The 144,179-nt window shown below is 38.2% G+C and overlaps 6 protein-coding genes and 1 long non-coding RNA gene across 20 annotated transcripts in view; 4 read left to right on the forward strand and 3 right to left on the reverse strand.

Moving 5' to 3' along the window:
• Window positions 1-265: 265 nt before the first annotated feature.
• LOC148862999 (phosphatidylinositol 4-kinase alpha 1-like) lies at window positions 266-78,789 on the reverse strand. 3 transcript variants are annotated; one of them, XM_088978631.1, is made up of 26 exons: window positions 77,642-78,789; window positions 77,161-77,502; window positions 76,872-77,033; window positions 72,300-72,470; window positions 71,979-72,137; window positions 71,746-71,873; window positions 71,198-71,504; window positions 61,021-61,189; window positions 60,565-60,782; window positions 54,821-54,979; window positions 54,543-54,725; window positions 46,883-47,416; window positions 46,393-46,752; window positions 32,838-33,052; window positions 23,320-23,503; window positions 23,047-23,183; window positions 22,772-22,925; window positions 19,980-20,246; window positions 19,762-19,839; window positions 19,608-19,655; window positions 10,987-11,159; window positions 10,708-10,903; window positions 7,887-8,027; window positions 2,775-2,983; window positions 835-996; window positions 266-732 (listed from the first exon to the last, which is right to left on the reverse strand). In XM_088978631.1, exons 1-26 carry the CDS (start codon window positions 78,641-78,643, stop codon window positions 474-476), a joined length of 6,117 nt encoding a protein of 2,038 aa, XP_088834757.1. In that variant the 5' UTR covers window positions 78,644-78,789; the 3' UTR covers window positions 266-473. The 3 variants fall into 3 exon arrangements, with proteins under 3 accessions (XP_088834757.1, XP_088834758.1, XP_088834759.1); XM_088978632.1 differs by having other exon boundaries at window positions 22,772-22,907; window positions 77,642-78,787; XM_088978633.1 differs by lacking the exons at window positions 10,708-10,903; window positions 10,987-11,159 and having other exon boundaries at window positions 77,642-78,787.
• A 14,811-nt stretch (window positions 78,790-93,600) lies between these two features.
• Window positions 93,601-99,972, forward strand: LOC148863000 (transcription factor bHLH79-like). Of its 5 annotated transcripts, XR_016109543.1 has the most exons (7): window positions 93,605-94,470; window positions 94,932-95,138; window positions 95,392-95,457; window positions 95,711-95,779; window positions 95,906-95,977; window positions 97,824-98,056; window positions 99,883-99,972. XR_016109543.1 is itself a non-coding variant. In XM_088976184.1 (6 exons), exons 1-6 carry the CDS (start codon window positions 94,132-94,134, stop codon window positions 97,959-97,961), a joined length of 888 nt encoding a protein of 295 aa, XP_088832310.1. In that variant the 5' UTR covers window positions 93,601-94,131; the 3' UTR covers window positions 97,962-98,298. The 5 variants fall into 5 exon arrangements, 4 of the variants coding, with proteins under 4 accessions (XP_088832310.1, XP_088832309.1, XP_088832307.1 ...); XM_088976184.1 differs by lacking the exon at window positions 99,883-99,972 and having other exon boundaries at window positions 93,601-94,470; window positions 94,935-95,138; window positions 97,824-98,298; XM_088976183.1 differs by lacking the exons at window positions 97,824-98,056; window positions 99,883-99,972 and adding an exon at window positions 96,160-96,632 and having other exon boundaries at window positions 93,601-94,470; window positions 94,935-95,138.
• LOC148863001 (uncharacterized) lies at window positions 96,794-97,073 on the forward strand. The gene is made up of 2 exons (XR_016109544.1): window positions 96,794-96,902; window positions 96,992-97,073. It is a non-coding gene; the product is annotated as an uncharacterized LOC148863001 (long non-coding RNA).
• A 14,806-nt stretch (window positions 99,973-114,778) lies between the features above and the next one.
• On the forward strand, window positions 114,779-122,900 carry LOC148863002 (RUN/FYVE domain protein). 6 transcript variants are annotated; one of them, XR_016109545.1, is made up of 15 exons: window positions 114,779-115,009; window positions 115,120-115,164; window positions 115,261-115,359; window positions 115,513-115,623; window positions 116,349-116,523; window positions 116,675-116,731; window positions 117,002-117,138; window positions 117,246-117,305; window positions 117,404-117,481; window positions 118,070-118,193; window positions 118,474-118,551; window positions 119,991-120,060; window positions 121,821-121,894; window positions 122,031-122,114; window positions 122,484-122,900. XR_016109545.1 is itself a non-coding variant. In XM_088976186.1 (14 exons), the coding sequence occupies exons 1-14, from the start codon at window positions 114,860-114,862 to the stop codon at window positions 122,511-122,513; spliced, it is 1,293 nt and encodes a 430-aa protein (XP_088832312.1). In that variant the 5' UTR covers window positions 114,779-114,859; the 3' UTR covers window positions 122,514-122,900. The 6 variants fall into 6 exon arrangements, 4 of the variants coding, with proteins under 4 accessions (XP_088832312.1, XP_088832311.1, XP_088832313.1 ...); XR_016109546.1 differs by having other exon boundaries at window positions 118,070-118,142; XM_088976186.1 differs by lacking the exon at window positions 119,991-120,060 and having other exon boundaries at window positions 115,270-115,359.
• An 8,989-nt stretch (window positions 122,901-131,889) lies between these two features.
• Window positions 131,890-139,129, forward strand: LOC148863003 (uncharacterized). 3 transcript variants are annotated; one of them, XM_088980109.1, is made up of 9 exons: window positions 131,890-132,611; window positions 133,470-133,553; window positions 133,646-134,095; window positions 136,140-136,275; window positions 136,394-136,556; window positions 136,975-137,103; window positions 137,225-137,419; window positions 138,171-138,293; window positions 138,369-139,129. In XM_088980109.1, the coding sequence occupies exons 1-9, from the start codon at window positions 132,431-132,433 to the stop codon at window positions 138,420-138,422; spliced, it is 1,515 nt and encodes a 504-aa protein (XP_088836235.1). In that variant the 5' UTR covers window positions 131,890-132,430; the 3' UTR covers window positions 138,423-139,129. The 3 variants fall into 3 exon arrangements, with proteins under 3 accessions (XP_088836235.1, XP_088836236.1, XP_088836234.1); XM_088980110.1 differs by having other exon boundaries at window positions 138,390-139,129; XM_088980108.1 differs by having other exon boundaries at window positions 138,397-139,129.
• A 106-nt stretch (window positions 139,130-139,235) lies between these two features.
• Window positions 139,236-141,634, reverse strand: TDF1 (Duplicated homeodomain-like superfamily protein). Its single transcript, XM_088980111.1, has 3 exons — window positions 141,378-141,634; window positions 141,147-141,276; window positions 139,236-140,431 (listed from the first exon to the last, which is right to left on the reverse strand). The coding sequence occupies exons 1-3, from the start codon at window positions 141,508-141,510 to the stop codon at window positions 139,510-139,512; spliced, it is 1,185 nt and encodes a 394-aa protein (XP_088836237.1). The 5' UTR covers window positions 141,511-141,634; the 3' UTR covers window positions 139,236-139,509.
• Window positions 141,635-142,658: 1,024 nt separating this feature from the next.
• The window catches only part of LOC148863005 (uncharacterized), a 2,389-nt gene continuing 868 nt past the window's right edge, over window positions 142,659-144,179 (reverse strand). Inside the window, exon 1 of the mRNA XM_088975857.1 lies at window positions 142,659-144,179. This exon is cut by the window's right edge and continues 868 nt beyond it. Coding sequence (XP_088831983.1) covers window positions 142,774-144,179 — 1,406 coding nt within the window. The 3' untranslated portion in view covers window positions 142,659-142,773.

Raw genomic sequence — 144,179 nt, forward strand, 5'->3', positions numbered from 1 at the left:
AATCGTTCAACTTGAAATCACTCAATCTAAAAGTAAATTTACATCCTTAACGTCTTCAATGAGTCATAATTCATAAAAAATATTTGCAAAGAAGATTCTACTGGAAATTGGAAACCAACCGGGAATCTGGGATAACAACCAAAAGAAGGGTATATTGTCACATATAAAGCCTGAGGAAATACAGAGCATATGGTAATTACGTTGGCTCCTATATTAGCATCTCTTCATAAACATTCCCTAAAGAATCCAAACTTCCACAAGGATATTGCTCAAGATTTTTTTTTTTCTATTGATAAATTGGCGCTACAACTATGCATTTTTACAGAACTCACAAGGAAGTCCCACTACTTGGTAATAAAGAATCTTTGACATGTTGCCGCAGTTACAAGTCTTTCTCAGCACCTTGATAGCAGAATAATAAAGAAGGAAAAAGAATTGACTAAAACAACAACAATAATACAAATATACAGATTTTACTTTTCAATACCCTGTTGCAAATACTGTATCAAATCGTAGCCTGCAGTTGTCCACTTGTTATAGGCATCATTGCATGTGTGAATCATAAAATTAGCTGCTTCGCGTTCGCTCATCTCAGGATGGAATCTCTTCCGAAGATTCCCAATTGGATCACCTCTTCTGAAGCAAGGTAGCCCACTGTCAACCATCAATAGCACTGTATTGATTATGCCATCCATATGGCGTCTTGCAGCAAGATATCCCTTCACACACAAGCTGCATATAATTGAAAAAAGAACATTATCAAGATCCCACTGCAATCCATTTGAAAAAAGATCAGTTATTGTAAAGCTATTGTAAACACATCCACAAATTTACCGCACAAAGTAGGCCCAGGTTTCACTTTTCATCACCCCAGATGGGTCAAGCAATTGAGTCATCTCGTGGCTGAGCTTAAACTGGGCACTTTCAAAACGCATATTACCACCAGGCGAAGTTTCCAAGATAAAACCAAAATCAATATGCACAAGCCTTCCCACACTGCATATAAACGAGCAGGGATTAATTGGAATTATATATTACCTTACAATAAAGGCAGCCCAGCACCTGATGTACTTTGGCCATGTCAGACACCAAAGATGTCATACATAGATTGTTGGATAAATATGTGCAGTGTTTATTTCCAATTGCTTCTAAAATGCCCTTGGACACTTCACAATAATAATATTGCGTGAAATGTCATATTACATGTAATGTTATTGGTAACTTGTAAAATGCAGAAACATAGATGCATTGTTATATTGTTTATATGGTAGGTGCCAGTATGCTGTGATTTGGCTTTCTTCACAACAGATACCTTGTGGTTATGGAGTCTTTGCTTCTTCATTTGGATAGATCTCTTATCCTCTTCTCTGTAAGGTTATGAATCTAATATCCAATAATTACCTGGTAACTCTACATACATGCATGTATATACATATATACATATGCATGTATTTATGAAGACTGTAGATTTGAACACATCCATAGCGAGAAAGATAAAATGTACAATATTTGTAATGATAACAACTAGTAAAGATGTACCTTTCTCTTTTAAAATGAATAATGTTTGACAATTATTCAGGGGTGTCCTATGCTTACAGTTCACAGTTATTGATCCAGTACAAGTATCTTGGGTAAATGATTCTTGTCAAATAGAAGCACCACAAACCACAAGATAAGAATGAATATGGCAATCCATCTTGAAGAAAAATACACGAGGACTTTTCTAAATTTATTCATTAAAAGGTGTTTTGAAGCCACAGTGAAATCATTTCAATTTGGAACCTTTTTTTTTTTGATAAATTCAATTTGGAACCATTTGAATATGTTAATTCATTATTAATAACAACAGGAGTCATCCCTGGGAGGTAAATTGGAAAAGAAATGAACTCATTTCTTGAAATTGTATAATGAACTCATTCTGATTCTACTAAATTTTCATCATCAATCCATTTCACAAGTCAAACTACTAAAATTGCTATTATCAAACCCAGGAAATACATGAATAGTTGGAATTCTCAGAAATTGTGATGGTTATATCACAGTCCATTCCATTCTGTTCACTGCCGAATCCATCGTTAAATTATGAGCCTGATCATTTCTCACTTCTTCAACCCATGTCCTTTTTGGTCTGCCCCTAGCTCTCCTAGCTCCTTTAACTTGTAACAGATCACTTCTTACTGGTGCAGTAGATGATATCTGCATGTGATATTTTAGCTTTGTTTTCTAGACCTATCTACTATGGTGAGTCAACACAGGCAGAATCGATAGCACTTCTACAAGGGTTAAGATTGGTCAAATGCCTGAATTGCAGACTTAATGGTAGAAGGGGACTCTCATGTAATCGTGGGTTGACTTAAATATAATAGTACAGGCTCTTGGAAATACAGACACTCGATGATGGAGGTAAAACAATTGGCTATAGAACTGAGATCAACTTTCAACTGGACCCCGATATCAGTTAACAGTATGCTTGATGCTCTGGCAATACAAGGAGTGCCAGATCAATGTATTTGGGGGTTGTTTCCCAAGGTAGAAGCATGTAATGTGTAGGCAAAGAGAGGGGAGGGTAGCAGGGACTAGCCCAAATACAGGGTGCCAGTCACATTTCTGATTGTACATCATTCTTTAACCTAAACATCAATAAAGCTTTGATTAATTACTGATTGAAAAAATCTTGTTCACCAAAATGATTTCATTCCACATGGCATGCCCCATATGATCTTGAGGATTCTGAACAACATTCCTTATCAAGGAAAAATTGTGAAGGAGCATACTTATCAAAAAGAAGGTTCCCATTGTGTCGATCCTTTGGTTGAAGTAAAAGGCTAGCAACTGCATAACCAGCACTGCTAACTATGAAGTTATTACGTGCAGCCTCAAAATTGGGAGAACCAACAGGTCCATAGTCCTGTTGAAAAATCTCATACAATCCACCATCTGTGGTTTCACCCATTTGGCTTCTACTCCGTGAGTTGGGGACAACCTGCAGGTTGAAAATGTCATAATAATAGGTATATGTACAAGATAATGAACTCCAAAACAAGTTCCACAAAACATAAAATGAAGAAATCATGATATCTGTCTTATTTCTTATTTTGATCTTCAAGCATAAGGAATCTTTCATTGGTTTCTTTCATTGCTTGAAACCATTCATCCTTGATGGCTTGGTCAAAGTAAATAAAAGCATGGAAAAACTGCACCACTAAGACGATAGGTTTTGACAATTCAACAATTCAAGAATAAGAATCAAACCTAGCTATTGTAACTTTCTCTTGTCAAAAATCATCATTGAAGATCTAAATGCTGATGCTTTTTTTTTATTTATTTTTTATTGGAAATGGTACTTCACTAACTATGAAAAGAAGTGATATGTACACAAGGGGATTCATAACCCCAAGTGTCCCTGGTAGCCATAGCTATCTAATCCCAATTCAGTTGTTAGTAATATACAGCAAACTAGCTCCCAACCTCCCCATTTGTTCACCCCCAATATAGAGCTTGTTTGGGACCATTAAGAGATCCATTTCACCAAGAATCAGGAACACCACCCCCCTGATTATGCATTGTTCTTTTTTTTTTGAAAAACACATAAAAACCCACTTGGTGAATATGCTTTTTTTTTTAGCAGAAGGTATTGTACCATAGTTTTCAAGGAGCCAAGGCGAGGCTAGGCGACAGGGGGGCACCTTGTCGCCTAGGCAATGGATTTTTTTAAGTTAAAATCACATATCCTAGGGCAGTTCCCTAGGTCCCATAACCAACTTTCTTTAATAACTATCCATAATTTTCATAAGAAAATTATAAACTTCATGTTTACGTCTAGAAAATCAACATATTTATGAGAAGAAAAAGAAGACAAGAAAGAAATTTCAAAAAATGTAGGGGCTGAAGCCCCTATTTTTGTTATAGGAAAAGAAGAAAAGAAAAGGTGGAAGAAGAAGAACAAATGTGTTGATTAGACAAAATTTTAAGTTCTTCCTTTACTTATTGGTTCAGATTTTGAAGTCAGTTAGCAATGTTTGTGTTGATTAAACCCTAGCAAATAAGAAAATAATAAAAAGAAATTAGTTTATAAACACAAAAAATGAATATTTCTCTTTAATAATGTCTATTTTATAATTATAATCTAAAAAAAATAACAATATAAAAGTATTTTATTACACAGTATGCAAAACTGCTTGGTGACTGGGCGAGGCGAGCCTCCAAGGGTGCCTTGTAACCTAGGTGCCTGCCTAGGTGTCGCCTTGACAACTATTTATTGTACTAATTCCTTCAAATGATATATGGATTTAGAGATATAAGAATGTACAGTGAGCCACTATACATAAGTGAAAACATTTTGCATCTTGCCGGCTAACTACTACAAGAACAAAATAGCAGGGTCAATATAGTTCTGATGGGGAACATATCTAAAGAGATCCATTGCAGCCAGCCAAGAACGAACGACACCAATGATTTTTATAAAGTGTTCTTCCACAGAACAGAATTTAGCCTCAAATATTCTCTGAATTCTCTCTTTCCATATGCACCATGTTACTGCAACAGGTATGATGCACCATAGGCTCCTCCCTTTTCTACTCATTCCTGTTACCTTCCACGATCTCAAATGGTCTCTGTTACCCTCTTTGGAATACACCCATACAGGTTGATCAAGCTGCATAAGTGAGAGTAGACACCCCTCACCACTGGGCATTGTAGGAATAGATGGTTGGATGTTTATCTGTCAGAGTTGCACATGATACAGGATTCAGATTATACGTTGATGCCCCTTCTGTTTCGGTGGAGGTGCATGCTGATTAGACATTTAAAGTTTTTTGGCTTTATTTTTAAAATATTTTCATTATAACAAGGATACGACACCTCAGATAGACCTGTTCATGGGCCGAGCCGGGTCGGGCTCGGGCCGGGCTTTCACTTGTCACTAATGAAAATATACTAGGCTCAAGCCCGAGCCTGGCCTGACCAACGGGCCTATAACTTGGGCGCGACCCTGGCCTTGGTAAAAAGCCCGAAACCCGAACTCGAGCCCGAAGCCCGAACTAATTGAAAAAAAAAACAAATTTCCCTATTCAAATTAGAATTAAAAATTCAGATAGTATTTTTTTTCTATTTAAATGAACAATGGGCCAACAAGATGGTATTTTTCCCTTTTTTATATATTTTAAAACACAATTTTACATTCTTAAATCAAAAAATTTATTCAAATGGACATAATCACATAACTAATTTTAAGTTTAATATTAGGTCGGGCCGGGCTATTTTGACAAAACCCGAGCCCAACTCGAATTTATTGCAGACCGGGCTTTTTGGCCTGACTTTAAGCCTACGGGCCTATAAGCATGTTCAAGCCCGTCCGGGGGTCGGGCCAGCCCATCGGGCCACCCGACCCACGAACAGGTCTAACCTTAGAAAAGCTGTCAGCTTTTTCAAATTTCAATGTGTCACATCATATTGGTGATTCAAGAAACTCCCTCTCCTGAAATCCTAGGAAAAAATATTGCAGTTAGTGTTTTCAACCCGCCATTGACTTGGCCAATCGAACTGTTCGAACCATCACCTGGCCAAGATTCTAGGTCCAGTTTAGTCAAGACCTGTCAGATGGTAAAAACCCGTTGACTTCGTCAAAAACCGTTCGACCCAGCCAGTTCAACCGTTGACTTGTTCGACCGGTCACCGGGTCGCGGGTTGCACATTCAATGTATGCAAACTTTCGAGGGCCATAACTTTGCACTCCGATGTCCGATTGGGGTGATTTTTTTTTATTTTGGGAAACTTTTCAAGATCTATGCATCCCAAGGTGCCACAGGCGCCTTGCCCCACTATTTTCGCAAAAAAAAAAACCCTTTTTTGGCCTCAAATTACATTTTTTATATTTTTATAAATAAAAAATAAAAAACTGGGCTAAAAAATTGAAATTAAATATAAAAATACACATAACATATCTAAAACATATTTATATATTATTTGTTGATAAAATATACATTTACACACACACACATATATATATATGTCTGAACCGGTGACCCGTGACCCAGAGGCAAAAACAGTTCGACCTCCGGGTCGGTTTTTAAAACATTGATTGGAGTAATGTTTTTCCAAAACTGGGTTCTCAAATGTGACTAAATAGTGTTTCCATTTTTTCTGATGTAGCAAGTTGGTGATACAGAGCGTGTATGACATGCATCCATGCCAAACAGAACAATAGTTGTATCCTGTTTACTCTTTGTTTGGCTATGGTATCCTTAATCAAAATAAGTTGATTTACCATGTCAAGTTTATAGGTAAAAAATTGGTAGGCCAACAGGTTTCTGGTGATAGATTACTTAAGTTGGGGTGTCTTATGGTTCCACACATAGAATAAGAATTAGACAGTGCTAAAATATGAATTTCGAAGATCATCCACTGTTACAAGAGATTTGTTGGGAGTAGAAAAGGAAGGAGAGGCATCTGTAACTCTTGACAATAGATGGCGTATGCTGATCTCAGTTGATCAGAAACCTGATAAAACTTCAGCAGAAAAACAAAGAAATAACAGAAGAAGAAGAGAAAAGAAGAAGAAAGGGTGCAGAATAGAATGATCTTCTGCCACCCAGAACTTTTATTTATATACTCTTATTAAAACCAAAAACATAAAGACACCTATGCCCCTGCCGCCCAACTCACTCCTTAGTCAATAATGACAGAAATAACAATAGGCCCAGTAAGGCCCAGAACAGTGTTTTAAAAGCGCAAGGGCCAATTTGCGCCTGAGGCGCAAGGTGAGGCGCACACCTTTTTAACAAAGGCGCAAAATTACAAAAAGAAAAAAAGCTAAAAAATAAAAAAGTAAGAAAATTCAAAAAAATGCCAATTTTTTTTAATTCAAAAAATTCAAAAAATATTAAATGTAATGTTAATAAAAAATATAAACTTAAATTTTAAAAAACCTATTATCAAAAATTAAAATACATAAACATAACATGTAAAGTGTATTCAAATGAAATTATAAAAATAAAAGCAAACATATAAAGCATTTTCAAGCATGTAAAACCCACAATCTCTTTTTTTCCTTAATTGCATTGCTTCAAGTAGTTAATGTGATGTAAAACATATTGCATTCTTGATTCTATGAGTCACCTTTGTACCACACCCCCCGAGGCAAGCCTAAACAAGTCTATGTTAGGGTCTGAAATTCTTATTTCTCACATAAAAAACAATGATTTTATAACTTTCATTGCCTTTGAAGAAGATATTTTATTGCAATGAATGAATGAACAACATTAGCAAATAGGGTCCGGGGGCTCCGCCCCCGGCCCAGCCGTTAGACTAAAAAAAAAAAAAGCGCAAAATTTTAAAAAGGCACACGCCTGGGCTGAGGCGCAAGGCGCATCAGGTGCACGCCTAGGCGCACCAGGCACTTGCCTTTTGAAAGGGGTGCGCCTAGGACCTGGGCGAGGCGCATACACCAAAATGTGCCTAGGCCTTTTAAATCACTGGCACAGAAAACTAATAAAAAGAAATAATAATAGGCCCAAAATAATAACAATTAAATAAAAGGAAAAAAAACAACTGATAATGGCAGGGACTTCACTAAAACTAGTCTATTCCTCCACAACAATCACGTAGTGCATATATAAAAGCTGTGAGGGTGGAACTCCATGATCAAGAAGTCATTCTGCTGTTACAGCAGCTAAGGTGTTATATACAAACATACATTCTGCTCGATGATTTAGTCAATGCATCAAAAAGAGAAAAAATGAAACTGACTGAGACATAGCAACACATAAGCAGGCATGCAGTGTAAGATAAGAATTACAATTTTCATTATGTTTCTTCTATTCACTATCTTCATCACTCTCTTCCTCCACCAAACACACACATCAATAAAGTGGGCGAAACAAGTTTACCTCGATCATGCCCCTCTCTGGACCAGTTGGAAGAACGCCATAGGGAAACAAGTAGAGATTAAGTCCAACTGCTTCAAAAATATCTCTGAGTAGCGAAATCACTTGAAGAGCAAGCACATCTTGTCGACAGTCATCCCCAACCTAGAAAAGAAAATAAAATATAGTTTATTCCACAATCTGTATATGTCAACACTGAGGATGCACTTGCACAGGTTAATCATCAAATCTAGAAATATACAATTCTACTTGTTAAAAAATGAAAAAGAAAATGTCACAAAGAAATTAGCCCCTTGTTCTAATGGATTCAGACATCTAATTAGGTTAAAGCATGTTTTACCAAGCAAGAGTTGGAAATTTCCTTCTTAAAACAAACAACCTAAGATCTGCCTAAGACCTCTATTTATAGGCTTCACTGTTTATCCTACTTGCAGTGCCTGTAATAAGATATGGCAATAATCCTAACCAAAGATATACTTGCATCACAAGTTAACTCCACCTTAGACTCCTACTTGCAGGAGAAATGAAGTAACTAAAGAATTAGCCAACTTCAAGCATAATTTAGGAACCTACTCCCAAATAAACTAGGACTCTATATTAAAATAAAAACAATCCAGACTCAGACAGCACTATATAAGACTTCAACTAATGCTAGAAAAGTTGTGATAAGACCTCTTTAACCACCTAAAACTCTACTATTATACGGTGGCTGGTGAACTCCAAAATGACTATTACCTCTATTTCTTTTTGAGAGAAGATAACAAGATGTTATATATTGCAATAAACGAGAGGGATATATAAAAAAAGGAGTGCCCAATACAAAAAATCAAGGCACTCCAGTGCTGCTATAAATATCTGTTCTATTCACACAATTTTTTTGACAATAAATCAGCAAGACCATTGAGCTCCCTAGGAATCCAATTAAAGGAGGCTTGCAGAGTGGAGGAGAGGGTCTCTAGCCTCTATGAGGTAATGGTCCAACCTCCAACACCCACCATGGTATTACTTCAACCAGCTGATAGTAATTGCGGAGTCCCCTTGAACTAGTAAGTTAGTAACAAAGTGAAGCCAAGTTGATTTGCCAATCGTAACCCAGTTAGAGCAGCAAGCACTTCAGCTTTAGTAGAGTTTGTTTCCCCAATAGGGCTACTGAACACCCATAGAATTTCGCCTCTGTTAGACTTGAAAACACCATAATGCCTGCAGGGCCAGGGTTGACGATTGCACCTGTGACCTTGTGGGCTAGTATGTATCTTCTTAGCATCCAGTCATTCAAATCAATACAATTTCTGTTAGCAATCAGAAGAGTGTTAAAATGTTGATGGGAGGTTATCACAAGAAAAAGCAACTTTCAGAGTGAAGTCATGGGGCTGCAAGTTGGGCAGGCTTGGAGTGAACATTTCTTAAAATTTGAATGGGCCTGGACCAAGGGCCTGGGACCAATGCTGTGTAAATTCTTCAGGCTGGGTACCTGACTTGCATCCATAAAGTCATATTAATAGTTAAGAGACAGACTTCAGAAATCTGGTTCCTGGGTCTGACAATAGTAAGCAAGATCTTTTCCCATTGATTGCATAAGGTTTTTCAGCTAGATCCTAGTTAGTATAGCACTGGTCTTAGCCATTGCCAGTAGGAAGCTATGAAAAAAATAACAGTCATACAGAAATTTTGAATACTTTCACTACTTAGTTATCCAAATGCATTGTATAACTAGATGCTGCAATGGTAAGTGAATGATATCATAAACAGAACTTGGTGCTTAACCATCAGAATCAATGAGTCCCAGTTCAGTTTTTGTTCCACCATTCCAGCTCCTAGTCAACGAACAATTTAGTGCCCATGAGGAGGCCACGGCCTTGTACTTGAAAGGATTAGACAGAGAAGGTTAATAAAGGGCAGCACAGTGCACGGGGCTCCCACCAATGCAGGGTCTGGGGAAAGACAGATATACACAGTCCTACCCCTACATATAGAGAGGTTGTTTCCAAGATTTGAACCTTGGTCACCCAGGTCGCAATGGAGTAACCCAATCATCGCAATGGAAGATCATACTTTGATGGATGACAGACTCATGGTGTGCCACAGGGCAATATCAGAATCTGTTAGAGGTTTGTGCATCAGCTTTCAGCATCCAGGATGAACATCTCATTCCACTGGATGCTAAGATCAATGAATAATTTGGCTGGCACCTTGCCAAAAGAGATAGGATAAGTGCTTGGTGCAATGGTAGAACCTCAGATTGACAAGCTAGAGAACAAATATTCAAGTTTGAGAGCAGACACTTCATGCAAAAGTTCTGGAGATTAGGTCAATGCCAAATCCATCCCTCCCAAGGCTCCTTTTTTTTTCTCTTTTGAGAAGTATATTCCATCCCTCCCAGTCAATGACTGTACAAACAGTAATATGTCACTAAATTCTCCAAGGTATATATACTAAATACAAAAAAAAGTTATTCTACAGAAATGTTAATTGCTTTAGCCCAAGAGAAGATCTTTCCTCTAATGTTTGAGAGATCTTGTTTTCTTAAGATCTCATCTGTTTGAGAGATCCTGTAAAGTTATTCTTATGATCTCATCTGTTTGAGAATTGAGAGATCTTGTTTTCAAAAACTCTACTGTTTCTCCCTCCGGCTCTTGACAGCTGGACCAGAATTAGGCAATGACATTCCTTTATGGTTGTTCTCATTCTGGATTTAGCCGGTATCCCGGGCAATTTCTTTTCCTCTTCACAGTAGACATTTCTTCTGATATCAATCCAAAATTAAAATAAAACAATGAAACTCAAGTTTATGGATCTATAATAAATAAGTAAAAGACAGGTTTACCTTGAAGATGCAAGCTTGGGATTTTATGTCATTCAGACCCCCATCCCTATCTACTACATTAAACGTAATCATAATAGGAACTTTCGCAGCTGACTGCAGGGGAATTCCACTATCCACCTGAATGCCTTGGACAAGTTTGCTAGGAGCAGTAGGTAGGTAAAGGTCTTCTCCCTCCATTTCAATTTTTTCCAGTTCCCTGTTATAGAAAACGATCATCTGAGTTGATAAACGAAATACCTTTATAAGTAAAACTTTAAAATTATTCGAAGCAAATTGTACCTCTGGATACCAGCTCTCCTTTCTTCCTTTGGAAGTGGAAAGAGTCTACCAGAAATAGATGTAACTTTGTCAAAGAAATCAAATTCTCTTTGAAACAAATCGCGAGCCTTTGGAGTGAAGCTCTCGATTATTCGTTGCCTAACAACAGGTAGTAGTGCTTGGAATGCATTGTTCTGAAGTAACAGAAAGTATGTATAAGCAAGGATTGGATATACATCTCTGAATTCAGTCTACAATTTAATGGAAACTACAGGTTCAAGTCAAGTACCAAATGGATACCAGATTTAAGAACCAATCTCAAGACAGACATTATAACAGTACTAAGCCACAGAGTGTAACACTACATGGTGTAATAAGATCCTCTAGATGATGAGCTTCCTTTTAATTGTAACCTTTTTTTGACAAGTAAAATAACTTTTGTTAATCAATAAATAGACAACAATACAAGCATCCTTTAAAGAGGCACAAGGCACTAGCTCTCCCAATAAACAGAAAGCTACATATTATATTTGAGCCCAGTACAAGTAATTTCTATTCACCCCCTGCTTAGTTAAATATCCACCACCCCGTTTGCTGATCTCCTCACCTACTATATCCTCAAGTTCATACTTCTACTAAGCCATTTGAACATTTTTTATCTCATCCCTAAAGTCCTAAATTATAGAGTCTGGTTTCTTCAACCACCCCACCACCAGTTTTGAAGCACCTTCAATCACCACATTTAGCATATTCTATTCATTTGCTATTTTAACTCCTTGTAGTATGGCCGGTAATTCAGCTCTAGCCAAGTCACCCAAACCCCCTGGGTCTGAGAACAAAGCAACAACATATCCCTCAATGTTTCTCAATACCCTCCTATTTAGGGGCGGAGCCAAAATTTTTTCTTGGGGGGCCAATAGGTAATGAACATGGATGGGTAATTGGGGGACCAGGGTATAAGTGGGATATAAATGGGGATTTTTAAGGCATGGGGGGAGGGGGGGGGGGGGGGGGGGGGATGGTTGCCTCCGCCACCCCTGGCTCCACCCTTGCTCCTATCCTAGAGGGACTTCAGTTACCTTGACTACTTCAATCAAAGTTTAACTTCATAAAACCTTCAGGAAGAGGCTGTCAAACCACATTCTCTTTTTCTTTGTTGGAAGAGCTTCTAGCCACCACCCCACAATTTCTCCAAAGTCCAAATACCATCAAAGGAGAACTGGGAGAACAAATCCAAGGTTCTGATCTAGTGTATTACCCTGGCCACAACACAATCTCTCACCATTTCTTTGCTCCTCTCCTTCTCTATGAAAATCCTTGCATTTCTTTCTTTCCAAATAGTCCAAATCAAAGCTGCCCTTACACACCTTCACATAAATCTTCCCTTTCCTTATGCCAAGCAAAAGTGGAAGGATCAAATAGCATATTTACCTCCTTTGGTTGATACCAACTGCATCCAGACAGAGAAAAAACAGTTCCAAATATCAATAACAAAAGGACAGGAGATTAGAAAGTGGTAACAACTCTCACTATTGGATTTACACAAAGTAAACCAGTTAGGGGATACAGGGAGGTTCATTTTTTGTAGCATATCCATAGTGTTGATCTTCCTATGAAACACTTCCCAACAAAAATCCCCTAGTTTAGGAGGAATGGGTCAACACCAGATCTCATTGAAAGGAAAAGCAACAGGAGTAGAGGCACAAAGAGACTTAAACAAAGAAGCACAAGAAGACAAACATTTGGGATGGGGAATCCAAATGTGTTTATTTGGAAGAGGGGTCCAAACATACACTATCAACTTATCAAGGATCTGTAATAATGATGCAGGAGCTGAAGAGGCAAAATTGAAATTTTATGAAATTTTATGTATTTCTGTATTTTTTGGACAATAGGGGTATTTCTATCATTTTTCAATTTTCAGTGGGGTCCAATGATAGGGTTCAATTTTTCTAGTTATAGTTTGTTTATGTTTAAAATTTCAGAGTCATTGCATAAGTAGGACTAGAGTTATTGAGTCTTCTTTGAATTAAAATAGGATATGACAACTTAGTTTGAGTTCTACTAGGATTATTGAGTCTAACAGTTTGACTCCTAAGACTATTATGAGTCTAATAGTTTGACTCCTAGGATTATTGAGTTTAGAGTCTATAAATATGTATGGACGTTTTACACAAAGGCAATGAGTTTATTTATTTATTGATAGATAATAGATAACACATTTTATTAATATAAACAGAGATAATGTACGCATAAAGCAACCCACAGGAAGATAAGCTTATCTCACCCAGAAAAGCTGCTACCTGTTTACCCCTTTCTTGGCCAAAGTGTCAGCCAAGCCATTTGCTGACCTGGCTACAGGGACACCCCAATGTACCAATCCAGCTATAGGTGTCTTTAGTACTCATCAGTCATCACTGAGATCTATAAGCTCTGTACAAAATTTCTTTCAACTCTAGAGCACCTTCTTCCAAAGACCAGATGGTATCTAACATCAATGCACCATTTGTCCATTCTCAAGATGATAAATTGTAAGGTTAGATAGCTGTTTTCTACCCTTCTATTTCTTTCCTTCTATACCTACTATTTAAGTCCTTGATTTCCAACAACCCCGTTCTTCCATAACAGATTTACCCACATGTAATAACTTGAGAGGTTCACAAGGCATATCTATCTCCTTTTCCAAAAACAGAATCATGGGTACCCCCATTTGAGAATGGGGGTTCTCAAAGGACCTCAATGACTGGACTTTGGAGGACATACAGTTGAGATTGAAGAAAAAGTAAGCACTGAAGCAAAGGATTTTTCCAATCCTGGCAGTCCCCCTAGGGAATCTGGTGGAGGCATTGCCATCATACCAACTATAATCAACTACCTTGGGTTTTGACTGGATCAATGTGGACGGAGATTCTCAGGAGATGAGCATGAGAATGCAGATTTTAGTCTGAGAGCAGACACTTTCTGAAGAAAAAAAAAAGGTTAGGTTACTATCCAATGCATCCCTGATCCCTCCCAGGACACCAGATAGCTGGGACTAACATTGGGTAATGTCCTTTTTAATGTGGAGGGAGATTCTGAGGGTGCCACCACTTACATGGACTATGCATCATTTCATCAGAAAGGCTAGGTCTTTGACATCTAGAGTGAATTGTATAAAAGATGAGAGCAGAATCAAAAGAGCAATATACCTAAAAACCTAAGCATAATTTCAATGAAAATAAAGAGAACAAGACCACTTTATCATTATTTGTTTCCCCATACAGCTGATTTCATGTGTACGCATTTACAGAACTACGTTGCATTAAAGGTTGAGTATGAAAGAACCTGGCGGGTTCTGTGAATAGCATTGTCAATAATCCAGGTTAACCTGATAGACTCAACCCAAACCCACCCTATTATACAGAAACTGGGTCTGCACTGAGTCCCAATTATTAATAGGGCTGATTCTGGAAATGCATCTTGATCTCTGACTATAATAAGGTCAAGATTGGCTTTACCTATTCTGGCCTAATGAAGATCTGAACCAACATTAGCACATCAAGAAGATATCCCCAACATTTCATACATGTTTTTCATGGTTTACCTGTAATAATGTCATATAAGATGTCTAAAATTATTATTTTAAGGGGATGTGTACAATATTTTGAAAATAACAACAGAATAAGTAGTTTTACTGTCAGAATACCAAGCTAAAGACTTGTTAAGTATAATTCAGACATATTGGATCAAATGATTCAAATCCAATAAGCCCAATTAATGATAGAATTGGTTCTGGATCTAGTACTTACAGATCCTGTAGGGTCGAGGTCGGGACCATATTTGTTTGTTTTCTTATTGGGTTCGAACTTACAACCAACCCGTCCCTGATCTGACCTATTGGAAGCCCTATTTGTGAACCTTGGGAAGTAGCATGTGTGATTCATAAAGTACCAATAATGTAGAAGAAATGTTTGACTTTTATATAACAATAATGATTCTGCAATGAGATACCATAGAATTGTATCAACTACTGCAGACATGAACAACATTGTTTTATATATGAAGTATTTCTAATAGGCTACTGTTATCCAGAAGAGAAGGAAGAGAGAGAGAGAGAAGAGAGAAGAGAGACAAAAGTTTGAAGTCTCAGAAAAGCTGCTGGCAGCACCAGCTTTTTGTTATTTATACTAGGGCGACACAACTTAAAATAAAACATTCTGAAAGGACTAAAGTACCCCTGCGGTACTAAACATACAAAAACACAACATTTCAACACTCCCCCTCAAGTTGGGACATAGATATCAATCATGCCCAACTTGTCACATAAATCATAATGTCGCAAGTGATGTAACCCCTTTGTGAAGATGTTTGCAAGTTGGTCTTCAGAACTGGCATAGGGAGTACACACTTCGCCTGTGACAACCTTTTCTCTGATGATATGTTTGTCAACTTCGATATGCTTAGTTCTATCATGCAGCACATGATTATTAGCGATGTTTATGGCTGCTTTGTTATCACAGTAAAGAGTCTATCCATCAACTGGAAAGCCCAACTCACTCAACAAATTCTTTAACCAGATGATTTCTGCCACTCCATGAGACATTGCCCGATATTCAGCTTCAGCACTAGAGCTAGCTACCACATTTTGCTTTTTGCTTCTCCAGGTAACTAGATTCCCTCCTATAAAGGTACAATAGCCACTTGTTGACTTCCGGTCATTCAAGGATCCAGCCCAATCAGCATCGGTATACACTTCAACTTTCAAATGCCTGTGCTTTTGAAACAACAAGCCTGCACCTGGGAACTTCTTAAGATATCTGAGAACTCTTTTTGCTGCTTCAAGGTGGGTAGTCTTAGGGGCAAACATGAACTGGCTAAGAACTTCCACTCCATAAGCAATGTCTGGTCGAGTCATAGAAAGATATAGCAATCTTCCTACAAGTCTCTGAAACTGTTTCACGTCTTCGACGGGTTCACCTTGATAGTCTTCTAACTTGTGGTTATGATCAATAGGAGAATCAACAGGCTTCACTCCCAATTTTCCTGTATCCTGGAGTAGATTTAGGACATACTTTCTTTGGGAAATGAGGATACCCTTTTTTGAGCGGGCCACTTCAATCCCAAGGAAGTACCTTAGAGGACCTAGATCCTTCACTTCAAACCGGGTAGCAAGAAAACTCTTCAACTTTTGAATTTCATCATTCCAATCACCAGTGATAACTATATCATCAACATATACTATCAATGCTGCAATCTTTCCTTCCCCTCTTTTCACAAACAATGTGTGATCAGATTGACACTGTTTGTATCCTTTTTGCTGAATTGCTACATGGAATCTACTGAACCAGGCTCTCAGTGATTGTTTCAGGCAATATAATGATTTTTTTAACCTGCACACTTTTTGTTCCTTACCTTGAGCTCGGAAACCAGGAGGTTGCACCATGTATACTTCCTCTTCAAGGTCACCATTCAAGAATGCAATATTGATGTCAAGTTGATGAAGTTCCTAGTCAAGATTAGCAGCTAAGGAGAAAAGAACTCTAATGGAGTTCATCTTAGCAACGGGTGCAAAAGTTTCTGCATAATCCACTCCATACACTTGTGTAAACCCCTTTGCCACTAGACGAGCTTTATACCGCTCCACTGTGCCATTAGCCTTATGTTTTAGTGTGAAAACCCATTTACACCCAACTGGTTCCTTCCCCTCAGGAAGAACCATTTAACCTAAAAGCTTAAGCTGTTAAGTGAGGTCCTTGAATAGATTTTAATCTCTAACATGCCCCCTCACACGAGAGCCCATTGGGCTTGAATCGTGGACAGCACAGGCCCACCCATACCTTGTGCTGAAACTTAATTAATTATAATGGGGGTGATGAGAATCAAACACTAGACCACTTGGTTAAAGTGGCTCTGATACCATGTTATCCAGAGAAGAAGAGAGAGAGAGAAGAGAGAAGAGAGACAAAAGTTTGGAGTCTCAAAAAAGCTGCTGGTGGTGCCAACTTTGTTGTTATTTATACTAGGGCGACACAACTTAAAATAAAACATGCTGAAAGGACTAAAGTACCCCTGCGGTACTAAACATACAAAAAACACAGCATTTCAACAACTATCATAAACGTTAAAATCATAGAAAAGAAAACAGGCTAATATCTCCAGAAATGGCAGGTAAGAATATAGAACATCATATATCAAATTGAAGACAAGTAGAGTTTCTTGTCCATTTTTTATGTACCATACAATGTGGTTGCAGACCTCTAGGACATATTTTTTTATCAATAATCAATTATGTTCTATTGAAATATATATAGTAAATTAATTATATACAAGCATATAATCAGTATCTTCACAAAAAAAAAGCATATAATCAGTACTTATTTACAGTAGAGACAGCCCAATGCTGAGACTGATGAGTGGCATAAAGAGTAAATTTTCTCAGATAAACTTCCAAAGAGATAATAGTGTCACTCTTGCATCCAAATTAGTGTCTCAGCCGCTAAACCTCATGCCATGGATGCTCTCAATTACGAAATGAAACAGCTTGTCTGAATTCATAAGGAAACCTCCACAACCATTTGCCTAGCAATCAGGTGTTTTAAGAGTCATCTAGCTATGCCTGGCCTCCTTCCTCTTTCTTTGTGCACATGTCCCAATTAAACAAGTGATCCTTTTTGAAATACTCAGATTTGCAGTGACATGTTTTTTGATAAGTAAGATAAGCTCATTAATCCTTTCCCCTGATCTACATAACATGTTCCTCATAATCCCGTCCAACATTTTAACCACTTAAACTGAGGCCTTAAGAGACCATGGAGAAATATAGGTGGCTAGAACGGTGGGATTGATTTAAGTGATTCCACTTCTTAGATAAATGTAATTTCCCTTACAAGTGGCAAGTATTTTTTGAAAACCTATCCAAAATTGGGCTCCAAAAGTTGCAAGATTTAGGGTTAGCCCATAATGATAGGATTAGGTAACTCAAAAGGTCAAATCAAGACTGAACAACCCAAATCCTTGAAATATTTTTTGCTTTTCAGCACCAGATGTAGTCAGAAGACTTTGATCTTTATGTTCTGATATTAATATGAGTTCCTAAGTGCCTTTTTTTTTTCATCAGAGAACAAAATTTTATTGATTGTGACTCCTCCATTGGTTCTTCTGAATGCCCTCTTTTTTCTCTTTTTTTTTTCCTGTGAAGTGTTTGCACCATCTTCACTTTTCCTGGGATCTAGACATGTAGCACTTCATTCCATATAAAATTTATGCTGAATTTGGAAATAAGAAACCTCGTTATTAAGTTATTCTTGTTTAGTTTGGATAGGCAACCAACCTCTTAAAGACTTTTTTCCCTCTCTTTACTCTCTTTCCCTTTATAAGGAAGAGTCAGTTTCCAGTTTTATTTCCTCCTTAGCTTCTTCTGTGGCCCTAAACTGGGATTTTGGTTTCCGTAGAGGGTTATGTGATGATGAAAGTGCTTGTGTTTCAGAACTGTTGTCTTCACTTGAGTTGATTAGTTTAGATCCCTTCAAACCTGACACAAGAATTTGGACCCCTAACCTAAAAGGCTTTTTCACTTGCTCCTCTTTCATCAAATCCCTTTGCTCCACTTCTGCACCCCAGTACTTCCCAGTTAAAGAATTCTGGACTAGGCCCATTCCCCCAAATATTGTTGTTTTTTGTTAGGAAATTTATTATGGTAAGATTAATACCTTTGAAAACCTGCAAAAGAGGAGACCAAAATTGGTGCTTATCTCCTAATTGGTGTGTTCTTTGTAAATCTAAAAATGACTGTCCCCACTTACTGATCTCTTGCTCCTTTGCTACAACTTTATGGAATTGGAGTTTTATGTTGTTTGAGTGTAGGTGGAACCTTCCATCTGATACTAGCTTGTTGTTTAGTCTGTTTATCTTTGAATGGCACACAAAGAGAGGGAGAATTATGTGGAAGTGCATAAGAAAAGCTTTGTTGTGGACATTTTGGGAAGAAAGGAACACCAGAATCTTTTGTGAAAAAGAAAGGAGCTTCTCGGAAGTTAAAGAATGTATTCTGACAAGGGCAATTCAGTGGCTGAAAACTCTAAAGCTCTTTGATGCATACTCTTTTGATGACCTATGGAAAAGCTGGTTAGCAGTGCCTAATACTTCTACCAGGAAGGAAAGACATGGGGTTGAATGGATGCCACCAGGGGAGGAGTTTATCAAGCTGAACTTTGATGGAAGTAGCCGAGGAAATCCAGGGCCTTCAGGCATAAGAGTGTCGAGAAACAAAGACAGTAGCATTATATCTTTGTACTCAGATCCTGCGGGTGTGGGAGACTCTTTAAGGGCCAAATTACTTGCTGCTTTACAAAGAATCCAGTTTGCAAACCAGCTAGGCATAGAGCATCTGATTATTGAAGGGGATTCCCAGGTGATAGTGGGTTGGCTGAAGGATCCGGACACTGTGCTTTGGGGTTTTAGAGATCTTCTCAAAAAGGTTAAATGAAGGAATATGACAATCAGAGTTCAATGGGTAGGCAGACCAGCAAACTCAATGGCTATAACAAAAATTACCAAATGGAATCATTACGACAGTGAAATGTCTATATGTTAATATAGGTCTTCATTATCTCAAAATGATTTCATTATGCTTGATTTTGAAAAATATAAACACATACACACACCTTCCCAGCACTTGCATCTTTCCCTGATTCTGGAGCACATGTTTCTCCCTGCCAATTGTATAAACCATAACTTCAAAGTCAATTCAAGATCAAACATTTAAAGCACATATCGATTACTTGCTAGGTTTAGAGAATAAAATATAAGACACAACACCTGAAGATGCCAGATCAAAATATGAGCAAATATATCACTTCTTTGAGCTGCTCGAAGCAAATATCCTTCTACCAACTTCTGCATTAGCAATAAAATCATCAAAAGAATGAAAATACATAATAGGACAGGACTAAGGAATTGGTAACTGCAACAAACAGGCTACGCATATAGGAAATGATCATGACAATAGCAATAATGAACATCATGTGATGACATACCCCTTCATCATATCGCAGAGCCTGCACCAACTGTGGCATGAAAAAAGTCACACGTTCAGGAGGATAGGACTCCAAAACTCTAAGAACATAAGCCATGACGCGTGGATGACCCTTGTATGAAGGAGTGAGGAACTCAAGAGCCTGTGTAATTGAACAAGCAGCCCAGTGTGGCAATTGTTGTAAAATCACTGAATTCTCCTCAACGGTCTTTGGAGTGACAAAAAATGGCAATGCTTCAGGTATGCAGCGAATATCTAATATGTGCAACTGCATGAAAAAAAAAGCATCAAAGCCTCTCTAAATACAGATTGTAAAGTGTACATTAAATTATACTTCTTAATTAAATGCCTGTTAAATATCAAAAAAGGAAAAAAAAACCACCATCAAAGCTCAAAGTAACAGAAATCATGAAAAAAGAACAGGGGTGGAGGACTCAGGAATGACCAAAGGAAACAACATAAAGCTTCTGGTTCATGTGCAGAAACAGAAAGATCACAAACATGGGACATTGCCACAAATGAACTTTTTTTTTACAGTAAAGAGAAATTTTCATTAATAAGAAAAACATAAAAAAAGTACAAATTTGGGTAATAAGAAAATCACCACCAAGTGCAGCAATGGAATGCAAGAGGAGAATTTTTTTTTTCTTAATGCAGATAAACAACTTGGAGTAGTTTTAATTAGGACTGCTCAGAAAATAATGGGTTTAAAATAAAGAAAAGAAAGTGCTCTTATAGTGGAAAAATACAGAACAAAGTGCAGCTGTTGGTAACATAGAGTGCTGCTGGCAGCAACATCACACAGAAAAGAATCAGAGAAAGTTGAAAGATAAGGTATTGTAGCAAAACTCATATAGAAAATTGGTTCTCTATTAAGAAAAGAGCAATAGAATAATAGAGGAACAGAAGAGAAAAATTCAATAGACGATGGAAAGAAGGGAAAAACATATACCCAAACAGGTGCCTTAATAAAAACAATTAAATAGTATATTTTTCTTTAGATTATTACAGGTGGTTGGCCAGCCCACTTTTTACTCTCCTACCGATGTTACAGAAAATTAGGTCTCTCTTATTCTCCTAAGAGAAGCCCTAATAAGTAGGCCAATTGAACTTTCTTGTAAACTAACTAGGACTCCAAATCTAAATCCCTAATATAACTCCTAACAACGTGGGATCTTTTCAACATAAATGTAACTCAAACAGAGAACCAATACGTCTCAATAAAACTGGAAAAATAGAACCAATCCAACAGTATGAATAATTATGAACATGCATTGAACCTCTTCACAAAAGAGATCAAAAAGGGTACTTCTGAAGATTTTTCAGCAACAGAGGTTGCCTCAGGGTTAGTTGGGATTGTTGGCCCGCTTCTGAAACATAGAATGCTGCTGGCAGCAACATCACACAGAAAAGAATAGAGAAAGTTGAAAGATAAGGTATTGTAGCAAAACTCATATAGAAAATTGGTTCTCTATTAGGAAAAGAGCAATAGAATAATAGAGGAACAGAAGAGAAAAATTCAATAGAGGATGGAAAGAAGGGAAAAATATATACCCAAACAGGTGCCTTAATAAAAACAATTAAATAGTATATTTTTTCTTTAGATTATTACAGGTGGTTGGCCAGCCCACTTTTTACTCTCCTACCGATGTTACAGAAAATTAGGTCTCTCTTATTCTCCTAAGAGAAGCCCTAATAAGTAGGCCAATTGAACTTTCTTGTAAACTAACTAGGACTCCAAATCTAAGTCCCTAATATAACTCCTAACAACGTGGGATCTTTTCAACATCAATGTAACTCAAACAGAGAACCAATATGTCTCAATAAAACTGGAAAAATAGAACCAACCCAACAGTATGAATAATTATGAACATGCATTGAACCTCTTCACAAAAGAGATCAAAAAGGGTACTTCTGAAGATTTTTCAGCAACAGGGGTTGCCTCAGGGTTAGTTGGGATTGTTGGCCCGCTTCTGAAACATAGAATGCTGCTGGCAGCAACATCACACAGAAAATAATAGAGAAAGTTGAAAGATAAGGTATTGTAGCAAAACTCATATAGAAAATTGGTTCTCTATTAAGAAAAGAGCAATAGAATAATAGAGGAACAGAAGAGAAAAATTCAATAGAGGATGGAAAGAAGGGAAAAATATATACCCAAACAGGTGCCTTAATAAAAACAATTAAATAGTATATTTTTTCTTTAGATTATTACAGGTGGTTGGCCAGCCCACTTTTTACTCTCCTACCGATGTTACAGAAAATTAGGTCTCTCTTATTCTCCTAAGAGAAGCCCTAATAAGTAGGCCAATTGAACTTTCTTGTAAACTAACTAGGACTCCAAATCTAAGTCCCTAATATAACTCCTAACAACGTGGGATCTTTTCAACATCAATGTAACTCAAACAGAGAACCAATATGTCTCAATAAAACTGGAAAAATAGAACCAATCCAACAGTAGGAATAATTATGAACATGCATTGAGCCTCTTCACAAAAGAGATCAAAAAGGGTACTTCCGAAGATTTTTCAGCAACAGGGGTTGCCTCAGGGTTAGTTGGGATTGTTGGCCCGCTTCTGAAATCCTCCTAAAAATTGGCTTTCTTCCCCAAGTTGCTTCTTTTCTTTTCTTTTTTTTTTTATTCTGCATCTACATCTTTGTACTAAATGCGGTTGCAATTAATCTCATCATCACTATGTCCATTTGTTTTCCATGTACATTTTGTCTCCATTTCATTGTGGCTTCTAGAAAGAAATATGAGAAATGAAAACTTTAAAAGCAGTTGTAGCATACCTGAACTAGTTGGGTTACTTCAGCTTTCAAAGAGGAAATTGTTGGGAACCTTGAAACCAAGCACAAAGCAATCCGAGGATCCACAGAAAATGCAATCCTAGCATATTCAGCCCATTTCTCTGAGCTAAGTTTAGGCCTAGAAGACAAGTTATCCCTGTTAAGGAAAAGGCTTAAGCCAGTAAGAAAATAACCAAAGTATTAAAATCATGAAGAACATCTGGGGAGCACTATCTAACCAGCGTCAAGACTAAAATCAGAAACTTAATGAAGTTTACTTTGAATTCAAAGGTTGTGCCCAGACTTCAAGCCGATCAGTTTCATGCTGGCAAAGCATTAACAGTAACTGCTTTCGTTTTTCCCTTCCAACAGCATAGTTTTCCATTTTGCCCCATATGGGATGATAATGATCCTTCTGCACAGAATTATTATGCCCTATGAATTAGTGGGGAAAAAAGCAGTATACTTGAAATCCTTATACATGGGAAATACTTGTTCAGCAACTAAGTCATTACTCAAGCTTTTCTCCAGGTAGTAAAATTAATTCCTACCATATCACCCAAAGAACCTTCATTTTCACGTCCCTGCCCTTTCAGAGATGAATCCGATTGATCCACTCGCTCGTTCAAAAGATAATGGACAAATACAGAAATGGATTGAGCCTCACTCTGAGCAAAATTCTTGTTGTTTGTATCATACCACTCAGGCTCATAAGCAAACCAACCCAGGGCGGCACTGCAGCATGCACAGGAATCCAAGTTCAAATTTCATATGGAAACACATAAAATTAGGAAACCTTTTAAACTAAATAAATAAGAAAATTCCCAAATTCAGGTGAAATAAGGGATAATAAATGAACAACTGTTATCTCTCCAAACAGGTAATGCAACAGTCTTTCACTTTCTATTTTAGAAAACCTTTTATTCACTAATAAAAAGTATGTCAGTACTGGCATAAACACAGAAGCAGAAGTAAAAAATTTGCACCAAAATTAGCATAAAAAACAGATGAAAGGCATCAACATGTATAGTTCATTGAATTCCCACAAGAAACCACTCAGCACCACAGTAAGAGACACTGCCAATCTAATTTCAAAAGACAAAAATAAATCATAATGTTCCTAATACCTTGTCTGCAGCTTCCTAGACCCTAGTTCTTTACAGCAATGGACCAGTTAATGACACACATGGAAATAGCAATTCTACCACAGTTGAATCTTTTAAGATAAATAAAAAAGACTTCTACCACAGTTGCATCACTTACACCCTGCTGCAGTGGAAGCATTTACTTGGTTGCAATCCTTGAACAACATTTTCACTATTGATCATCTGAAAGGCTAGAAGATATTCCATGAAATGCCTTTGCTTCATGTATAAAACAGTAAGAGCTGAAAATATGTATCATATATTTCAATTAATTCATCCAGTGTATAGTTTTGGATTTCACTTGGGTATATTTTCCAGGACACCTGGACTATTAGAAGATCAAAATTCTACTCATATTCAACCACATAAAAAATTCTATTGTTGCCATTTGGGGAGCAGTACAAAATTTGTTTAAGCATCAACCCTTTTGTAGTCTGTTGGGGCATTCGGAAAGGAAGAAACAGGCATATTTTTTACTGCAGCAACAATCCAGTAGAAGAATTGTGGCTCACCCTCACTCTATGATGGCAGAACTGCTTTGGATCATCTAGAGTTCAAAGACATTAACAGAAGAGCATTGGATGCTTATTTTAGGGTTATTGTGGACATCGATACCAATTATGAAGAGATATTGTTCTTGGGCTGTTCATTTTACTTTAGTTGGTTTTCTCTATTTTCTTTTGATAAGGTGACATGTCTTCACCTTTGTTGAGAGAGTGAGTTATATACTTCAAGAACATTTTTGCATTTCTTGTTTTTTCTATCTGGGGTAATATTGTGATGTACAAGCCACAGCACTCAAGTATGCAGGGGCATGTGAAAATTCTGAAAAATATCAGGAAAGGGAAATAGCAACTCCTCTAATTTTACTAGTTAATTTTTTTTTCCAGTAGGTATTGGATTAAAAGATCAAAAATTACATCAACAACCCATGTATAATGAGGAGCCAGTTGGAAAGTTTAAAGATGTTGAAAAGAAGAGAGAAGAAGTGTCGAGAATGCTTGGTGTGTGTTACTGTTCACACCAAGAGACTTCATTTTACTTCACAAGCAAAATTACAAAGGTGCCCTTAAATAGGTGCCCAAATACAAATATTCATAAAAGGACAGAAATGCCCTCACACTCTTAACACTCCCCCTAAAGCTGAGCATAGATATTTATCATGCCCAGCTTGTTCAAATTGTTGTCGAGCTTTGATTTGGGAACGCCTTTAGTAAGACAATCAGTCAACTAGCCTTCCGACCTCACATATGGTAGACAAATCTCTCCACTGGCAACTCTTTCTCTAATGAAATGCTGATCAACCTCTATATTTTTATACGATCATGTTATACAGATTGTGGGCTATGTTTATGACAGCTTGATTGTCACAATATAATATCACTGGTGTATCAATTTGCACTCCCATTTCTGTCAACAAGTTCTTCAACCACAACAAATCTAAGACACCGTGTGCCATAGCTCTATACTTTGCCTCTGCACTAGATCGAACCACAATTGATTGCTTATTGCTTCTCCAAGATACAACATTACCACCCACCAAGGTACAATAGCCAGAAGTAGACCACCTATCATCAATAGAACCAGCCCAATCAACATCAGAAATGGCCTCTACTTTCAGATGCCCAGGATTAGAATACAACATCCCCTTTCCTGGACATACCTTCAAATAGGCAAGTATTCTATTCACAGATTGCATATGAGATGATCTAGGCTTGTGCATGTATTGACTAAGAACACTTAAAGCATATAATATATCTAGTCTAGTCAGACACAAGTAGAGAAGGTGACCGATAAGTCTTTGATACACACCTTTGTTAGGAAGGACATCTCCATCATCAACTCCCAACTTATGATTGGGATCAATTGGAATTTCAGCCGGTTTACAATCCAATTTTCTTACCTCCTAAAGCAAATCAATGACATATTTCCTCTGAGAAATATAAATGCCCCTCTTTGACTTTGCGACCTCAATCCCTAGGAAATACCGGAGAATTCTAAGATCCTTAATTTCAAATTCAGTAGCAAGGAAACAAAAACTTTAAGGAACCAAAAGGCACATGCCCAAGATGGTGATTCCACAATTTCAATTGACTTACTTTCTCATCATGACAAGACTCAAACTTGCACATCAACCCTAACATTGGAGACTGACCAAGAAGATAAACTCCATCAGCTTCATGTCCACTACCAACCGTCTTCCTCGTACTCAGGTCCTAAATGACACAATGAGATGGAAAGAAGGTTAAGGAGCAATTATGAGACTTTGTAAGAGAACTAACAGATAAAAGATTTCTATGCGATTGTGGAACATGGAGTACAGAGTTCAGAGAAAGGTTACTGATAAGTTTAACTCCACCCAAACCCAATATTGGGGGTCTGGAATCCATCGGCAATGGTAATCTTACCTTTCCCTAAAAAAAGTCTATAAGTGGTAAAGTAGGAAGGCATACCAATCATATGATCATTGGCTCCTATGTCAATTATCCAAGAGCTAGAGGGAGGGGCGTGACACGAAATTGTAGTACCTGATTTTGCAAAGGCACTAGAAGAAGCATTTGAACCAGTAGATGTAGACAACCCGCTCTTTTCAAGATGGAGTAAGATGCCTCTCAATTTTTCTATCACATTAGAGGTGTCATGAGTAGATGCCGAAGCAGGAGGCTTTCCCTCAAGCATGTGAGTCTGAGAACCATGACTTGTAGTAGTAACATAAGCATTTAATTTCTTTCTAGTTTTAAGCTTCTCAGGTTTCAAGTGGGGATTTAGTTTCCAACATCTATCCTTGGTATGCTTCAGCTTCTTACAGTATTCACAAAATACCTCTTCAGATTTACCAAAACTCTACTTAGGCTTTGTGGACACAAGAGCAATGTGCTCACCTACAGACACTTGCATCATAGCATTCCTCCTACTCTCTTCATTCAGCACTAAAGATGTGTTGCCTAGTGAAGTCATAATCAGCATTCAACCCAAAAAGAAAATTAAAAACTTGGTTTTTTTCAATATACTTCCTATACTGTTCAGCATGATCCTTCCACTCCAAAGCCTCAAGATGATAAATTTGTTCCCAAATTGATTGTAAGGAGGAGAAATACATGGCCATTGATTTCTCCCCCTATCACATATTACATGCTTCTCTTCGCAACTGATAGATTCTAGTAGTGTTTTTCGCTTGAGAATAAGTTGCAATTAGTCTATCCCAAATATCTTTAGTTGTTTGAAGGAACATATAGTTACAGGCTATGTATGGCTGCATAGAACATACAAGCCATGACATAACCAACAGATTATCCTGCTCCCATTTCATAATAGTTTGGATCTTCAGGCTTTAGCTTAGCTTCCTTATCGGTAATAAATCCAAGCTTACCTCTTCCATCGATTGTAAGCTTGGCTGATTGAGACCATTCAAGAAAATTTGTTCCATCAAGTTTTATAGTCATTGCTTCCCAGGAGAACATAGGTAGGTACACGGACGTCCTTGTGTGAGTCCATCAATCACAACCCCTCAAAAAAAATTTCTCACCAACACAACAGTATTCCACCACCAGCTAAACTCTCAAACACCTTTCCCACAAGGTTAGACATGAGTTACAACTAAAAAACAAGGAAAAATAGGTACTGGCGGCATGGGAAGAAAGAAATTTCCCCAAAAAAAATTTAGGGCTTCAAAAAATTCAAGATTACTTCCTACAGTCCCAAGGGTTTACCACAACTCAAACACAAGAGGTTTCAGTAGCAACGAACCCACCATACGAGCATGCAAGCCCTAAACTCTAGATCTGGATTTTTCGCCAATTTTCATCCAAAACAGATTTAAACCACCATGAAACTTATACCAAAATTCCCCTAAAATTAGGGTGAATCAGTGACCATCAAAAACCCAAGAGGATGTCGTTGACTGTACGGACTACTAACGACAATCGACGATGTGGTGATGTCAGCAGGTCTGCTATGAGTCACGACTAGCAGTAGATAGTTTCCTTGATCGTGTGACGCTTTGATACCAAGTTGGAAGGCTTAGAGATGTTGAAAAGAAAAGAGAAGTCGAGAAAGCTTAATGTGTTACTGCTCACACCAAGAGACTTTTCATTTTGCTTCACAAGCAAAATTACAAATGTGCCCTTGAATAGGCACCCAAATACAAATATTCATAAAAGGACAGAAATGCCCTCAAATTCTTAACAAAACCGTACAATGGGAATGCACAAAACAGCTTTACAGTATAGTTCAACCTATAAGCAACCTATCCTTAAAAAAAATAAAAAAGTGTAATGTTACAAAGAATTTCTTTAAATTTTTGGGTAAACTACAGATAGGTACCCTGTACTTTGGGAATAGTGATAGAAAGGTACCCTGAACTTTCAAATGCAACACTTGAGTACCCCAAACTTCTAGAAATAGACATCCTGGTCCAATGCCATTAACCCATGTTACTATGTGCAGCAAAATTACCAAAATGGCCATATATATTTTGAACATTTGTCTAGCTTTATCTCAAGCAACAATAAGAACAACTATATTTTTTTTTATCAATAACGATGAATTGAATTAAGATAATGAAAATTACAAAGGGAGCTAAACAATCTTAACTCCCGAGTACAACCAGTGAACACCAAAAGCAAAACAATTACAACACAACCCAAAAAATAGAGTTTCTGTTCACCCCTTGCCTAGCTAGACCATCTGCCATTGAGTTTGCACTTCTCTTTACCCATGTGCATTGAATTTCAATGTCCTTAGTCAGCCACTTAAATTTTCTCTTTTCATTGTTGTAATTCCAGAGCCTAGAGTTATCCTCTTTTAGCCAGTTCACCACAACCTCAAAATCTCCTTCTATGATCAACTTATTAATATGCATATCCTTGACCCTTTGTACCCCTTCAAGAGTTGCTAGTATCTCAGCCCTCAAGGAATCTCCCACCCCTATTGGTCCAGAAAACATAGCTAACAGATTCCCTTTTTCATCTCTTATTGCCCCCCTATTTCGGATGGCCCTGAATTACCCATACTGCTGCCATCAAAATTCAGTTCAGTAAAACCGTGAGGTGGAGGAATCCAGCAAGAGCGTGAGGCCTTAGTTGAAGCTAATTCTGCGATATTCTTCCAGTTTCTTAGCAACTCATCAATTGAGAATTCTGCAAACAGGGCCAAAGTTTTCAACCAATGTATCACCCTAATATGGATGACCTTCAAAATTACTTCCAAGCTTCTCTCCTTTTTTGAAAAAATCCATAAATCTCTCCTCCCAAACAGTCCAACAAACTGCAGCCCTAATACATCTCCACATAATCTTAGCCCTTTTTCTTGGCCAGTTCGGCATTTTAGTGAATAAGCTTTGCACATTCAAAGGGGGGGTCCACCTGCACCCAAACAAAGAAGTAAACCATTCCCAAATGACTTTAGTAAACTGACAGGAAATTAGTAAATGATATCCAGACTCACCATCAGCTTTACAGAGGGCACAGCAGTGGAGAGACAAACAGCTATTGGGTCTTTTTCTTTGAAGTAAATCTCCTGTATTAACTCTTTCCAAAAAGGCTTCCCAACAAAAACTCCCAACTTTTGAAGGTATAGGATGACACCACACCTCTTTAACAGGGAAGGACAATCCAACAGAAGAAGGTTGTATTAGAGCTTTAAAGAAAGAAGCACATGTGAAAGAACCTAAGGGAGTGAGTGCCCAAATTCTATTGTTTGCCTTTGTTGGCTCTAGGAAGCCCCCTTCAAGAATGGATAACAATAATAAAATACAATCTAACCACCAGGTTTATCACAACACTTAGAAAAAAGGGTAGTTTTGGAATTTTGGAATATTTAACTGACAGAATACCAACGGTTGGACTGGGATGTCTATTTCTAAAAGTTTGGGGTACTCAAAAGTGTCGTAATTGAAAGTTCAGGGTACCTATCTGTCACTATCCCCAAGTATAGGTACCTATTTGTAATTTACCCTAAATTTTTTATGGACAAGAACCACGAACAGAGCTTCCCTTTAACTCACCCTATAACTGTCTCCATCTCTGTGAACCTGTTCTCAAAAATACGCACAGTTCTCCCCATTAAAACGCACCAGAAAACAGAAAATGGTATCATTTCCCATATATTTTTTTCTTTCCTGCTTAAACTCCCAAGCCACCACCCACAGAGAATAGCTCAACAAATTCTGGAAAGGAATCCCTCCAACTAGAAGTATCTAGGACTATGCCCAGACCCGAGAAGAACAATGTAATAATAGACACTATCAACAGCCATTCCCCTTACCATTAACGTTCCCCTTATCATTAACTTATCAACAATCAAACATTTTTCCAAAACAGTTGCCCTTACCAAGTTTAAATCTTGCATTTTTAGTTGATTTACTGCTGTTAGAGGATCTTTGAATTAGTTATTACAGTTTATAAGTCATAAAATAGGGTTATTGTAGTGACCTTTGGACAGGGGTACACTTTTACCCTTGTTTTTATGCTATGGGAGTACTCTTTTACTTTTGTTTTGTTTTTGCCCTACTTTAGTACTCTACAAGACATCCAACCAGCACATAATGAGATTATATCTGAATATCTTCCACCCAGAAAACATGCAGCAGCTTGCCTTCATCTTCTTGATAACTGCTCTTATCTATGCATACTTCTCAACTTGGTACCAGAGCAACCAAGGCATTACTCTTCCACTGATCACAGCTCACAAGTGAGTCTGTTGATACCTGTTAGGCCTATAATGTCAGCAAGATGTTAGGCCAACCTCTTCAAAACATTATGCGAAATTTTTTGATATAACATATTTTTACAGAATTTTGATGGAGAAACAAAGTTATCTGAGATGAGTTTATATATATATTTGGATTTTCTGGAGAAAAATCTCAGAAAAGCAGTCGGTCAGTTTGGCAAATAGTATGATAAGGGTCTTTTTCTTTTTTACTTTTCTGATTTGGGCCATAGATTCCGGTTCATGGGATACTGGACCTGTGGAAGCAAACCTTATCATTTTTGAAGATTTGTTGAAGCTGCAGTGGTTGTTTCTTGCTTTTATATTTACCACCCTAGCCTGGAAGCATGTTTTTCTCTGTGTTATGGAAACAACAGATGTTAAAGAAAGCTGGCCTTTTTTTGTGATATCTAATGTTAGTCAATACCCTATAAGGGTCTTTTGAACCACTGCATGACCGGTTGTTGTTTCCCTTTCATTCTCTTTATTGTGGTGTCCTCTCTTGACAGTTTGTGGTCTTGTGGCTGAGAGGAGGCGGTAAGAGTTGACAGAAAGTGAAGATGGCATCCAGTTCTGGTCGGAGATAAAAACAAATCACCTGGTCTAGCTCTCTGATTAGTGGGTGATAACCCAAATATTCAAATCACTACAGTCAAACTTGACGCTAATAAATATTGGAATGGCATAATGTGCTAAACTGTATATCAATGATTAAGACAAGCTTGGCTACTTGAATGGGAAGGAAAAGCAGCAAATGGTGGAGGATCAGAACTATACCAAATAGGAAAAGGAGGACTTCATGGTATGGTCTTGGCTTATTACATCACTGCAGCCTCATCTAACTTAAAATACATTGTTTCATTCCTTGGCCAAAATAATCTAGGATAGGGGTGGCAGATACAATTTTAAAACCACAATATTGCTTGTTCATGTAAGTTAAGGTAAGAAATGAGCAACATGAGATGGAGAAACCTATAGCAGTTTACTTTTTTTCACTTAATCCTTCGTGGGAGAAACTAGATCATCTAAAAATGGTATAAAAGAATTGTTATGAGAATTCTAGGCAACATTGGAACTTGGTTGAGAAATTAAGAATGCTTCAGTTGATGATCCTGAGGAAATTAAATTTGATTATTGTCAAAATCATGAAAGAAAGTTACAAACTCTATCCCATTTTCAACTTTAGTAGAGCTTCTTTCTTTTTTGCTATGCCTTATTCTACATAATCATGGTATTAGCTCACAAGATTGATAGGAAGATCCATTAAGCAGCTATATGACACCCTAATTATTCTGCCATACACCATTCAATAACAATTTTTTTTTTATCAATAGCCATTCAATAACAATTTGACTCTAGAAACATGCATGGTTGATTATAGAATTGGAAATACAAGACCTTGATATAAACCTGTATGTGGTTATAATTCATCACATATGCGTTCAGGTTATGTAAACAGATTAGAAAAAGAAACAAAAGTTCATGCCACTACCAGGGCATTTACATTTGGGCTATTATTTATTCTGTCATATGTGTATTAGCAAAGAAAGTAGATTTTACAAGGAGAATTGTTGCCTCAAGTGTGTATTAATGCAAGCAATTTTCTGATGGATTGTTGTCCAGCAATTTATGAGTTCAACTCTTTCAAAAGAAGAGATCTTGTATTTGGATGTCATACTCTTTCGGGTATAACAGTTAGTGCATAAAGCATAGTCATTTTTGGGGCTTTTGTATATCTTTATTAATTCTAGACTTTTTTTAAATGGTAAAGTATTGCATTATATTAGACTTTTGTACGTCTTCATTAATTCTAATCAATAAAATATTTGAAGTACCAACCAGAAAGGAAAGAGAACAGCAATAACTTGGAAGTTCAAATAAAAAGGCAAAAGTGAATATCAACATATTAATTGTAAAACGGGATAATGGAATTAATTGATGAAAAGGAGAAAATTCCAAGTAGGTCACAAGAAAACACCCTTTAAAGAAACAAAATTGTCTCAGATAAGAAAGAGAACAAAATAGAAACACTATAAACATCATTGAAAACAATATCTATGACCAAAAATCTTATTCAGAAGTTGAATCATCAATCAGCACCTTCAAATTATAATGGTCGATATTTATAAGCATATCAGTGTGAATCAATTATACAGAACAAACACAAGCAGTAAAAGCCAATATATAACCAAGAAGCAAACAGCAGATGTAATCACCGATAAATCCGGTCCTCCAGCAACTGAAGCCCCATCTTAAAATTCTGTAGATTACGCTGGGACTGGCATGAGCAGAACTTGAGCCCAAGAAGCATGGCAGTGAAAAAGGTGCCAGAAGCTGCAGGATGGCATGAAAAATGCCAAGGAAACTTCATAGTTCCTTGCAGCATTCGGCCAAGAAGCAATAGCTGCTCAACACTTTGATGTCGAATTACCTAGAAAATCAGAAAAGGAGAATATGAAAAAAAAGGACCACCTAAGAACTTTATACAACACTTAAGAGTGATGTATTCAAAGAAATTAATTAATCTGTACAGGAATACAATTTATAAGCAACTTCCAAAATAAAGGGAAAAATTAATTTATTTAAACACTGAATTATAGGTACACATGCAGGTATTAGAGAGAAAAACCAACATTGATTAAATTTAAATGATACAAATTAACATGCAACAATTCACGGCCCTAAGAACACTAATGTCCAACAGTTCATGTTCTTAATAAATGCTGAAAAGTTCATGATATAAAAATTTTAGAGCCATTAAGCATGGAAACCAAAGCTCCCTATTCATCATTGATTCATAAGAAAAAAGTGCAGGTAGAAAACACTAAACTAAAGCCAACAAACCTTTAAAGAAGTTCTTTTTCATGTTTTCTTGGTTTGGAGGGTATTTTTTATAGTAAACATTGAAATTTTACATAAAAAATAGGGAAGTGAAGGTGAAAAGAAGGGGAGGAATCAGAGGTAGGTGGGGTGTGCAGAGGGAGATTTCAACACAATAAAATTTGCAAATGAGAGGAAATGAGGCTCAACAGGTGGCAGGGGAATAAGGGTTTTATGCAGTTTATGAGGACAAAGGATATGGTGGATATTTCTCTATCAGAGGCAAGGTTTCACATGGACTAATAATCATGAGGTGCCCATATTGGAGAAATTGAATAAGTTTGTTGCCTAGGCCAAATGGATGGAGTGTATTCCAAATTTTGTGAATTTTATTGGATTGTGGGTGTATGCAACATCTGAAAACCCACCTTTTCACTTTGAACATTCATGGTTGGGGGAAGAAGGGTTGGTGGAGAGAATGCACCATTGGTGAGAAGAAGTACAAGTTGAAAGGACTGCAAGTTACATGTTCAGCAAGGAACTTTTTGCATTGAAATCTAGATTGAAAAAAAAAATAGAATAGGGAGCATGGTTGTCAAGGCGATGCCTAAGCGACAAGACACCCTTTGAGGCTCATCTCGTCTAATCACCAAGCAGTTTTCTACTTTTTATTATAAAATACTTTTTATTCTTTATTTTTTGAGACTAATTATATAATATACATCATAAAACTGCAAAATATCCATTTTGTGTGTTTATGACTAATTTATTTTTACTATTTTCTTATTTGTTAGGCTTTAGTCAACACAAACATTGCTAAATGCTGTATTGAACCCTCAAAGACTTCAAAGCCTGAACCAATAAGTAAAGAACTTAAAATTGTCTAATCAACACATTTTTTTTTTATTTTCCAATAAGTAAAGAAGACTTCAAAACCTGAACCAAACTACTACCTCTACTACAACAAAAGTAACAGTTCAGGTCCTATATTTTTTTAATTTTCTTTTCCTTCTTTTTATTCTCATGAACATGTTGATTTTCTATACTTTAACATGAACTTTATACTTTTCTAATGAAAATTATGAATAATTATTAAAGAAAGGGAACTACCCTAGGATCTATGTTTTTTACATAAAAAAATCCATCGCCTAGCCTCGCCTTGGTGCCTTGAAAATTATGGTAGGGAGATATTTGGGGGGTGGAAAGTTAAAAAAAAAAAGAGAGTAACGCTTAGATGTAATTATAGAAGTTAAAAAGGCTGAAGAACAAGGTGTACTATCAAATGAGGACAGGCAGAAGGGAGATAAAGAAAGTTGGACTTTGACCATATGCTTACCAAATGAAGTTAGATGGACGTAGAGATCAAGGTGTTTATGGATGAAATAGGGGGATACAAACACCTCTTTTTTTCATAAAATGGCTAGTGAGAGAAAACAGAATTTAATTAAGAGAGTTGAGGTAGATGGGAAATTAATTGAGAAGGAAAGTAGTATTCATCATGCTATAGTAAGCTATCACACAAATTTTTATAAAGAGAGTGGCCCCGGAGAGCAAAGCTGGATGGCATACAGTTTGAGAGATTGTCAGATGAAGATGCAAAGGAGCTAGAAAAGCCTTCTTATGAAGCAGAAATTTTAGAGAAAATTAGTGACATGGAAGGTGACAAAGCATCCTGGCCAGATAGCTTCACCATGGAGCTTTACAAGTGAAGCTAACATTTTATAAGGGAAGACCTGCTGAAGGGTTTCAGGAATCTCATCATAATGGGGCTCTAGAAAGAAGCTTCAACTCAACCTTCATATCTGTGATTCCCAAGAAAAAAGGTGCAATAGAATTGAATGATCTCAGACTTACAAGTTTAATTGGTAGTGTCTATAAAATCATTAAGGGGCAGGCCTCTCTCAGAGATAATTTAGACGAGGATAGTTCTTTACCCATATCCATTTCACAGCAAAATCCTATTAGGGGGCTCGTCGTGGGTTCATTTGTTGACTCCCATTGTCAAATTTCTGCTACTCCTTTGGCTACAGAACCTGAAGGTATGGGTGTCCATTATTTTTTGTTACTGATCAGTGTGTTAAGTCTGTTGCAGATATTCCAGCATTCCACCTAGAAGAGAGAGCTGAAGAAACTGAGGATGGTAATGGAATTCCCAACAATGCAGAAAAAGAGAAGGGTTAGAGGTTGGAAAGGGGCTGGGAGATGAGGCAGATAGAATTTGGACATTGATTTGAGCAGAATTTGAGGGAGCTTAGAAAGAAGGAGGGCTACTTGGAAGAGGACCTATAGAGGGAGGGAGGGGGTGGCTAGTGAGGAGGGTGAGGTTGGGAAGGAAGTTGAGAAGGGAGTTGAAGCGACTTTCAAAGGGGAAGGGAGGAACCAGCAGTTTGGTTCTGGTAGTGAGAGGGGAGAAGTGAAAAAATACTGCCGGAATAATGAGATACAAAGGAGAAAAAAGAAAATAAATAAATAACTGAAGTGGAGAGATTAGTCTGACATTGAGGGTGATCTAAAATTTAGTAGAGGGGGAGAAAGGAAGAAAAAAACTAGGTAAGGAGATTGGCTTGAGGAGGATCTCTAGTTGAAGTGTTATTATGAAGATTATAAGTTGGAATGTGAGAGGATTGGGTAATGCAAGAAAGAGGAGGGTGATTCAGGATCTATTCAAAGAGGAAAAAGCCTGACATTGTGATGCTACAAGAGACAAAATTGTCTGAATTAGACGGAAGATGGGGCTAGAAGTGTCTGGAGATCTAGGGGAGTAAGCTGGGCCTCAGCTCCAGAGAGCATCAAGGGGAATTGTTGCAATTTGGAAGGATGATGTTGTGGAACCCTTGGAGGAACTGATAGGGAGATACTAAGTTTTCATCAAGTTCAAGAATGTGGAGGATGGATTTTCGTAGGTGTTAACAAATGTGCATGGACCTAATACTTGTAATAGAAATAAATCAGTTATGGGAGGAATTGTATGCTATTCAATGATTATGGGATGGTCCTTGGGGTGTGGGAGGAGATTTCAATGTCATAAGAATCTCTGAGGAAACTAGTAACTCGTTATAGTCAATTACAACGAGAATGAGGAAGTTTAGTGGTTTTATAGAAGGCTATGAATTGAAGGAAATTCCACTCTTGCAAGCTAGTTTCACTTGATCTAATCTCTAGAAAAATCCTTTGTGTTCCAAGCTGAATAGATTTCTTTTTAACCTAGCATGGGAAAATCAATGGGGAAATCTGGTTTCTAGAGATTTACCTAGGGTTACTTCTGATCATTTGCCCATCAAGATAGGTGTGGAAACCTTTGTTAGTGGACCCAGACCTTTTAGACCTGAGAACATGTGGTTAACACACCTAGACTTTGGGAATAAGGTGATGGATTTCATTCCAACTAGTAGGGGTGTTAGGCAGGGAGACCCTCTATCGCCCTTCCTATTCACTTTAATAGCTGATGTGTTTAGTAGATTGATTTCAAAGGTTGAGGGAAGTCATAATAAGAGGGTGGAGAATAGGGAGGGAGGAAGTCCTAGTCACCCATCTTCAATTTGCTGATGACTTACTTTTGTTTTGTGATGGTTTTGATATTGAGAAGGTGAGAAACCACAAGTTATTAGTATTTGGTAGCAAACTTTGAAAGGAATTCCAACTTACGAATCAATCCTGATAAGAGTCAAGTAGTAGATATTAACTTGGAATTAAGAGAAGTTGAGGCTATTGTGGAGTGTTTAGAGTGTTCCATTTATACTTGGCCTTTGACCTACTTAGGGCTTCCGTTGGGGGCAAATCCTACAGAGAGTAGCATTTGGTGCCCAATTGTAGAGAAGTTTGAGAAGAGATTGGCAGATTGGAAGAAGAATTGTATTTGTTTGGGGGGCCAACTCTCCTTGATTAGAGCCATACTTGCTAATCTACCAACCTATTTCTTGTTAGTTTTTAGGATCCCACCTAGGGAAGCTAAGAAGTTGAAGAAGATGAGAGATTTTCTTTGGGAACCAGGGGAGAGTAGGAAAGATCATCTAATAATAAAGTGGGAGGTGGTTTGCTGGAGTAAAGAGGAGGGGGGTTTGGGTTTGGGGAATTTAGTTCAAAAGAATATATCGCAATTGGGATAAGGAAGGAAAACAAAGGGAAAAAAGAGAAGCAAGAAACAAAATATAGAAAAGAAAAATGAGACAATTTATGTATATCTAAATACAAATATTCAAAGCTATTTATGTATGGAAAGTGGTGAGACTATCTCACTTAATGATATCCTGCTTTTTTGTGCTTCAAATTTGGGATTTATTTTGTACTCTTTTTCACTGCAGGTAGGTTTCCCCGCAAGATGTGGCAGAACTCTTCAACTGTGACTTCTTAAGGCACGAAAGAAAAGAGGGATGGTAATGTGGAAAGCAACAAGGGCAGCAATATGCAGGGTGGTGTGGGAAGAAAGGAATAATAGGATCTTCTTGGAAAAAATCAGAACACTAGAGGAAGTGAGTGATAGCATCAAGGTGAAAGTAGCTCATTAGGTCAAATCCTTGGAAAGCTCTCAAGTCTTCTCAGTCATAGACATTCTAAGAAACTGGTTTGAAGCAAGGTTTAAAATATCATTACGTATCGGCTGATACGTATCGTATCAAGGCCTTCCCTATACACCCCTACAGGAGGTGTATTGGGTCAGGCCATGGTTCAGAGGGTAGTTGGGACTTACACCAACCCCTCTGAATCAGTTTTGAAAAATAAATAAATAAAACACAAAAAAAAACACTGATATTGATATTTAGTACCTTGGCACAGTAATCGAGAGAGAGACAAAATAAGGCTAGAGTGGAAACCACCAAGAGACAATAAAGTGAAACTGAACTTTGATGGAGATGTAAATCAGTCCTCAAATATTAGGTGTAAATTTGAAGATTAGAAGAAAAAAGGAAGAAGAGAAGTAAGAGCAGCAACACAAGAGAAGAAGATGGCGAAAAGAGAAGGAAGAAGAAGAAGATTCGAATTATCTTCCCTTTCTCCTCTAATCCTTTTTTTTATTAAGCATTAACGTTGGAGTAATGACAAGTATGCCCTTAAGTGGGCGGCCAGCTAGGCAGTAACATAAAGAGATTAAACAAAAAGAAATAGCAGGCCCATTAGCCAACAAGAAAAGAAAAGATATTACAAGAGGAGATACTAGGACCCATTCGGCCCAGTCTCTTTACACTCCCCCTCAAGCTGAGCATAGATGTCAATCATGCCCAACTTGCTTATATAGTGTGTCATTTTCCCTCTTGGAACTCCCTTGGTCAAGATATCAGCCAATTGTTCATCTGATGTGATGAATGGCAAACAAACTTCTCCTGAGGAAACTCTTTCCCTTATTAAATGTCTATCAACCTCAATGTGCTTAGTTCTGTCATGTTGAACAGGATTATGTGCAATGTTGATAGCTGCTTGGTTGTCACAATAGAGCATCATTGGCTTCTCGTAACCAACCCCCAATTCTTCTAAAAGGGATCGTAGCCACAGTAATTCTGACACACCATGTGCCATTGCCCTGTATTCTGCTTCAGCTGAGGATCTAGCAACTACAGACTGTTTCTTACTCCTCCATGACACAATGTTCCCAGCGACTAGAGCACAATAACCTGAGGTGGATCTCCAATCATCAAAACATCCAGCCCAATCAGCACCAGTGAAAGCTTCCAGCTTCATATGTCCAAGTTTGGAAAATAGAATACCTTTCCCTAGAGTACCTTTCAAGTAACATAGAACTCTTTCAGCAACGGCTAAATGAGTATCTCTGGGAGAATGCATAAATTGACTAAAAACACTTACTGCATAGCAAATATCTGGTCGAGTCATGCAAAAATATAACAACTTCCCAAGCAGTCTCTGAAACACCCCCTTATCAGACAAAAGCTCACCATCTACAACTGAAAGCTTATGATTAGGATCAATAGAAGTGGAGATTGGTTTAGCTCCAAGTTTATCAGTCTCAACAAGGAGGTCAAGGACATATTTACGCTGAGAAATGAAGATACCATCCTTAAATCTAGCAACTTCAATGCCCAAAAAATACCAAAGATCTCCCAAATCCTTGATCTCAAATTCAATGTTGAGAAATCTTTTTAGTTTACTGACCTCTTGAGTGTCATTACCCGTGACCACAATATCATCAACATAAACTACCAAAAAGGTCACCAAAGAGCCATTTCTCTTCAAGAACAGGGTATGATCAGATTGAGTTTGTGTGTAGCCAAAGGAGACAAGAGCAGCCCTAAACCTCTCAAACCAAGCCTGAGGAGACTGTTTGAGACCATAAATAGATTTCTGCAGTTTACACACCTTGGCTTGCATTTCCTTCCCATACACCCTGGAGGCAAATACATATAGACCTCTTCATGAAGGTCTCCATTCAATAAGGCATTTTTAACATCAAACTGGTGTAGGGGTCAGTCAAAAGTAGCGACTAGAGATAACAAAACCCTGACTAAGGTCATCTTAGCTACAGGAGCAAATGTCTCAAGATAGTCAAAACCATACATTTGAGTGTAGCCCTTAGCAACCAGCCTAGCCTTAAACCTCTCAATAGAGCCATCAGAGTGATATTTAATGGTAAACACCCATTTACAACCCACTGGTTCCTTCCCTTCAAGCAAGAAAAGAGTAGTAGGAAGGAGAGAGAAGGCTGTAAGACAGGTGTTTGGAGATACAATAGGTTGTACACTTCCTCTTGCCCTTGCGGAGAGCAATAGGAAGGCCAAGGTCTGGGAAAGCTGTAGATGGGTCAGAAGAAGGCTGACATGTTACCTCAGTAATGATGGGAGGAGCAAGAGGCTCTTCTGTAGGAGTGGAAACAACCTGCCCATGTCTGAATCTTTGCCTTTGGTACCACCTTTGGAGAACAAGAGGAGGAGGAATTATAGGAGAATATCGGAGGTAGGTCCAATGGGAGAAGTAGACACCTCATGATAGGACTCAAGAGGAATGGGAAGAGGAACAACTGAAGACATAGCAAAGGGCTCTTCAGATTTCTCCCCCTCAGGAGAAATGCTAAAGAAAGGAGTCAACTCAGCAAAGGTGACATTCCGAGATACAAAGCGGGTGCCACTAACTGGATCAAAACAGCAATATCCCTTTTGTGTGGAAGCATATCCCAGAAAAACACATTTACGAGCCTTAGGTTCAAACTTGTGCCTTTGATGACTGTGAATATGCACATAGCAAGTGCACCCAAAAACACGAAGAGGAAGAGAAAAAATATCATCATCCGGGAAGAGAAGGCTAAAGGGGGCTTTGAAGTTAAGGACCCAGGAGGGCATACGGTTGATAAAAAAAGTAGCAGTAAAAACAACATCTCCCCAAAATTATATAGGAACATGGGATGCAAACAAGAGGGATCTGGCAACTTCAACCATATGTCTGCTCTTCCTTTCTGCCACCCCGTTTTGTTGTGGAGTGTAGGAACAAGAACTTTGATGAATAACCCCAAAAGTTTCAAGATAGGTGGAGAGGGTTCTCTCAAAATACCCCTTAGCATTATCAGAACGGAATATTTTGATACGAGTGTTAAACTGAATGAGGATGAGTTCATGAAATTTTTGCACAATAGCTGGTAATTCATCCCTGGATTTCATGAGATAAATCCAAGTGTAACAAGAGTAGTCATCGATAAAAAGGATAAAGTACCTGTAACCCCCCATAGTTGGCAAATGATATGGCCCCCACACGTTAGAGTGAACAATATGAAAAGGAGAAAGAGATCTTTTATTGCTTACTGAATAAGAATGTCTACAATGCTTTGCCAGTTCACACGACTCACAACGAAGACTCAATAAAGATACTCCCTTAAACATATCTGGAAACAAATGACTCAAAGTAGAAAATGACAAATGACCAAACTGAAAGTGACATAACAAAACTTTGTTAACAGACTCTAACAAAACTGACTCTAAGGCAACTCCATGAGGTGGTCCCAAAGCTCGACCCGGTGTGTCTAGCAAGTATATTATGTTCGCCTCATGGCCACTCCCAATCATCCTCTGAGATTGCAGATCCTGAAAATCACAATGAGCAGAAAAAAAAGGTTATGCTACAACTGAACCTGCCACCTACTCTCCTCACTGCTTATCATAGCATATGCCTGGGAAAGAGTAACCTCATCTTTGGCCAGGATATTTTGCCTAATGATGTCAAACTCAGGGTTGAGTCCAGCGAGAAATTCAAACACCCAATTTCTCTCCACCAACTTCCTATACATTTCAGCATCATTCTTACTCTCCCATACAACTGTCTCCATAACATCAATTTCTTGCCATAGGGATTTCAGTATAGAGTAGTAGATTGCTACACTCTTCTCCCCCTGTCTAAGGTTCTTCACATCACTTTTCAACTGGCTCTGGCTACATTCAACTTCTGTGAATAGGTCTCAGTAACACTGTCCCATACCTCCTTAGCCGAAGACATCCAGAGATGATGCTGACTTATATGAGGTTGCATAGAATTGACCAACCATCCTATGACAATATAGTTCTCTTGCATCCATTTCTCAAATCCAGGGTCTATCTCTTCGGGTTTCACTTTACTACCTGTAAGATACCCAAGTTTTCCTCTACTATAGACATAAATTCTTATAGATTGTGCCCAAGCAAGATAATTTGTCCCATCTAGCTTGATTGTGGTCACACCAGTCAAAATGGAATCTACCGAGCCAAGGCTGGAAACCAGCACTTGCTTGAACTCACTTCCGTATGGCTTCATTAATCAAACGAAAATCAAAGAACCATAAATTTTGTCTATATAAACTTACTTGAAGTCAAACCAGAACCCAGATGCTTGAAAACTAGGGTTTTACTCCATCCAACTGTTGGAGAGGAAGAGAGAAGATACAGCCCCCCTACCAGAACCTCCCAATCTCTTCCAATCCTGAACCGCCCTCCTTTAGGAGTCACAAGACACCTCCCAAGCATAGAGCGCCACACCCAAAGCTTCACCTTTACCTGTACCTTCGAAAATCTCTAATCGGCTAGGGTTTTGGGCAGCAACAGAACAGCACCGCTTCTTGGCAATATCTAGCCAAATTTAAACTCTCAAAACCCTCTACCAACAAGGCCAGAGATCCTCTAAACTATAGAGAATATATCTCTCCATACACTCTCTTAATCTAAGGGTGTATGAGAAAAGAGGAAGAAGAAAAAAAAGGAAGAAATAGACCTGCTCTGATACCAAGATGTAAATCAGTCCTCAAATATTAGGTGTAAATTTGAAGATTAGAAGAAAAAAGGAAGAAGAGAAATAAGAGCAGCAACACAAAAGAAGATGGTGAAAAGAGAAGGAAGAAGAAGAAGATTTGAATTATCTTCCCTTTCTCCTCTAATCCTTTTTTTTTATTAAGCATTAATGTTGGAGTAATGACAAGTATGCCCTTAAGTGGGCGACCAGCTAGGCAGTAACATAAAGAGATTAAACAAAAAGAAATAACAGGCCCATTAAGAGAGGCCCATTAGCCAACAAGAAAAGAAAAGATATTACAAGAGATACTAGGACCCATTCAGCCCAGTCTCTTTACAGATGGGAGCTCCATTGGAAACCCAGGACTATCAGGCATAAGAGGAGTAATCAGAAATTCTGAAAGGAGGATATTGACCATGTTCTCATGACCAATTGGAACAGGGAATTCATTGAAGGCTGAACTCTTGGCATTACTACAAGGTCTGAAGCTAGCTAAACAGATGGGATACATGCATATTGAAGCGGAAGGGGACTCAAAAGTGGTCATTTCCTGGGCTACAAACAGCAGCCATACCCCGTGGACGTATAACATGTGATTAGGGAAGTGAAAAAGATTGCAAAGGAGGTTGAGGCTGAATTCAAATGGGTTCGAAGGAGTGCAAACAGACTAGCTGATTATCTAGCAAAACAAGGGGCATTGAGACAGCAATTATTTTGGGTTGCACTGTAATGAGGGACAGAAAAGAGGGTTTAAATGGGATCACCATTCCCATCACCAAGTTGTATAAACTATTTCTAATCTGAAATTTAAATAAAATTCATGCTTACTGATCATATATATATGGGAAAATCTATGATACGAGAAAGAAATGTTATGGAAAGAGTTTTGACCAATCAAAGCCCACCCATGAATTTTGATAAATGATACCTGATTCGCTACCGCATTTATGATTCCAATTTATTGGCCAATTGTTTTTCCGAAATCATATCTTTTCCATATCATAGTCGAACCCATATAATAATATATATATATAGATAGAGAGAGAGGTTGTGGCATGAGGTGATAGGAAGCATCCATGGTCACTCAAAGGTTGGGTGGGATGCTGGTGTATCTCGGTGGGCAACCTTGGAAACACCTTGGAAGGCTATTCAAAGTATTCTCCCTCAGTTTCTCAACTTTGCCAAGTATGATGTATGTGTTGGAAACTCAATTCTTTTTGGGGAGGACCTTTGGGTTGGTAACTTACCTTTGAAGGACCCTTCCCTTCCTTGTTTTCTGTCTCTCAATACAAAAGAAAAGTTATTTCAAATTTCTACTCCACTTTGGAAAACCCCTTGGCACCAAACTGGGATTTTGGTTTTCATAGAGGTTTAAGGGATGAGGAAATTTGAGTGTCTTACTAGGCTGTTGAGTCTTCTTGCAAAAGTTTATTTAGATCCCTCTGAACCAGATAAGCAGTTTTGGTCACCACAACTTAAAGGGTCCTTTTCTTATGTTTCTTTCTTCAGGTCTCTATGTCAGTCTCCTCTCAATAGTCTTTTCTTCTCAAGGAAGTTTGGTGCAGGCCTATTCCCCCCTAAGGTTTTGGCATTTTGCTGGGAAGTGTTCCATGGGAAAATAAACACCTCGGATAATTTACAAAAGAGAAGATCATTCCTTTGTCTCTCTCCTAACCAGTGCATCCTTTGCAGGTCCCATGGTGAAGACTGCTACCATTTACTAATTTCTTGTTCTTTCACTGCAGAGTTGTGGGGTTGGCTCTTTTCAATGTTTGGGTACAAGTGGAACAGACCAGCTGAAGTAAGCTTGCTTTTTGATCCCTCTACTTTTGCCTAGCACCAAAGAAGAGGGAGATTAATGTGGAGCTTTGATTTGGACTGTTTGGGAAGAGAGGAATGCTAGAGTGTTTCAAGAGAAGGAGAGAAATTTGCAAGAACTAAAGGAATGCATCTTGAACATGGCTATCTAGTGGTTGAAATCCTTGAATCTGTTCCTTTATTTTGCCTTTAATGATTTTTGGAGAAATTGGGTTGCAGTGGCAAGTAGCTCTTCCCTAAAGGTAAAGGCTAGACTAAGTGTAAGCTGAGCACCTCCTCCTGTAGGTGCTTTGAAGCTGAATTTTGATGGAAGCAGTCAAGGCAATCCAAGTCCTACTAGATTGAGAGGGGTTATAAGGGATGAGGTCAGAAATGAGGTACTTCTTTACACGCCCCCCCTAGGTGTTGGGGATTCCACTAGGATAGAGTTGTTAGCTGCAATTCGAGGTGTATAATATGCTATTCAGTTAGGTGTTGAACAGTTGTTAATTGAAGAAGATCCCAAGGTGGTAGTAGGTTGGCTACAGAATCTAGATTCTGTAGTGTGTACTGTTATAAAAATGAAACCAAGAAGTTCAAGTGATTAACAAGGGGTCTGATTGTAAGAGTACAATGGGTTGGGAGATAAGCCAATTTTATGGTGACTGTCTAGCCAAGCAAGGGGTAGCCAGGGATCATTTGTTTTGGGCACAGTTGTAGTTTGATGTTGCCTTGGAGAGTACATAACTCAACCTCTCCGAGTTTACTTGTATCAGTTTTCACTCTTTAAATTAAATTAATATAATGAATTACTTTATTTATCAAAAAAATAAAATCATTGAGAAGGTATTCACAGGGATAATCAGAGAATAATGGGGTCCATTATATCGAAGACACAACTTTTGAGAGGCAGCCAGCACCCTTCTTCCTCTCTCTCAACAAATACTTGGTTCTTCCCAGTTCCCATACAAGGTTCCTGCCTTAGCTGTCCCTGCTACCCAATTCACTCCCTTTTTCTGCCTCCTCCACTTCATCCCATGCCTAGGTTCAGAACCCTCCAACACTCCAAACACCCAAATAGATTTTTACAGCTAAATTTGTTTATTTTTGTGAGGGTGGGCACAACAGTAGGGTTGCTCCATTGCAACCTGGGTGACCAGGGTTCAAATCTTGGAAACAGCCCATGTATCTGCAGGGGTAAGGCTGCATACATCTGTCCCTCCCCAGACCCCCCCCCCTCTGGCATCGGCCAGAGCCTCATGCATTCAGCTGCCCTTTAAATTTTGCTTCTGTTTGTAAATTAGGAGCTCCCCTTTTCCCTTTTTTTGGAAAGATAGAAAAGCTGAATTTCATTACTGATGGAAGTGAAATGTTCCCTCAAACAAAATACAAAAGGAAACCCCCCTGACTTTACAGTCCAGCAAAGGCTATACAAAAAGATACCACACATATACGGTTTACAGGAGAGTTTCCCCTTTCCTTTTCCCTTTTTTAATATTTTTACTCCTTTCTTTTGCAAAATAAATCGCTCAAACGCCTGGATGAGTGCATTAGTGAACTTGTTAACCTGAACTCATCATTGACAAAGAGCAAGAAACTAACCTTCAAGAGTCCACAATCTTAAATGCTGGAAAAGAATCATTTCCCTGAGACTAGAACAAACTACACTTTAACAAAAGTTACTATAAAGACCAAATAGAGTAACCAACCAAAATATGGAAAACAGAATCCTCTAAGTACCAAGCCAAGATACTGATTTTCAGATCTTAACATCTGTAGGAGCACATTAGAAACTGTAATTTATTCATAGATCACCATATTCACATACTTAGACATGCATGTATGTACACCAACTAGTACATAAAGAAGCAACACAATGAAGAAAACCTAGACCTAGTTAGCGTTTAGAACATACAGGCAGAAACAGAGAGGCACAAGTCAAACAAGTCACTTATTACTGACCTCAAAGCGATCAATAAAAAAACCAAGCCATAATCTATGAGCAATTATTCCTTCAACGGGATCCTTATTAGGCTGTAGTACTGGCTCGCCAGGTACAAGGTGAGGCTTCAATTTTGCAGCAGGTCCAGAGTACCTCACTTCAGATGCAAACAAACCACGCTTTGTATCTATTGTCCATAACCAGGCATCAACAAGCTCTGCAAGGACAAGGGAACCCAATTGTGGAGCTGCAGAGACTAACCATGTCCAAACAAATATGCCAATCTCCATTGCATCAGGTGTAGAAATGTAAGCTGGACACCAGCAAAGAAGTCGTAAAAGTTGTGAGAAGCCCTCCAGATTTGACTTTGAATCAGAACCCTAACAAAATGTTACCAGATAGCATTTAGTATACAATAGAACACAGGTAAATAATAAGATTGTTCATGTAGAGAAACAATGCAAGTACAAACAAGACAACAGATAAATACAAGAATAGAAGTATGTTTACCAGATCTGAGAGAAGTAAAGCAGTAGCCTGGGAACAAGTTTCTCGAAATAATGTCTTATCCACCTCCAAACCTTTCTCAGCGGCATTAACAAATTGTTGAAGCTGCTGTACAAACTTTGAGAGAAGTATTCCATTAAAGGACTCGCTTTCAGGTTGTGATAGTTTAGGAGACTCTCCTGACCTTAACCTTTGAAGGCCAAGACCCAGACCAAAACCCATCGACAAGGTGCCAGTTTGAAAACCACCAATGCTGTCATACAACCTTCTCATGCCAGCAATTTCCCCAGCATGATTGCATTTAGCAGTTGCACTGACTATACCTATGGAGAGCACCTCCAAATTGAAAGCTTCAGTCAATTTTAAATTTGCCCCTGAAGCAGCAGCTGCAGCAGCCATAACTGCAGGGATGTTAGCTGTTCGTATGCCTGTCCAGCAATCATTCTTTCCGGTACCAATCCGCATCTCAGATAAAAGAGAAACCACATCAGGTGTATGCTCTGATCTCTGCCATGTATTTGCTTTACAAAGCTTTTCCTGGAAGAAATAATAAGAATGTAGCCAATCTCCGTAGAAAACCAATCAAATGCATACAAACAGAACTGAATCAGCATATGAATAGTAAAAGAATGTTGTGTCCTGCAATTACAACTCTGAGGTTTTTTGCAATGGAATTTGAAAATGGTTTGAATTGCCACCAAAAAGAAATGTGATTAGATTTGTTATATTTAGAGACTCAGTTGAAACAGGATAGATTTTAAAAGACTTAAAAGAAAGGGAAAAAATAAGATGCATATATTATATCTATATCTATATATGGGAAACATAAGGGATAAAACAGGAATTTTTCTGATCAATAACAGTCAAGATATGTTTATTAATCTTGACAGTATGGCCGGCCAGAAATAAGAGGAAGAGAAGAGAAGAGAAGAAGAGAGAAGGGAAGAGAAGGAATTTGCAATGTAACAGTACTGGCGGCGCCAGCCTTTATTATAATATATATAGGGCGGCAGAAATAACAAGGGAAAAGACCCTTGTGCCCCTGAGTACAATAACAGACATAACAGAAGTGAAAAACGAAATTAAAAAAAAAAAAACCTTTAACTAGCCAAACAAACCCTTACACCAACAACTAAATTATTTTAACACCCCCTCAAGTTGGAGCATAGATGTCAATCATGCCCAACTCGTCACACAAATCTTTGTGCCGCACATGATGAAGACCTTTGGTGAAGATATTTGCAAGTTGTTCTTCTGAGCTGACATACGGTGTACACACTTCTCCATTTTCAAGTTTCTCTCTGATAAAATGATTGTCCACTTCAATGTGTTTCGTCCTATCATGAAGGACTGGATTAGCAGCAATATTGATGGCAGCTTTATTGTCACAGTAGAGTGACATAGGACTGCTCACTATGAAACCCAGTTCACCTAACAGATTTCTTATCCACATGATTTCAGCAACCCCATGAGCCATCGCTCTACACTCTGCTTCAGCACTAGATCTAGCCACCACACTTTGTTTTTTTACTTCTCCATGTGACCAGGTTTCCTCCTACAAAGGCACAATACCCGCTGGTAGACTTTCGGTCATTGACTGCTCCTGCCAAATCTGCATCAGTATATACTTCCACCATTAAGTGACCATGTTTCTAGAACAACAAACCAGCTCCAGGAAACTTCTTGAGATATCTCAAGATCCTCTCTACAGCTTCAAAGTGAGTTGTCCTAGGGTTGTGCATAAATTGACTAAGGACACCCACTGCATAGGCAATATCAGGCCTGGTCATAGACAAATACAAAAGTCTTCCAACGAGTCTCTGGAACATCTTTACACCTTTCAAAAACTCTCCCTAACTGTCTCCCAGATGGTGATTAGATTCAATTGGTGAATCAATTGGTTTTACCCCCAACTTGCCTGTATCTTCTAGTAAATCTAGTACATATTTCCATTGGGAAATAAAGATGCCCTTGTGAGAGCGGGCAACTTCAATTCCCAGGAAGTAACGTAAGGGGCTTAGATCTTTTACCTCAAATTGAGTGGCTAAGAATTTTTTTAGTCTCCGTATTTCCACCTCCCAATCTCCTGTGATCACTATGTCATCCACATACACAATAAGAGCTGCAATTTTACCTTCACCTCTTTTCACAAATAGAGTATGATCTGACTGGCATTGTTTGAACCCCATCTGTTGAACTGATAAATGGAACTTACTAAACCAAGCCCGAGGTGATTGTTTCAATCCATATAAAGATTTTTTTAACCTGCACACCTCTTGTTCACTGCCTTTCGCACAGAACCCTGGGGGTTGGGTCATGTACACCTCCTCTTCCAAGTCACCATTCAAGAAAGCATTTTTGATGTCCAATTGGTGAAGTTCCCAGTCAAGATTTGCTGCCAATGAAAGAAGAATCCTGATAGAGTTCATCTTGGCTATTGGAGCAAAAGTCTTTGCATAGTCCACTCCATATACCTATGTAAAGCCTCTTGCTACCAGTCTAGCCTTGTACCTTTTAACAGTTCCATCAACCTTGTGTTTCACTGTGAGCACCCACTTGCAACCCACTGGTTCCTACCCTTCAGGAAGGTCTACCAACTCCCAAGTGCCATTTTTGTGTAAAGCATCAATTTCTTCCAGCATTGCATCTGTCCATTCAGGTTTAGACAAAGCTTCTGCTACATTCTTAGGAACGGGGACACTGTCCACAGAAGAGAGGAATGCACGGTATGAAGGTGAAACATGATCATAGGATACAAAATTAGAGATGGGATAATTAGTGGTACAAGATCTAACGCCCTTTCTCTTAGCAATAGGAATATTAAGATCATTGATGACAGGTGAATCAACATCTAAAGGAACAGACATATCAACAGGAGCAAGTGTACCTAGCTGATGAGACGGATCTGCCTCGGGTGAATCCGATGATGTTGATTGCATAGTGTCAGGTTCCACAGCTCTTGAACTTTGCTGGCTTTTATGGCGACGATGAAAAACCCAGAATGGAGGAGGATCGGGTAAAGGAGGTAGTTGAGTTTGAGTCGCCTGTTTCTCCTCAACCCTACTCTCCCCCTAAGGAGAAACCAAGAAAAAATGTTGATTCTCAAAGAATGATACATCAATGGAGACATAGTACTTGCGAGAGGTGGGATCATAGCAACGATACCCCTTTTGAGATAAAGGGTAACCAAGAAAAACACAAGGAATAGCCCGAGGATCAAGCTTACCGCGAGTAGGGGACAGGTTATGGATAAAGCAACGACACCCAAAAACACGCATCAGAATGGTGGACAACGGGGCTGTAGGGAACAAAAGCTGATGTGGGGCCTTATACTCTAGTAGCCGAGAGGGCATGCGATTGATGATATATGTAGCACACAAGACTGCATCCATCCAAAACCGCTTTGGCACATTCATATGAATTAATAAGCCACGAGCTACTTCGAGAAGGTGGCGGTTCTTCCATTCAGCCACACCATTTTGTTGGGGTGTCCTGGCACAAGAGCTTCGCTGAAGTGACCCACTCGAAGCAAAAAACTCCGTGAGATCACTATGGAAATATTCCTTCACATTGTCTGACTGGAAGATATGGATTTCCATTTGGAACTGAGTGAACACCATGCGTTAAAAATCTTTCACAATTTTTTGGCACTTCATCTCAAGATCGCATAGGGTAAACCCAAGTGTATCTAGAATAATCATCAATCAAGGTAATGAAGTACTTATAGCCAACCTCAATAGGTAGAGTAACAGGGCCTCAAACATCATAATAAACAATATGAAATGGAAATTCAAATCTTTTATTTCGCAAAGGTAAAGAACTTCTACAATGCTTACTCAATTGACAAATCTGACACTGTAACTGACTCACTGACAAGGACTCAAACAACTTTGGAAACATAACTTTTAATGACTCAAAAGAAAGATGACCTAGACAACTATGCCATAAATAGGCTTGACTCTCACTTGACGAACTCATGGACTCTGTAGCCACAATACCAGCATTATTCTCCAACACGTAGAGACCATCCACCATGCTTCCTCTACCAATCGTCTTCCCCGAGGCCAAATCGTGAAACACACATGAAGACGGAAAAAAAGTGACTGAGCAGTTCAATGAGTGAGTTAGACTACTAATGAACAACAAATTAATAGGTAATTTCGGAACATACAGTACATTAGGAAAGGTAAGGCCAAGTGGGAGAGGTATGGTACCTCGACCAGCTATGGTAGAAAAAGAATCATCAGCTAGTCTTACCTTATCTCTCCCAAAGAGAAGGTTATATGTCTGAAACAAATTTGACTTACCGGTCATGTGGTTTGAGGCTCCGGAATCAATAATCCAAGGAGAATCAATGGTAGGAGATGACACATGTAAGGTTGTGGCAGCATTACCTGATGAAGATGCAAATGAGGTAGAGGGAGTAGGACCAGAATCCATCTGGCGGATAATCCTACCATACAATTCCAAATGTTCACGAAAGGAGTTGATAATATCTTCCTTAGGGTCAGAGCTAGGATGCCTCTCCTGAGTTACCAAAGGACTAGTCTCTGTCGACGCCATATTAGCTGAGTTATACATTTTTTGATACTACTGACCTAGCTTCTTGCCCTGATCAGGTGTTGACTTCTTACCCAAATCTTGTGCCCATTTAGGTTTTCCATGGAGATCCCAACATGTATCTCTCGTGTCGTGTCTTCTGGCAGTGAGTGCACCAAAGTTTGCTCTTATCATCTGTTTTTTTTTCTAAGAGTCACCCTTTTTAAAAATACCTCCGACATTTGTATTTGAATTTCCCCGGACAGCTAGGGCCACTGACTCCCCTTCTACACCATTCATCACACTTCTTCTACTCTCTTCTGACTACACCAAGGCATACACCTCCTGAACTGATGGCAAGTCTTTACTACCCAAGATCTGCACCCTGATGGACTCATATGAAGGATTCAACCCTAGGAGGAAGGCAAAAACCCGTTGTTGAGATACAAGTGACTTATATGCCTTTGCATCTTCATCACACTTCCAATTCACATTCTGATAGTGATCAAGTTCTTTCCATATCGATGTCAAATCAGAATAGTACATCGAGAGACTCCTCTCCCCCTGCTTGCAAGTAGAGGATTCAACTTGCGGTTGATATATCTTGGCATAGTGTCTCTACTCTGAATAAGTAGACTTCGCTTGTTCCCATATCTCACAAGCAGTTTCAGCCCACATAAAAGTCTTCCTTACTTGTGGAAGCATGGAAACCAAGAGCCAAAACATCACCATACTATTCTCTTGGTTCCACCTATCATATTCAGCACTTCCACACTTCAATTCCTTCACTCTCCCATTGATGTATCCTATTTTCTCCCTAGCAATGATGTAAAGTTTTATTCCCCTAGACCACTCAAGGTAGTTCAGACCATCAAAGGGAATAACAGCCATGGGAAAACTCATATCCATTCCCCCACTCACTCCATTGTGGCTCCCTGAAATCTCTGAAGTAGCAGAATTATCAGACGACATGGTCAAAACAGATAATCAATCCCAAACACCGAACTTAGGACCCCTCCTTACTTCACAAAACAATGCTCCACTCAGTCCACACCCACACACTTGGGTTTAAAAACAGGCTGAGCACAAACAGTACCAAATTCAGGACAAAACAAAGGCAATATTCGGCAGATTTCAGACCTGTACGGTTTTAACAATCCCAACCTACCAGCCTTCCAGAATGTCTAAAGCCATTAATCAGCAGGAGAGATCCTTATCACTTATAATCAAGTCAAATTATTGAGATGGCAGGGCATCCTTGACCTACAGTCGTCTTAACACATGAACAGGATCACATGATCCAAAAAAAAGGTATACAAATCCGACAGCATTCAGCAACCCAGATTCATTTGGTTTTCACTAGGTACACGACAAAGGACGGTAAAGAAGAGAAAACGGAAGAACTTTACCAGTCGTAGAGTTGTTTTCCTCAGTCCAGATTCAGATCTCTGTTCTGCCCAAGTTCAGCAAGTCTGTTCGATCTGTTCTCTCAGTAAAGGTTGTTCAATCTGCTCTCTTTTAGTCAGTATTCCCGCTCTGATACCATCTTGACAGTATGGCCGGCCAGAAATAAGAGGAAGAGAAGAGAAGAGAAAAAGAAGAGAGAAGAGAGAAGAGAAGAGAAGGAATTTGCAATGTAACAGTACTGGCGGCGCCAGCCTTTATTATAATATATATAGGGTGGCAGAAATAACAAGGGAAAAGACCCTTGTGCCCCTGAGTACAATAACAGACATAACAGAAGTGAAAAACGAAATAAAAAACACTTTAACTAGCCAAACAGACCCTTACACCAACAACTAAATTATTTTAACAATTAATAATCTGAAAGAAGTAACTATAACCCAACCACTGAATAATAGTTTCATCATAGAGAGCATACAAGAACACAACAGCATAGAAAGGCACATTAAAGCAGAAATCTCCTCGCTTGTGAAAGTAGGCTTCACAAAAAAAAAAAAAAAAAAAAAAAGAAGAAGAAGAAGAAGAAGAAGTATTAACAAGCAAAAAGTAGAACAGCAAGCAAGAGTTATTTCTACTATAGCTGTTGACTACGGTAGAAAGGCACACAAAAGGCCTGTAGTTCAGTCTCATTGCCCAGAGTGAAGGGAGAGCAAGAGATCGTGGGAAGAAAAAGTTCACTCAGAAAAAAAAGGTGAGGGATGGGAAAGAATTCCCTCTTAAAATTAACTAGAGTTTTGGAAACCTCCCCCCAGTACACACAGGTTATTTATTTATTTACCAAAGTGGCATATCCATAAGGACATAAGCTTCATGTTCAAGTAGCACAAGGTGCCAAGAGAAGTCTCAACTACAATTTTTTTCTAAATTAGAAAAACATCAGCAATGCCATTAAAAGAATAAAATGTTCATATATCCATTTGACAATCACCCTAAGAATAAAAAAGACTATTATTTGTATGGACAAAACATCAATTGAGATTGGAATCAATAAAATAATTTTTAGTATGAAATTGACTTTAATAGAAAACTTTCAAGATTAGTCATCAAAGAAAAAACCAATTATTAATAGTGGCAAAGAATATGTATGATACAATATACATAATTCTGATGTGTGCCCAGAACACCCCGCTTGTGTAGGCTAGGACCCAGCCTACCTACCCCGTAGACCTGTTCATGGGCCGGGCTTCGTTCCCAACTTTACAATGTTGCAGGTTCGTGCTTCGGGCTGGGCTCATTGAAATTTTGACAAAAGCCAAGCCCGAGTCCGGCCCATGAACAGGTCTACTACCCCATTACAGCTTTCTTCCTCCTTAAAATCATTCTCCCTAGGGCACAAATCCCATTGCAGCTTATCTTTTAACACCTTTTCTAGCTAGCACAATCTGCTAGACCATTTACTGATCTCTCACCCCATTGGACACTTGCTGCCACTTCCTCAAACAGTATTTACAAATTTTTGAAAACCAATCCAGTAAAATACCTATCAAATAAAGGTACACCTAGACTGTTGTAAAAAATAGAATGGCCATTTCAAGCTCACCATTTCAATTATGAAAATAAGTATATGAGAATCAATACTTTTTGAACTATAAAGAAGAAATGATAAAAATGGTGCAACCATAACGATTTTTCTTGGTAAACTTTTTTTTTGGAAGCAAACCTGTAGAAGACCCTGACTAGTGCATGGCGCATATGAAAGTGCATTGCTGATCCATTCCCGAACAACTCTTTGATACAAAGAACGAACTGTAGTTACCCAGGTAGGATCATTTACAAGGGAAGAAGATGAATCATTATTGACAGAGAATAGAAGAGAATCAAGACATGAAGAATTCCACAAAATCTGCATGTACATAAATCCATCTTGTCAAGGCATACAACCAAATTGTCTCTAGAACTAATATGCACAGAACAATAACATTGTAAAGATAGCTTTACCTGTGGAAACCTATCTCTAAGTTGAACCAACAAGTTAACAGAAATATCTCGGATGTGCTCCTCCCTCTGAGACATGTTTTTTATGAGAAAGCAGGCATGAGCAGAAAGAGTAGACTCTCTTATTTCAGCTTCATTGCCAGTTTCAGAAATCCGATCCTCCTGAAGACCCAATTAGAACGATCAGCCAAAACCAATGCTTACATAGAAAGCTCCAAGTCCAAGCAAACAAAGTAACCAATGAGCCATTGTCATGAGGAACCATAAATTAGATCTCTCTAGAACGTCAAATTCTAGAGTTCAATTAAATAATGAATCATAAAAGACGAGTTATCAGAATAAGATACATATGAAAGAATATCAGTTAGTTCTTCCTCTTGTGTTGGTGAATTACTACCTGAAAAACAGTTTCTTCGTGATGCAAACATAGAAGCAAAGAAAAAAAAAACTGAAAAAAAAAATTGAAGTGGCACAGATGACTGTCCAACAGTCCGACCTAACAGCCCTGAGCAACCAGGCTATATCTCCCATGTTACTAGGTGGATTAAAACCAATTTTTTGTTACTTAGTAATCTTATGGTACTGGATGCTCACCAAGTTTCAGCCAAAATGGATGAGCAGAAGTGTGTTTTATTGAAGCATCTTTGGAGCTGTTTTTCAAATACTGCAGATTTTGGTCAATAGTCAAAATCAAACATCCAACTAGTGGACCCCATAGTTTGACTCGCCCAAATATGCAATATCATTGGTTAAAGTTTCATGAGTTTTGGTCAAGACGCATCTAAGTTATGACCAGTGTTATGGACTCTCCTAAATGCCTGGTGTCCTTGTCGGACATGTGTCGAACTCTAACACTCCATGGATTCTTGCACCTCAATGTGGCATGTTTCTTATTCTCCTTGCTTAATCAACAGAAATTAACAGCTAATGCATACAATGAATGTCATTTTTCCTAAATAATAAGTAACAATGACAATCTCTTACACTTTTGTAATGTACATAATGAATGTCATTTTTTATAAATAACAAGTAACAAAATACAGACTAGTTTAATAATGTAGACATCATTCACCAAAAAAAAATAGTGTATACATCTATATAGGCATCTCCTCAAGTCCTTGTTTCATTGCCTTGCCAAGTCAAAATCCCCAAATGTGTCCAATTTTGATTCCCATGTCTGTGTCCATGTCCATACACTGGTTATGGTAGACTCTAGTTGAGGTAGAAAAGAGTTCAGTTTTTTGTTGAAAGAATCATTGCAAGGGTAAATACTTGGGAGTTATATTGATAGATTTTAGTCCTAAATAGGAGTTCGAGATGTCCAGGGATAATTTCTCTAGAAATTTACTATTCTTAGAACACCTTACTATTTATAGTAACTTTTGGACTTACTATTTATAGTAATTCCCTAAGTATTCATATTAAATCATAAGATACTATTTTTAGAAATATCTAGTTTCTTTATATTTGTAGGAGTTAATGGTCTAAGCAAAAGTCCTAGTTCAAGTTGATTTCTTCAGGCTATACAAAGGGGGCAAAATCCTTTTCCACCATAAGTAACAATAGAACTTTATTACTTGGTAAAAGACAACAATTACGTTACAGGCTTTGTGCCTTGCACCCCTTTACAAAGTGTTAGCCTCAGCTAACAGCTAACCCCTTCACATTTCACCAATTTGGTATTGCGTCCCAAATTCCTAATACATATTGTTCCTACTACCCCAGGCCCAGATTTTGTACACACAATTTTAGCATATTAGAATTTGATTAAAGATGTGAATTTTCTCTATTTTCCTATATAACCTATTCCCAAGGTTCAAAGTATCGACACATATCGGCCGATACGTATCGTTCCAGGACCCCTCCGATACGCCCCTATAGTGGGTGTATCGGGATCTGACCGGTAAACCCCCCCCCCCGAACCAATTTGAGAAAAAAAAATAAAAAATAAACTAAAAAAAGACAGTATTGATTCGCCCGATACGCCCATACCAGCGTATCAGGCGTATCGATATTTTGAACCTTGCCTATTCCTATTGCTATTGAGTGAATTTTCATTGCCTTGATCAACATCCTCCACACAACTGTGGCATTCATATTTCCAAAATATATTAGAGTTTTTGTCACATTACTTTTTGTCATCAAAAATCAAACATCCAATTACTTCCACCCTTTTTTCTATAGAATGCCAAATATGTCATCCTTCCAAATCTACAATGTAGGAGAAGAAAATAGATAGATTCTCAATTCTCAATACACAAGATCAGAACTTTACGATAATATTATCTAACTATTCACCATTGGAGGGTTCTCCAAAAGAGCAAGCCACAAGAATAAAGGAGCTTGAAATGCAAACTAAAGCATTCTAAATTATATCTGCTGGGAAATGAGCTGCCTCCACTTCAACCAGTGTTTTAAAAGTGAGACATAAGAAAAGTGTAAAGGCCTTCTAGCACCCAGCCCAAGGCACAAGGCACTTGCCAAAATGAAGCAAAGCACAAAGTTTTGGGATTGGTGTTTCTCTTTATTTGGTTGCAAGTGGAATTTTCCTACAGAGACTATTTGGGAAGAAAGAAATACTAGAATTTTTCAAGAAAACGAGAGAGAAGCAAGAAATCAAAGAATATGTGATGATTAGAGTAATATATTGGTTAAGAACTATGGAAATCTTTTGCCAATTCTTTTTTGATGATTTTTGGAGGAATTGGGTTAGGGTCGCAAGAAGCTTCCATTCAAAAATAAAGATAGAATCTGTTTGGATTTCTCCGCCTAAAGGATACTTGAAACTGAACTTTGATGGGAGCAGTCAAGATAACCCAAGCCCATCTAGAGTGGGAGGGATATTAAAGAATAGAGAAGGACATGTCAAGGCTGTTCTCAACCAGTGGGAGTAGGGGATTCTGATAGAGCTGAAATGCTTGCTGCATTACAGGGAGTCCAGATTGCAAAGGAGATGAATATAAGAAACCTAATGGTTGAAGGTGATTCTAAGTTGGTAGTGGGGTGGGAGAAGGAGATGACTATAAGCTTACGGTTTATTATATGATTCACGATTTGGTTCAATTTTCTAAATGATTTACTGTGCGATTACAACTTTCAGAACATTTCATATATATAAGGGGGGTCAGTTTTCTGATTTTGGTCATACAAGCACCAATAAAAGTTAAATTAGAGGTTAATGGACCATTACAAAGGTGTAAAAGACATAAGAATGTATAAAATATGACTGAAAAAAACAAAACAAACTTATAAAAGGATCACACCTATTACTTAACAAAAAAAACAAGGATCACACCTAGGTTGAGGGACCAGGGATGTATCCTTTTGAAAGGGGCTATGTCTGGGTTGATGTGAGGCTCATGCCTTAAAATGTGCCTTGCCTGTGTTTAAGAGTGAAATAGAATGAAAAAAACAAGTAACTCATCTATGGCATCTTTTCTACATCCATCTCTTGATTCTTCTCAATCAAGAATAGCTCAGTCATTCAAACCTTGCCAATAAATCCTTCAAAGAATTCACATCCCAATCATTAAAGTTGCTCTTAGATCTTAGGACCAACATGATACTGTCCACCTTGTGTTAATTAAAAGAAATAACCAGTTTGTCATTAAGCCACCACCACAAAAATACAGGATCAGGAAGACCAAAATTAGGAGAGTATCCCTATAGCACCTGTCCTCCCGAAATCCCACTCTATCACCATCACCCAACCTTCTATGAACAGCCTTGAAAAAATCTAAGATCTCACAAGTCATGATATCATTGCTGCCCTAGACCCACATTAAATGTTTTTTTTATGATAAATGAGGGTAATTCTATTAAAACAAATATCAGAAATACAAACAGCCTAGGAAGAGGCACGAGATGTTACCTCCCCCAAGGACTGAATCATATACACTAAACATGCCCAAACCAGAGACACAAATTACAAAGTAGCCCAAAACAGATCTCCCCTTGACACCCCTTGCTTGGCCAAGAAACAGCCATTGCATTTGCTGATCTGCTGACCCACATATTTCTTGTCATCCATTTAACTTTCTTTAACAGATCCCTGTAGCCCCAACAAACTGTGTCTGGGCTATTCAGCCAGCCCACTACTACCTTGGAATCCCCTTCTACTAACAAATTGTTCACTCCAATTTGACTAGCCATCTGTGTACCTTGTACCGCTGCTAGTAGCTCTGCCCTTACAGAATCACCTTCACCCACTAGTCCTGAAAAAAGAGACAACATATTGCTGTCTTTATCTCTCAGAATCCCACCAATTCCGGATGGCCCTGGGTTACCTTGGCAGCTGCCATCAAAATCCAATTTTACCACTCCATCCTGTGGGGGTTTCCATTCAACTTGTGATTTGTTCTTGGTGGAGACTGTTGAAGCCACTGCTTCCCAATTTCTCCTTAAGTCATCAAAGGAGAAATCTGCCAACAACTGTGAAGATTTCAGCCATGAAATTGTCTTTGTCAATATACATTCCTTGACTTCAGCAAGACTTCTTTCCTTTTCTTGAAATATTCTAGCATTTCTCTCCTCCCATAAAATCCACAAGGTAGTGGCTCTGATACATTTCCACATTAGCTTCCCTCTTTTTTTAACAGGCTCTTTGGTAAACAATGGTCCTCGCGATCAGGAGTCATTGGATATGAACTTAACCTTCACAGTTTTTTGCACAAAGTGACCACTCTCAGACTGGAACTTGCATCCTCACATTTGTCAGCCCAAGATTTTACCATTACACCAAGCAATGTCCCCTTAAAATGCCAATAACAGCTTGCTCAAATTTTCCAGAAGTGCACATAATTTTCTTACTGACAAAAAACGCCCACTTCTTTTTGTTCCCCTAACCAATCAGTGTCTGCAAAAGCATATATTTTTCTTTGAATGTATACAAATACCAACACTACAGCTTTAAATTAACAAGATATATCAAAGATACAAGACAGTTGACATCAACATAGAAGAAGAGTTCAATTATATGGTCATATAAAATCCAAAAGGACTGATGCAGCTATTACAGATTAAAACTAGACAACTTGAAACTCTCCAGACTTTTGAAGCCAAAGCTTCAGCCCCTTCAAATTGTACCCAATCTCCAACTGCTTTGCTCTTCTGTATAAGGAGATTCACAAATTACAGTCGGAACCAATATACGAGACTTGGAAAGTTACCAGAGGCAAAGAAGTTGAGAAAAAAATGGTCATCTACAAACTAGCCCAACTTATAAGAGTCCGCCATTCATACTTTGGTAGACCAGGATGGCTCCAAGCTCCAGCATAAATTTTGAAGTGATGAACATAATAGAAGTCCACATTATCAAAGTGCTCCAATTCTTATGACAAGAACAAAACATGAGCAAACTACATATGAAGGTGGCAATAAACTTCAAATTCCAATATCTGTTTACCAAGAGTGTACAACAAAATGTGCAAGCGCATGTTAACCGCTACAATAACGTAAAGCTTTCCAACTCATTAAGGCTGTATTTAGTTTGAAAGAAAAAGGTAAGGAAAGATAACCCTACCTTTTCTTTCAAACCAAACACATCCTAAAAGATATCCCTTTTTTCCAGAAGTTCCATGTCAAGACCACAGGCTAATAAAATCAGTTTAATTATTTGAAATTCAACAATTGAATAAAACTATCTCTTTATCCGCATGACGGGTCAGGATACATACAAAATCATCAAAAGAAAATCAAACTAATAGGTCAGACCAAAAGTAGCCTGTACATGGATAAAAAATAAATACCAGCCATGAAACTGCAGTTTCAAAAGCCCTGTGAACAATTGCAGTCAAACATTGAAAGACTGCTTGCTTTAGATTTGGAGTTTTGAGGTATTCAAACACGCAGTTGAATGCACTTCTAGAAGCACTCAAACTAGCCTGGCCATTAAGGATGCCACCATTGCTGCTGAAACGTATTATCTCCAGAAAGGCAACTGCAAGTAGATAGGTTGCCTTAACACCTGAACAAAGAATACACAAAACAGGAAGATGTCAAAATTAAAATGGATGCACTGGAAATTTTGATCAAGTAACACTGTTTCAGGATCTGGGGCAGGTGAAATTTCAGAAAGGCAATAGAAGATAAGAGAACTTGTTTGAGGTCTAAAGCCTCGATATTGGCATGTACTAGTTTAACATATTATTACAACAATATAAAAAAAATTATGTTTTTTAAACAACTATCAGAGGTTAACAGACCTGTAATTGTGCTCATTGCTGCAGTTTCAACTCGTCCTCCTAAAGCAGCAGATAGAGCTGCTCTTTGAGCTACAGCAGCTTTTTCATTACCACTACCTCGACGGCTGCCAGGATTGTGAAGAGCATTGAGTTCCAACTCATCTTCAAGCCATTTAACCGAGCTAACAACCTGCACGAGATACACATTCTTACAATAAGGCTCTAAACTATTTTCTCACAAAAGAAATTTATCTCACTGCAACAGTAGCGAAATTCCAAATAATGATTGGAGTTTCAATGATGGTCTGAAAGAACATTTTCATGTTTAAATTTATTATTTCCTGCCTGTAGGGGCAAAGGTATTTCAGATGACATAGAGAAAATAAGAGAAAGGGGGAAGTTGCAGAAAGACTGCATTTGGTGGAATATAAAAGATGTTGCAAACTACCATCCCCATACACCCATACATTAAAACTTTGAAGGGTAAAATCTAGGCAGCCTAGGAATTTCAGGAGTAGGTGTTTAAAGGAAGAATACTTGCCATGTAATAAAATCTTGTCGAGGTCAGGGACTCAACTAGGGCAGAGCTGAATGCTGTTTTACGGGGTCTAAAAAAGGAAAACCATTGAAGTGCAGAATTGTCATAACAGAAGGGGATTCACAGGTTGTAATGTAATAACGATGGCTAGGAAGAAATCAGGAGAGATCTTGAAAGTACAGACATATGCTGAGGTTAAGGAACTAATGGAGGAGTTGAGAACAAGTATCAAGTCAGTACCTTGATCTGCTAACAGCCTAGCAGCTTGTCTAGCAAAACCAGTGTTTTAAAAGCACAAGGTGTAAAAAAGGTGCAAGGGCCAATTTCCACCCGAGGCGAGAGGCACAAGGCAAGCGCGCCTTTTTGAAGCAAGGCGCAAAAATACAAAAAAAAAAATTGCTAAAAAACTCAAAAATAAGTGTCAGAAAAATCAAAAAAATAAAAAAAAATATTAAGCATAATATTAATAAGAAATATAAACTTAAATTTTAAAAATAATGGTTTAAAAAACCTATTATCTAAAATTAAAACACATAAACATAACATGTAAAGCATATTCAAATGACAATTTAAAAATAAAATCAAACATATAAAACATTTTCAAGCATGTAAAGCCCACAATCTCTTTTTTCCTCAATTGCATTACTTCAAGAAGCTAGTGTGATGTAAAACATATAACATTCCTGATTCTACGAGTCGCCTTTGTGCCAAACCCCTCGAGGCAAGCCCAAACCCCCTATTTGCTAATTTTGTTCATTCATTCATCTTAATAAAATAACTTCTTAAAAGGCAATTAGAATTATAAAATCATTATTTTTTTGTGTGAGAGTTAAGAATTTAAGACTTGAATATGGACTTGTTTGGGCTTGCCTCAAGGGGTGTGGTCGGGGGTCCAGGGGTGGAGCCGCCGGCCCAACAACTTGGTTCAAAAAAAGCAAAAAAACGTACAATTTTCAAAAGGCGCACGCCTAATGCACCTTGGCATGCGCACCAGGCGTGCGCCTTTTGAAAGTGTGTTGCACCTAGGACCTGGGCAAGGTGCCTACCCTAAAAATGCGCCTCGCCTGTGCGTAGGCATGCCTTTTAAAACACTAGGAAAAACAAGGGGCTGCAAGAGATAGTAGAAGATCAAGACTTTAATCAGTCTTGAATCCTAATAGGTTTTAGGTTTACAAAACAGAAGAAAAGTGAGAGAAAGGAGAGAGAATAGAAGAGAAACAGGAGAACACAAGTAGTTGAAAGGAGGGACAGATTCTAACAGATCTGCCATCGCCACTCTCTTAATATTTATAGGTTATGTTTAGTACATAATGGAAAGGACACATCTGCCCTTAGTACTTATATAATAAATAAAGTAAATAAAAGCTGAAATAAATAACAACTGAATTAACAAACTGACACTACTATAACTTAAACAAATAACTACACTGCTGTCCTACGAACATAGTGGGGACCACTGCAGTGGGGCCCACATCGATGTTGTGGGCTATATTAGATGTGATGTAATGCCCAACTCTACACTGCTGTCAAACTGACACTACTGTCCTACGAACACTTCCCCTCAAGTTGGGAGTAGATATCTATCATTCCCAACTTGGATAGGTTTGTCTCTAACTTCTTCCTTGGTACAACCTTGGTGAGGATATCCGCGAGCTGCATATTAGATGTGATGTACGGAAGACACACTTCTTGTGATGTGACCCTTTCTCGCACAGAATGTCGATCAACTTCGACATGTTTAGTTCTGTCATGCTGCACTGGGTTGTAGACTATATTAATAGTTGTCTGATTATCACAATACAGCATTAAGGGCTTTTCATAGTCAATACCCAACTCTTCGAGTAATGACCTCAGCCATAAGATTTCAGCCACTCCATTAGCCATTGACCTATATTTCGCTTCAGCACTAGAGCGGGAAACAACACTCTGCTTCTTACTCCTCCAAGAGACAAGGTTACCTCCCACCAGGGCACAATATCCAGAGGTAGACCTTCTGTCATCAACGCTTCCAGCCCAATCGGCATCTGTATAGACTTCCACCCTCATGTGATTATTGTTCTTGAGCAATATACCTCTACCTGGGCATCTTTTCAAATATTCTAATATTCTCTTTGCCGCAAGAAGATGAGAAGTTCTAGGGGAGTGCATGTACTGGCTAACAACACTAACTGCATAGCTGAAATCCGGCCGAATGAAACAGAGATATAGGTGCTTTCCAACCAACCGTTGGAACATAACTTTGCCTTCAAGAGGCTCCCCACCCTCTGCACTAATCTTGTGATTTTGTTCGATGGGTGTATCAACTGGCTTAACACCCAACTTTCTAGTTTCCGCCAACAGATCTAGAACATATTTTCTCTGAGAGATAAAAATCCTCTGCTTAGATCTAACAACCTCAATACCCAAAAAGTACTGTAGTGCACCAAGATCTTTTACCTCAAACTCTTGATGAAGGAGCTGTTTGAGGGACTCAATCTCATGACTGTCATTTCCTGTCATCACAATATCATCAACATATACTGCTAGTAGTGTCAGAGAGGACTCCACCCTCTTGATGAATAGTGTATGATATGATTGGGCCTGTACATAACCAAACTTTCCAAAGGCTAATCTGAACCTACCAAACCACGCTCTAGGTGACTGCTTCAAACCATACAATGCCTTGTTCAATCGGCAAACATTCTTACATGTCTCTGTATCATAGAATCCAGAAGGCAACTGCATGTAAACCTCTTCCTGAAAGTCTCCATTCAGAAAGGCATTTTTAACATCCATCTGAAACAGGGGCCAAGAATGATTTGCTGCAAAGGATAACAAAACTCGGATGGTGGTCATCTTGGCTGCTAGGGCAAAGGTCTCCAAATAGTCTATACCATAAGTCTGAGTGAACCCCTTTGCAACCAACCGGGGTTTGTACCTTTCAATAGAGCCATCAGCATTATGCTTCACAGTGAACACCCATCTGCATCCCACTGGTTTCTTTCCTTTTGGTAATCAACCAGTGCCCAAGTATTATTCTTCAACAAGGTATCCATTTCAACTTGAATTGCATCTTTCTATTCTAGAACTGATAAGGCTTCTTGCACTGTTCTTGGAATAGGGACATCGGCAATGGAAGTGAGATAGGACCGGTAAGATGGAGACAAACGATCATAGGATAAGAACTGTGAGACGCTGTGAGCTGTAAAAGTGGTGCAATGTCGTTTCCCTTTGCGAATGGCAATAGGGAGATCAAGGTCATCCACAGGAGGGGAAGTGGCAACAGTGAGAGGTATCTCAGTAGGCTCTAAATTTGGAGCCACAGAAGGAACTGGAGCTGGCCGGGACTGCCGAAGACTGGGATCAACCTGCCTGCATCGCCTGTGATAGACTCTCAACCCCGGCTCCCTCTGACCACCCTCACCGCTACAGCCTTCATTATCCAGTGGAATAGGTAAAGGAACAGCCCCACTTCCACTCTCACTGCTCTCCCCTTGAGGAGAAACCCTAGGATAATAGGGTGTCTCCTCAAAGAATGTGACATCCATGGAGACAAACCGTTTCCCTGAAACCGGATCATAGCAGCAATAGCCCTTTTGAGTTTGTGTATAACCAAGGAAAATGCATTTGGAGGCCTTAGGTTCAAACTTGGAATGATGAGGCCCGAGAAACTGAACGAAATAAGTACAACCAAAGGTTTTAAAGGGAACAATGAACAACTCCTCGTCTAGGTATAGAAGGGAAAATGGGGTTCTCATATCAAGAACCCGGGAAGGAACTCAATTAATGAGATAAACTGTCGTGATGATAGCATCACCCCAGAAGCAAATAGGTACATTGGAGGTAAACATAATGCTTCTAACGACCACCAAGATATGCATATTCTTCCTTTCGGCAACGCCATTTTGCTAAGGTGTATAAGGGCAAGTGCTCTGGTGAATAACTCCATGGCTAAGAAGATAGGAGGTCAATGGTTGAGCAAAGTATTCGTTTACATTATCAAATCTAAGGACTTTGATTATGGTCCCAAACTGAGTGAGAACCATCTGATGGAAGTTTTGGGTCAGAGCAGGAGCCTCATCCCGAGAACGCATAAGATAGACCCAAGAAAAACGGGTATGGTCATCAACAAACAGTAGAAAATATCTGTACCCACCCATAGAAGAGATATGATATGGCCCCCAAACATCAGTATGCATAATACCAAAAGAGGAATTACTCCTTTTATTACTTAAAGAATAAGAGGTTCTACAATGTTTGGCAAACTCACAACTCTCACACCTCAACTTTGATAACTCAACAGACTCAAATAAAGCACGAAACAAACTCTTTAAATACTTAAAAAACAAATGACCTAATCGGTTATGCCAAAACATAACCGAAACCACAGACTGCGAAACAAAAGACTTCTTATCCACTGACTCCTCCAGACGAGAACTCTCTCCAAGCAGATAGATCCCGTTCCTCTCACAGCCAGTCCCAATCACCTTCCTCGTCTCCAAATCCTAAAAAGCACATCGGTCAGGGAAAAAGGTTACTGAACAATTCATGTGTTTGGTAATACTACTAACTGAAAGCATGTTAGTATCAAGCTTAAGAACATGCAAGACAGAAGATAAAGAGATAGTATCCGATAGCTTGATGTCCCCCTTGCCCGAAATGGGAACAAGAAAGCCATCAGCAATGGATACTCTATCTCGGCCAAAGGACAAGTGAAAAGAAGTGAACAAAAATGGCAAGCTAGTCATATGGTCAGATGCACCTGAATCTATTACCCAGCAGTGGTCAGTATTACCTGGAGCTGAAGCATGGTAAGATGAGGCTCGAATACCTGAATGTGCAAATGCAGATGTGGCAGGAGCTGATGGTGATTGAGATGGTTAAGTTGAACTCCCAACTTCCTTTTCCATCTGTATGAGGGCAGCCCGAACAGCAGCTAAAGTCTCTAGGGATGTGCCTGATGAGGATGTTGAATCAGTGTTCTCTACCATATGAGCATTACCCTTCTTATTTCTTAGTTTTGCTGGGACCAAGTGAGGATGTAGCTTCCAATAAGTATCTTTTGTGTGCTTGGGTTTCTTGCAATGTTCACATACCAGATCCCGTTTATCTTCCTTCTTCCGGTCCCTTTCTGAGTCACCCCCTAGCTTAGGTTTAATAGTTGTCAAGGCTGGGAAAGAAGGTTGAGGCTGCATCATGACTTTCCTCCTGGTCTCTTCACTATGCACCAGGGAGTATGCTTGAGAAAGGGTCACACTATCTCTTGTCAATATTTGTTGTCACACAATGTCATATTCTGAATTCAAACCAGCCAGACACTCAAATACCATATTCGTCTTCACTATGCACCAGGGAGTATGCTTGAGAAAGGGTCACACTATCTCTTGTCAATATTTGTTGTCACACAATGTCATATTCTGAATTCAAACCAGCCAGACACTCAAATACCATATTCGTCTCGACTTGCTTTCTGTGAGTCTGTGCATCTTTGGGACTCTCCCACTCAAGAGTCTCTAGATGGTCAATCTCATGCCACAAGGATTTCAAGGTAGAGAAGTAGACAGAAACTGGCTCATCTCCTTATTTAAGGTTGTTCACCTCACACTTCAGTTCATAGGCTTTGGCAACCTTAAGGGGTTGGGAATAGGTTTCTTTCACAACATCCCATATCTCTTTCGGCTGATATGTGGCTACACTTCAGTTCATAAGATGTCTTTGCCCACAAGTAATTTCGGCTAATATGTGGCTACATAGAATTACACAACCATGCCATAACCAAATAGTTTTCTTGAACCCACTTGGTGTATGTTGGGTCCTCCTTGGAAGGTTCTTTCACATCTCCCAAGAGGTAACCCAGTTTTCCCCTTCCTCCAATAGCCATCATGGTTGATTGAGCCCACTCCAAATAATTTGACCCATCAAATCTCATAGTTGTAATCTGAAACCCGGTTTCAGATACACTACCATAACTGTGGTTTCCAAAACTACTTTCTCCCTGACCCTTAAACTCCATCTTTGATCAAGATTCAGTGGCTACAAACTGTTAGAGCCACTATACCAGAAAACAGAGTCAAACAAGCAAGTCTGAAATCTGATCCGAAACCACCACAAATCTGATCTAATCTAATTTCTGATCTGATCCGAAATCTAATCTGAAACTAACCCAAAACTGATATGAAATCAATCACCTATCACAGTATATGCAAGAAATCAACTCAAATCTGGTCTGAAATCAATCGGCATGCACAGTACCAAGCAGCCTATCAATCTAAGATGCTATTTTCTAAAATCACTACTGTGGGGCCCACTACTGCGAGAGCAAAATTAGGGTTTCAACTGTAGGTCTGAAGTAAGTGCTCAACAATCCGCACAAGTGGGACTTGTCGTAGGGCAATATGAAACCCTAAAAACTAATCACCTCTAAAGGAGGGGGGTTCGGCCCAACAGTCAAACCCTAGAAACAAACTTAAACACAGTTCGACAAGCCAAACCTTAGAAACAAACTTGAACACAGTTCGGCCCCTCTTTCTAGATAGGTCCAACCTATCTCGATTGATTGCAGTCTCTGAAACTCAATAAAAAAAACTTACTTATGTACTTCGGTTTACTGTCTTCTAGGGTTACCTGAACCCTAACCTTCGCTGCTTCTTCCTAATTACCAACTCTCTACAAGTTGCGGCAAGTCTTCAACTTTTGCTAACCTCTCCCGGTAATCTCCAAGATTCAACCACCGAAAACTTCTTCAAAGCTTCCAACCCTAGCTAGTCCTCATGTGGTCGGCTGGACTAGACACACATGAGAAGCCCTAGATAGGCTCTGATACCAAGTAGAAGATCAAGAATGTAATCAGTCTTGAATCCTAATAGGTTTTAGGTTTACAAAACAAAAGAAAAGTGAGAGAAATGAGAGAGAATAGAAGAGAAACAAGAGAACACAAGTAGTTGAAAAGAGGGACAGATTCTAACAGATCTGCCGCTGCCACTCTCTTAATATTTATAGGTTATGTTTAGTACATAATGGAAAGGACACATCTGCCCTTAGTACTTACACGATAAATAAAGTAAATAAAAGCTGAAATAAATAACAACTGAATTAACAAACTGACTCAAACTGACACTACTATAACTGAAACAAATAACTACACTGTTGTCCTATGAACACAGTGGGGGCCACTGCAATGGGGCCCACATCAGTGTTCTCTACAGAGATTATATGTTTTGAGGTACAGTACCCCATGAGGGGAGTTGTAATCAACAATGTTAGTGGTGGTTAGTTGAGGACTAGCTACCAATATCAGTGTTTTAAAAGCACAAGGGGCTTTTTGCACCCAAGGCACAAGGTAAGGCATGCTCTTTTTTTTATGGGTAAAATGATCGCCCCACTTTTTACTGATCATTTAATATTTAACTACTTCACAATGGTCCAAAATTCCACTTAGCAACCAAACCAAAAAGTAAAACCAGCAAAGTTTGTTTAATAACAAAAGATCTCATTGCTTCTAAATAACAAAATTTGATCCAGAAGAAACAAAAACCGTCCTTTAAAGTGAAGTTGAAACAATTAATCACATCCTTCAGCAAAAAACACCTTTACCCCTCTGCTCAAGAAGTACCACTTCTTAGAGCTTGAGCCTTGTTGGGTTTCCTTGGAGCTAACTAAGTCTCAGGCTCTTTCTTTACAGCTTCTTCCTTTTCAGACAAGATCAACTCAATGTGGCAAGGAGAAGACATGTAGGGGTTTCTCCCATGAGCTCAGTAAGTGCGGCGCCCCTATTTCTGAGCCTGGTTTACCTGGATGTGGGAAATATACAATGAATCCACATCCAAACCTTTCTCATCTGCATTACTCTCAGCATTCTTAAGCAAATCCATAATGAATTTGGCAGACTTAACATGCTCCTTTTTGAAGTGAGGTGCAAAATTTTTTAAATTTTAAAAAATGCAAAATTTTAAAATTAATATTAATTAAAAATTCATACTTAAACTTTAAATTAAATGTGTTAAAAAGCCTGTTAGCTCAAATTAGAATACATAGACATAACATATAAAACATAGTCAAGCGCTCAACAATTCAAGCACATGAAACCCAATGTTTAGGAAACTAGACCAGACCAGCAGGTCAGACCGGTTGAACCGTGACCAGTTCGGCCACACCCCAATAACCATATCTGCTAAAAACTCGGTGAAACCAGTTGACCAAATGGCTTAACCAGAAAGCCGGTGAACCAGTTCCGGTTTCATGAAACTGCCTGGGTCCTTAAGTAGTTGAAATTTTAGAATGTGTTTAACAAGATTTGAACCCATGACCTCTTATTTTCGTATGTCGTTAATTACCACCAATCCACCTCATTAGTTGTGTTATTGACTCTTTATTGTACATACTACTTTATCACACACTTATTTTAAAGAAAATGTAAATTAAGAGACTTGAACCCTAGCCATTTGCTTTAAAAATTAAGGAACTTGTCATCCATCCACCATATTTAAATATATTATATATAGTATTTATATGACCCATAGTGTGTGTGTGTATATGCATGTATCTATGTATATGTATATGTATAAGCCATGTAATCGCGGTTCAACCCTGGTTGAACCTCTGACCCATGAGCCTCTTTCTTCTTCGGTTTTGTGCCTAGTCCGGTTCTCTAAACACTGATGAAACTTTCAGTCTCTTTATTTCTTTCCTAGTTGCATTACACTAATTCTACAAGCTGCCTTATACTAAGCCCATTGAGGCAAGCCCAAATAAATCCATGCTAGGGTCTTAAATTCTTAAAAGATGAGGAACTAAAACCAAATTATAAAACCAATTTTTAAGTACGGATTAAGAATTTAAGACCATAGCATGGATTTATTTGGGCTTGCGTCAAGGGGCTTGGTAAGGGGCTGAGGCGCAAGGCACACCAAGATAGCACCTTTTTAAAGGGGGTGCACCTCGCCTATGTGCCTAGTGTTCGGTTGCCTGTACAAAATAAATGAAAGCAAAACAATATTCAAAACTAGAGAGAGAATGGGGTAAAATGACTTGCAGAACAATTACCTAGCATCTTAGATGATCATGGGCTTTACTTTTAAGAGTTCTACAAGATAATTGTCATATTAAATTTAATTAAAATCACTTACATACAAGAAAATATTCGATTCATACAAGTCTTTCTCCTGCAAGCAAGCCTAAAACCCAATAATTCAATCCATGACAACATTTTGCAAGTTTGTTTTTGAGTTGCAACCAAACATTAGAAAGTTTAATTAAAGTAACATTTTTATGAATAATAGTTTTGCCCTTAAAAATATTTAGGCAGACACTTGTGTAATTAATATACAGAATATAAAGAACAAAAGGCACAATGTAGAATTACTTTTGTAAGCGAATGACACTTCCATTGGAACCAAATGCTACTATTAGACCTGTTCATGGGCCGCGCTTCGGGCCTGACTTACACTATGTTGGGCTCAGGCTTCAGGTCGGGCCCCATTCAAATTTTGGCAAAAGCCAAGCCCGAGCCTGGCCCATGAACAGGTCTAGCTACTATATAAAGCAAAAAAATATTATCCAAAAATGCTTTCAACAGACAAACAGTAGGAAAATAGCATACAGAACAAAGAAATTCCACTTTATACTGTTGTCTTAAGCAAAGAAACAATAGTATCATCCAAATGCTTCTTCACATTAACTTACAAGGGGTGGGGTTCCTTGAGCAATACGCTGGATAGCTGCAGACCATACACTATTCCACATGTATGGCCCAACCACAGCTTGAAGAGACATGGTTGTCATGCTTCCGACGCTATTCATAGTAGTAGAAACTGATTTTGTTGAAAGTTGATTCTTCTGAATAGGAGGAGCCAAACCAAAAAGAGCAACATAGAACCACAAGTTACGAAATAGCTTCAAAAGAGAAGGTTCAACATCTACAGTTGGATCAAAGTCAGAACAAATTTCAGCAACTGCAGGAAGTAAAGGCCCCAAAAAATCTGCTCCACTCCTGTAAAGAATCAAATATCAGGTACAAATGCTTCAAAGACCATACAAAACCAGTAGTAATACCATCTAAAACATGATAAGCAATAATGGCTCCTAAGGCATGCATGACTACTACCCAATGCGAAAAATAAAATAAAATCCCAACTACATGGGTGGGAGAGTAGGACCATTAACAGTCTTAGCTCATTCAATTAGTGAAAACCATGGCAAATATCCTCCATATCAGGAAACTAATGTATTACCTTCCACTTTTTGATTCTGCAGCTAGCCCTACATCTGAACATAAAGATAGTAAACGGTGACGATAGTCTGATCGCAATTTAGGATTAGTAAGACCAGTAGCAATCAGAAGGAATCCTGCAGGAAGAGTCTGGAATGTGATTGAACTAATGAGAATCCATTTTAAACTGAATGAAATTTCTATTTGAGACTAGAAAGGGAATATTTATAAGTTCCAGGTTTATATGATACAGACTTCTACACGCTCTGTGGTGGCCTCAGGAGCCAATGTTTTGCTTTCTGCAGATCCTATGGTTGAAAGTTTATTCTGATAGCTTCTTGTCATCAGAACAACTGTCTCACGATAGGATTTCTCAAAACCCAAACTTGCCATGCGAGCAACAGCATCAAGAAGCTGCAAGAGTTCAATTATAACAGGCTCAGAACCTATTCAAATCACAATTGACCAAGTCATTGGCTGTAAACGAATGGTAAAAAGGGGGGAGGCAGAGGCAGAGACAGAGAGAGGAAAATCTATGAAACACCATAAATATGTTCAGAAGTCAAAGTCTCATACTCGGAGTCGCAATAAACCAGGAGCCGAAGCATCACCCTCTTCTAAGCTTTCAATAAATAGAGGCAATATCATGTCCACAACTTCAGCCTTATTAACAGAGACATTCAGATCTGCTAGCAAGCGTATAGCATTAAGCTGGATGACAGGAATTGCTTGTTTCTCTTTTCCACCCTGGGATTGGTAAAAGAGTAAATAAACATATAAAAATACTTAACCATTAAAATAAGAAATAAATACAAGGCACTCAGAATATATCATAGCATAAGATCAACGCACAAGAATGATAAAGCACAAAATAGAACCTAGGAAATATCAAGACTACTGAAAAAAAAAAAAAAGAGAAGTCGTAGAAAATATCTTAATGCTCAGTTTCGGGAAAAATACATGGAAGATGGCTCAGTTGTATGTGCAGGGGGAAAAGCAGTAGCATTTAGGTAAAAAGTGGCAGAGGAAAAAACACTTCAGAAGGAAGGCACATCAGCCACCACTTAGCTGAACTTTACCACTTGCCAGGAAGGATAACAAGTGCTTGAATATGAAAGCAGAAAATATCTCCTAAGTCACATAGTTGACCTTGGATAGAAATGTCCTTTGTTTTACATAATATTTCCATTTTAATAAAATTTGAATTGATTTATAATAAATCAAAAAAAAAAATCCTTAAACACAAGGAAACCTATGTTACCAAGGATAAAAAATCAAGTAGTCTAGTCCAGCTTTCCTGTTCAAAAACAAACCCAAACCAAGAATGGAAATAGAAGCTTTTCAACTCATTCTTTCATGGCGCACCCTTGAACCATGTACAGGTTGTCCAGGCCTCTGTTATGTTCCCACCACAAGAAAGACAACAAAAACATAAACAACAGAATCAAGAAGGCTACTTCAGGTGTCTCTCCTCAGCTTTCAATGTATCCAGATCTGCAAAATGATTAACCTGCAACTCATAAGCAGGTTTGCAGTAACAACTAATATAATATCTAGATATGTAAGGGTGGACCATATGATAAATATTTAATAACACTCTTGCAGACTTATCGCCTTAATGCTTGAAGATGTAAATCAAGCATTAAATCCATTGTTTTCTTTTTTTATCACCAATAAAGATGAAGAGAATTTATTAGAGCATAAATAACACAAGGATGTAATGTCTGACTCCCATGGATAGGAATAGAGAAGAAAACAGCCATATGCACTGAGGGGCATACCAATAGAGAAACCTACTTCCCCATAGAAATTTCATAATTTCTACACTTATGGGACTTCCCTCACAAATACAACCAAAAAGGCTACAACCAACAGCCCCAGTGGTTTTCTAAGCTACCCAAATTCCAAGAGATCTTGGGTTGTCAAAGGAGCAACCATTGAAATTGCCATAATGTAGAGTTTAGATCCACAGGGGTAGGAAGGTCTTTTTACTTTATTTTATGTCATGTTGATGTCACCCTAGTATAAGTAAATAAAAGGGGCACTGCCAACCCATCTTTTTGAGCTCCAAAACTTTGGCCCTCTCTTCTCTTGCTTTATTCCTCTTCTCTCTTCTTCTTTTCTGCTGCTTCTCCTCTCTTTTGCTATGATTTATATGGTACCAGAGCAAGAACTCTGAAGTCTGATCACTCTTAATTTATCAATTTTTTTCTCTTCTCCAAATTTCTCTTCTTGATTTCTGGGTTCAAGAAACAACCTCAGATTGATTTAAGCCTTCATCCTGTTCTAGAGGAGAGGCATATTCTTTTTCCGTCCTTTCCAGAACCTGCTCCTTTCTATGTATTCACCCATAAACAACGTTGTGCAAATCAGCTGAGTTCAAAAGGTATGGAGGGATCAAAAACTATGCAACTTATGTTACCAAATTCTTAGGAGGCAAACCTAGAAGATAGCACTTGTCCCTCCCAATCAGGTATGCTTGTTCCTATACACTTCTAATCCTGTTAATGTTTTCACTACTGTGAATGATCTTGACCTTCCCGTTGAAAAATACAAAGGTGTTCACACTTGTACTACTAAGTATCCCATTACTAACTTCGACTCCCTTGAAAACCTTTCACCTTCATTCCATGCCTTTTTGTCAGTTGTTCTTGATACCTCAGTTCCCAAAAATGTTTCAAAACCAGTAATTGTGCCTGAGTGGATAGATGCTATGAGGGAAGAAATGGATACTTTTCACAAAAACTAACTTCACCTCCTCAAAGAGGGGCATTTTTGCATCTCAGAGGAAGTATGTTCTTGATGTTCTACTAGATACTGCAAAGCTAGGGGCCAAACCAGATGAATCCCCCAACAAGTGTGAAGATTTTAGCCATGAGACTGTCCTTGTCATTATGCATTCCTTAATTTCAGCAAGACTTGTTTCCTTTTCTTGAAATATTCTAGCATTTCTCTCCTCCCATAAAGTCCACAAGGTAGCGGCGCTAATACATTTTCACATTAGTTTCCCTCTCTTTGTCAATCTCCCAAAGGCAGCCTGAATGAACAGCAGCTTTACTTCGGAGGGCAAGTTTCACCTGCACCCAAATAGTGCAACAACCCAGTTCCCAATATTGGCAGCAAAAGAGCATGATATCAGTAAATGGTTACACAAGAAGCACCAATTTGATAGGCTACCCAACAGAAAACTGCTATTTTAGGAGGAATTGGCCTTAACCAGACCTCTTTAACAGGGAACACCTGAGAGGAGGGATTAGAGCAAAGGGCTTTAAAGAAAGAAGCACAAGTGAAAGAGCCAACCGAGGTTAGAGACCAAACCCTTTTATCCAGGTTAGGGGGGTCCAGGCACACTGAATCTAGAAGCAACAAGAGCTCTGAAACACAAAAAAGTTCATCCCTTAACCCTCTTCGAAACCCAAAATTCCAGTTTAAATCCAAAGGGCAAACCGGGGGGGAAAGAAACCATGAAATTGGTTTCTTTTTAAAGAGGGAGATGGAATAGAGAGAAGGAAAGCGGTCTTTTAGGGGTTAAGTGCTCACCCAAATATTTTCTCAAAAAATAATGGAGTTTCCAGAACAAGCATCATACCTTACAAATCTGAGGAACTCTGGGAAAATGCCATAAATAGCCTTCCAAGGTGTTGTGAGTGAAGCCCTTCAGGATACCTCCGCATCTCAACCTGATTCAGAACAACCATGGATACTCTTCACTACTTCATGCCACAACCTCTCCCTCTCCAAGGGCCACCTCCAAAGCCACTTACCTAAAAGAGCTTCGTTCTTACTCACCACATTCCCTAAGCCTAGGCCTCCATTTTTGCTTCTACTCACCACCTCCCACCTAATCAAGTGATCTTTTTTCTCTTCCCCAGTTTCCCATAAGAAGTCCCCCATCAGTTTTTCCAACCTCTTTGCCTCCCTTTTAGGAATTCTAAAGACTGACAGGAAGTATAAAGGCAACTAGTGATTATTGTACCCTTGTGGGGGGTAATCTTGTTATCTGGAGAAGTAAGATGTAGGGAGTTGTAGCTAGATCAAGTGCTAAAGCAGAGTATAGAGTGATGGCTCATGGAGCAGCTAAAGTGAATACGGAAGAATAATCTATAAAACTTGGGTTTGCAGTAAACAAACATATATCTTTGTATTGTGACAACAAAGAAACTATCAACATGGTAGCCAATCTAGTTCTCCATGATAGAACTAAACATATTAAAGTTGATAAGCACTTCAGAAGGGAGAGGTATGCATTCCATAGGATCAATGTATATGTAAATTGAAAACCTTGCAGCGATATAATTAATAAAGCAAGTGTGTTGAAAACAATATAACAGCACTAGAAAACATGTTGATTCCAAGAATCTTTTGTGTCAACCAACCCATGGAAAAGGATATGTGTTGTGAAAATATTAGAAAATATGTTGACATTTTAAAACCATGCAGGATAAATGACCACTAGGAACCTAGATGGATTGATAAATGATAACACAAAAGAGAAAAAACAAGAAAAACTAAATGCTCATCAGACCAATCATTAATGCCCAAATTTGAATTAAAACTTATAGCTATTACTTTCAGAATTTGTGTTAGGATGTTTTTTACACTCATTTGATTTAGCAATCTAATTTTCTAAGTTAAAATTTCGGAGAAGGTAACAGTATTGTATTATCTATCAAGAAGGGATTTCTACATGAAAGGATTACAGTGATGCAGAAGAGCTGCAACTAGCATCTTCACCAGTTTGGCAAGACTATCGGCAGTGGTGTTTAGCTGTATTTTAAAAAATAATAAATATAAATAAATTTTGTATCTCAGATTTGGCAAGACTATCAGCAGTGGGGTTAACTATCTAGGAAACCAATGGATCTACATCCTCAAACCAGCCATGGTTCCTCTTCTTTTAGGTAGTGCAACCCGCCACAGGCCAATCCACACTCTTTGGCTCCACCTAATTGCCTTGGCCAAACTTTCTTCAATGACAAAGGAGGAAATCCTAGAATGTCTAGCAATCCAAACCCACGTTAAAAGCACTCTCGTACTCACTTTTGATGAATCCATATCACCAATAAGACCTGCCATTCCTCCAAACACAGACATTAAAGCAAAACTACACGAGTGGGTCATCCAGGAAAATGAACATGAGATACTAACCTGTTCCTCGTAATCATTTCGTTCACGAATACTTGCAGCTAATCCCATTATAAAAGTGTCTACAGGAGCGCGATCCTTGCGCCAACCAAATTCGATAATCTCACAGCTTGTCTTTGTGACACTCTCAAACATGGCACCCTGGCTGTTTCCCCACGTATCTCCCTGTTTCAAACAGCATAGTACATATATATATATATATATATATATATATATATATATATATATTACTCCCGGATCTTGCATACCGGAATAAGAAGCGAACAATAGAGTCAACGGAAAAAAAATGCACCTGGGCACACGTAGTCAGAACAAGCGGTTTCAAGCGAATAAGAAGAACACGTAAAAGCTGACCTCCCCGTGTAACAGCAATTTGTGAGATTCCAAAAAGCAATGAGTTGAACAGCTCTTCGCAAATTCTCAGCTTTCTCCATACGGAAAGCAAACAAGCTTCTGCAGCATCAATTAGCAATGCAAGTGTCTCGAGCAATAACTTCTTTGATGATTTCCCATCAGAATCAATGGACGCAAGACTTTTGATTTGCAACTGTGCTGCAGCTCGGAAAACAGATAATTTTGTAACAATTCTGACTCTCAGCGGGGTTCCCTGTTCTGTCCAGTCACGCTTCCTTATCTGCCCAGAAAATCAGTAGCCCAATTGAGACGGAACTTGGAAGAGGAGCTAATCCCTTCAAAGAAAAAGACTGGAGGAGTAAAATTGAAAAGGCATTAACAACTTAACCAAAAGAACGACAGAGAACGAATAATTTTACCTTCAGAAACGCTGATAAAGATTGGAGCTGCTTCTTCGCAACAATCCTCACCTGATCCAAATGCCCGGCCTTGATGGGGACCTTATCCACTATGTGCCCAAGTAGCCTCAAGGCGACCTCTTGTCTTTCCAAACCCTCCAAGGTCTCTTCTTCGAAAATGACGACTTGCTGCCTCAACATGGCAGCACCTCCTTCTCCCCCGTCATTTAACCCAAAACTAGTACCCAATTGGTCCACACTGCTCCTCCAGCCAATGCTGATACCATTCACTACAGTACCCCTTGAGGATGCAGTAGTGGCATCATCTGCACCCTTAGAAGTTGTGCTACTCGACGATCCGGAGGCATTGTGCGCTTCATTTCCCGGACTCCAACTCTCATTCACTTGGAACCGGTTCCCTGCGAGCGGCGAACTTTGGGTAGAGGATGTCTCTGAAGCTATAGGCACCGCCTCCCTGGGTGAACTCGGAGAACCAACCGAAAACTGATCCAAGAGACAACAAACCAACCTCTCAGCTTCCGAGGAAAGAATTGGAGGGCAGTTCTGCGACACGGCCGTCAAGAAAGCTTTAGAGATTCCCACGTCATCACTGACAAAAGTAGTAGCCGCTATGATGATTTCCCCCATAAAATCAGCAACTTCGGCAGCGAAATCCGCAGATAACTCAGACGCTTCCACAATATAACCTAGGAAATCGGAATAGAACACGGAGATAGGTTCTATTCCAAATGACTGCGGCCAAAAAGATTGACGAAACGAATCCGGAATCGACCGGAGAAACTCGATGACCACCGATTTGGGTCGGAGGTCGAACTCGTAAGGGCATTTGGAAAGAAATCTAGCGACACCGAGTACCGCATTGAGCTGAGACCGTGTAATCCTATGAGATCCGGCGAGGAGGGAACCCGGAGGAGGACATCTGCTGCAAATCCAGGAAAGCTTCTCGGCAAATTGTGCCGGGTTCTGAGAAATCAAGTCGCAGAGTTCGATCAGAGCTTCCATGGAGAAGTAGGGAAGTATACATAAAGAAAGAAAGAATGAGGGGGAATGATGTTAGGATTTGCGGAGATGATCGTTCTTCATTTGCTTTCCCCTCTTCGGTGCTATCTTCTGCTTGCTCCGTTCATCGCCCTCTTTTTCTTATGTGCGTATGTCCCGCGCCTTTCTGATACTCTCATCCACAGTCAAAGTACGTCAGTACACAGACTACAGATTACAGAATACTGTTAGAATACTGTTAAGTGGGCTTGGGCCTGTACGTCCGAGTCGACTCGATTGTCCCTCTCAAAAATAATAGGGAGAATCGGTAAAAGGTATAAAAATATCTAAAAATACCCATTTATTTGAACTTTTAAGTAGAATCCTTTAAGCAATTAATACGAAAGGTAAACCATCAATTCATATAAAGAGAAAATTTGAAAATTAATCATTTTGATCAAAACTTAAGAGTATTTGCATGGATATTTTATACATTTTCATGCATATATTTAAATGATTCTTACAGAAGGATCTACTTGCAACTGTCAAAAAATTATTGCAATTGACAAATTTCATGAAAGGTAAACTTGGGGAAGATTTCAACAATTTGCCCAAAACTAATGATTCCTTGCTAATACTATTACACTCGTACGAGTTAACCATGCAACTCGGACGAGTTTCCTATGTTTTGAGTTTTGAGCGGAGTCGGACCGAAAAGAAAACAGTAGGGAAAAAATGAATAGCAATACTAGAACCGACACATATATACCGGTCATCGGTGCATTAGGATGTCTTATCGGGACCATATCTTTGTTGGTATGTTTCTGTATAAGCCTTGTCCCTACGGATTACGGGGTCGGCTACAAGAATCATGAATTCACAAATACGTTCTATTCGTCGTCATGCGATCATATCTACATTGAATGAATGAGGCATCTAGGTACATGGTCATGTTTCGAGTTAATGTCGTTTCATTATAGGTGTTTTTTGAGAAAATAATGTTGTATTGGTCGTATTTTCGTAAAATAGTTTATTATTATTTTTTATTTGTAATTGATCAAGGAATATTTGGCCCGACCTCATAATCACTCAACACGTGGCAAAGGCAACAGTTCGGAACAATAGCACGCCCGATGTGCGAACTCCGAAAGGAGAAACCAGCGGTCCGAACTCCCTACGAGGAGCCCGAACTCCCCGCAATGAGCCCGAGTTCTCCCCCCAAGCCTTCCAAACACAAAGGGCAATAACCCGAACTGGCCTGCCCCATGGTGATTCGGGACACACCTCTATTCGAACTCAAGACTTCACATCGCTCACCACTCTAGCACTTCGCCTCTAGGACGCCGAACTGAACAAAGGTACCATGCCTGACACCGAGAAAGTCCGTATCCAGGGGCGGCGCACCTGACTAACTTGGGATCTGACGCTTGACAACCACACTTCAAACGGCCACTTGCCACCGCCACCTACCACCGCCATCTCCAGTTATAGAGACAGCTCCGACAAGGAGCAGTGGCGGTTCTGTCCCATTAGAGGGGATGACACCCGAACTGGCAGAAGCACAGAAGTAATCATACCCGACTTGACAGAAGCCTCGGAGTGAATGCACAAAGTGGTTATAAAAGGCTCCCTACCCCCCCAAAACAAGGTATGTGAACTTTGCACCATCTGGTTTCATCTTGCCTCCAAGAGAATATTAACTTGAGCTTCGGAGCAATCTCACTGGGTTCCTCCCTAGAGATTCCTCACCTTCTCCATTTCAGGCTCCCTGTTGCTCCAGTCGGAGGCAAGGTCGTTGACAGCTAAGACCAGCCGGATTGCGCACCATCAATTGGCGTCGTTTGTGGGAACGCTTCTAAAAGCCTCCCTCTAAAACTCTCATAGCCTCCTCTTCTTCTAAAAACTCCAACACTCATGGCTTCTTCCAGCAATGCCGGACATGGCATAGAGACGAACACCACCGGGGAACAACCCCAAGTCCCCGTGGTGTGCATCAGACAATTCACCATCCCCCTTCCGGTGGATGGGATCCCTAGCTTGAATGTGTCACAAACAGTGGCACCCGTAAACCTTCCTGCCATGAACATCCCTCTTCCACTCCCTATCGAAACAACTTCTACTAAACCAACTGTTGTCCCCCTGGGGATCCGCCAAAACCAGTTTGACGATCTGATGCAATGCATGCGGGCAATGCAAGCCCAAATGCAACAATTCCAGCAGCATCAATTCCACCAAAACCAAGTACTACACCACCTCTCACAACATTACTATCAGCAACAGTTCCCCCAACTACGCCTGAACCAGTCACTACTTCCACCTCGGCACCTTGCTCCGAAGCCGCTTAAGGCCTCCCCTCAGGGTGGACACCCTCACCATAGAGAAGCCTCCTAGCTCTCGAACCCCCCTAACAGCCATCCCTCATCCCCAAGCCGAAGGGAAAGGAAAATCACCCCCGCCCCGCATCTCACAGGTAGGTCGAGAACATTGCCCGCAAAGTCGGCACCTCGGCGCTCCAAGCCTGAGTTCCCGCTCACAGAGAACTGATTCAGTGCCCTAGCAGCAGACTACCAACATTCCGAGCCCATCGAGCTCGGCAACACAGAGGCCAGCAGCGCCAGTACCGGTCCCACTCAACAACGAAGGCGCCGACGAAGTCGCCAAACTGCCACCCGTGCCCTGCCCGAGCTCAGAGGTAAAGAAGAGACGAGCTCGGACAAGGTAAAAGTTGCCCCAATTCTCTCAGTTCCTTCCCCCCTCGCATCAGAACTCCTGGCAGTCCTCATGCCAGAGACTACAAGCTCCCACCTTTGGACAAGTATGATGGGTCCTTTGACCCCAACGACCACATCGATGCTTTCCAGTCTCAAATGCACATCGCTAGGGGCAGTGAATCATGCATGTGCGTGGCCTTCACCACCACCTTCAAGGGGTGGCCCGCACCTGGTACAAGAACCTATCCCCCGGGTCAATAAGAAGTTGGACCCAATTCGTGCAGGTATTTACCGCACACTTCATTACCAGCAAGCGGGGCCCCAGAACCGAGAAAAGCATCTTCGGAGTAGTCCAGAGAGAAGGAGAATCCATCCGGGGCTACGTCAAGCGGTTCAATGAATCGTGCTTGCAGATACCGCGATTAGACCCCGCGGTACAGCTCACGGCGGCCAAGAGAGGAGTAACGCACAAGGAGTTCAAATGGCACATGGTAGCCAGCCAGCCCACGACTGTGGCCGAATTCCTCAAGCTCGCGGACAAGTTCATGAGAACAGAGGAAGAGATCAACCAAATGACCGAAAGCGGGGTAGAGAAAATGAAAAGAGAAGGTGAGCCCTCTAACCAGGCGATAGAAGAAACCTAGCCTGGGAGGCGAAGCCAAGCCAGCCGTCCTGAGCTCCCTTAGTAGTTCGAACGGATTACACACCGTTAAACACAAGGTGGACTGAGATCTTGATGACGATCAAAGATGCCCCATACGTAAAGTGGCCACCTTGCCTAAAAGGGAATCCAAACGAGAGAAATAAAAATCTGTATTGTAGTTTTCATAAAGATCATGGTCATAGTACCGAATAGTGTAATAATCTCCGAGACGAGATAGAAGGACTCATTCGTCGCAGATACTTGAGAAATTTTGTACAGCATAACGATAATAATAATAAGGCAGGTTGGTAAGGGGAGCACGGAAAGGACGCCCTCGAATCCAACAGCAGACCGGCTGAAGCATTGCAATGGTAGTCTCCGAAAGAGAGGCCAGTTTGGGGAACCATCCATGTGATAGTGGGAGGTTCGGTGGTAGCAAGGTGTATTTCGGTAGCAGCCCAAACGTCAGTTCACAAGGCAGCCCGAGAAGAATAGAACCCTCCAAAGAGGCCGAAGACAGAGAAACCGGTCTTCTTCACGGAAGATGATGTGCGAGGTGTCCACTACCCCCATGATGACACACTTGTCATAAAACTAAGGATCACCAACTTCGAAGTCAAGCGCGTACTTGTGGATTCAGGTAGTCTAGCAGACATCCTCTTCAAGTTGGCATTTGACCAGCTACACTTGCAGAAAAGCGACCTGAAACCCGCAAACACTCCTCTGGTGGGCTTCAACGGAGAGGAAGTCAAGCCCCTCGGGAAGATAACAGTATCTATGGAAGTCAACACATGGCCTTGCGTGGTCAGACTCAACCACAATTTCCTGGTGGTTGCAACCCCCTCCCCATACAATGCCATAATAGGGCGGTCAATTACGCATATTCTGCGGGCAATGGTCTCCACCTACTACCTGGCAATGAAGTTTCCCACATACTTCGGTGTGGGGGTAGCATGGGGCGACCAACTTGAGTTCCGCAAGTGTTATGTTGCAGCCCTGAAGGGAAAAACCAAGGCAACCGACGACCTCGAGCTGGAGCAGCCAACGGAGCAGGACGACGAACGAGCTTCACCCACAAAGGAAACGGTCGCGATCCCGACCTCGACAATGGATCCGGCTCGAATGCTACAGATCATTGCTTCCGTCAAGGAGCCTCTACGAACCGAATTGGTGAGTTTTTTACTTCAAAATTGAGATATTTTTGCATGATCCGCGGCCGATATGCTCGGTATTGACCCTGGCCTTATAACTCACAAACTTAACACTGACCCTGTAGTCAGACTCATTAGATAGAAGAAGCGCAACTTAGCCCCAGAGCACTGGAGGGCGGTCGATGAGGAGGTCAAAATTTCCTCGCAGCGGACTTCATAAGGGAAGTTCATTACCCGAGCTGGGAAGCCAACCCAATACTGGTGAAAAAGGCAAACGGCAAGTGGCACATGTGCGTCGACTACACCGACCTGAACCGAGCTTGCCCAAAAGACTGCTTCCCCTCCCCAGAATTAACCGCCTAGTGGATGCGACCTCGAGACATGAGTTGCTAAGCTTCTTGGATGCCTACTCAAATTACAACCGAATCAGAATGGACTAGTTCGATGAGGAAAAAACTAGTTTCATAATCGAGTTCGGCCTGTACTGCTACAAGGTCATGCCCTTCAGACTAAAGAATGCTGGGGCGACCTTCCAAAGACTTGTAAATAAGCTGTTTGGGCCCTTAATTGGCACAAAAATAGAATGTTATGTAGACGACATGGTCGTCAAGACGCAACTCTCACATAAATTAATACAAGACTTAGATTATGTCTTCCAAATCCGGCGTCAATTTAGCATAAAACTGAACCCCAACAAATGTGCCTTCGGTGTCACCTCAGGTAAGTTCCTAGGGTACATTGTCAATCGGCGCAGTATCGAGGCCAACCCGGACAAGATAATGGCCATCCTAGATATGAGACCACCCCAAAAAGTAAAAGAAGTTCAGAGGCTAAACGGTCACTCTGAGCCGCTTCATGTATAAATCGGTAGACCACTGTCTGTCTTTCTTTAAGACAATCAAAGGCAAAGGGCTTGAATGGACCACTGTCTGGTTAGGCCAAACGCAAACTGGGATGAGGAGCCCTGGATCCTTCACGTAGATGGCTCCTCGAACCAGCAGGGCAGCGGGGCTGGAATAGTCCTACGCGGGCCAGGTGGCATGAAATTGGAATACGCACTACGCTTTGATTTCGTAGCATCCAACAACGAGGCGGAATACGAGACACTGATAGCCGAGATGAACCTAGCGCAAAAGGTAAGAGCAAAGCACATAGTTATCTGCAGTGATTCCCAGCTCGTGGTCAGCCAGGTTACGGGCGAATATGAAGCACGCTAGCTCTCTATGATCACATAATTGGTGAAAGTAAAGGAGGCTCTGTTCAACTTCCAGTCACACTTCATCAGGCTAATCCCGAGGTCAGAGAACACTGAGGCCGACGTCCTGTCTCGGTTAGCCAGCACGAGTCACAACACCATGAGAACTGTGTACATAGAAGACTTACCTCGGCCTAGCAATCTCGGTGGGGCAGAGGAGGTCGCTCCCGTTCATGAAGCAGAGCCGAGTTGGATCGACTCAGTCGCGAGCTTCTTGCTAGATGGAACCCTCAAAGCGGACCGCAATGCATCCAAGAGGGTGCAACGCCAGACAGCCAAATACGTTATAATAGACGAATGGTTGTACCGACGGTCCTACACGCTCCCCTACCTGCGTTGCTTGCGATCGGCCGAAGCCGAGCTCGTACTCCGCGACACTCATGAAGGTCTATGCGACGGACACCTAGGGGGTAGAGTCCTCGCTCAAAAGGCACTCCGACAAGGATACTACTAGCCAACGATGAAGGCAGAAGTTGTCGAGCTCGTTAGAAAATGCGACAAGTGTCAGAAGCATGCCAATATCCACCATCAGCCTGCTCCCGACCTCAAGTATCTCACCAGTCCATGGCCCTTTGCGCAATGTGGCATCGACCTCCTGGGGCCATTCCCACCAGCAACAGGTGGGAGAAAGTTCCTAATGGTGGAAGTAGATTACTTCACAAAATGGATAGAAGTTGAACCTCTGGCAATAGTTACAGCCCGAAATATACAGAACTTCTTTTGAAAGAACATAGTATGTCACTTTGGGCTACCTCAGGTACTGATCTCTTACAATGACAAGCAGTTTGAGGATATCAAGTTCCAAGAATGGTGCCAAGATATGGGAATTCGTCAGAACTTCACATCGGTTACACACCCGCAAGCAAACGGTCAGACAGAAGTAATGAACAGAGACATCCTCCACGGACTGAAAGCACGATTAGACCGAGCTAAAGGGTTGTGGGCGGACGAGCTACCAAGTGTTTTATGGGCTCACTGAACTATGAAAAAAACTGCCACGGGAGAGACCCCCTTTAACCTCACCTATGACATTGAAGCGGTAATCCTAGCAGAAATCGAAATACCTACACTATGACTAGAAGCATATGACGATCTACGTACTAACCTCGACCTACTGGATGAGGTAAGAGACCCCGCGCACATCCGGACAGCGGTCTACCAGCAAAAAGTAGCTCGGTACTACAATGCCAGAGTAAAGAAGTGGAGCTTCCGCCTCGGCGACTTGGCTCTCCGTAAGATCATGGTGCTCGAACCCGGCATGGGCAAACTTTGACCAAATTGGGAAGGGCCCTACAGAGTAAAGAGAGCGCTCAGGGGGGGGGGGGCATACGAGCTCGAAACCTTGGAGGGCAAACAAGTACCCCGAGTGTAGAACATCGTCAACTTAAGGCGATACTACCTATAGACCACCAAGCGAAATAGACAAAATCGCCACCAGAGCCTAAGGACTTGGATATCGAGCTAACAAAGGAACCCGGCATAAGCAAGCAAAGAAAAGTGCCAGCCAAAGGGTTAGGCGAAGCAGAGACAACAAACTAATAGGGACATCGACATCTCAGAAACTAAGTATTAAACATCAAAACAGGCCATGCGAGTGCAGTAACCCGGGCAAGAAATAGATCGGGCATATGGTCAGTTTGGCAAATACGGTCAGTTCGAGAGAATGAACAACCAACACTTAACCAAAAGAAAAGTCATTCCATTTCAATATAAGGGAGTGTACATCTCGAAAATAAATTCACAGGCCCGGAGCTACTTCTTCGTTATTAGAAGGCACTTCAATCATACCCAAAGGTCCTACCTCGCCGTCAGAATCTGGCTCACCATCAACAGCATTGGCCATCTCTTGAGTTATGCGCGAAGTGGATATGGCACTGATGTCGAGCTCGGGGTACGTGTTTCGGATCATCCACCGGCTCATTTAAAACCCCTCCTGTATGAGTCCACCATCAAGTCATCAAAGCGCGGCGAGGTGATGTACTCATCGATGGCCTTCTTCTTAGCATCCTCAATGCCTTGGGAAAAGATTTGTGTCCTCTCCCTAATGTCCTCTTGAAGGTATTCAACTTGATGCTGCAAATCCAGCCTCAGGTCCACCATATGCTTCACAACAACTCCCATGGCCTCGGCATCTCTCTAAGACTTCGTCTGCCTGGTCTGTGCAACGTGAGCAGTCGCCTCAGCAGCTCGGGATGTCGTCTCGGCAGCACAGAGAGCCTCTTCGGTAGCTTGCACCTGCCTCGAGCTCCTTTCCACCTGGGTCACCAAGGCATGGATAGAAGAGTTCACCTACCAAAATGAAAGAACAAGTGATCAGAAGAACGGCAACAAGAGGGATAAAAGCAAAAAAGCTCAACAAGAAATTTGACTCACCACCATGGCATGAGTGGCAACACAATAACAGAGACCCATGGAAGTGATAAGAAGAACTTTTACAAAACTAGTAAACAAGATATCAATATATCATCATCACATCAATAATCACCCTCATATATGATATATGTCCATTTTACAACCAGATAAAGATGGCTATATTATCAAGGTTGCGTATTATGCCTAGCAAATTGAAAAATATTAGCTTGTTGGCAAAAAAGCCTAACAACCGGAAGTTAAGAGGTAAATGTGCCCAACTGTAATAATATCTAGAATAAGTTTTCTTATACAAAATCCAGACACATAAATTTGAATGGCACAAAAAATAAAATGAAGCAAGAGAAAGTAACAAAATTTACATGATTCCACTTCCAGCCTATGTATATATAGAAGGGTAAAATAGAAGCAAAAATTTATTATAGAAACAATAATGGAGGTTAAAGATGTGTTTGAAAACAATGCAAATAGAGTATAAATTTTGATTTAGGGTAAATTTGCACTCTAGTTTATTTTTGCTTGTGTTTGGTAATATTACATTTATGCATTGACAAATGACAGAAAACACATTTTCCAATACATATTTACATTGATAATAAGATGTAAAAGTACATCAATAAAAAAATAAATTTGCATTAAAGTGGGCTTTTGATAAAAGAAAGGCATATGCATTATTGGAATTCATGTTTGTATCAATTACAACTAAAAGTTTGTTCCTTAAGAAGGTAAATTTGCCAATCAAAACTAACCCAACTTTGCAATTACATGGACTGTTTTTAGGGGTGGCCACCAGTCGAGCTCTTCACGAGCTACTCGAGCTCGGCTCATGAAAGCTCGGCTCGGTTCGATTTTAACCAAGCTTCGAGCCGAGATTGAACCCAATTTACGGGCTCGTTTATTAATCAAGCTCGAGCTCTAGGCTCTTGAGGCAATATATATATATATAATAAAAATATTATAATTTTTAATTTGGTTAAATATCAAATAAAAAGCAATATATATATATATTATAAAACATTTTTTCTCAAATCGAACTCAAACTTTGTACTACCTTGGCGAATTAAGCTCGAACCTAGTACTATTCGGCTCGAATCCACCCCTAACTATTTTACACTCTACATATTTACATTCACACTTATTTGCATCATTTCCAAATGCAGCCTAAGAATTGTTTGTACACAAACTTTCTCAAAGGAACCCTAAATCCCAAAAATACCTAATAACTCTTTGTATTCAGACCAAACCCACGAAGAGCTGAATATGGATTTTGTCCTCACCCCAAGGATAGATTACTTAGAAAATCTCATTTTTTCCACATGGGGTATGTGGTTGGGTTGAGAAACAAACACCAAGTCCGATCCCAACTGAAGAATTAGCAACGAGTTTAACTCAAAGGGACTCTCAGAAAAAACAAAAAAAAGTAAACAAAAAGAAAAATAAAGAAAAGAAATACAAAAGCAGGGTAGACACAGAAAAAGAGTTGTTCCTTCGCTGTTGCTTTAAGTAATTCAACAATGCCTTTCTTTTCTTTGTGAGATTGTATCTCATTTCCGTGTTAGCATTCTAAAGACACATGAACTGAATATTCCATTTTAGTTTGGGAGAAAGACGATTCAGCCCAGGGTCAGAATAGAGGTGTAAAGCGTGCAGGGCCGGGCCCATTGGCCATTATGGGCCATGCTGCCCTCTTCAGTGAAAAATTTGGGGGTCGGCCTGGCATGGCTCACGGCTCGGGCTGGCCCGTGGGCCGAGCCTTAGACCAGGTCGGGCCAAAGTTATTTATTTTAAAAAATTGACAAAAAAACTTAAAATTTTAATTTTATATGAATTTTGTGTATAAAATTATTTATATATACAATAATTAAATAAATTAGTTTAATAAAATAAAAAAAATGTTTATTTTATTAATATTATATATATATATATATATGCATATATATGGTCCAGACCACCAAATCTCACTGATTCACTGAACCAAATTAAAATTAGCAGTTGGTCTGATGGTCTGATCTGGCCTTAAAATTGTCCGATTTGATCAGAAAACTTCTGAAATCGTTTTTTTTTTGTATATATATGTATTTATTATACACACAAATTTGTATATATATGTATTTATTCATTTATATATATTATACACACAAATTTGTATATATATATATATATGTATTTATTCATTTAACATTTAAATATATTTTATAACTGTTAACTGCATAAATATTTTATTTTATACATAGCTGTTGTTGGTTTCAATTTTTAACCTATAATTTGATTTTCAATGAGCTGTTCATGTTTTGAGAAATTGTGAATGCAATTTATATAATAGTAATATGTAACACTTGTCAACAATTAAATTTAATATTTGAATTTTATTTGTTAACAATCTGTATATTCGTGTTATTTGGCTTATTTATTGGGTTAAACCCAATAAAATGCCCCAAATCATATTAAAAACTAGACCACAAGTGTAATAGAATGGTTTGGTCTGATTTAGTTTTGATTTGGTCTAAAAATTTCTGAAACCGTAATTTTTCAGTTTAGTCTAAGGGTCGGTTTGGTTTGCAGTCGGAATCGGAATCAGAATGGCCCATTCCCATAGTCTGTTTGATTCAGACAAGAATGGAAATGGAAATTAAAATCAGTAGGAGTGGGATTTCATTCCCTAGGAGGGACAGGGAATGGTCATTCTCTCAAATGGGAGAATGTAATTGCGTGGGAATGTGATTCCGGTTCCATCTAACTAAATAGTTGGAATCAAAATAGCCCATTTGGATTCTCATTCCAGACCCCAATTCTCATGAACCAAATGAGGCCTAAGATCTTATCCAAACCAGTCCCTGAACACCCAAGCTACTAAGCCTACTATTACCATTGAGTGATGAATTCCGAGTAAATTCCACCCTTCCGATTCTGGGCCTGGCAAGTACTCATCCCTTGCAATGCATTTACTTTTATCTTTTTAACCCCCTATTGACATTAACAGGATCACTCCTACCATCCTCTTTATTCACTCAGCAGTCAGCACTTACTTGCCCTGTTTTTTCTTTGTACTGGTAAAAACTATAAATGGATATATTTCTTGATATCCCAAAACGAGTTCGTTTCAGTTTTATTAACATCCTCAATAAGTCCATGAAATGATGATGAACTGACGGCACTCGTTATCTCGCGTTCTTTAAATGTTTGATTTGATGGCTTACCTACAAAAACCAAAAAAGGCCCTCTTCCACCAACGTCCTTCAAGTTTAATCTTGTGCAACCTGAAAACTCGTGGTGGCAGAAGCCTCTGTACTGCACTCAAGCAGTTCTGTCACTCATATCCTTTCATTTTCCATTGTGGGCTCACCCATGCATTTTCATTTATCTGCTCCTTCAACATTAATAATCAGCATGAAAAGGAAAATAGGGTCCTAGTCAAGATTCTGCGATCACTGTGCTCAACAGTCTAATTAAGGATAAGCTTCAGGGTTTGTGGTTTAAAAGTAAAAAATTACATAGCCCCAATTTTTTAGGGTTTGTGCTTTGGAGCAAAAGTGTTTTAACTGTTGAGTGTTATGGGTTTAAAGCAACTCTTAAGTCTTACCCACTTATTAGTTCATATTTATTTTCCACAGCAAAGTTGAAAAGCAAAAGCTTATCCAAACGAAGCTTAAAGCAGGCTATTTGCATAGTCTCTGATTAAGCTAATTGCCATCATTTTCTGGTCATTGACCTTTCGACATATTTAACGCACACAGAAGTCTTCAACTTGATTAACAATTTCAATCACTCGTGGCCCTTAAACTCAAGACTCATGGACCTGACTTGATTGCTTAAGCTCAGTTTGTTTGCAGTGCGAATTTCATTTGTTTGGGTGCATGCACTGGGGTGCAAATATGTCCCATTTAATCAAACACTGGGCCATTTGAGGGTTTCCCAAATTTGGTCTATGGACTTTTTGAGATGCGGCTGAGCTTGTTCTGAGTGTTCAATCCATCAAATAAATTCAGCAAATTGGTTCACTCTTTTGATGGTGGTGCTTGTCATGAATCATGACAGCCGCCCATCGTTTGGTATGGTTGTTCTGTTTTCAAATAATTCAATCAATCAATCAATTAAGAGCTTGTAAACTGTCAGATCATACCCATTTGTGCCTTTTTACCGGATCGTTGCACAAATTGGCGCATTCTTTGCACCTTGTTCTCACGTAAGATGCTCTCTGCTAATGTTTGGTTTGAAGGTAAGGAAAGGTAAGAAAACCTACACTAGATTTGTAAGGTTTCCTTACATTTTCCTTTCTTTCCCTAGTTTTTCCTTCAAACCAAGCATAGCCTAAATTCAAGAAATTCGATTCATTGATTGAATTTTCCTGACCAAGCCGTTGGAGTTTCATTTATTTGACAATGGGTATCTATTTAATTCACTCTTAACAACCACAGCTACTCTGTTCTTCATTTCATGATTCACCTCTGGCACCAACTGATATGGTTAAAAGGTCGAATTGCAAATGCAGAAACTCTCATTGAATGATCAGTTCAGCACAATTGCACAAACAAGTTCACAACCTCCACTCAAACCATTTGAATAAGGGCAGTATGTTACGGTGACAAGCATCCTTCTGAAAGCTGGCAGGAAGGATGAATTACATGAGAAGTTCAGAACATTTATAGGATATCACCTAACAACTATACGGTTGTACTTAATGAGGGATCATTGGTGAGGGTGAGTAAACTTTCCAACTTAGGTTTCTGAGATGTAAACCAATTAACACTTATTAGGTCTTAATTCAGTGTACAGGGAAGTCCATATGTTTGGGGTTTCTTTTCAACTATCAATTAGGTAGCTGGATGTGTCAAGCGGATTCCAGCCCACTCTTAAAAGGAATCTTCGAGCTAATTAAGCACGCATGTTTATATATATTAAACTCTGTTTGGTTCCCCGGAATAGTCTAAAATCAAAATTGAAATGAATTATTCTGATTTCAACTGGTTGATTGGTGGCATCTGAATTCCATTCCCATTTTTGTTGGACTGACATTTCCCGATTAGAAGAAATGGCCATTTATTGTCTTTCCCTTGAAATGAAATCCTATTTCCGTTAATTCTAATTATCATTCTCAATTTTGTTTGAGCCAAATAAACCATAAAAATAGATCATTCCAATTCTAATTCCCACCGAAACGAAATGGACCCTAAATTTAAAAAGCTTAGGCCCATTTATAATTTGTGCTGAAATTTCATTAATTATAATGGGATGACGAAATTCCAATACTAGATCAATTTGTCAAAGACTCGTACCATCTTAAAAAATCCTTCGAGTGTTGAACCTAAAGCTTAAGCTATTAAGTAAATTAAGTTGTACTTTTTAATAATAAAAGAAGTTAGCATCACACGAATTGAAATACTTGTTTAATATATGCTCACTCTAGTGTGTGGAACCAAAATTTGATGAGCCTCTTAAATCCTCAGTTGCCAGGCATTATGAAGCGTCAAAGGACGCATACATAAGTAATTTCGTCATATTCTTACTTCTTAGTAGAAAGTCAATCTGTCAAATGTCACAGCGTGCAGTGGAAATAGTAAGCTTGCCACATGTTCTATTAATCACATGCTGCGTTTTAACTGATATCAATCAATGTCATTTCACATCAAAAGTTGCTTGATGTAACAGTGTTACACTTGTCATGAGTTCCGCATGTGCATATCACAGGGCTGCCGAATTTCATATTTCACCATATGCCTTTGAAGTCCAGTGTCCAGATGCAGATCAGAACTGTGAGAAAGGAATCAAGCCACTTTCCCTCACACTGTTACAACCATCTTCATTTTTGTAACCACACAAAGCCTAGTTTGGCGCTTAATTGTTGGAGCTGATTGGTCTTTGTTTAAGGGTCCGTGGAAGTAAGTACATATTTGGCAAGGGCACCGTGGGCCTTTCCTGTGACTCTGTATGCCTTGACAAATATATCATCTTCCTTCTAGTTAGGCACATTGTGCTTTAAAATCATATCTGAGATATCATTTAAATATATGTGGTTATATATTATTAAAATTTATATCATTTGCATAAATAAATTGTTTTAGATGTTGTGATTTTACTCAATTATGTTCGTGAAATATATAATAAGTTAATAACATAATATTTTGATCATTTTTTACTTAACGTATATATATACAATTGAATGTGAATTCAATTCGGGTCTACCTATATCCGATTCGATTCGACCCGTTCACAGCCCAGTGAGTGAGTGAGGCACTGAAAAGAACCTTAATACACGTTCTGAGAAGTGAGAGCGGATACAGAGAACTTTTTTTCGCATAAAACGTAACCTTCTTACCTAAAATACTTCCTGGTTAATACGGAGATAGTTGATAAATAAGAAAAAGAAAACAGAATTCCAGACTGAACCCTTGCACGCGAGCGAGACAAATTGGACGTACGATATTTTGATGCTTCATTAGTCTTCCTAGAATTAACCTACTTAAGTAATTAATTAGGCATGTTAATGAAGGAGTTCATCATCTAATTTTCTAGTGTAAGTTCAGGAGATCCCAACACGTGGTGCATAGTCAATGTCAACTTTAGCCAAACATGAAAAGGGTATTACAGTAATTGTAGATCTACAACGATGGGTTGCATTCTCACAGGCTCACAGCTACTTGCCATGAATGGTGTGTAATTACCACTTACCACACAAGTTCCGAACCCCTGACAATAAGTAATGACGAAGATTCCGGAAATTTGTCGGTTAGCAAAACGGAGGTCTACGGTCTACTCACTCATGGGTCAAGATTTCACGATTTTTTAGATATTATACATCTTATCATGACTCATGAGATTGGGATCTATTATAAATACAAGACCCCTTATATATGAGATGTGCGATGTCAGACTTGGAAGGGCATTAGAACTTATTTCTTCGTTGGCAGGAAATCCCAACTCTGTGGATGCACCCTAGCTGTGTGTAAGTGCGCGTGTGAGGGTTGCGTTTGTGTGAGTGCCGAGTGCGTGCCTCTTGTGAGTGTCGACCATCTTGAAACGCTGGACTCTCCGAGAATACCTCAATCACTCTCCTTTCCAACTCCAACTCCCAAGTCTCTCTCTCTCTCTCTCTCTCGTTTTCATTGAAGGGTCCCTTTCCCTTTCTTTCATTTCAACGGCACTCTCCCACATTTCCCTTTTAAGCATACAACTGTAGAGTTGCGAACAATTAACAAAAGGTCCAACTTCAAATGCAGATTTGTAGGATGAATTGTTGATCACAGTTAGGTTTTGTGGAATCTGGAGTCTCACTCGGTTGAACTTCCTACTTTCTTCATCCTTTTTTCTTTTATATGGAATGTGAAGTAGGATTGGATGAGAATTTCAAATAGGTTTGCACATTTTGATGAATTTTGTGTCTGGAGATGGATCCTCCTTCTCTGATTAATGAAGGTTCGTTTCCCGCCGCTAACCCGTCCTCTTATAGCTTGGCTGAGATTTGGCCGTTTCCGCTCAATGGTGGTGGAGGTGTTGGGGATTCCGCTGGTGTTTTGGGATTGAGGAGGAATCATTTTGGGCAGAATTTGGGTGGGTTTGTAGAGAGCGCCGGGACGGGGACGGCGGTGAATCGGGATATGTCCATCGATGAGTCAACGATTACGGAGCAGAGCGTGAGTCGTGGTGGGAATGGAAGGAAGCGTAGAGATGCTGGTTCGGAGGATGAATCGTCTAAGCTTGTCTCTACAAGCAGTGGCAATGATGTGGTACTCTACTATTCTGTTTTTAATTCATCTCTTCTCCTTTCCAAACTGTCTCTCTTGTTGGTTTCCATTTCTTAAATGCTTTTCTTCACTTTTATTTTGCTGTATTTATTTGTTTTTTGAGTGTTCTTGCAGTGTAAGACTTGGGTAGTTTGGATTTACTGAAATTTGTCTAAGGTTATTATGATTTAGGTTTTAAACTGGAATTGATATTTCTTATCTGGGAAGAACTTATTGCACAAAAGTTTTTCCTTTTCAAGATTTTGATGCAAATAAGCTTCAGTAGTTAATTTCTTTGGGGCTGTTGATGTGTTGAAGCTGGACTTGTTGAGAGGTGAAATGTGTGAGGGTGGATGTTCAGTTAGTTGGGAGTTAAAATGTGTGCATTAATTCAGCTATTTAGATAGAAGTCAATTGGTTCTAGGTTCTTATTGTAGTGGTCTTCATAACATTTCTCTTTTTAGCAGAATGATTGTGATGGTAAACGTCTAAAGGTTTCGAGATCCAAAGATGAAAATGGTGATTCAAAAACTGAAACAGAAGCAAGTTCTGGCGCTGGTAACAAGCCAGCTGAACAAAACACACAACCTCCTGAACGGCCTAAGCAAGATTACATTCATGTGCGGGCAAGGAGGGGCCAAGCTACTGACAGCCACAGTCTAGCAGAGAGAGTAATTAACTTATATCCTCTTAGCTTCATTATTTGCGATTGTGACTTGCTGTAAATGTGTAGTAATAGTGACCAAGTTTCTGAGGTTCACATGGCAACATTTTTAACTTTACACTGAGATGCATAAACACTGCCTCTTTTTTATTGCTAATATCCAGAAAATAGAAACTTTATTGGATGCGGATGGTGCACCTGACAGATGATGTCCACATATACCATATAAATAATGATTATTGGAACCATTTGTTGGACAGGCTAGGAGAGAAAAGATCAGTGAGAGGATGAAAATTCTTCAAGATCTGGTTCCTGGATGTAACAAGGTGCAATATTGTTGCTTCAGTGCTTATATATTGTTCTGTTTACCATGGCATATGTTGTAACTTCCGTGTGTTCTAATACAATTAGAAATCCTTATTGAATCCAGTGCTATTTTTAGCCTCCTTCCCCCAACGCCCCCCTCCCCCACAAAAAAAAAAAAAAAAAGTAAGAATGTTTTAGTAAATTGTGTTCTTCTTTTTCCATTTAAGATACCATTTTCTGAAGAGTGTTGCTGAGAAAAGTTTTGTTATGTAGGTCATTGGCAAAGCTGTGGTCCTTGACGAAATAATTAATTACATCCAATCACTCCAGCGTCAAGTTGAGGTATGCACCCTTTCTCTATTATTTATTTTGTTGCTTTTTTTTTTTTTTTTTTTTTTTTTTTTATCTTTGTTCCTTTCAGCCAGTGAACTTGAAACTGGATTTATATGAAACTTTTGGATGCTGTAGTTTTTGTCGATGAAGCTTGAAGCAGTTAATTCAAGAATGAACCCAGGCATTGAAGGATTCCCTTCAAAAGATGTAAGTCTTAATTACATAGACTGAGTCATGCTACCCTTTAAACTTTTTCTGGACCACCTATCTTTTCTACTTTTATGCGTGCAGCTCTAGATTGGAGACCAACTTCCAGTGGGGATGTTGGTTTTCATTGTCCATTATGTTGTCAATTGACTGTGTAATCTGTATTGACTTTGGTGAACCAGTCACACAGTTTCACATATTATTCAGTTTTGACAATGATGATCGGTGGTCTATTATGTCCATTTCTTCTCATCATTGATGTCAGCTCGTCAGAGATGAGAAAGGCAGGGATGCAAGTAATGAGGCAACACAAGGCATTATAAGTGAAGAACTCGACTCTCTCTTAATGTGGCCAAGTGTGAGACTCAGCTGAGGTGATTAACGCACTTCACTGAGGTGCCCCATGGGGAAGAAGTTATCTTATTTCTTCTTCAAGGAAAAAATGTTCCTTCTTAAAACTATGGAGCTTCGCATGTTGGTGGGTGTAATAGATAATTCATGTTGTATATGGTATATTTTAGAAGCATTATACCAATGGCTTTGTGTTGTTAAAATGATATTATTCATTTTAATTTTGTATGAAACATCCATGTGAACAAAAAAAGTACAATGAACAACAATTTTGTGAAGAAGAATATTAAAATTTCCAAGAAAATATGAACAAATCCAAGCAAGGCTTTGTTTTTCTTTTTACCCTTCTCACTTGCCATTCCTTCTCTTTGATTCTTCTTTTGTAGACAGACAAAATAATGAACAGGGATGCCACCCTAATTTTCTTCTTTTTCTTTTGTCTCCCTATTTGTGTTTGTGTGACAGAGGGGGAGGTTATTTTATTTCTTCTTTTAAGTCAAGGACTAAAAGAGTTTCCTCCTAACATCTCATTCCACTAGAAGCTCTTGCTGTCAGGAACACTACTAAAAATGAGGTTATTAGAGGACAATCCTTTGTTGTTGGTTAGATTGCCTTCGTTTTATTTTGATGTTGTTCTCATTGGATTCTTTTTCTTCATTGTAGGTCCTGAATCTTCATGCATCTCATCTTATAAGTTCCTGTAATAAAAAGAAAAGGAAAAAAATGTCTATGTATTTTGGAAAAATGGATTCGCCTTTTCCCTGCTTCTTAAGTGGTGAATATTTGCTTCATTGCGCCCCCCATTTCATATAACAACAACAATAAAAATAATATTTCTGGCCTACAAATACTGTCCCCTTTTGATTTTCCTATATGCCACAATTTTATTCATCACAGAAATAAATGACGGAGGTAGTGGTAGTATAGAGATTTCTTTAACTGTCCCCTTTTGGTTTGTTTTTGTGAAACTGAGGTAGTGGTAATATGGAGATTTCTTTAATAGAACAAAAATATAGCAGAAGCCACTTTCTTTAGATTCCTTTATTCTTCTTAATTCTTCAATACAATTTTGTAGAAACATCATGGAGTCCACATTCTGGAGATCGTTTTTTGCTACTTTACCTCAATATATTTAATTTATATCAATTTAATAAATTAAACTATAGACTCCGGGACATGACCTGGTGTGCTTGACTATAGTGGAACTGTGGAAATGCTTCATTTGTCTAGTTATTGGAGAATGATAGATTCATAAAGGGGATAGAGAAAGGAGGGCAAGGGGGAAGATATAATGCTATTCTTCTGAATTTTTTGTTATCCTATTACTAATAGTTGTATATCTTGTACATGAGTCACACATTAGACCATGGAGTCTTTTGTATATGGGGCTATTCCCCTTCATACTTCTTTCTTGAATATAGTTTTGTCCTTATAGGAGATTTGAAAAGATTTGTTATTGCATTTTTCATCTAACAATTTAGATGTGGTGTTTCAGTTTGGTGTACAGACATTTGATACTACAAGTATGGCATTCAGTTCACAAGCTGCAAGGGAATATGGCCAAGGATCACCACCAGAATGGCTTCATATGCAGATCGGTAGCAGCTTTAAAGATCAGCACAATTTTAGTTAATTCTCATCAATTGGCAATAAAGGGCATCAAGCAGCTTGCTTCCTCTTCCAGTGGTTTCCAACAATTATATCCTCATCATCTTAGCTCAGAGAAAAGTAATTATTATTTTCTGCATGTGATATGAAGCTATGCTTTCTGTTTATATGACTGAGCTTCAATTGAAAATCTGAAACAGTCTCCATTTCCTCGTGTGTTAGAGATCCATTCTTTACCTTCATGTATCATTTGACAGGAAGTCCTCTTCTTGTTGTATCACTGAACTTGAATTAAACCTCCTAGTATGAATGCTGTTCTTGAACTCTTTTAGACCTAACTAAAGAAAAATGCTTTTTCAAAATTTCTATTATCTCAACCATGTCTTCTTTTATTGGTAAGTATGAAGTACTTTTATTGATATGCATGAAATAGTACAGTGCGCACTCCTTTTTGGGCAGCTAGCTGTCCCTCGGCTAGACTCCCTTTGATTACAAACTATCTCAATGTTGAAAAAAGAAATTACAAACTATCAGAACCGTGTCTTTGCATTTAGCTACATTAAGAAGCCGAGTTATTTCTGCTTCACTGCTGGCATTGCTATAATGAGAAGAACTTTTCCTGGCCATTAGATCTTGCTGTGAGTTTGCCTTGTAAATATCTGATGTGGAGGCATTTTTGTGGTTTTATATTGGTAATTTTCCACTCTTTAGAGACCATTCTAAAATTTACATTTAAGTAGATATGTTTTCAAAATATCACAAGTAGTTGGGTAGACGTTTTTGAATTGAAGTCCCTGATTGAGAATTAGAGAACTTGATAGATGTGAACTCTATGTTCAGGTTCAGGGTTTGTATTATATGTTATCTGTTGGTCAATTTACCTACTTAGACAAACTTTGTTGTAGTCTTGTAGTTGCATGGTCTTTGCTGACTATGATTCTAAATTGACATTAAGCTAGGAGCAATGAAACACAGGATTTGATTCTCATTGATAGCATGCATTCCATGCCGTCTTGGAGAATATGCAAGTTTTTTATCAATAAATATGCAAATTTTTTTGTCAGTCGATATGCTCAACCATATATCGAACTGTGAGTCCTTATAACAGTTCTACTACCTCTGTCCACTTACCATGCTCCCCCGGGTGGTCTTCTATCCACATGCACTGATGCACAAACCATCTTAGCGTGCTTTCTCTCTCATCCATATTTATAATATAAAGAGGAAAGGCAAAAGATGAGGGTTCCCTTCACCACAAAGTTCACACAGACCTCTTCTCATTTCTCACCCATGTGGTTAGTTATTTTTAAATTAAATCATCAAAATCAAAATAAAAATACTATCTGGTCTTAAGAATTCGAATTTGCACCCCACGGCCTGGCGCCCCAAAAATGTCCCATACAATAGGGAGTTGCCGCATGTCCTCTCACAATTGTCTAGCTCGTCCCGTTAGATTCAAAAGCCCAAAACAAAAATGCTTCCCTCCATCCCCGCTCATAACCTCTCATCTCTTGACCTACACTGAACCCTGCACCTCCTCATCCGAGCTTGACGAAAAATCTGGTGCCGGCTGTTCTGGCAAGGACACGAGAGGTACTCCCCATCTCTCTCATCTCATGTGTTTGAATCTGCACTTATGTGTTGAGTGCTAGTTTAGATGGTTTTTTGTTGTGATTTTTCCATCTGTTACTGGTCTGCTATGTGTTTTCTGTTTAAGGGAAGTGCTTTCCAGTTTTTACCGGAAAAAAAGAATGGATGAAGTGGGGCCTCATTACTCATTAGGTTACAATGTTACACAGTTGTAGATAAAATACATTTTATCAAGTTTGTTGTAGACAAAATACTTGTATTTTAGTAAGAATTTCCTGTGGTAAATCACTGGAAAAACAAGGAATAAAATTGGAATCTAATGGTCTGAAAGACTGAAACCAATGCGCATGCGGCAGGATTAGCCTAACTGTTGTCTCCAGTCCTTGTCGGAAGGGTCGTTGGCATCGGCACCGGATTTCTCGTCAAGCTTGGATGGAGGAGGAAATCTACATCTATATATTTATATAATGTCTCTAGTCCTTGTCGGAAGGGTACATTTGCGCTCTAGTTCACTTTTGCCTGTGTTTAGCAATTTATACATTGATAAATGACAGATCAATACATATTTACACGATGTAAAAGTATATTAATAAAAAATAATATTCAAGTGAGCTTTTGATAAAAAAAAACATATATTTTATTGAAATTCATATTTGCATCCATTACAGTTAAAAGTCTATTTGTTAAAAATGTCAATTTGTTAGTGCAAATTAACCCAATTTTACAATTTATATGAACGATTTTATGCTCTACATATTTGCATTCGCACTTATTTGCATTGTTTCTGAACACAGCCTTACTAACATTCAGTGTACCACTGATATGTGACAATTTTGAGTTTATTGGCCTTCCTACTTTTTAGCAAATACGTAACTTGGAAAAGCTTTACCCAAGTTTTTACTTTATTAGCAATTTCTTATTGAAGTCTTTTTGTATAAAATATTAAGATAATAGTTATAACAAATACTAGATAATCTTGCAAATTTGCCATAATAAGCAAGATATTTACAATCTTACCCGTCACTCTAATTTACTATCTTGACATAATTTCCATTAAAAAAAGCTTTTAATGTTTGGTAAGGTAGATAGAGTGAGATGGTTTACCGTAAATTGAATGATTAATTTACAATATAGTATAACTATTGCTAATAAATAGTAATTATTAAAATTAATAATTTCTATTTTATTTTTCCCATTTATTTTACTTCCCATTATATATGACTCCATGCAAAACCTCAAATGAATTGACTTTTGACCCAAAAATGATTTGGGCACATCATGTGTGTTTAGTTTGATATGTGTGTTTTATTGTGTAGGTAGACTTTTATGTTTTTCCCTATTATACTCCCCATCTCATACATAAAAAAGCGTAGCAGTTAACTAATCTTTACTTTATAATACCACTATTTATTTTCAATTCACGTTCATACCACGGTTGAATCCAGACTAACCTAGCCCGAAATTCTAGGATTTTCAGTACCCAGGCTACGCATGGGCCCATAACCCTGGATTTTGAGATTTTCCATTTCTTGGACCGAGCGTGGCCTGGTGCTTAGTAGCTCAAGCCCTACTTTATCCCAGCTTGTCTCAAATCTGCCCTGTAATACATAAACATACAATATTGCTATTTGACGGTTTAAACTAGTGGCATAGAGTAGGTCCATATCCTTTTTTTCTATTTATTTATTGTAAAAAATAGGCTAGCCCGAGGTTGACTTACCAATCAGAACCTGGCCTGGCCGTCCAACCCAACCCAATTGTATCAATTTTTAGTTCAAACCAGGCCTAAGTTGGGCAAACATATTTCCTCCTCTTGCAAGCATATTTACACATGCTGCTTGTAGCGTATTACATTACTATTAAAAGCAAAAATGGATTGCATGTGGTAAATTGACAATTTCATATAACAGCAATAACAACAATAATGTATTTCCTCCTCTTGGAAAATGAATAAGTCACCATGGGTGATATTCAGTTAAAAACTAAAACTTTTAAAACTGAAAATTTAAATGAAAAACCGAACTAAAACTGAAAATTTTTGTTAGGTTTTCGGTTATTTCAGTTAAAACTGAATTTCAACACTATATATATTATAATGTATATTTGAATATGTAATATATATCATACGATGTGTATAATAAATTATATATTTTATTATATAATATAATATATATTTATACATGTTATACATGTATTATATGTTAATATATATCATAGATAGACAATAAAGTTCGATTAATTCTGTTTTTTTGGTTAACTGGATTTCTGAACCTGAAAATCAAAACCAAAATAACCAAAAACTGAAACTGAAAATTTTGGTTTGGTTTTTTGGTTTTAACCAAATAATGCTCACCCCCTAGTTATCACTTCCATTATCATGGTTAAGTGCTTCGTAGCAATAGGGGAAAGTGATGAGAATGTTGCTCATAGAATTAGAGCATGGTGGGAAAATGGGGGGATGCATCTGAATTCCTACATAATAGGCGAATACCACTTTGATTGAGAAAGGGGAGATTTTATAGAAGGGTTATAAGGCATGATATACCATATGGAGCAAGAGTGTTGGACATTTAAAAAAAAAAAAAAGTCCAAAGATTTAGTGTGGCATAAATGTGTATGTCTTATATAGATAAATGTTAATAATATAAAGGATAAGGTCAAAATTGAAAAAGTGATAAAATGAAGGAAAATAGACTATAATGACTTGGTTACTTGTATAAAAAGGAGATTGGGTCTGATCTCCATAGATCATGCATTGAGAACATCTCATTTGAAGTGGGTGTGAAGAGTGCTTTGTGATTAGACCTGTTCATGGCTCGGGTAGCCTGATGGCCCACACCACATTTGGGCTTGGACATGTAGTTAGGCCCACAGGCTTGATTTTGGGCTCAAAACACCAAGCCCGATTGTGTTTTGGTCTAGGGTTGGGATTTATCAAAAAAGCTCACCCCAACTAATTGTTATAATATAAAATATATAATATATTAATAATTTAATATATACAATTCTTTATAATCTCCCTTTCTCTCTCTCTCTCTCTCTCTCTCTCTTTATCTATCTGTTTAGCCGCTTCAGTGATAGCATCGGCATGAACTTTAGATTTTAGACTCGGGCCTAGGCCCGGGTTTCAGGCTTTTTATGAGGGCCAGGCCCGGGCCCAATGGTCGGGCAAAGCTCGAAGTTGAACCTTAAAAAAATCTTCTAATTAAGAGTGAAAGCCTGACCCAAACCCAGCCTAGCCCATCCCATGAACAAGTCTATTTGTGATGAACAGCTCTAGATTTTCATAAGAAGTAAAGAAACCATTTGTATCACCAGTTCGAAGAAATGATCTGTCACAAATTAGATGGGCCAGAAAAAATGGGAGACTCAAAAAATACTTGGGTGAAACATGAAAGATTTGGAACATATGCCGTTTTCTTGAAAAATGGCACAATCAACACCACTTTGAAATCCAATTTTTTAGACCTTACCTAACTATGTTATACGTTTTCCAAAAAACATCTTCTCATACCACTCATTGGAAATCGGAAAAGATGTGGCCTGACAAACATTTTTTTGATATTTTTCTAATCTTACCAGCAATAATATGTTATGTGGCGCATGTCAACCACCAATGATTACTGATTGTGTGCAATCCGACTGGTCTTAGCTGTCAACGACCTTGCCTCCGACTGGAGCAGTAGGGAGCCTGAAACGGAGAAAGTGAGGAATCTCCGGGGAGGAACCCAGTGAGATTGCTTTGAAGCTCAAATTAGTATTCTCTTGAAGGCTAGATGAAACCAGATGACGCAAAGTTCACATACATTGTTCTTGGGGGGGTAGGGAGCCTTTTATAACCACTTCGTGCACTCACTCTGAGGCTTCTGTCAGGTCGGGTATAATTACTTCTATGCTTCTGCTAGTTCGGGTGTCATCCCCTCTGCTGGGACAGAACCGCCACTACTCCTTGTCGGAGCCGTCTCTGTAACTGGAGATGGCGGTCGCAGGTGGTCATTTGAAGTGCAGCTGTCAAGCGTCAGATCCCAAGTCAGTCAAGTGCGTCACCCCTGGATACGAACTTCCTCGGTGTTAGGCATGGTACGTTTGTTCAGTTCGGCATCCTGGAGGCAAAGTGCTGGAGTGGTGAGTAAGGTGAAGTCTTGAGTTTGGATAGAGGTGTGTCTCGAACTGCCATGGGGCAGGCCAGTTCGGGTTATTGCCCTTTGTGTTTGGAAGGCTTGGGGGGAGAGCTCGGGCTCCTTGCGGGGAGTTCGGGCTCCTCGTAGGGAGTTCAGACCATTGGTTCCTCCTTTCGGAGTTCGCGCCTCGAGCGTGCTGTTGCCTTTGCCACGTGTTGAGTGATTACGAGGTCTGGCCAAATCTTCCTTCATCAATTGCCCCCCACTCCTCACGCTAAGGGACTTGCCCTGGCGCGGGGAGTTCGCGAGGTGGCGAGTGGATTTGTCTCGTACTTCGAACTGGTTGAGTGATAACACAAGGTGCGTTGCCAGGATTATTTTGGGAGATGTGACAGCGCGTGCCTTATTTCAAAATTCAAAAAGCATGCCACTAGGGGACGTGACAGCGTGCGCCTTATTTCAAAATCCAGAAAGCGCGCCGCTGGGAGATGTGATAGCGGGCGTCTTTTCAAATTTGAAAACGTGTTGCCACCGCCTTTAATGTGAGGAGACGTGCGGTCAGTTCCGAGAGACGTGTGGCTGGTCACATCTTGGTCTCAGGAGACGTGCGGTCAGCGCAACTGTGGGCCGTTGAATCGGCTTTGATCTGAGCCGTTGATTCTTAGTTACTGCGAGTATAAATAGTGGGGGACCCCAGTTGCTTTTGTCACTTCTGCGTTTTTCTTCTTGAGCTCGTGTCCGAGTTTCAGTTCGCGTCCAAGCTTTTAGTTCGCATTTAAGGTTTTTTGCTCGTGTTCCAGTTCTGCTCAAGCCTTTTTTCCAGGTGAGTACTTTCCTGGAATCCATCTTTTCTCCTTGTGGGTGATATCCCAATTAGAACTTAAAATGGGTGAAGATCTGAATGGGATACAAGTTTTGGTAAATTGCATTCTCACTTGTAATTGAGGTTGTTTGTTTGTAGTTTAAATCTGAGTGGGATGCAAATTTTGCATCCAACTCAGTTTTGCATCAATTGCTTGTGATGATGATCTGAACTCGTAATCCTATCTAATATTAGATGGGAACCACATCATTTTCCTTCATATATCCGATCCAATTGTGAACTCCATGGATGGCGATAGTCTGACTTCTCCTAAGGTCTGAGGAAAAATGGGTTGGGGAAAATTCAAAGTGGCCAGAACCTAGAGGAATTATGCTACATATCCTTCGACAAGAGGATTTGTCCTACGATGGTGGGAAAAGGAGGGAACCAATATGAGGGAGAGATTATTCTGGAATCTTCTAATAATTATATCAACTCATCATGTACAATCCTACCATTGGATATATATATATATATATATATATATATATATATATATATATATATATATTAAAATTGGTCTGTTCATGTTATCATACCTCTCCTTGCTTTAAACCCTCTTTCCTAATTTTCTGTTTATTTGAATTTTTTATTTTTTTAATTCCACACAATTATCCATTAAACCAATAAGTAAATCACATATGCTTAACTATTTCTAACAATCATAAAGAAAGAGGGATTTGCTTTTTTAATGTTTAAGCCAAGTGACACCACTTTCCCCCGCTATTTCCTAAATTGTCTCTAATTCCTATTTATCTCCTAAATTATCTCTAACCCCTATTTATCTCTTTAATTATCTATAATTTAGTGGAGAGATTATCTCCTAAAATATCTCTAATTCCTATTTATCCTCTCCCCCACTTTTTATCTATATCTATCTAAAAAAATCTTCAATTAAAAAAATTCAGAACTATTTAAATGTTATAATGAAATTATAAAATAAATTTAAAATATTTATTCAAACACAAAAAAAAAATTAATAGATTTAATCAAATTCATATTATTAATAATTCAATATTTTTACAAAATTCATCATGAAATTAAGTAGTTATAATATAAATTAATTATTTAAATATTTCAATAACTAAAAATCTTAAATAAAAACATAAAAAATATCTAAATAATATAACAAAATATTTAATATTATGTAATAACAGTAAAATAATTAAAATTAAAATAATGAAAATTTTTATATATTTTACATATTATTTAAATATTTAAATAACAATATTTATTAATAATAATTTTACAATAATAGTGTATATTCATTATATATTTATATATACTATACTTATTTATAAATTTATTTTTATTTTTTTATTTAATAGAAAATTATCAATAATTATTGGAGATTAAACAACTATTATTTAACTTTTGAAATTTAATTTATCGTATTTATTGTATTTTTGTTATAAATTTTTTTTAGTAATTCTATTTTCTATAACTTATAGATTAATACTTATTAGAGGTTAAACTATTATTTGAGATTACACTATTTATTGACTAATTTAGTATATTTTTAGTATTTATTATACTTTTGTAATTATTGTATTTTATTATATATCTATTATATTTTCATTATAAACTTATTTTCACTGATTGTGTTCATTTGCTATAAATATTCAATAGTTATTATAGATTAAGTTATCATTATTTATTAGAGATTAGATAATAAATTTAGTTGAAATTAGGAGTATTCAATGATTGGTTCAGTTCAGTTGAAGGCTATTTCGCCAACCAAATCGATTTGGTCAAGTCCACAGTTTGTCACTTGAAACCGATTGACCATTAATGAAAACCCACCAACTCGGGTTGTATTGACCAAAGCCGATCTGAAATACTAGAAAACCGAATAACTCGGGTTGAGTTTGATCAGATTGCTTATTAAAAATCTAAAATGTAAAATAATTATATACTCTTATGTATTTCTATTGTTTAACTTTCACTTAACAAAGCCTGTGCATCACATAGGTCCCCATCACCATGCCTCTCCTTGCTCCATTATCTCCACCCTGCATTATCTTTGACTTTCTCTCATCTCCCCTTCCCACCAATCCCATTAAGCCATCTCACCCAACTACCTAAAAATATTCCTATAATCTCTCTCATAAGGTATCTCATTGAAACCAATAGGAAAGTATATGTTGCCCCATTCCTTAATCAATTCCTAAAATGCATCCTCCTAATCTATATCCATTGTCCATCATTTAAGATATTCATATTAATTAATAAATAGTTAAATATAGTTAGTATTTAATCCCACCCATATTCAATGAGTATTAAATAGTGTTATTACTTTAATTAATTTTTATAAAATTGAAAATTATATTTAACAATTATCAAAAAGTATAAAAACTTAGGTATTGTTATTATTATAATTAATAACCAAATAGAAATGGGGAACAAAATATTACAATGTTAGAAAATGAAATTATTAATTAATTTATATTGAAAAATAAAAGAAAAATTAATGTAATTTTGTTAGTAAACTACCAAATAAAAAAATATATTTTATAACATTTAAAAAATTCAATAATCCCCATAGTTACACAAATGTAATAAAAATTTCAAATATTTTCATAAAACTACATTTTCGTAAAATAACATTTTTGAAATTAAAAGATATAAGTATTTGAAAGTTTATTTAAAATGCATTAAATAATTATTTAAATGTATTATAATATTTTGTAAATTTTAGGAAAATTTATTACATTTGATAGATTTTGGAAAACAATTGAAAAATTATGTAATTTTTATTGAAAATTATTAAAGATAAGTGACTATGGGAAATGGAAAACTATAATTTGAACAAATAATTACACAAATTATTAAGATAAATCAGTATAATATTGGAAAAAGAAAATTATTGGTTAGTTTATATTAGAAATTATAAGATAAATTAGTATACTTCTATAAGTAAACCATTTAAAAAGAAAATATATTATTTTATAAAAAAAATTAAAAATGAATTAAATTTTCAAAATTACACAAGTACAATAAATTTTCCAATTTTTTCATAAAATCACATTTTGAATATTAAAGACAATTTAGTGTGTTGTTATAAATTTACCATGTGATTGGTATTCAATATATCATTTTGATCATTTTTATTATCAAATTGAATATTGGGTTGATGGGGACATTGTTTTCAAAACTGGATCAAACAAGATGGTTAGACCACAAAAATTGGGAACCAGACACATTTCACCTCAAAACCGCTTTTTGTCCAAAAACCATTTATTTGGTTAGCAAACCGCAAACTTGGGCGGTTGAACCATCAACCTGGACAACCGTCAACCTGGGCGGTCGAACCATCAAACACATGTATAATATCATATATCTATTTCTTTGTTTGAGAAAATGTATAAAAGTCATGTTATTATAACTTTAATGCTAGTTTAAATGGCTACTATATAAAATGCCTATATTTGTGTATTTAATCAATCTCTAATTGTAGGGGTTGAAAATGTAACTACACTTATTCTTTTCCATCTTATTTAATTCCCTTTCATTAAATCTCATTCTCTCTCATTATATCCCATATTTTTAAGTTATTTTCACTAATAAATGCTATTAATTAGATCTTTGTCAATATTTTTAACAATATAAACCAATGTACTTTAAAAATGACTCAAAAAAACAAAACCATTATATATCCAAGTGGTGGTTAAGCTATTAAACCATCCAAATCAAATTGATCAACCTATCAAGTCATAGTTAGGTAATAAAATTTTTAAAATATAAATAACTATAGAAAATTATAAAAAAAAAATAGATATTTTTATGATATTTTTATTAATCAAATTTAAAAAAATAAGTGTAATAAACAATAATTATTTTTGTTGATAATGAAAATGAAATACATAGTTTACAACTGACCAAAAATGAAATATAAAAAATAATAATAAATAGTTTAACTTTTGGGTTAAATGTGTCAACCTTTAATGCCATAAATAAATAATAAAAAATTAATAAAATATATAAATACATAAATTTTGCAAAAAAAATTTAGACACATGCATAATATCATATATTCATCATATTAAATAAAAAGCAAGTGTAACATATCAAAATTATTTTTACACACAAAAATAAAGAAAAAAATTAAACACATCTATAATTCTATATTTACACTACTATTAAAAATATGGATGGTTAGGCGAAATTTCAAAATTTTATTTTTTCATTTCCGAGAATCGTATTTTCAGTTTTCGAAAAAAAAAACTACATTTTTCAAGTGCCATTCTTGAACCAAACCGAACCAGATCTGAAACCAAAAGAAATGGAGAGTAATACCTGATATGGAATCCACATGCATAGCTCCCAAAGTAGTTGTTCACGCCCAAAGAAGGTACCAAAACCTGATTCCATTGAAGATTGCGCAACTTGAGATGAAGCAGGTTTAATGGTGCAGTCCTGTAGCAAGAACTACAATCCAACAGCTTGGATCGAGCAAGGGAGGTGAGCATGAATTAGATATGATATTTTCTTACAAAAATCAGAATCAGAACTGATCTCTATCAGTTCAATAATGGAGGTCGAATTGGGGTTAGGGCGGCAAGAGCATAAAGAAATAGATGATTGAGAGTAGTGTGTAAAATTGGAGCAGTTCGCCCTCTTATATTTATATAACTTAAAGAGCTACACTCCTAATCCAATTAGGAGCTTCTTGATCCAAATCTTTATTTAGATCTGGACCCTTTAAGTGGATAAGATTTATCTTTTTATCTTTAATTGCTGATCCAAACCTATATTTGCCCATGTCACATGACTGCTTATCTTTAAGTTGTCATGTGACATCCCTGATTAATCAAATTAATCTTGGGCCCTAGGCCTATTAAGTAAATGGCTCACGTCCCTATTTAATTGTTGGCTAACTTGGCTCTCTTTGTATGGCGTGACACCCTAACATTGACCTCACAAAAGCCATATGGATTCAGCCTATCTTCTGTGATAAAGCTTGTGCGAATTCACTATTAAACACAGTGAACCCCCGAGTCCATCAATATGGGCTTTTAATAGTCCCAACATTTATACTAAATGACCATTCAGTCCAGCCATCTTAGGAAGGCACAATGACAATGGTCTTAAGTGACATTAGCCCATTAGGTATAATAGCCCTAAATGGTCATACACTTAACCTCTCAACCCTTAATGATCAAACAGTGCCCAACAATAGAGAACTTATCCCTTGGCTGCAAGGTATAGTGTTGCATTCTCTACTTGAATGGATCCTATGAATTAAAACATTTCGAAAACATTTTCTTAAAACATTATATATATATATATATATATATATATATATATATTCATATAAATATATTTTGCAAAACAAACCTCAAATACATTTGAAATCGACTACTGACAGTTTTGGTTTCCATCAGAGAGAGTGCAGCACCCGATCATTCACTTTGTCCAACAAAGGGGCTGATCCTATTACTATGATCACCCACTCGAGTGAATTCTCAGACTGCCCCAATATACCCAGGTTTTGATCCCCGAATGATTTAACTGATTGGCATATCGAAGACAACCTAATCCGACACCCCAATGCAGTACCATAATCGAGTCTAGGGGTTGGGTATAACTTTCCAACTTTGCCCACCAGTCTCCAAGGTTTAGGGCATAACTGGAAAATGGATCGGGTTCAGTGTTTCAAGCAAACACACTACATGTGCTTCGAATCTAACCCTAGCAGTTGAGACAAACTACCCTAATTGACTTGGCAGCACATTAGTGTTAGCCTCGGTAGGATAAACCACCCCAGGTCTATCTAACGGTTGAGAACATTATAAACTAATACGAGTCTCATAAGTGTCCAGTTTAAGCGTAATTACATAGAAACACACAAAGTATAACATGAATCAATTATGCATTTTTATTCATTTACAATAAATGTTTAATGATTGGAGCTAAGGGCATACATTGTCTAACAGATATCTATTAACCGAGTGGAAATTTTTAATAGTTAAAACATCCAGGTCAATGGTTCTTTGACCATTTCAACGGTTTTTTGTAAAATAGCGGTTCATGGCCAAAGCGAAATCGATGACCCACTCGGTTCCCAAGCCAAACGATTTCAATCGTCTGGTCTGGTCTGGTCTAGTTCTTCAAACAGTGATTAAAAATACATACAATTTTTTACCTCATTCAATTATCTCTATTTAAATCTTACAATTTTTTGAACATAAGATAAAAAGACACCAGAAAGATACAATACAAAAATAAGTGTCTAGCCAAACAGGTAGGCCTGTCAATTATATTTGAAACTTCATAATTTGATCTTATTATGACATATTTGAATGAGGTATTTATGTAATTGGATTTGGATTTTGTAATATGCATATCAATAATAATTATAAATAAAAAATACATACAATTTATAATAAATTATAAATACATTATTACTATAATTATTATTGTCTAGAATTGTCACATGCACACTTATATAGTTATTATTATAACACAACTAATCTATACTATATATAAAAGTGTGAATGCAATGTAAAATTACCATTTACTTCTTTGTTTGAGGAAAAGTATAAAATCCATTTTATTACAGCTTTAATGTGGCTCCTAAAATGCTCATAATGAGTATTTAGTCCATATTTAATGGTAAAGCTGAAAATATAACTTCAATTATTACTTCTCACCTCATTTAATCCCCTCCCATTAAGTCTTATACTTAAATTATTAACTCTCATGTTCTCTTATTAAGTTAGATCTGTGTTAATATTTTTAATAATATAAACCATACATTTTAAAATTGACTAAAAAATAAAACCATTTTTAATCCAAGTGGTAGTTAAGCATTTCAACTATCAAAATCAAATTGATTAACCTACAAAGTCATAGTTAGGTAATAAATTTACAAAAAAAATGTAGAAAAAATTAGACATATTTATGATATTTTTATCAATGAAATTAAAAAATAAGTGTATTAAACAATAAATATTTTTATTAGTAATGAAAATGAAATACATAATTTAAAACTAGTCAAAAATGAAACTATTTTACTGTTTAACAAAGATCAATAGTTCAAATTTTGGGTCAAACATATTAACATTTAATGTTATAAATAAATGATAAAATTTAATATAATATAAAAATACAGGAATTTTGCAAAAAACCATTTAGGCACTTATATAATATCATATATTTATCATAATAAACAAAATATAAGTGTGACATATTAGAATTATTTTTACACACAAAAGTACAAAAAAGTTACAAAAAATTGAACACATCTATAATTCTATATTTACACTATTATTAAAAATATGAATCTTTGGAACTTTCTTTTGACTAAAATATTCATTTTTCAATTTAGGCACAATTCAATTATGAATTATAGACTGTAAATTGAACTACTACATTTCACCCCATTCAATTCCTTCTATTTAAATATTTCAATTTTTTTTTTATAAATGAACAAGCAAATACACAAAAAGATTAAATATTACAAAAAGAATAATCTAGCCAAGCAGGTAGGCATATCAAATGATATTCGAAACTTCACAAACTTGATCTGATTATCACATATTTGGTTGAGGTGTTTATAAAATCAGGTTTGGATTTTCAATCCACATCCGATTCATAGAAAATTTTATATTACTATCATTATTATCATATAAAATTTCTACGTGCAAAGCGTGTGCACACTTACTAGCATTTTATAAATTATGTGGCATTCCAATATAGATCCTAGATTTCCTACATTCACTTTGGTGTGGGGCGTGGTGAACTTCCAATCAAATTCAACCATGTCACACGTCACATGCCTCCCCATCTTACATGTGTGGATTAAGGTAAATGGTAAATTTGAGAAAGGTTTAGCTGAATGCTTTGGTTATTCAGCGGCATATGGAACCAATGATGGGGTTCCACGTCAGTAATAAAATACATGGGGCCCGCACATCTCACAGTGGGGCCCATGAATTTATTACCAGCGTGGAACCTCATCATTGGTTCCACAATCTGTTGAACAACCAAAGTGTTCAGCTATTATGAATTCATTAAATTTTGGGTGTTATACCTCCAAAATTATTATTTTTAATTAAAGAAGAAAAAAGAAAAAAAAAAGGGAAAATTGACCATTGACAAAACAAAACAAAATAAGAAATTCAAAATAAGGGCTTGCTTTCCAAACCCTAGATGAATAAGGGTCCATTTGGTTCGTAGTCAAAATGATCCATTCCCATAGTTTGGTTGGTTTAGACACGAATGGGAATGGAAATGGAAGTCAGCATGAGTGGGATTTCATTCCTAAGGGTGGGGCATGGAATGACCATTCCCTCAAATAGGAGAATGCCATTAGGGCTGTTCATAACAAGACCCAAACTGACCAAACCGACCAACCTGAGTTGGCAGGTTTTTCTTCGACACCGGTCGGTTTCGGGCTACAAAAAAACCGAAATCGAACCGACTCGAACTGACTTAGATATTATATATATATCTGATATATTTCAGTTTTACTATATATATATTTCAGGTATATATTTGTGGAAATATATATATATATATATATATATATATATATATATATATATATATATTTCAGCTTTATTTCAGAAATATACATATTATATATAAAATTTCTGATATATAAAAGATCAGTTTTAATCCATCAAATCATTTTTAATTTCCAGGCATCCAACCTTTGCTTTCTTAGACTCGAGTCCTTTACCGTTCACATCGAGAGAATCATTCACAAAACCGACCCAAATTGATTCAAACCGACCAGGTTGGTTTTACTTAGTATTGGGTCGATTTCGATTTCATTTCTAGGTAAACCGACCAGGTTGGGTCGATTGGAAAAACACCAATAAATCGACCCAACCCGACCGATGAATAACCTTAAATGCCATTCCATCAGGAATGGGAATGGGATTCTGATTTCGCTCAACCAAATAGTTAGAATCCGACCCCTATTCCCGTGAATCAAGTGGGGCCTAAGACACTATTAACAATCAATTTACCGGAATAGGTCATTCTTTCGTCAAGGGGCAAAAATCTTTTGTAAGATTCTCTTGTTTAATTTTTCTTTCTTCAGATTTTAGCCAAAGGCAAAAGCCATTTACAAGAAATCATTTGATTTCATCTATGTTTTTCTTCTCACTTAGCTCGACGACGCTACATTTTGCAAGTGAAGCAACAACCACCACATTCTGTGACATCAAGCTACACAAAATTTCCCTAGGACCCATTTGAGATGATTACAACTCTTAAAAGGACCTTTGTGGGAAGAAACTATAAGCGGTCTTTGCAAAATTCACATCCTTGCAAAACAATTTTTGTCCCTCGGATCTATTTGCAAAACAATTTCCTGCAAATCTGTTGTTAATGGTGCCCAAAGAAGAGAATAAAACAGTGAAGAAGAAATCCTGTTTCCCACAAAATGATTTTTGCCTCTTGACCGAAGAACGATTTGCTCTTACAAATCGCTTGTTAATGGCATCTTTGTTGGGTTGACTGAAGAACGATCTGTTCTAGCTCTTGATAGAAGAATGATCTATTCCTAAAAAATGATTTCCTTTTCTTCACTCTTTTTAGGCTGTATTTGGTTGCAATGCAAATACAGACCAATTTTGCAGAGGCTGGGTTAAATTTTTGGCCCTTGGGCTTGGCCTGGACCTAAAATCCCAAATTTGTATATTTTTCGGGATGGGCTGGGATTGGATAGGTCGAACTTAACATGAAACTTGATCTGGGTTTGGATTTTAAACCCAATCCTGGCCCATACCACCCAGCTTACAAGATAAATCCCAAGTTTAGTAGGTATGTGTTTTCTTCCGTGGACATTTATGGATAGATCATTTATTTGTATTTTTTTACTTTAAATATTTTTTACTCCACTTCATATTAATATCCATTAAAATGTGCTATATCAGCATTTGATTTCAAGAAATGCTGGAGCGTTGGAGAAACAATAATTTAATACTTTTCCAAATGGCTTATGCATAAAAAATCAAGGTGTTTCAATTTCCTACTATTTATTTAATAAACAATAAAATCAAACAGTTGTTTCATTTGCTTTATCTGCAATAAGTGGCGTTTTTTCAATACATTTCTACGCAACCAAACACAGCCTGAAAACTTCTCGACAGTCGACACGCTAGCGTTACGGTTTTAGCTTTCTTTCAACGTCATTGCCAGATTTTGAGATTTATTTATGAGAAAATTATTGACATAGACCCTTTTAAAAATAAGCTAAATACAATGACTATTCCACGTGTCATCGTAGAGAAGAGAAATATGACCATTCCCCAAAGCCCAAACCCACACGCCCTAACTCTAGTGAAGGCGGGCTTCAACCTGCCAATATGAGGTTGAGGTCTTGAGCATTTAGCAATGGAGCAGCCGAAAGCCCGAAAATATTCATCCACTTTAAGAGTTAGTAATAGTAAAGTAAGGAAATTTGGAGGGAAAATGGAGCTTCTTACACTATCCAAGTTCAAACTTCAGCTTCGAGCCTTGGTTACTGAGGTGCGAGACCTCAGAGTAAGCATTTAACATCTTCTCTCTCGTTCTCTTTCTGTTCCCTTCCTCTACTGAATTCTCCTTTCTCATCTCTCATCTCTGTGCGCGTGTGCGTGTGTGTGAAATTACAGGAAAGGGAGCATCAAAGCACGGAACAACTGCAACTTGTGATTCAAGTTTACATTCATCCCTTTACCTTCTGCCGTTCTTTTTTTTTTTTTTTTTTGAATTTTTTGTATTTCCGTCTTTATAACATTGATGATTGGATTTAGAGACAAAAGCGATCCGAGGAAGAATTTAGTAGAAAGTTACAACAATTACAAGCAGAGCTAGATTCGTCGATTGAATTGCAGCAAAAGCTTGAACGGAAGGTCAGTGAAAGACCGTCCATCATAAGCTCTCAGTGATACTTTGCTTTGCTGAAATTCCTGTTCGAGCAATACGGATAGGTTCTTTAAGCTTTTCCATTGTGATATTTGTATTGCCTATTATTAATTAAAACTTAAAACTTTGTTTATTTTCAGATAAGGTGCCTTCAGGATGACAATGCCTTATTGGAAAACAAGCAGAGGGACTTGAAGGGAACCATAGATAGCTTGCTTCAGTCAAGGGAGAGTTTCGTAAGCATCTATGAGGTTCGCGATGGTTCAACATTCTTCTTCTTCTTCTTCTTATTGTCTATGTGTGTGGCCATCATCATCGTCGTTATCATTTACCTTTTCTACACTTCCTTAACTTTGAAATAATCTGCATCTCTATTTCAAAAATTTGTCTAGGTTGCAGGAAACATTAGTAGCACAGCCATACGAGTGAAACAAAAGCAGTTTGAACAGTTCATAATTTGTAAAATTAATTTAGAAAGGTTCAGGACATATTTAATATATGGATCACGCTATTCTTTGCTTGTGTTTCTGAACTTCTCAGCTTCATAGTGTTGTTTTGATCCCCAAAAATTATGTCTGGACATGCTCCCTAGTTGCCAGTAAAAAAAGGAAAAAAAGAAATTAATTTATGCACCAAGAGTTCATTGTACCATTAGCTACTCACATGCATCATCCCAAGGGATATCTCTTGTTACTCATGGTGTCATGGAAAGAATCCAGATTTGGCTGCCACCTATTCAAATCCTACCCACCAAGGGATTCCATGTCTTGTCAGTTTACTTTTTGTTCCTTAAATTTGGGATGTAATCCTTTTCTAGTTCTATAAGTTCTGCTCTGTTCTACTAAAAGAGCACCATGCCAGTTTACCAGTTTGTGTTGTTGAATACTATTATGTAAGGCCTGGGTTTATTAAGAATCTTACTCCTGGCTTCTAAATGAAATGATATGCCATTCACCCATATTATATTGTTTTCCAGGATTCTACTTGTGAAATGAGACGGTCAATAGAATTGAAAGAAAGAAAGCTTTCTTTTCTTTCAGAAAAACTATGTGCCCACTTCTTATTATTTGAATCAATAGAAAAGGAAGCTGCTTCTGTCAGGCAACTAGTGGATAACGTGCATCAGCTTGTGAGTGAAAAAGAGGATGTAGGCATGTACTTTCCAAACTATTACTGTTTACACATGCATGCTTATTTATTTTCTTATGAGAACTTCAGTGATATTGAGCTTCTTGATGGTTACACCTTTTCATATTTTCTTTCTGATACTGTCATTTAATTCTTAACTCCCTACTTTTCTAGTGGCTGGATTAAAGGTGAAACTTGAACAGGTTTCAGCATTAGACAAAGAATTTATTGGTATGCTCAAGTCCTTATTAAAATGTTTATGGTATTGCATTTTAGTTTAGACTGCAGAATACTATGCAGGACCATGCTATTCTATTATTTTAGTGCTTTTGTGTTTCTCTATTAAAACTAATAATTATACATATTAAATATCTTCAAATGTTTGATTTTTTTTAATAATTCTTATAAACCATCGTTTCAAGTTCAAACCAGAACAAAATTTACAAGACTTCTGGATCTAACAGATGCAACTTAGTACTAACATTTAATGTAATTTTGCAGACAAGATTTGTTTCCTGGAAAATAGGCTGAAAAATGTCCAGGATGAACTGCAGAGAAAGGATATGGTAATTATAGAACTTGAACGACAGCTTGAGGCAGCAAAAACTAGTAATACCTGCCAGCCACAAATTGGCGAGATATCCATACAACCATTAATGAATATATATGCAGGGTATTGTTTCTTAAGAGTCAACTGCGGGTCAGGTGATGTTATTACCATTTGTTTTGTTTTAACTGGTACCACCTTCAGAAAACTCTGTCAATAAAGGAAGACATCATAGAAAATTTACTTGCGGAGAAAAAGGTTTGATTTTATGATTGTGATTTTGGCTTTAAGCCTCTAGCCTCTCCTTTTAATTAAGTCTGATATTGAAGTTCTGATGAAAATTTTGTTATGATCAGGCATTGTATTTTGAAGTGCGGAACATGGAGATGATTTTACAGAAGATTCAGGATGCAGTTACGTGTATGAATGCAGAGGTCTGGGGGAGGCTGTTTGATTTTGACTGTTAACTAAAATATTTGTATATTCTAAGACCTTCATGGGTTATTCATCCTCAAAGAAAATTTCAATTAGACAACAAATTCTTAAAACCTCTAAGAAAATTGAAGCACCTTAACAGATAAACTGCAAAGATGTCTATGTCATGTCTGTTTTAAGGGAACTTCAGTCCACAATTTGATGGATCCCACCCAGGAATCTTGTAGACAGAAGTCAGTTCAAATAAGATCATCGCTAACCTCAATGAGTTGTATCATTCATATGGATATGATCTTTCGATGGTGTCCCTTTTCAGCATGGAAGATCTCCTTGGCATTAAACACCTAATTATATTCCATATCCTTGTATAAGCATTACCTGTACAAACCTTTCTGCCACTAATATATGGTTTTCATAGTCATTATCTTCTTGATGTTTTTCCTTGACAAGTACCTTGGATCTCCTCAAAGTTTCATCCTTTTAAACATCTGTAGTTTTTTTCCATGTGTATTTCTGTAACTACTTTCTCTGTAATTTACTAATGTGCATTACTTTTATGCATAACATACAATTAGATTTGATGCCAGGATAAAAAAGTTTTTTGCTCAGTGCTGGAAGACCAAGAAGAAAGTTCTACAATGAGCAAAAAGGAAGGTGATGGTATGTATTATCTGATGGGTGTTATCTTGGACATATCTTGGCTTAAATCAGGTTGGTTTGATGATCCTAACCACCATATGTATTATATATCATTGGTTGGTTAAGATTATTTAATCATAATAAGATTTCACATTAACTGATCTTGGTGAGGCACTCTAAATTGTGGTTCTCCACTCTCTTGCTAAGTGAGCTGTGAAGGGTACGGAGTAGGGCTGTAGTGTAACTTTCCACAGGTTTCTTTATATTTTGCCTATGTTTATTATTATTATTGTTATTATTATTACTATTATTATTATTATTATTATTATTTTATACTTTATTGGTGAGCCAGGATTGATTATAATGGTCCAAGAGAGTAGAAAAGATTCCCCATGTAAGGATCCTGGCAAAAGAGCTGTGGAAAATACAGGTCTATTCTGCCTCCTACTCCATAAATACATTCCTTATGAGATTGGTAGTTTAATGGTGATAGACTTGAGTGCATTATCCATCCATGTTTTTCATGTCTAATATATCATATTAGTTCATGATATTTATTTGCATTGCGACTTGGGGAGTTTGTCAAGTCAAAATATCTTAAAGTCCACATGCTGAAAGATTTTGAAGCAACAGCAATGAAACAAACATAAGATGAGTCAGAGCCTTATCCGGTGCTGCATTAGGAAGAGCAATGCACCAAAACACAAAATCTTATTAGTTAGTCTGGTCAGAATCACACTAAGAATAGCATGTGGGAATGTACAATATGGTAAAATGCTTAGTTTTCTTTGAGGAAATGATATCACCAAAGTTCCTAAAAGTAACAAACTTATAAAGGGTGTACCCTGGATTGCCTTGGCACATGTCTTAAAGTGCACCTTGCTTGTACACCTAGATGTGCCAAGGCAAGCCTTTAAAACATTTCTCAGCCTTAAAGCAGGTTAGTTCCAGTCAATTCCTTCTCCATGCAAGTTTCACAACATTGAACATTTGCATGAGGCTATTTCCCATGCTTATTTCCCAGGTTAGTTCCAGTCAATTCCCTCTCCATGCAAGTTTCACAACATTGAACATTTGCATGAGGCTATTTCCCATGCTTATTCCATGAATTCAAACATTCATTATTTAATATCAACTCCTTGATCGAACTCTTCAGTGGTGATTGAACTGAATTTGAAGAAATTCAATTTCACTTTGTCTAGATTGCTAATAGAAAAAAATTATCCAGGAGGAATAGAAAGAAAGATACAAGTAGCCACCTGCACAGGAAAACAAGGGAAATACAAATTCCTCAAAATGATTGAATAGCATGAGAAAATTACAGCAATATCATTAGAGAAATAACAGCTAACCGAAGGGGGTATTCCTCCAATACAAATTACTCTTCCCAACCCCTTCCGTAGTAAGGTATAAGAAGGACCATTACCCAATGTTGGTTCAAGCTATCCGGGGTCTTGGGAGGGATGATCTGGACAAGGACATAGCCTTCCATTGTTTCTTGCATAAGTGACTGCTCTTGGACTAGTATTTTAAAATTGCAAGGGCCTTTGAGGCATATGCCTTCTGAAGCAAAGTTCAAATTTTCGAAAAATATATAAAAAAACATTAATACATAAAGAATGCAAACTTGAGTTTAATAAAATTAAGCATTTTAAGAAGCCTGTTGGCTCAATTTGAAATACATAAGAATAAATTTGAAGTGAATATGCGGAAGTAAAAGCAAACATATATGGATCATACCAAAGTCCTTTATCTTTTTAGCACTCAACAATTCAAGCATGCTAAATTTTCAATCTGTGTATTTATTGCTTAGTTGCATTACTTCAAGTGATTAATGTAATGTTAAACATCTAATATTCCTAATCCTAGGAGATTGGCCCTCTGCATTTGTCAAGGCTCCTTGAGGCATGCCCAATAAAGTCCATACGGGGGGTATGAGGTAGCATCCCGGATCTAACTTTTTGGACTATTATATATAAAGGAGTTGGTTTTGCGATTTTAGTTGCAGTTCATTCTATTTCAAGGTTTAGGAACAAATATTAGTTGTATCATTTTTGCTTATTTAGTGGAAGTTTTGTATTTAAGATGCCATTTGCTAGAACCAAACCTTTAGTTATTTGAAAGGTTTATTTTAAAAATTTTAGTAGACTATTACTAGTGTACAAACAGAAAGAAGAGGTAATTTAGAAGTTGATAAACCATTACAAGGATGTAAAACACATAAGAATCTACCAAAAAACAAAACTAAATAAAAAGGCATATTTAAAATTGTCATGCACCTTTTGAAAGGGCCTGTGCTTGAATTTAGGTGAAGTGCATATCTTAAAATTCATCTCACCTGTGTGCGTCTGAGCATGTCTTTTAAAACACTATCTCAGGCATTAACCCATGTTATCACACTTATCAGCCTGAGTTCATTTAAACAAGCTGTCCACTTTGGAAGCCAGGGCTTTTGGCCTTCCTGATGTTATGACCCAAAGATGAGGGGCTATCAGAACCATCCCACATCAACAATAACAACCTCGAAATGCCCCAAATCTCCACCTAAAAGAGGGCCATTACCCAATGTTGTTCCCAACTATCTTGGATTTGGGGAGAGGTGGAATGGATATGGACCTAACTTTTAGTATTTTTTGTATGAAGTGGCTGTTGCCAGACTCCAACCTGTGCTTTCACTCTTGTCAGCCCAACATTTTATCACTGAACCAAGGAATGCCCCTTATTCCTCAAATCTCCATCTGCTTATGCTAAAGAATACATGTTTCAACCATTCCTTGTAGTTGAATAAATAGGGTTTTCTTGTATACTTATAGGTTCTTAAGGCTCAAATTGTTTGCAGTGAAAATTTCATTTGTGCTGGTGTGTAAATGTATGGAAGAGAAAATAGGCCGAATAATAAACTTTTGGTTTATTATTGCTTCAGGTTTGACTGTGTTATTTGTTTGTGAGAAGTAAAAAAAAAAGAAAGATGATGTCATCCCTGCCTTATATGAAAGAGAATGGAGGTAGGAGCAGGGTTATTTATTTGGAGGGAAGTAAGAAGCAAGATGATGTGGTCCCCACTTTAAATGAGAGAAGTGATGTAGGAGGAAGGTGGTGCAAATTTTGCATTAGTTTATGCAAAAGCTGCACTGCCAGTGAGTGCAAATGCAATAAAAAAGTACAGAATTTATTTCAGTAAGGAGTGCAAATTATAGTTATAAACAAATTGATGCAAAACTGAACTGAGTGTAAAATTTGTATCCAGTTCAGATTTGTACTGGAAACAAACAGAGCCTATAAGGTTCAGTTTGGGAAGAGTGCAGATACAAGATTTTAAAATACTGTATACAAGGTTTTGCACTGAACATATTTGTATTTGTACTCTAATACTCTTCCCAAACTGAGCCTAAGGAATTTTGTTCCCTCAACTTATTGCTTCTTTATTTTGTTTCAAACCAAGCACAGCCTTGTGCAAATGACATCCTTAAAGATTAACCACATGTTGAACCTCCTTGCCAACAAAACTATGAGGTGTGATTGTGTTTTGGTATTTAAGGAGCCACCAACATAAATTTGTCCATTAATAGCATCATTGTTAAAGTGGACAGTGACCGGATGATATTATATATTATCTCATAAAATTTCATGGAGAGGTATTCCTGTATGTCATATCTTTCATTTTAACAGTTATGAGTTCTATCTTTGTTTTATATGCAGCTGTACTTTGTCATGAGCACAATTCAGTGGATAACTTGCACGAGAACTGTAACTTCGACTCCTGCATGTCAGAGGCAAGCATATCCCTTGCTCTTGCTTATAGTTGTAGGTAGATTCATTCTGCAGCAAAAAAAAAAAAAAGGCAGATTTATTTAAAACTGTTTGGTAACTGGGTGGAAGAGTAACATTCTCTACTTTCTGCATGGATAGGTTGTCTATTCTCCTCCACAGCCAGACTGCTCTGGTCCTCAGTCAGATGCTAAAGTCCTTAACATTTCTATAGCTGAAAAGAAGGTAGTATGATGTCACCCTCTACCCCTGCTTGTCTTTTGAAAGAATTTTAGTTTGTTTTTCTGTTACTGCCTTACTGGAACAACAGAAACATTTTGTTAGGGCTTTATCCGTTTACCAGATGCCATTTTGGTTTTGCTGCCTCTCCCACCCACCCACCAGAAAAAGGAAAAAAAGAAAAAGTATCATAATTTGGTACTTATATATAATTATTGCATTAAGAATTCTTCAAAGTTTGGGTGAGACTTGATTTTGAAGAATTTCTATTTAAAATTAAATGGTAAAACTACCACCCTTTAGAAAGCCCAGTTCATATTTCAGTGTTATCTTTGAGAAAACAAGCCTGAAGTAGATATTCATTTCATGGTTCAGAATAATTGCCTCCCACCGGTAAGCCAGTAAGATTGTGAGAGTACCATAGCTGAAGCAGAAGCAGAAGCAATGGAAAGAGCAAGGTTGTTATTATCAGAAGTTTTATTACTGGATGGTAAGCCTTGGTAGTAAGGACTTGAGAACCTTCTATTTGTTTTAAACAACATGGGTATCATGGTGTCTGGGCAACATATCTCCCTAGAATCCCTAATTGGATTTTCTGTAGTCCACCAGTTTTGTTACAGTTCCACTCCAGAGATCTTTCAAGGAATAGACAAGTACCTCCTTGCTCAGCTTGGATATCCAGGTCTTATCTATGTTAGTTTCGAGTTTATTTTCTTAAATAGAATGTAATAGCAAAACAAGGAATATAGTGATAAAAGGAAAAGCTGCACTTTGACTGTTCTGCGGACTAAACAAGCCAACTGCCAAGGGTAGAGAGCTCAATTTTGCTGTGACACGGTATTAGGGCAGGACTAAAACCAATGTAATGTTGTGGCTTCACACAACGTCACTTCATCTAATTCAAGATGGGGCGACGACAATTGATCGAAGGCTTTGATTTTGTTAGCAAAAGTCGTTTGGAGGGCCTGATGAGTTGATGACCACGTTAGATGCCATCATACACAAGCAGACCAGCTAAGCATAGTTCTTCCCTGGGCTGTCTTTTGGGAAAGCATCAGAATGATTCTTCAATTGTCCTCCGGCACAACCCCACAACGCCACAACCTTTGAAGTGTAGCCTTAATACAATATAACCGCTTTGAGTTGAAATATATTATATGCCCAACCGAAACAGCTGTCTAACTAGAAAATAGAGGCAAGAACGCAACAGTATAGCCATTTTTCCCTTTTCCCTTTCTTCTCTTGGAGTTGGCACACCACCTCTCCTTTCCTATATTTTCTAATAAATCTAAACATAACCAAACTTTTGGACCAAAACTATTCATAACTTAAGAATAAATATTGAAGCCTCCAAGCCAGCCAACAACAATTTCATCTTCGAAACTGATGCATCCGAAATGGTGGAAGCAATTAAGAAGTCCAATCTCTGGAGATTTTCTATGGTTGGATCTACTCTATCAGACATTTCTGATCTTCAGAGATATTTTTGCCGGTTACTCTATCAAGCAGACAGTACTCTGCGAACTGTCTAGCTCACTCTGTCGCTAAGCGGTCTTTCAATACGCCGGTTGAGCTTCGAATACGCAGCCAACATAGCTCTCCCTAAGACTGTTTGGTTTGAAGGAAAATGTAGGGAAAGGCTGGGAAACTTTTACAAGGTTTGTACATATTTTCCTTTCCTTTTCTTTCTCTACCTTATCCTTCAAACCAAACATATCCTAAATGGATTATTGACATCTTTCCTGAAAATGTGCCCCCCCCCCCCACACCCAAAAAAAAAAAAAACAAACAAACAAACAATGTACTAACTGAATCTAATTCCATAATCTTCATTGGTTCTCATTGCGAATCCGCCATTTGGATTGTTTTGGACCTTTTTGTTTTACTTACCTTTTATGCTATCAAATTTAACTTTATGACCTGCAAATTTAAGTATCTATTTTATAATAGTATAAATAATTTAAACATATGCCTATTGGTTATTATGCTGTTAGTTTACTTGCATTTTTCCCCTCTCCCCGTTTCTGTAAAAAGCATTACAAGACCAGCGAATAGCAATTAGGAAAAAGGACAAAAACAATAGTCCATACTGTCTCTAGTGCATTATTGTTTAATTGGCTTTCCTCGCTCTCTTCCAAAAAGCAAAAATGTGTAAAAGGCTCCTGTTCCCCTTAATTCCCCACATTAGGGGTGTTTATGGGTTAGGTTGGGTTTTCTTCAATCGATTCGATTTAGTTGGTTTATTTATTGATTAAATCAAACCAATTTAAATATAAAGGGTTGGTTTGGATCGGTTTATTGGTTTAGTTGATTTATATAACAATTAAAATTGTTAGTTTTAAACAGTCCAATGTGAACACCTTTGATCGGTTCGGCTCTAAAAACTCTAACAGACAATATGTAACAGTTGAAGACTTCAACAGTCCCAACTTCCAACGTATCTATCCATTCCAAGACTCCTTAACAGTAATGGTTGCTTGTTTCCAAAAAAAAAAGGAAAGCAATGGTTGTTAAACCCAAAAAGGTAATAAAAAAACTAATAAAGGGTTAAGTTAGGGACTAATTAATAATTATTTAAATATATCTCACACAAACTGAAACTGTTAAGTGATTTTAAAAACCTGACCAACTCAGATTGGATAATTTGGATCAGGTCGGTTTGGTTGGTTTGACATTTAATGTGAACACCCCTACCCCACATAGAACAACCCACTGACTTCTATGATTTTTGTTTTTCTTTTGGCTCAGTTTGGAAGGAGTACAAATATAAATATGTGGAGTGCAAAACTTTATATTTTTTATTATTTTCTATGTATTTGTACTGTACATATTTATATTTGTACTCTTTCCAAACTGAGCCTTTATTTTATTTTATTTTATTGATATGCTTGTTCTAATAAATTTCTGAAACTTATTACGTGATTGAACTGATTGAAAACCCGGACAGTTTTCAAGCCTGCTAGTTTGATAACTTTCATATTATAAAATCAAAAGATTGAGGGTATTGGGAGATTTAAACCTGGGTTATTTTCATGGAAATTGAGATACCATGAATCAAAAGAATTCAATGATTCGTGCACTGAATGGTTAGCCCATGTTCAAAATTCAAGCCGTTCTGTCTATTTGGACTGGTCAAGTTTAGACATTTATCTCAGAGTCTAGTCTTGAATGTTCAACTAGCAGGGATTGGATGGAAGTAACTACTTGGAAATAGTGTAAATAGAGTGTAAATGCTGGTTTAATGTAAATATGCATTTCGATGATTCAATATTTGGTGTTTGACAATAATACATTTATGCATTGATAATAACAAAAAATATAATTTCCAAAACATATTTATATAGAAAGTGAGATATAATTTTACATTGAAAAAAAGAAAGCATATTGGGCTTTTGTGAAAATAGGTATATTAGTTTATCAAGATGGTACAGCTAAAAGTTGTTCAATAAAAAAAATAAATTTATTAATGCAAAATTAACCCAACTTTACATTTGTATGGAGAAAATGCAAAATACATATTTGCATTATTTCCAAACCTTCCTTTGAAAAATACACACGCAATCAATGGTGCATAAAAGTCTTTGTGACCTGGCAAAGTTGAAAGTTGAAACCTAAAGGGTTGGTGAAGGTTGACAATAAAACTTGGCAAGTATACTGTCACCGTCACCGATTGATTCCACTGTTAATGTCGGAGGGTGGGGTTCATATTGTTTGAATTCTGAAACATAACTCCTCCTGCACGCTAAGCATAAAGCATAGTTTATTAGACTTATCTATTGTGTTCAATACTTAAATGTGATGCAATCACGTTTAAGTATTCTAAATTCTTATACAAGGCTTCGAAACAAAAGGGATAATATGAAAATAGAAATAAATTAAGCTATTGTTACCAAACTACCAGTCTCACTTTTGGTAAACGTAGTCTCACATATTAATGAAATCCATCATTATTATGATACAAGGCTCGACTATAAATCATTGATACCTATAAACAACCATCTAATCATTCTCACTCAATCCATTAATGTTTAATAAATATCTAACAGAAAGAATATTCTTATATATAAATACAATATTGTATCAATGGGTTAGGTTGATTAGTCCTGAACTGATTATTAAGAAATTCTGTAAAATAGATCAATTGAATTATTAATTGGGATACGAGTTGGATCTCATCTCAAGGAAAACTGTCCTAACACGGTTCCAAGATGATGTGAGGTGTGGCTGATGTGCGGATATAGATCATATTAGGTCAGTTGAGATGCTTTTTTTTATTGGGAGCAGATCCCAAGCTCCATTGACACCTCTATGCTTTTTTAAGCCAAATAAAAAAAAGGGAAAATTCTTGATAGGTACCCTGTACTTTATGGCGATTGTCAATTTAGTATCTGAATTTTAAAATGCGACAATCTAGTATCCAAACTTTTATTTTGCGATAATCTAGTACCTACTGTTAATGGATCATCAATTATATATATCACGTGACTCCATGTGCGATTTAAGTTACCCTTGAAAATAAAATACACTATTCATCATCTTCTTTTTCAAGAAAATGAAACAGAGTCCAAAGGGCTCATTGCTAGCCACTATCATGGTAGTGGGAGGATAAAGAGTTCAAGACCGTCGGTCATTCTTTATGACAATTAGCTAGTACCAAGTTATGCAAGACAATGTCACTAAGTGGTGGTGGTGATGGAATGTTGGAGTTTGAAAATGTTAGCTTTTCTACTTGGAGTGTGTTTTCCCATGACACTTAATGGTGAGTTAATGACAGGTACTAAATTGTCACAAAATAAAAGTTTGGGTACTAGGTTGTCGCGTTTTAAAGTTTGGGTACTAAATTGACACTCGGCCTAAAGTATAGGGTACCTATTGGGAATTTTCCCTAAAAAATGATTCGACTATAGTACTGAAAGACATGATGTTGAAAACACTTAACAATCAACTATTTTATAGAAGTGGTAAGTCGTGACCAATTAATTCGGTTTTATGCTATGTTTGATTTGAAGAAAAAGGCAAAGAAAGAAAGGAAAAGATAGAGAAACCTATATAAGGTTTGTAAAGGTATTTCCCTACCTTCTCCTACTTTTCCTTTCAAACTAAACACAACCTTAATGAAAATTATGAAATGTTTTAAATCAAAGCTTGTCCCATACCATGTCTTTCCAACACCATGGATTTCCAAAAAGTAAAATAATAAATAAATAAAAAATATCACCCTATAAGCTTTAGGGGTTTTAATAATTCAATCCATCCCGTGGAGTTAGGATTTTCTAGGTGTAGACTTAATCCTGCCTATGCCAAATTCGGATAGGATGCACTTTATTGGTGGGGGGGTCTACCAATAGATTACAGTTTGTACAACTTTAAAACTGGGAGATGGGGAAATGAATCAAAATTCACAATTCACGAGGTAGTAAACGGTAGGTGGAGGTGTGGGTAAATAAAATCATAAGAATTAATAAAATTTTAAGATATGAATGTTATAAATGGAGCTCTTTATAATTTTGAATTATTGTAGATTTACAGTTGAAATCAGAGGTGGAAAAGGAGTCGAAAATTCCCTACAAAATTTCGAGATGGACTGAACCATAAATTTCTCAAAATTGAGATCATAAACCATTTTGTACAACTGGTGAGGCGTACGTTCTCCTCGCGATCACATCATGTGGTCTCGTCGCTATGATTGTCCAGCTGTTATTAGATCTTTCCAAATTACAACTATAATACAATGTGGAATATCATAACAATTTCTGTTTCTGAAACGTCCATGTGTCCATGTGGCAACAGCTAAGGGTAGTTTCTGAACCACCATCGGCTCCGTTAGTACCAGATATTTTTCATAGATCAACGAAGAAACTTTAGTGGGCGTCCATTGGACGTTTTTGTTTGTGGACCCATTCCCGTTCATGTCCATTCCCCATTTGGCTCTAGCCACTACCACTAGTCCGTTTTTTATGTCTTAAATTGGACCCCCATTTCCATTACTTGGGCCCAATTCCAAATTCCAATTGACGTAACTTTGTCCCTTTGATGGGCCTGGAGCACTGGACCTTACTGATTATCCGCAACTCTCCGACTCTATCATTGTCATTGATGGACGTGAACAACGAATGCTTACTACGTTCCTCAGTCCATCACCATCTCGTAATTGTGGTCCACCGGTTAACCAGTCTGGGCCGTTCCGATTGCACGTGTGCTGGATTGGATCTGGATGATCGTCGGTTTTAAGAAAACCGCTTATTGCAATTTGGCGCAGCTAATTTCGGTCCGGTTTGGAGTTTGGGTAAAAAGAAGAGTAAGAAGGGTGGCCCCGACGACCCGCTAAATTAACTGACTCCGAGTCACGAGGCTAGTCGTTGGGGCCCTGTGCGGCACTCGAATGCTACGAGTAAGCCTAAACCACATGTAACAACACAAGAAAAGGCAACAAATATGGCACACAAATTAGACAAAAATGTAACTTGTATTGCATTAATGGATGGCAAGCATAAGCACACAGTTCAGTGTCAAGGGGATCTCATGCTTAACCTTTACATGCTCTTGATTCATTCGATTACCTACCTCCCCTCAAAGAGTACGTTAAGCTTTTGAAGGAGTGACATAAACATACATCAAAAGGATAAAAAATCATACTAGATAATTACAAGAATGACATTGACAATCTCCCATACAAAAGTACATGCATAGCCCACCCATGGCACACACTTGGACACTGGAGTGGCAGCTGTAAGCACGATGGATGGCACTTGATGGCGCGACGAATAGAACACTTGTGACAGTATGCCCCACTCAATTCAGTTTTTGTCCTCGAAAACTAGCTTCTGCTCGAGGCTCAAATTTGCTGTTGAAGAAGGAGGGTTCTTTAGCTGATCCACGAAGTTTATCTCTTCAAAGGCCTTGACATGATGATGGGTGGAAGTCTTTAGGGTGTTCTAGATGGTGGGAAAACCTATGGCTAGTCCCTACGTTAAGTCCTTGTCTGGCTGCTTCAAGGTAGGATTTTGGTTGTTCTCCTTTGGTGTTAGGAGGGTTTTTAGCCAGGGCTAGGTCAAAATGAAAGTTTGGATTTTTTGGGTATTGTTCCCTTTGATGATTTTTTTTCCCAAGGGTTGCTCCTCACAAGGCTTCTATGAGGGTTGACTTGATCATTGTGGTGGCGGACAAGGTACCTAAGTGGATTTGGTGGTACTCGCTCTCCCCGATGATGGTCATAGTGGAACTGGTTGTGGCTGGAGACGACCTTGGGTCTTTTAGGAGTCTTCTATGATGTCGGCTCGTGGCACTGACATTGGTGCCGTTGTTGATGTTGATGTTGGCGTTGGTGCTGTTGCTGACATTGGTATTGGCGTTGGTGCTGATGTTGGAATGGCTTTGGGGGAGACTTCTTCCTGGTGATGACTTCCCAACCCGTCCCAGTGCTGATGTGAGATGATTGAGACAGAGTCTTCCTTGTAGGCATGGCGCTAGCTTTGTGGGTATCTGCTTCCTGATAGTATTGCAGGGCCGAAAGTTGCTTCCCATGTTCCTTCAAGGCTGTTGTCACTAGAATCATGCAAGGAGAACAATCGTCCAAGATGAACAGACTTGTCTATGTGTGACATGAGAGCTGCTTCCGCTTGTGCAAGAAAATCCATTCCCAAGACAACCTGAAAATCATCCAAAGGTACTATAGATAGATTGATAGGTCATTTCCATGACCCAACTTGGATATCTACCCCACAAGCCATGCCTTTGACTCCCTTGGCCCCTGAGTTGACAGCTTTGATCCACCCTATCTGTTTGGTGGTGGTTAAGCCAAATCTTTTTGCCTCCGCAAGCGAGATGAAGTTATGGGTGGCCCCAACATCCACCAAGGCTTGGGTTGGTCTCCCGCTGAGGGTGATGTCTACATATTTCAGCCTCTTGTGGGCTTTGCTGGGCTGCTTGGATGTGGCATCTTTCTTAACCATGGCATTAATGAGTTGGAAGGAGCCTGTTCTTGGCGCCGCTGTGGGTTTCTCCTCATCTTTCTTTTCACTGTCGCTGAGTTTGGCAATGAGGGAAGTGAGTTTCTTCTGTGTTGGACATTCACTCGTTTAATGTTTCCTATTGCAAAGGTAACAAGGCACATGAGGAGTAGTCGGTCTCCTAGTGAACCGATGGCCCTGATAGCTTGGGCCTCCTTATGGCTTCTTCCCTTGTTGGTAATTGCTGGGCGTGTTAGTAGGCACTGGTTTCCCTTGCGTAGAAGTTGATGTCTGGTCTCCCCCACTCAAGCTATTGGTACACGGGCTATGTGGTTGGTGGTCTTCCTCTTCTGACTTCCTTAGATCAACTAGTTGCTCGGCCACCGCCATGGCTGTTGCTAAGTCCTTCATCCCATGCCGTTGTAGTTTGAGTTTCGCCCATGGTTTGAGATCATCCATGAAGTTGAATAAAAGGTCTTTGTTAGACATGTCGAAGATCTCAAGGGTCAAGGTCGAGAACTCTTGGACATAGTCATGCAATGAGTCTTGGTGCTTCAAATTCTTCAATTTTTTTTGTACCAAGTACTCAACATTTTCGGGGAAGAACTGTTACTTGATCTCTCTCTTGAAATCGGCCTACGTGTTGATGGTCTAAGTGCCACATTCAATGTCCTTGCAACATCTACGCCACCATAACATTGCAATATCATTTAAATAAATGGCAACTGTACGTACCTGAGTCTGATCATTATGGATGCCATTCGCAAAGAAGTATTGATCAAGTTGCCACAAGAAGTTTTCAAGCTCCCGAGCATCACGAGCATCGGAGTATGGAGTTGGTTGGCACACCTTGATGTGGGTGGATGGAGCATATGAGGGGATGGTGGAATTGACCATAGCTCTTTTCATGATTGTCAGCTCGACCCTCATCTCATCCAACTACACTTGGAAGTTGTCCATTAAGCCTTGAAGGTTGCTTTGGGAAGAGCTGGCTTGTGACTACTGCATAGTGTTCTGGACGTTTCGGTGGGCTCCGTTAAAGTGACTCTCCAGCTCCACCATAGCATTCTCTACCGTCTCCATGTTGAGATGGAGTTCGTCGACCCGGTCTCGGGTCTCACCTACTGTTGCCTCGCAACGTAGGATGCACATGTCCATGCTAGCTAGTTGGTTTACAGATTTAACACGCTTGCTAGCTTTAGTTGTGTGGCCCTTTGGGGCTTGCGTCTTGGCAGGATCGTCGAGTGGAGCCTCATTGGTGTTGTAGGCTTGATGCAGCCCGTGTAATATGTCATCGGCAATGTCAGGGTTGCTCTTCATTGTGCTGAAGCAGGGGCAAAGACAGGGTCCAATGTGTGTGTAGGAGCTCTCGCTCTGAAACCAACTATCACGGGACTAGTCGTTAGAGCCCGTGTGGCACTTGAATGCTACGAGTAAGCCTAAATAACAAGCAACAATACAAGAAAAGGCAAAAAGATCGACACACAAATTAGACAAAAAGGCAACTTGTATTGCATTAATGGATGACAAACATAAACACAGTTCAGTGTCAAGGGAATCTCATGCTTAACCTTTACATGCTCTTGATTTACTGGACTACCTACCTCCCTTCAAAAGTACGTTAAGCTTTTAGGGGAGTGATATAAAAATATATAAAAAAGATAAAAAATTATACTAAATAATTACAAAAATACCATTAACAATCCCTTATACAAAAATACATGCATAATCAAGTATAGCACTTCGTGGCGCGACAAAGATAATAATTATGACAACCCAGCGGAGCTGTGGAGGGAGGGATATGGGGACGCGCGTACAGCATACTTGTGGTCGTGGAGTAAGAGGTAAGGCCTACTAGGCTACTACAACACCTACTACACCTACACGCCGGCTGAAATGTGAAATCAACATCGTGGTCGACACATGACAGCTCTGCATCTACGACACGATATGAGCACACGTGTGAGTATATACGATCGTGGTACATTAACGAGTGAGCGTGGACCGTGATTATGGGGTCCCACGCTCCCAGGGAAGGTGTCGTACGCGGGCAACCGCCGATAGTCATGGTGTGAGATTTTATTGACTTCGCTGAGGAGCAGAGCGTAAGCCAACAATACATACAAGGGTATTGGAAAATGATGATTTTGAATTGAGAGTGAAAGGAAAATAACAGAAGAGGAACTGTAGGCTCTTTTTCTCTCACCTCTTCTCATAATTTCTCCTTTTACAATCCCACCTTTGCTTTTTCAATATTTGTTTTTCATATCTGTGGTTAGCGGAGGGCAAAGCTGCAGAGGAATAATTAATAATTTGTATGATTGATTGATTTGCTTCTGTGTGTGTGTGTGAGAGAGAGAGAGAGAGAGAGGTATGGGGAGTTGTGTGTCGCACCCGGAAGGGTGTGTCGGCAAGCGATCAAGTTCTTCAAAGAAGTCTGCTCGCAAGCGAAGAAGAATAATCAAGAGGCGAATTTCATCGCGAAAGTCAATCGATTCAGTCAACACGGTGATCGGCCAGCCCGATCTATGTTACAACAATCCGTCTTTCCAAGGTTCTAATTTCTCTTCCCTCTTTCCGTTTGAGAAATTATTGATTCTGTCTTCTGTTTATTGCACTTTATTCCGGGAATTCTGTGTTTTATGTCGGTTTTCACGATTTTTATGCTGGATGTTTGTGTTTGAGAGGTTGTTGCATGTGTTTTAGGTTTTAGCTACCGGAAAAAAGAAAACTCATTTTAAGTATTTTTTATTGCTTAAGGCCCTCTGCATTGCTCTTTGCATAAGTTTTTTCTTCATATTGGGAGAGGTTTTATAGTATATATCTGGAAACTAAACTCTGGAATTGAACTTCTGAGTGATTTTATCTGATTCAAATGCGGATCATTCAGAATCTTTTCAGTTTTACCAAATTCAATTTTAGTATAGAAGGGAGCATTTTTTTTTGTCAAGGTATCAGGATATTTGCCTATGCGTTTGAAACACAGTATCTCCTTGTAGATGGACTTTTTAGTTTGAGATGAGAAAGAGAAAACTGTTTGAAATACAATATTTTTCACTCTACACCCCAAACAGAAGACTAGCTATTTTTTCCTGTTCCTTGTGTCTACAAATAGTTTGCAACTGGGGAAAGCTGATGATATATGTTGAAGTACTCTTTTTGATCATTTATCTAATATATATTTTTTGAATTCATGTTTCCATGCATCTTGTATCGGCACTTTTAGACATTCTGAAATCATGCCTATCCCCTGCAAAGTGGTTAATTGGTAATTTTTAGCTGTCGTGAAATTTTGCATGAGGTTTATTTATCATGGAACATATATTTCTGGGAACATCTGTTTAATATCCAAGGAACATACAAGTTTATTTATACCATTGACATGGTTTTTGTTGTGATCTCATGGTATCAGCTGGCAGTACTGAGGAGGCATGGTTTGATTCTTTCACACTACTTGAATCAGACTGTGAAGATGATTTCCACAGTGTTCAGGATGGTATGGATGTGAAGCTCATTAAGCATCCATTTGACTTTGTGCCCTATCTCAGTTCTGCTTTATTGATTTGCGTATATTTTCTAATTCTGCAGATACCTTGTCTCTGAATGGCCTCGAAGTTGCATCTGCATCTAGTATTACATCAGTAAAAGATGCTAATCACGAACATTTTAATGGAAATATTTCTTGCATCCCTTCACAAACTGGCAGTGAGGTGGCTAAAAAGGAAAACTCCCGAATCGTACATTCAAACAATGCTGATTCTCAATTGAAATCTGATGGTCTTCTAAATGAAGGAAAGCATCCTGCATCCGGTGATGGAATTTCTAGCATCTCTGTTGATGAGATCACTGCTAGAGGGGAAGGAGGAATGCTTGACCATTGCGGAATTCTACCAAATACATGCTTGCCTTGTCTTGCTTCTACTGTCTCTTCAGTTGAAAAGAGAAAATCTCTAAGTCCTGGTCCACCAAGTACGAGGAGAAAGGCTTCGTTGAAACTTTCCTTCAAATGGAGGGAAGGACATGGCAATCCCACATTATGTAAGTGTCATTAGACTTGGAACTCTTTTATTTCAAAACTTGGTTACTGGTCAAATGTCTTCGTTACTGTATTCAAATTATTTGGTGTGACTGTTGTGATCAGATGGAAATGTTGCATATTAGTAAATGACCCATTCTCCTTTTGCTATGACAATATTTATTCCATACCATAGTCTGTGAAATCTTTTTAATAACAGATGGAGGCAATTTCTGATCATGTTTTGAAACATTTTGTTCATATTCAAGAGTTAAGATTTCAAGCTATAATCAGCTGCTATGACCTGGTAACTTTCCAGCCACCTTTCTTCATTTTGTGTATGAGGCTATGATATCCTGATACCTGTACAGGGGTGTTGTATCATGTTGGATATTTCAACTTTTAATGTAAGTTTCACATCCGATACCATATCCATCCGTTTCCTTGCCATGCTTGCATAACATAGGTCTGAGGATAACTAATTTCCACACGGCTCAGATTAATATCTGTTACATGTAATGTACTAATGTTTGAAGCACATAATTTTGATTTCACAGTTCCCAGTTCACAATTTAAGGTACTCTGTTGACTCTGTGCTAGATTATTATTATTTTTTTATGGATTTCTCCCTTTAGATTATTAAAGTGGACAAAAAAAAAACCCTAATACCTTTGAATTGTTAAACTGCTACATGTGGATATATTACTCATTTCAAGCATTCGGTTTACAATTTTACGTGTGAAAACATAAATTTTCTATTGGAATCTGGACCTTGTATTCATCTGAAAGATTGTGTTCTATGCAGAGACTTAGTTGAGCTATTTCTCAGCATGCATTTTATTTGTAATAATTCTCATTCTGCCGCATCATAAATTAGCTTTATCTATCTCATTTGTTTGTGTGTATTTTCTTCTGATGATTTGTGGTATATTAACTTTCCAGCAATGTTATTTGTTGGTATCTTTGTCTATACAATCATCTGTTACTTTAAACAGATCCTAAATTTTTATTAATTGAAGAGAGTACATGTCTCTAAACCCTTCTGCCCCAATAAAAGCTTCTGTTCAGTTAAGTTCAGAATAAGTTGGAAGAGAAGAACATTTGATTTATTTAAGGAACAAACTTGTCTCTAGATCAATGGGAAATGGTTTGCTAGTAGATATATTAATTTAAATTATTTAGATAGTGTAATATTGTTCCACGTTCTCATGTTTATCAATTACACCTGCTTATAAATCATCTGAACCTTGAGCCATTGGAATAGTTTCCTTTGACACATGCAAAACCACCAAGTGCTACAGTAACTTTATTTGAATCTGCTTTGTGCTTGTCGTTCTTTTATCAGTGTAGCTTTATGGATAATCTAATCTCTCAATACCATGAATCCATGCCATTGGGATGGTTTGAATTTTCTTTACTCTTAAACCTTGGGATATGGAGTCATTAACTGTATAATGACATATCATGTTCAGATCACTCAATACAAGCTAGATTGACTTTGAAAAGTATAAATGTGTGCAAGCAATGCCAAAGGTGCAAAAATAACTTCAGGGCTTGGTCCACTGATTAGAACCAGGTTGACCTACTTTTTCATGAGTCGTACCTTGTCTGTAGTGAATGGTGAAAGTACTTTGCACCTTTGGTATTGCTTTCTAGCATTCCTCTTACTGAAGTGCTTGTGTTTCTGAAATGAAATTATTATTATTCTTTTTCTAGAGAGATTTTCTAGATAAAAGGAATTTCTTTCAGGAAAGGATTTAACTTGTTAGGTTGCCATTACATAGGCATAGTACAACTTAACTCCTTGGATAGTATCACTGTTGGGGAGTTCATTCAACCCTGCTAACAAATTTGTGGGGCAGCATGATTTTTCTTCAAGAAATTTTGGTATATTAGTTATTTTCTATGCTTTTTAAAGTTTCTGCATGCACTATTTTTTGTCTTTTCTTTATTTTTTTGGGGATCCTAATATCCGTAAATTATTGATTATTGGATTCACATGCATTGTGTTGGCTTAACATGAAATATTTTTTGACAGTAACATACTCTATTGTCTTTCTGCCTCAGTATCTTCAAAGGTGCTTCTGCAAAGACCAATAGCAGGTTCCCAAGTTCCATTTTGCCCAATAGATAAGAAAATGTCTGATTGTTGGTCTAACCTTGAACCTTGTACATTCAAAGTTCGGGGAGAGAATTATTTTAGGTGAGTATCCTTTAATTTATATTTTGTTGAATGTTATTAATTTTTATTTGAACTAATCATCTGTAGTTTTTTTTCTCACTGTAAACACTCCACAAATTTTGTTTAATTTTTGCGGCAGGGATAAGAAGAAAGAATTTGCTCCAAATCATGCTGCATATTGCCCATTTGGCGTTGATGTCTTCTTATCTCCAAGGAAAATTGATCACATTGCTCGGTTTGTGGACCTACCTTCTATAACTTCATCTGGCAAATTGCCTCCTGTCCTCGTTGTAAATGTTCAGGTATTCTTGTATATTACTCCTGATGATCTCTACTCAGTATCAATATCTAATTTTGGTCTTTTTAAATTCATTCTAGACATGTGATGAAAGGGTATAAGTATTAATGCTTCCATACCCTATGGCATATGACTTCCATTTTTTGCCTTAAATTTCTCTTCCTATGAAATTTATGTCCAAGTTTAATTTGAGGAAATGAGGGTGGGCCTTGGCACAATGGCTGGATTACTCCATTGCACCTGGGTGACCAGGTTTCAAATCTTGGAAACAGCCTCTCTGTATGTACAAATGAAAAAAAAAATATCCTAAGATGGAAAAGTTCATGACCATGACATCTTTAAACAAATAGTAGGATGCCTAGATGGTGTACAAAGAAAAATTCTTTAATATTTTTTATAACTTGCTTTTATGGTTTCTGCAGGTTCCATTGTATCCTGCCACACTCTTTCAAAGTGAAACGGATGGAAAAGGGATGAGCTTTGTTTTATACTTCAAGCTTTTGGAGAATTACTTGAAAGAACTTCCACTCCATTTTCAAGAAAATATCAGAGTATGATGGACTGATTGTCATTTTCTGTTTCCAGTTTTAATTTGCTAGTTGTTGAACTGAGCTGATTCATTTATTTCAATTTGCAACACAAGTTTATTAAAGCACATTTCTCTGGGAACAGAGGCTAATTGATGATGAAATAGAAAAGGTAAAAGGTTTCCCAGTGGATACAATTGTACCTTTCCGGGAAAGGCTAAAGATCTTGGGGCGTGTGGTAAATGTAGAGGATCTTCATCTAGGTGCAACTGAGAAAAAACTCATGCAGGCTTACAATGAAAAACCTGTTCTTTCTCGCCCTCAACATGAATTTTACCTGGTATGGCTATCTCCAACTTATCATGCTGGATTGCTGTAGTTCACATTTTTTTTTTCCTCTTCGTGTTCAGTTTGGATTCTCCACTCAATTTTTTTCCATTCTTAGTTTTTGATTACTGGAAATATTTTATCATTAAGCTTGGAGCTTGCTAATTTTAAGCACAAGAAAGGAAGAGAAAGATGTCCATAAATGACTTAGAATCGTTAAATACAATTGATTTAAAATATTCATACCCATAATTTAGTTCTTATTATCATCAATATTTTATTAATATCCTGTTCATTTCTTTGGGTTTTTAACTGCACATTTTAATTATCTGCACGTGTTTGCCACATCTAGGATCAGTTATTGTTAGAGATTTTATTTAATCATCACGAGAGTGTATTCAGAGTATTATAGTTTGCTTATGGAGACCACTAGAGTTACTCAAATTGTTGATAGTTTCTGGATTTATAAAAATTCATCACTTAAACCGTATTCTGTATTCTAACTGAACCATCAATACAGATTTTCCCCTTTTCCTTTCTTTTTTGGGTATTTTTATTTGATTGGTTACCGTTCTTTTGCAAAGTGCAAACAACAATATATTATTCCGCTAATGGGAATATGGGATACACTGCAACTCATATTGGATTTACTTCCTCTGTCTCAAGAAATTGCAACTTATTTATACTAGCATAGTAGAAAAATACCAGCTGCTGTTATCATCATGCATTCCTTCTTAGAGATCGGCTTTCTGAAATTTTTACAGGGAGAAAATTATTTCGAGATTGATTTGGATATGCATAGATTCAGTTATATATCCAGGAAAGGTTTTGAACAATTCCAAGACAGATTGAAGCTCTGCACCTTGGATTTTGGCCTAACAATTCAAGTAAGTTTCTCTCAATCCAGCACAATAACGTATATGTATTTTTTTTCTTCATTTAGATCCATTAAATAAATCTAGATTTTGTTGCAAAATTGTGAGGGAACAGGCAAACAAGGCGGAAGAGTTGCCTGAGCAGATCCTATGTTGTATACGGTTGAACGAGATTGACTACACAAATTACCACCAACTAACGTTCAACCTAGAACCCCTTTGATCTCAAAAATTACTTAAATGCTGTAATGTTTCAAGAGTAAATAAAGATCCGGGGAAGCTGGTTTTTACAGAAGCCTCTGAAGTATAGCATTTGCAGTTCTTCCGTTTCAGTTTACATTGGAAAGATAGCTGTCACAATACTGGTGGTTCAACCAACTTCAATTTGATTACTGTCCGAGAATTTCGGGACAATAATTGTTTTATGGTAACTACTACAAGGGTCCCCTGAATTTGCGGCTTCTGTATTCATAAGGAGGTTGAAAATGCACAGATGATGTACAGGTCTCAAAAAATGGGACAGAGATAGAGGTTTGGGGGATTATGTTTCCATGTCCAATGCCCAGTTTGACATGCCGTGAATCCGTGATTACTGATGACGGATGCGTTACTTAGCCATTAGTAGGTGAGCACTACTATCATTTGATTTTTCTACTTTCAGAAATGAAGAAAAAACCATTACAAGACATGGACCCAAGCCAACTGAAGCTAGGCCCTAACACAACTTGTAAAACGTAGATTTGAATTTGATTTGTTTATATTTTTTTAGTATCAGTAAATCTAAGTAAGTTCGGGACAAATTTATCAAGTTAAATATAATTGGTGCTTTGTCTGTGTTCCGAAGACCAGTTTAGATTTTTTTTCTTTCTTTTAGATAAATATGGAGCTCATATTTACTACAAGAAAGTAAAATAACAAACCATGATCAAGTAAACAATGAAAAACTAGTAAAATCAGTACAGAATCTATTCACTAAATAATTACTAATTAGAAAATGGAAAACATATCAGAGTTCAGAGTTTAGACAGCGTCCGTTTCCTCGATCGATAGTCCATTTTAGGCCTAGAAAACACCAATTTATAAAACCTCCCTTCTATTCATTTCCCTCACTATATATATTCTCTATTATTAATTAATTTAAAACCACTCAGTACTTCAACTGCCAGCTCCAACTGGTACCTTGTACCACCAACACATACGCTACGTAACATGTTCATTTACAGAATACTCAGTAGAATGGTTCACTCAAAATGTCAACAAATTCCCATGACATCTTACCGTCTTGATCCAAGATCGCATCAATAAAAGAATTATCAGAAGATGAAGATGCTCCAAATGCATTGTTTGCTCCTCCCTTGTCTATTCCTGCAAAACCTTGGCCCCCGCCATGGTCAGTCTCCCCGACATCATAGAAAGTTTTGTTAGCTTCACTGTTGAGTCCATTTTGTGTTATGTCGTCGTGCATTTCTATTTGGCTTGAAGAGCCGGTTGATGATGACAGTCCTTGGAAGTCTAGGTAGCATCTTGTTTGTTGTTCAGAAGGAAGAACTGCATCTTCAACAAGGAACTCACTCCAACTGAATGGAGAGGAAGGCATAGTCTGCATGGGAGATGGCTGACAAGGCATGGATGGTGCAGAGTTTACTGGTAGGATGGATACAGAAGAAGAGGACATAGAAGAGCCTTCACTGAAGAAGAGAGGTGGGATGGTTTCTTGGTTAGTGCTGTTTGAGGCTTCTGTGACTAGTTTAATGGCCTGAAGCTCAGCCAGAAGGTCCCAGCAGTGGTTGTTATTGTTACTGCTGCTGCTGTTATTGTTGGTTTGACAGTCTTGGATTGGCTCCATTTTGGGAGTCCTGATGGTCATTATGGAATGGCTGTATGCATTCAGAATGGCTTCTTGTGGGAGCGGAGCAGATTCTGATTTCGACATGAATGCATTCCTTAAGTCCCTGTTGAGGGACCCAATCCGGTTTCCGGCTCTGGGGAGACCGCCAATGTTGCCGTAATCGGCAAGAATCTGGGAGAAAGGCTTGTGTGTCACGGGGTCGATACCCATCTCGTACAGCTTCTTCCTTAGTTTAGTGTTCCAGTAGTTCTTTACATCGTTGTCTGTTCTTCCTGGCAGTTGGGCTGCTATTAGGGACCACCTGCAACGGCCAACCGCCAACCCATTGTGTTAGAGAGGGGGAGAGAGAAGTCATCATCCTTGCACAGGTTGTTGATTGTTATAACGGTTACTGCTGTATTGCTGTATGCGTCATTGGTAGTTAAGTTTGTTAGGATACGCTCGCAGCCTCGCACAACGGTGACACAATATTGATATTCCGTTGCTCTGGCATGCGCGCGCTTAGGAAGGATAATATATGCCGGTACTTCTGTCTATAACACCACAAGTATTTCTGATGCAATGTATCAGGACCATACACTTGGCCTTCTATTGTTCTAGGGCAGATCAGGATCGAAATAAAACCAAAACTGTAGAATTTAGATCGTTCGATTTAGATTTTTATTGGGTAGCCAGCGAACCTTCCAACTTGATGAATAGTTGTTGCACATCACTATATTTATCTATGGTGTAGGAACTAGGAACTGCGCCTCAACATACAGCTTCAGAGAAGTCATAAACTGTTATTGGCCATAATTCTAATATGTGAAACAAACCAAGAAGGTTTTTTCTTTTATGCCCTATTTTACGTGCATACATATAAATGAGATCTCAAATGGTGAAACTGAATAAAACAAAATTAGGAAGATCTACCGAATAATTCTATTAAAATTGAAAAGAGATGGCAAAAACAACAGAAATGAGAGATGTAAGAAGAAATGGACATGTGATTGAAATTGGAGAGGTTAGCAGCTCACCTGCTACCTATAGCCTGATGAAGGTTAATAATCAACTCCTCTTCTTGGGGAGTGAAGCTTTCATGCTTCAGATCTGGTCTCAGGTAATTAGTCCACCTGAGCCTACAACTCTTTCCACACCTTTTGAGTCCTGTGTAACTCAATATACCACACGTTCAAAAATTGGATCAGCTCAGTAATTAATGAACAAATTAAGTCTAATCAAATCCGCCATTTCAAGAGCCAACTTGCCTGCTTTCTTGGGAACCGAAGTCCAGTTACCAGTTCCATGTTTTGACACATAAGCAAGTATCTTGGCATCCTCCTCTTCAGTCCAAAGACCCCTCTTCACATTGGATTTATCACAACAAGGAGGCCTTCCCATCTTGGCTTGTGATGACAGATTGCTTCAACTAATCAACAAGAAAAGAAGGATACACAGAAAGAGCAGAGAAGAGATTATGTGATGGTGATGCAACTTACATACCTCTTCAGAATCAGAAAGTACTCACTGCTGCTCTGGAGGGGAAGGACCGGAGGAGGGAGATGGGGTGGTGGGTTTAAACGTTAATTTACAAGTGGATGCAAGCATGAAAAGCATGGGACTTCACTCCCAATTAACTATAATTGCATGATTAATGTCATCTTCTCTGAAACCGTTTGAGATGAAATTATCAAATATTAATGCTTCTCTCTCCAACTCCCCCCCACACCTCATATGCTTGGTTCCAAGAGCATTGAGTCAGGTTCGAGTCGGGTGAGTTATTTGGTTAAGCATAAATTTAACCATGCAATATTACTTAAATTTTATTGTTTAGATTAATTGGTGTCTGGTGTGAATGGTGGGAGCTCTTAATTAACTAGCTAGACTTGGAATAATCACAACCATGAGAAGATTAATTAACTAGCTAATAATAAGTAGATAAACAAATAATGTGGCGGATTCAGTTACAGATAATCACACCCAGTTCGCATGAAGAGTAACAGAGAGGGTGGATCTGTTGTGACTTGGCCACCACTAAGGCTCCAGCCTTCCCCGAAGACATCTTGAAATGGTATCATTTATATGAGTTGGTCGGAGAGCCCGTGGATATCACTAGGGATCATTGTCAATTGATCATTATCCATCTCTGTTTTATAAAGGAAAAAAAGGAGCGGAGGAGAAACTGTTATAGTGGGGTTTTTTTATAATGAAAATCTGGGCCATTGGGCCACGTAATTCATGAATCATGGGACCAAACCAACTGCTTTGCATTAGGGCATAGAACAATAATGGGAGCGAGACTACGGGCTCTGATTTGATTTTTGAAATGGGCAAGCCCAAAATGGAGAATGGCGTGACCTTAGTGGGCCATAGCATGTCGGTGTCGGATCATAAAACTGTCGGGCCCATTGTTTTGATATCATCAGGGAAGCGGGAACCAACAGAGATTGATGATGAAGCTAGTATTGTTTGCAATGAATTGAGTTGAAAGTGGAAAGACAAAGAAACGAAGTCTTCCCTCCAAACAATCCAGAGAATTCATCTTCATGTTTCTGAACTGAAAATGTCAGATTTCCATTAACAAAAGAAGAAACATTCTACAAAGTTTAACGTAAATTTGCTTGTAAATTTAACGCTGAGAACATAAAGAAAAATATCCAGACTTCAAGATTTACATGGAGAAAGAGGCTTCCCACACAGACCTCTGTTTCCAGAGTAACAGCTTATAGGAAAATCGCTTAAAGGTTTGCCAATTGGTATTTTTCCCACCAGAAGGTTATCTGACAAATCCAACTCTTTCAGCTCTTTCAGCTTCACTAACCCGTTTGGTATCTCACCTGTAAACCTGTTTCTCTGAAGCTTCAACTTTTCTAGGAGGCTTACATTGGCCAGAGACTCTGGCAACGTGAAACCCAACTTATTATAGCTTAAATCCAATGTGTTCATCGAGCTCAATCTTCCTATGGACACTGGAAGCCTGCCCGTCAAATAGTTGTGCGACAAGTTGAGGTGTTGTATTCTACATTGAAGCCCAACTCCAATTTGCTCAATTGCTCCAGAGAAATTGTTGTCAGAAAGATCGACGTACGTCAGTGATCCTTGGGGGAACCCGCTTCCGATCTTGAAAACCCCATTAACAGGCCCCGTGAGCTTATTTGAGTGGAGATCAAGAACACCCAAATTCTGCAAGTTTGTGATTGTGTCGGGGATCGTTGAAATCAATGAGTTCCTCGAGAGGTTCAGAGAGTAGAGCCTAGTCAGGTCTCCAAGCCACTCCGGAATACTTCCTGTCAGATGGTTGACTGACAAGTCTATCTCAAGTATCTGACCGGGAGTTGTTCGGAAGAATTCTGGAAATTCACCTCGGATTCCTAGTCCTGCTAATGAAATCCGGCAAAGGGAGGGCATTTGCCCCAGCCATGGAGGAACCGATAAGAGATTTAAACGGTTGAAGGAAAGATCAAGCGCCTGTAGGTTTTGGAGGGAAGACAACTCATGGGGTAGTAGCCCTTCAATCAAATTGTTGGACAGACTCAAGAACATCAACCGAGAGAGTCGACCAATCGACCTTGGTATCTGTCCTGATAACCTGTTGCCACTAAGATAGAGCTCTGTCAAATCCAACAGATTCCCCAAGGTGGAAGGAATAGATCCCTCAAGCCTGTTATTCGCTAGTGAGATTCTTTGGAGCGAAACCAGATTCCCTATGGTGGACTCTATTCTACCACTTAGACGGTTATCATGGAGTCTGAGAAAGCCTAGTGATGGCATTTGAGAAGAGCTTGAAGGGAACGGAATCTCCCCCTCGAGCAAGTTCGTATCCAAGTACATAACTGAAATGGAGGTTAAGTTTGTTAAAGAAAAAGGTAGTTTCCCACTTAATCTGTTGTCTGAAAGATCAAGTTCTTGCAAAAGTTGCAGTGCCCCTATCTTCTCAGGTATCATCCTTGATAGAGTATTGCCATGGAGATCCAAGGTCAACAAGTTCTTTAGGTTTGCAAAAGACCCGGGAATGGGACCTGAAATCCTGTTGGAATACAGAAGCAGCCTGTTGAGATTCTGGAGCCTCC

Source organism: Nelumbo lutea, chromosome 3 (genome assembly GCF_056320005.1).
Source record: "Nelumbo lutea isolate HS-2025 chromosome 3, American lotus-T2T, whole genome shotgun sequence".
NCBI classification, from domain to species: Eukaryota; Viridiplantae; Streptophyta; class Magnoliopsida; order Proteales; family Nelumbonaceae; genus Nelumbo; species Nelumbo lutea.

Coding starts and splice junctions, on each gene's coding strand:
- LOC148863003 (XM_088980108.1), top strand. CDS start 132,431: ATGGGGAGTTGTGTGTCGCACCCGGAAGGGTGTGTCGGCAAGCGATCA. Junction 134,096..136,139: donor ACATGGCAATCCCACATTAT/GTAAGTGTCATT, acceptor TTTCTGCCTCAG/TATCTTCAAAGGTGCTTCTG. Junction 137,420..138,170: donor CTCAACATGAATTTTACCTG/GTATGGCTATCT, acceptor AAATTTTTACAG/GGAGAAAATTATTTCGAGAT.
- LOC148862999 (XM_088978631.1), bottom strand. CDS start 78,643: ATGGAAGCTCTGATCGAACTCTGCGACTTGATTTCTCAGAACCCGGCA. Junction 61,190..71,197: donor CTCAAGGAACCCCACCCCTT/GTAAGTTAATGT, acceptor TATCTCGTGCAG/GTTGTTAGCTCGGTTAAATG. Junction 60,783..61,020: donor AGCAATGAGCACAATTACAG/GTCTGTTAACCT, acceptor TTCTTTGTTCAG/GTGTTAAGGCAACCTATCTA.
- LOC148863002 (XM_088976185.1), top strand. CDS start 114,860: ATGGAGCAGCCGAAAGCCCGAAAATATTCATCCACTTTAAGAGTTAGT. Junction 117,139..117,245: donor GCCAGCCACAAATTGGCGAG/ATATCCATACAA, acceptor AACTGGTACCAC/CTTCAGAAAACTCTGTCAAT. Junction 117,306..117,403: donor ATTTACTTGCGGAGAAAAAG/GTTTGATTTTAT, acceptor TGTTATGATCAG/GCATTGTATTTTGAAGTGCG.
- LOC148863000 (XM_088976180.1), top strand. CDS start 94,132: ATGGATCCTCCTTCTCTGATTAATGAAGGTTCGTTTCCCGCCGCTAAC. Junction 95,139..95,391: donor GCCACAGTCTAGCAGAGAGA/GTAATTAACTTA, acceptor TTTGTTGGACAG/GCTAGGAGAGAAAAGATCAG. Junction 95,780..95,905: donor CACTCCAGCGTCAAGTTGAG/GTATGCACCCTT, acceptor TGGATGCTGTAG/TTTTTGTCGATGAAGCTTGA.
- TDF1 (XM_088980111.1), bottom strand. CDS start 141,510: ATGGGAAGGCCTCCTTGTTGTGATAAATCCAATGTGAAGAGGGGTCTT. Junction 141,277..141,377: donor TTCGGTTCCCAAGAAAGCAG/GCAAGTTGGCTC, acceptor TGAGTTACACAG/GACTCAAAAGGTGTGGAAAG. Junction 140,432..141,146: donor CATCAGGCTATAGGTAGCAG/GTGAGCTGCTAA, acceptor TGGCCGTTGCAG/GTGGTCCCTAATAGCAGCCC.